The sequence below is a fragment of the Chanos chanos genome, chromosome 2 (genome assembly GCF_902362185.1).
Source record: "Chanos chanos chromosome 2, fChaCha1.1, whole genome shotgun sequence".
Lineage (NCBI taxonomy): Eukaryota > Metazoa > Chordata > Actinopteri > Gonorynchiformes > Chanidae > Chanos > Chanos chanos.
In genome coordinates, this window is record NC_044496.1 from 52,273,278 (window position 1) to 52,413,101 (window position 139,824).

Sequence of the window (139,824 nt, forward strand, 5' to 3'; positions counted from 1 at the left end):
TTATCAGATTACAAAAAAAAAAAAAATCCTCGGATAAAGAAATTTACAAGCTATTTGTGTAAACGCGTTTGCTAATGGGGCACGGTGTGGTTCGAGCACACTAAAACATCCACTATTGTGCAACAACCCCCCCCCCCCCATCCCCACCCACTCCCACTATTCACTGTTAAATAATTGTTTTTCAGTAAATACAACCTTCAAAATGATGTCAAGCTGTCCTCCTGCTTGGATCTAAAACAGCTACACCGTTAGAGGCTGAAACACTCGTTCAGTTTGGCTCAGTGGTTCACAGCTGGCAAACCTGACAATCTGTCTTTATGAAGTCCATTTAATACACAGTGACCATCTGAGCAAACCCTGCTAACACACACTGTCCGGCCCAGCGATTAGAGAGCAGAGCTGTGGCTCGTGAGGTGAGAAAGCGCTGGAGGACTTAAAGAAAAGGGAAAAAGATACGTAATAACAGGAGACCACCCAGGACTGATGGATGCTTTTTAAAAAACAGGCTTAGAGAAGATTGGAATTACCTTTGGGTATTACTTTGGGAGGGTGGGGATACTGGAGAATTCAGGAGAGCTGTATGGTTAAAAAAAAAAAAACCTGTTAGACTGAAATGCAGTCAGCGTTGCGTAATACTTAGTGATGCATTGTTAATCAAAGCGTTTACACCTGATTCTTGAGGAAAGTTGAAACTGCTAGAGAGATGACGGCAGCTGTCCAGATCCACGCAGAGGAAAACACAGAGCGAATGCAGACGATCAGGAGACAGCCCATTTGTCTTTTTTCCTTTCAACGTTTGGGTCTGGACGCAAACCAGATCCAAAAAAGCAGAACAACGGCGAGGGATTCCTGTAAGCTCCTTAAAATCTGACTGTCAAGTGTTGCCGCACCGATGTCTCAATGTTTGCCAGATGAAAAAAAGCCCGAACACCGATCTGTTTTCGAGTACTCTGGAGGAAGGATTCCAGCTCCAATGGCTCGCGTGCTTCTTGCTCGTATTGAGGTCTCCTGAGCTTGAGATTGGACATGGAGGCAATTTAAGCTATACTGGTGTGGAGCTGACTCTCTTGACCCGTGTCCCCACGGCTGCTGCCAATGTTACAACCAAGAACGGAGCAACCTCTCCAGATGAGATTCAAGGGCCGGTAATATACCTCAAAAAGGCACAGGTACAATGGTAATAGGTAAAGATAAACCATTTTCTCTGCAATTTGCTTGGGAAAAAAAAACAACAACACTTGCTTAGCGGAGTCCATTGTCTTGACTATGCCTCACTATACTCCACATCAACAGGTCAACTGGGATAGTGATCAAAACCAAAAACATACAAAGAAGCATCTTTTTTCGTTTTGTTTTGTTTTTTCATATAATCTGGAGAAAGAGCTTCAAAAAACTCCAGAGCACCAACACGTGGAAAAAAACATGAAACTTGACTGTGAATAGAGATTTTTTTTTTTATATATATATCATCATTTGACAATAATCTGCACCAAGTTGGGTTTTACAAACATGTAAAACATTAGCACCATTGTCAGCTCAAATAAAAAGAGTAATTTCACCATCCTTCACCATGGCAAAGCCCCCGAAATACACCACCCCCAGTTCTGCCCCAAAGATCACATCACAAGATCCTGAACAATACTCACAGAAAATCAAACAAGTAGTGAATATGTCTTACGTTAAAACAAAAAAAAAAAACACTACCACATGCATTTGATCCAATTACAGCTATTGAAAAATCCACAGAAGTTGTTGTGTTCTTACAGCATGTGTTTCAGATTTTTTTGTCCAGTAATAATGCTAAAAACCACTGCTAAACTGCAGCGGCTTGTCTGAGTCATCGGATAACAGAAAGAAAAAGAAAAAATCAGGGAAAAAAAAGCCAAATTTATGCAGAACGGTCGAAACTGAATCAAACAGCTTGATTTTCTCTTCTTTTTTTGCGCGTCATGTTAGCCATAAACTCAAATAAAACAAACAATGTTTTTGTTTGGAAGAAAAGTACGAAAAAAAAAATAGTAAATGGAGATTCGAAGCATGACATTTCTCAATGTTTGCTGAAAAGAATTCACATTGTAAGCCACTGAAAAAGGACACGAGGACGAGAATACCCAGACGATCATCAAAATATTTCACAGGTAAGTGTTTAAATGGAAGGCTGCAGTCATAAATACTCAATATTCATATAGTTATCATGAAGACTTTGTGAGCCAAAAAAAACAAAACAAACCCATAATATAATAAAATTGAGATTTGGTCAAGCTGGTTTGGCATTTACCCGTGTGAAAGTATATAGATACAAGACGTAGTTACAAGACCTTAATTTAACTACTTTGACATCAAGGAAGTTATTCTGTATAGCAGAAAAAAGATGTGGCCTGTTTTAGTAAAAATCACATTATTAAATTGATATCAAAATTGACATAAAGAGTTATTATAGAGTTATTTAGTTCAGTATTTACTAGATGATGGGGAGAGATTCATTGCAATTATAAATACGGAGCGAGCCCTTTATAATTTAATTCAGGTAAAGTTAGACCAAAGACATTTGCCACATGGGACTTCAGATAAGTCCTAAAATGATAAATACTTTTCTTAACAATGTTGCGGGCTCCAAATAGACAAAATTAATTTAATTCCAGAAGTTAATTTCAACGTGGGGGGGGGGGGGGGGGGGGGGGGGGGGGGGGTAATTGAATATTTCCTCTCTTTATCTCTCTCTCTCTCTCTGAATACTTTGCTAAGACGACTTGAAGTTCAACTGCTTTTTGGAAAATTGTTATTTCCTGTTTGGACTTTCACACAGCTTGCCACAGGGAATATAGTGGAGTAAGGAGGGTTGTTCAAGCCTTTGGCACAACAGGTGGCTATGACATAAGAGCTGTTTTCTACACAAGACAGTCCAGTGGAATACATTCGACAGAGGAGCGCGAAACAAGTGCCTGTAATACAGGCATCTCCTCTGTTTAACTGTACAGGTTTTCTTTTCAAATATACAAATGATATATAAGACTCTGAGACTTTTCCAAACAAGAGGACGGACGGAAAATTAAAACACACGCTGCTGTGCTGTGTTAACATCTAGAGAGTGGAGCACCTAATGGTCTAAGTTGTATCTCCATTGACAGTTTGTATTCAATTTTTTTTTTTTTTTTTGACTCAAGATTACATTTTACAAGACTAAAAGAGTCTTCGGTTAATAATTCGTTAATTAATACATTTCTTGAATTGTTCTGCAGTCAAAAATTCATAACAGACACAAGAGTTTAAAAGCACTTTGCCATTCAAATTGCTTTTTGCAGTAATATAACTGCCACATTTGAGATTAGTCACTGAAATATCCTCTTGTTCAACATAAGAGGTCTACAAATATTGTTGAGCTCTGTAACAAAAATCACGACCCATCGGTGATGGGTCTTAATGGTTTTTAATATACTGATTAAGAATCTGGCTTGTATTAAGACCAAAATCTCTTCTCCAAACTCTTAAATGGCCACGTACAAGCAGCCCTAAGTATAGAGCACTTTTGGGAACCATTCTAAACAGTCTCTTTGTCTCTGTTTCTCTCCTTCCATCCTTCACTCTCTCGCCCTCTCTCTCTCTCTCTCTCTCACTCATTCACTCACTCATTCAGTCTCTCTCATGCTCTCAGCAATTCACCTCTTCATCTTTTCCTTGACAACATTTCTGTACAATATTTGTAAATAGAACATAAATTACTACACAAACATTTGCCTATTCACAAATTCACTTTCATGAAACATAAAGAGAAAAAAAAAAAAAAAAACTCTGAGACAATACACAACTCAAACGTATTCGAAACAACGTTATATATAATTTTATATACTTTTCCGTGCTCCCAAGACCTGTTGACTGTGACCTGAAAGAAAATGACTTGTTTAAAAAAAAACTCCTCCTCCTCTTTCTCGATTTATCAGTGTCAAAGTGGACTCCCAGCGGAGGAGTACAAAAGCTTGAGTGCCTGTAGAGGTGGGAGCAAAGTCCATTGGTACAAAAACTGCTGAACAATTTTTTTTTTTTTTCATTTTCTTTTTTTTTTGTGTGTGTGTGTGTGTGTGTGTGTGTAAACAGAGCACCAGTAGTGTCTTGGTTCCAAGTCCCTCTTCTGTACAAAAGTATAAATATATGCTTTCTCTCAATTTTTCACATATCTAGGACGTAGTGGACACACAAAAAAAAAAAAAAAAAAAAGAGAGAGGTTGTTTCCCTAAGCCGTCAGTGTTGCAGTATCTGTGCTGGTTTCTGTTGTTTGCTGGCTTGTGTCTTTGTAGATTCCTGTGATGGTGTTTGTTTGGTGCTGGATTCATCTGCATAAATAGTACGTTGCACAGTACCTGGGCCACTGGGGCCAAAACAACCGTTCTGTCCGACTACAGCAAATCCATTTTGGGTCTATAATGCAGGAGGAGTGGGGATTTCTGGAATGCAGACAAGACACAAACATGCATACACACGCACGCGTGCACACACACACACACACACACACACACACACACACACAAAGTGAGATTCTGGGGAGATAACCTATACCTACTGCTCATGTTTTCATTAGCGCTGACATGTATGCTTCTTAAATCATGAAAACATAATTACATTTATAACCTTTAAAGAGCAAGCATTTACTCTCTGCACAAAAAATGTCACATTTTGACAGGTGCCAAAATCCAGCATATCTGCTATTTTTTATTGTCTACATCTAAATTAAACTGAATTAATTAAGATGGAATCTGAGCAGTGAAGTACATGCAGAATCCACAAAACACAACCAATTCTATTAACCTCATACTGTGAATAACTTCCAGGAAGCATTATACTAACTTTTTGTAGAACTACATGAAAGCTATGCTTTGCCTGTTTATATACACTAGATGTGAACAATATCCTACACCATGCTTTTAGAGAGCTTTTATATGCCAGATTTATTGAACCAGACACACTGTCTATCTGTGTGCATGTACGTAAATTCATATATATGGATTTGCACATAATCTTTCTTTCATAAGCCTTTCTGAAATAGTTTTCCATCTTTTCTTCTTTTGAGCATGATGGGGTACGTTTTCTCCTTGGAAATTACCTTAAATCTCCATCTCGTCACGACAACAAATTTCAAAGTATGGTCCTTGCCCAAGATTTCTTCGTTGCATAAAATGTCGAGCTGAGAACAAAACATATTTCGAAGATTACACTACATACTAGGCATTATTACAAGAGCTTAGAAGCATTATGGAAGACTGCCCGATGCATATGGATTGTTTGGGTTGAGTTCAAGCTTTAGCTGGCATTGGTATACTGGTTCTCAGAGACATCTCAGAGGTTTAGGTCCCAAATCAAAATACCACAGCCATCCACTCTTTCCAATCGATTTTGTTCAACAATAAATTCTCTAAAATTTTTAGAGACAAAGAGAATTCGTGGTCACAATATTTCAGGCTGTTTTTTTTGGATACAGATTAAGTCTAGATTGATAGATTAACTAAATCTAGATCAATCTAAATCTAGAACTAAATTTCACTCTTAATGGGTATTCCTCATTGAAAAATGGGTGCAACATGGATCTAGAAAATTGGCCCTGCGTTATCTTCAAACGCATAAAATCTTATTAATGCACGAGCTCAAAATAAAAGCTATCATCCAACTCTCCTCAGAGACAAAAGTCTGCACACTGGGTTTTGTCAATAGAGCACATCTTAGAGCAAGACATGAGAGTGAGGCTATATCGCCATAGCAACACCTGCTGGTAGCAACATGCTCTATGTTTTCCACAGAAAAGAGAGGAGAGATTATTTTGCCCGGCGCAAGCAGAGTTGAATCACCGTCTGCTTTTCCACAATGTTTACCTCTTTTCGTTGACTAAATACGTTATCAAGGAAACAATCTTTCACACGTAAACTGCAAAGTCAAGAAAGATTCAAAATAAGTTGAGGCTATGCCACTGCTTCCATGAAAACGCTTAGCTGCACTCTGGTTTCATACCGGAGTTACAGGACTAACTTTACAGCGGATTTTATGTCTCTGGTGAGGAGCTATATTTTTTTTTTGTGAGCAATAACTCTTTATATTGAATAGAGTATAAAAGACAACACATAATTATATTACATGGTGGGTGTTTATGGCAGGGCTCTTTGCTATGAAGCCCACCCACACTTTTTTTTTTTCTCTCTTTCTTTCCTTAACAAAAAGGATGAAAAGAAATGACGCAGAGCTGACAATGATTAGTTATATTCCAAAGTTCTGTGTCAACGTACACCATGGTGTTTTGACAAGCTGTACCGTGCATGATAAAAAAAAAAACCCACACAAAGGACTTTACAAGGGCTTATTATTATTTTTTTTTTTTTAACATATGGCGCATGGCATAAGCTCGAGGGAGAGGAGGGAGGCGGGGACTTTGTCAAGCAGGGCTTGCTTTTGACATCCGCTGTGGCAAATCACAAAAGAAAGATTAACAGGAAATGAAAAGACAGATACCAAAATGACATGAGGCGTAAGCAAGGAGACAGCAAAAGCCTTATGAATCGAAATTTTAGTCAGCATCCCACGAGAGCCGTCGGCCGGCTGTTGTTCGGTTGGGCCGTACCTCATTGAATGACGTCAAGTTGAGCTTCTTTGCGATGAACTTTTTGAGATGCAGGACGGTGGCTTGAGCAGAGCAGCGGATCCATTTGCGTTTTAGTCCGCGTAGCTTGCTGCTGTTGCATTCCAGACAGATGCTTACCTGCGGGAGGACACGCAAGCAAAACATCAGCGTACCTTAAAAATGACATTTTCGTGATATTTTTCACTCTGTGGTGGTCACTTGAGTGGTTCTCGAAATAAGAAAGCCTTGAAACAAGAAAACTCTTCTGATTAACAGTTAACAATGTAATTAAAGAAAATAATTAATCTGAGCTTTCAAGCATGTCGTGCAGCTGTTTGTGCGTTCACTTAAATAAATGGTTTTCAACAAAGTACCAAAACAAAACAGAACCTTGGGACTGAGAAAAAGATGCATTTAGTAAAATCTATTTTCAAGGCGGCAGATGACAATGCATCTGCTGTTTAAAAGGGGGAAATGTCGGAAAACATCTTTTTGTTACGATACTCTATGATTCTCCCTGGTAAGCCATCAAACGTATTGTTCTGCAGTGAAAAATGTAAATAAATAAAACAATAAAAAGCTAGCGCTCTGGGTTCCCTGTTTGGATTTACGTTATTGCGCCACGGTTACGGGAGTTGAAGGACTGGGCACTTGCTTTCGGTTGGCACAGCAGGCAGTCTGGCAGCCCGCAGTTCAAAGAGTCAGAACGGATTAGGAACACCATGGGTCTCCCGCAGCACCTGGACGGCTAAGTAAGTGCACACGCACACTGGCTTATCATCCCATTTTAGGATGTTTTTCTGCACTGACAGAAAGTAATGGAGATAGATGGGCAATACCTTTAAGGAGAGAAACACAGCAACAGCTGAGAGAGGGAGATACAGAGAGACAGAAAGAGAGACAGAGAAAGAGAGAGAGAGAGAGAGAGCGAGAGAGAGAGCGAGAGAGAGAGAGAGAGCGAGAGAGAGAGAGAGAGAGAGAGCGAGAGAGAAAGAGAGAAAGAGAGAAAGAGAGAGCGAGAGCTCTCTGTTTAGTCCTTAACTGTAAGTCCATTTCAAGGACGACGGTCTGCAAACAGCACCATGCGGTAATCCAAAGCCTTCTTATGAAAAACAGTAGGCTGCAAATTGCTGATGTCCAGTGGCAGAGCCAACGAGAGTGATGAGATAATACAAACAGGGGCCCAGCGTGTGATGGTGGAGTTAATAGCAGTCTCGCACCATTCTGCAGGCTCGGCCTCCATTAGCGTAGTCATTACTACACAGTCATGACCGCTATACTGTGCCCAACGTTTAGAAAAAAAAAAAAAAAGAAGAAGAACTGAAGAACCGCACTGATTTGAACCAATAAGACTTTCAATTTAAAGCTTTGTTTTAGATTCCGCTTGCCTTTATAAAAGCAGCCAGCCTGTCTTGTTTTACAACACTGCAAGAGTGTGGATTCATTGAGTATCGTGGCTGTGTAATTATGAATGATGAAGAGTAAGACTTTGTCCCCGTTCCCTAGATAATTTTATTATCAATGTCTCACCGGTTAGACACTGTGAAATCAGAAAATGCAACATTCATAATCCGATACGACAATTTATCAGTGTATTTTTTCCCCAGAGATAAAACTTTTAGAGGAGGATTCATCTTTCTATGGGTGGTAGACACCGTTATCGTTTTAAATGGGAACCTCATTTGAAACATTTCCCCAATGTCAGTGAACTGAACTGAGAGACTGTAAGGCGACAGAGCATTGCCTCATTAAATGGCTGTTTTTGCCTTCTTTTGGCTGCCTTCAGAAAAGTGTCTCTGACATTTGGTTTTCAGTTTCTCTTTCAAGGTCATGCTACAAAACCTTAACCACCAGACCAGGCCAAAACCACCTCACAACTCATCATGCATCATCAAACGGCCCCTGCTGCTGATTGGGTTTACTTCCACATTTTAAACGAGGCAATAGCAGCCTTCTCAAATATCACGCAGAGAAGAGATTCCTCCCACCCACCCACACACACACAAACAAACAAATAAAAGTTAATGTTGTACCACTCTGTCTCTCCATCCAATACATCTTATACTTTCTCTCTCTCTTCTTTGTCCCGACATTCAGATGACGCGTCAGCGGCGGATCTCTCTCGTGTTCTGGAACGCGCGCGCACGGCTCCGCGGAGGCATTAGCCTTTCCAGACACGCTCCCCTTTTCTGTGGAGCATGAAAGACTGGGTCCTTCACCCCACGCAATCTCTCACAGGCAGCACAGAGACCGGCCGCCTCAAAGCCGTTCAAATCTCTGTTTGTACTGTTACTGCTGCTTTTCTAACGCTGTCTTTCACCCCCTCTAGCAACAACACCCCCCCCCCATAAAAAAAAAAAAAAAAAAAAGATATCATTTCATGACACTTAAAAACTACAGCACAGATAGGTTTTGCACATTTACAAAACAACGCAGCGCTCTGAGGCAGCCGCAGTGAAACAGGAGCCGTTACGGCCCCCTGCTGCATTATTAAGATCACTCCTTGTGTCGAGCTTTGGAGCGCATACAAATGACATCATAAAGAATCCTATTACAGGACCTCGCCACGTTTAAAATGTATTAGATGGTCATACATTCACACCACCCGCATTATCACGCTTTACAAATACTACATACGCATGCATGTATTTCTGGATCTAATACGCAGGGTTGGACTTCTGCTGTTAGATGTGGGGGACGTGTGAAGTAAATCAGCCTTAACCTGGGTGGGGGGGGGGGGGGGGGGGGGGGGTGGGGGGGTGGGGGTATTCCAGAAAGCGGGTTTAGTGAAAACTCAGAGTTAGTTAACTCAGAGCAAGTAGTAAACCACCTAACAGAAGAGCCCGATGGCTTTGCTTTGCTAGGAGAATGAAGCCATAGGGCTCTTCTATTAGGAGGTTTACTGCTAACTCTGAATTAACAAACTCTGAGTTTTTACTAAACGCGCTTTCTGGAATACCCCCCTGGTGATCAGGTGAGGGTCACTAAGGTCACGGAGGTGATTATGTACCTGTTCATCACTGCGATGGTAATCGTTATCTTCCTCTGGTTTCTCGCACGCTGTGTCCTTATTGGCCGTGTCTTCAGATTTCAGATCACCTTTACGGAAAAATGAGGGGGGGGGTTAGTTTTGTTTAGTTTTGTCTCCAAAAACAAGAAAACACATTGATGTTAAGAACGCATTTTTTGACACAGTGACAAAGTAATCTTAGCTAGAGGTGCCCATCAGCTGCGTCCAATTAAAAACTAACGAGTGCTCTGCGGTGAGGATTATAAAGCAATCATACTCTCCTCACCTGAAACTTATTTGAATGTTTGTTCATTACGGAGAATGTGTTTGGGAATATTAATAAGGTAAAAGAAAAAAAAATGCAATTATCTGACCGGACCAGTCCCTGTAAACAGTTTAACAACTCGCCACTAAAGAGCGGAAACGGATTAATTTATGTTTCTCATTACCACTGAGGAAAACAGAGCTAAAAAGACATCACCTCACTAAAGGACAGAGATGGACGAAGCTAATTACTGAGTCGGACTGCCCAACAGCAAAACGAGGTACGGACTTGTTTACCCACAAATCGGATGAGTAATCTGTGGCAAACAGGCTCAGAGGAATGGAAAATTGGGATCTCCAGCTAAACAAACCTGATTCCTGCCAAACTGAGGACTAAGCATTTTCTGGGCTGTGCTACAGGCTCTCCCAGACCAAGGAAACAGTCAGAGACACACAGCCAGGCGTTCAAGCGGTCTTTATCTTTGCGAGAACAGTTTTTCCTCGGTCAGCACGGTTTCTCTTAAAACCCTTACTGGTACGACTGTGGATACCTGCCCTTCTAACTACACAAAGTTGGTTGCACATCCTGTGCTACATGACAGGTACAACCATTTTAGAGAGAATAAAAGTACGATGTCGTCACCCCCCCCCCCCCCCCCCCCCCCCCCAACCAAGAGTTGCCAGGTTTCTAAAACAAAATAATCCGGCGAAATGTGATAAGCACACAACCTCCATCGCCATCAACAATGTTTATCGCAGTTATTTTTGGGAAGAAATAGGAGCTACTTATTTTCTCTCTCTCTCTCTCTGTCATTCTCTCTCTCTGGCTATATATAAAAATTGTTCAGTACATATAGCAACAGCCTTTAAAAATCAATCTTTCCTAAGAGGCTTAAAAGCAATGAGAAGCCACTTGTCAGTGAAGGTGCCAGTATAGATGCTTTCCATTAGTGCATTCATGTCCCTGCTTGGAGCTTTCAGGAAATCTGGGAGTGGAGCTGTCAAACGCTGTTAAGCCTCGTTGCTCGCTCCTCTCCCTCTCTGAGGCCAAGGAGAAGCAGAGAAGCCATTTCAGCCTGGCCCCATTTAGACGAGCTCTTATTGTGAAGCAAGAGCTCAGACAAACCCGCTGTGACAGTGGGGAAAGGGAGACTACTTCCACTCCCGTTTGAACCTTAATTACCAATAACGGCAGGGATAGTTCGGCCTCGCGATTAAGACTGCTGGCTAGCATGTCTCCCAGGTCAAATTTATCCAACCCTTCGCGCGGAGCAATACTCAAACCTACGGCAGATTAAAAGCGTGACTTTTTTTTTTTTTTTTTTTTTTCTAATTGGGTATGAAGAAATGGAAGGACTAGGGTTGAAGTTTCGTGCTGAAGTTCCACGCCAGCAATAATAACATCTAAGGAGAGAGAGAGAGAGAGAGAGAGAGAGAGAGAAAGAGAGAGAGAGAGAGAACGGAACGTACCATTGCGCTGGGCGTCTAGGTGTGTTTTCATGTTGCACAGTTCTCCTTTGATGTCTCCAGGCACTTCCATACCCAGCTTCTGATAGAAGTCCCTCTGCTTTTTAATCTCCGCTGGTGGAGGAGGGAAAAAAAAAAAAAAAAAGGTGAAAATGAGGGCAAATTAGAGTTTTGCCAAGGAAGGTCATGAAACTAATGCTGTCCATGAGTTAAAAAAAAAAAAAAAAGAATCAATACATAAATGACTCAGATACTTAAAATGAATTAGCCATAACTTAGTACATATTTGATACTGAGCTATGGGGCCTGTCTGTTTGCTGGGGAGTATGATGTCATTTGATCACAGTAGCAATTCTGGGTATTCGTTCAAGTGTAGACAGGTTTCACTGGAGGTCTAAGGGATTCCATTAAATATGTAGCCTTCTTAGACATCGGTAAACAGCGTAGTGGACGGGAATTTGATACCAACCTTCTTGCAATCCGGGCACCAGCTTATAGACAATGTCTTGCATCGTTCGGTCATGGCTGGAAAAAGGAAAAAAAAGGAAGAGTTTCTGTGAGTAAGCCTTCGATCGTTAAATGCGGACGGATAATAGGTTGGACTTAAAACATGTATCTGAGTGGGGGCGGGGGGGGGGGCAAAAAGAAACCCCCCCCAAAGCTGAACAGTCTCGTTTGGATTAGACAATACAGCGCATTTTGCACTTCAAGTTATAAAGAAATAAATGTAATCCTATCTAGTGCTGGTCCTAAAATGAAAACTTTGCTTTGAGGCATTAAGCATGAAACAGTCTGCAGAGCGGCTGATGGACGCTGGGTAGCCCGACACGTACAAATTACTCGGCCTTAGAGCTGAAGCTGTTTTCCTAAAGCTATTAGATATCTGGTGGAAAAAAAAAAAAGAAAAAAAAAAAAAAAAAAACACAGGGCATGCGTTGACATGTTCATTTCTGCTATGTGTGGATTTGAGTTTGCGTTGCAGTGGATCGGTTGCCATGTCACTAAAGCCCTGGAAGGGATGGATGGATCCCTGTGGTCTGGAGTCACAACAAGCCCTGGGGTCCCACTCATTGGTGGCTCATTTACCATCCCCGGGGAACCAAAGAAAGAGAGCGAGAAAAAAAGCAAGGGAGCTGCACTCTGGTGCAAGTCAGTTTCCTCCCCCCCGCCCCCTCCCCCCTCTCCCTGTTGCCCAGCCAGAGGGGCCACCTGAGTGATGGAGCCAACAGCACACTAGGAGGGGAAAATGGGGAGGCTCAATTAGCTTCTATGGAGAGACTGCGGGTCAGGGTGTTAGGAGAGTCGTTAGTGGGGGTGACTCTGACATTTGCATGACAGTCAGCCAATGCTCTGCTGTCTGGGTGTGTGGCAGGGTTCATTTTCAGTAAGCTGGAACTGATATAATAACTAAAAAAGTCAATAGATTGCACGTTATTAAACATTACTCAGGGCTTTTAAAAAAAAAAGAAAGAAAGAAAGAAAAAGAAAACACAACACCGCAGTGCTCAGCTGAGGTCAAATGAATCATTCAGAATTTGCGAGTGGGATTATTTGGATGATGTTGGCACTGTTATGGGTCTAAAAAAACCTTTGCTGTCATTCCTTTTACTCCTGGTCTCAGTCTGCATGACTTTCATCTTTTTTTTTTTTTGCTAAAGGGCTCCTTTTTTTCCCCCCTATGCAATGATCTCAGAGGAAAAGAGAGGACAGGCAGTGAATTTCTAATGTGTCTAAGATGTGTTTTGTTTTTTGTTTTTTTTTTTCCCTGCGATCATAACGCTGCATCACTATACTGCTAAATGAATATTATGAAAGAGCTGAGAAACAGCATCGCAACAGCCTGTTGTTTTAATCAGAACGTAACGCACCATCGCTCAAAGGGCAGATGGACGACGGAGCCTGAGAGCACAAATTTCAAAGTGTGTGGTGTGTGTGTGTGTGTGTGTGTGTGTGTGTGTGCGCGCGTGTGTGTGTTCTCCTGTGACTGGCATTCTCTTTAGCATAAATATTAATGCCAACTCTAGGCCAAGTTATATTCTATGAATATCAAATTAGGAAACCAAATTTGAGCATATTCATACAAACAAAACTGGAATATGTGGCGTATTATGGAGCATGACCAAAAGAAGCCAGCAGGCGACGGCAAAGAACTCTGGGAAAAATTTAGTCACGCAAGAGTGCAAAATACTACTCTGGACTGTTGAATGGGTGTTGAGGACCTCTGCCAGAGCTCAGTATGGAAGCGTATCGGCTGAGGTGATTCATGAAGCTCATTTACAAATAAAGCAGGGAACATTAGCAACAAGTCCCCACTCTGCCACTAAAAAAAAAAAAAAAATTGTTAATAGTAGCCTTTTTCTGCCTTACAGGGAGCAGAAGAGAAAAGGCCACTAGGCACGGCTGCATTTTCACATAGCCATTCAAGCTTTAGTCCCACTGGACTTTCTTTAGGGGAGCAGGTGGCACATTCCTTTCGACCAACGCATCTCTCCGTGAAAAATCTATAATTTAAACAGCAGAGTGATGCAGGGCTTGCTAACTCTGCAGACGTCATAATGTGCATGCGAGGCACGTAAGAGGCATCCACTCGGGATGGCGTGAAGTTAAAGGCACCGGCGTGCGTTCAGAAAAAAGGCCGTCTGAAGACCCCTGCTGGGCAGAGCTGTGCTGTGCACTGAATGAGAGTGGAAGGGATGGGTCAAAGCCAGCCAGCCAGCCAGCCAGCCAGCCTGCAGCAGCTTCAACTTACCCAATGTACTGCAGTGGATGGCTCTGATGAATGACAATCCTACACGTTGGGCAGGTGTTGTTTTCCTCCAGATACTTCACTAGACAGCTCCTGCAGACTGAGAGAAGAAAAAAAACGCGTATTCATACAAATACGAACATGTGTCTACACCACGCTCATTTGGTAAGGTTTTGACCTCACAGTCAAGGAAACATGCAGTTTATTGTGAGCGACACTGCAGAGTTTGTCATCCAAAGAAACGTTCAGTGTGAGGATTACAGCTGAATAAGTCGGATTTAAGTGGCTGCTTTGTTTCATGTTTGAAACTGTCACGACTTGCAGCTTTTTTTCCAACAGGGATGTGGTCAACGTCCTGTAATGCTTCCGAAAAAATCCATACTTGCCTTAAGGGCTCCCTCTAGTGGTATTTGCTGGTACCTCCATTCTAACAAGACTTCTTGAGTTGTTTTAAGACAACAGTATTTTAACTCCTCATTAAATGAACACAACAGTACAATGTCAAAGAAAAACTTCTTGAACGAATTCAATTATCTAAAAAATATTTTGACTGTCATATCATATCATATTTATACGCTCTTCTCATATAAAAAGGATAAATTAGTGTTTACCATTTGAGAGTATATTCTTTATAAATGCTGTCTAAATAGATTATTTGTGTTATTCGCAGAGTTTCTGGAATCACACTAATACCCATAAATAGCTATGTAGGCACACTCTATTACACTGTTTTAAGACTGTTAAGCAGAGCTCTACAAATTCATGAACAAAGAGCAGAGAATGACTAAGTCAGCTGAGGTTATGCCAAAACCATAAATGTGGCAGCTCCAACCTGAATACTGCGAGATCAAAGTTAAAATTGGATTGTATTTATCCATGGCCTCAGAATTTTCTTCTCAGAGACTCAGGGCATAAAATGCTATCAAATAAATCAGCGTTTAAAAGAAATAAGGTACAACTGAGCAAGACAGAGAGGTCCTCATTTATCATGAAAGCCATAGCTCTTAGCATGGGCCCCCATGTCATCAGACCCACCCTTTGGCTTATATAAAACTGGGGAGTGCTGTGTATTACTCTAAATGATCAGTTCTCCAGGAAACTAATCCATCATCCAATGGGAGGTCTGGCTTTTCTCAGATGTCGAGACTAACTGTATTTGTTCAGATGTCTTGCTCGAAGTCCAAAGACGAACAAAGTTAATTCCGAAATTCGTTTCTTTCCAAATAGACCCGCGTCACTCCAAGATTAACCAGATAACGAACCAGCATATACAGCACCACTGAGCTACGTTTTATTGCCACTGTAACAACTTCAGCCCTACAAAACATTACATCACTTCAGAGGCACTCAAGAGGAGAGACCAGGCCTGGAATGAATATGTATTTTGCTGCAGGTGAAACACTGGACTCAGTATTCCACCTCACTGCCTCCTTTCTTTCTTATATTGTCGTCTTTGCAACTAATCTTATCTTAACTGCATAAGAGAGACCTTGATAAAGGTGTTTATGTGATTATTGTTTTATATTGCTGCAGCGCATTCAGTGTTTATCAGAATTTTATTAACTGAAGTTTTAAAGGACACAAAGTGTGCAACGCAAAACGCTCGGACAGGGCTGAGCCATTCAAATATTTAAATTACTTTTTCACCCAGGTTAGGTAAAGGGTGGGTGAATGGGTGAATTGGGTGGTTTTTGGTCTCTGTACTCATAGATATGGAAGCATTTTGTGAGAGCAGCGATAGGAAAGTCACAGGTGTATGAGCACTCAGTGACAGTAGCAATACGAAACTCACAGATGTGTTCAGGACAGAGGTGATATGGAAATCACAGGTCTATGAGTGGTCAGCGAGAGAAGTGCCATTAAACTCACAGATGCCTAAGGACTCCGTGACAGTGGCGATATGAAAGTCACAGGTGTGCAAACACTATAGAGACAGAAGTGATGAAACTCACAGGTGTGTGAGCACTCAGTGACAGTAGCAATATGAAACTCACAGATGTGTTAAGGACTCAGTGACGGAGGCGAGATGAAAATCACAGGTCTATGAGCGCTCAGCGAGAGAAGTGCTATTAAACTCACAGATGCGTAAGGACTCAGTGACAGTGGCGATATGAAAGTCACAGGTGTGCAAACACTCAAGAGACAGAAGTGATATGAAACTCACAGGTGTGTAAGCACTCAGTGACGGTGGTGGCATCGATCAGGTAACCCTCACAAAGGCGACAGGTGATGTGGGCGTTAATGTCCCACAGCTTGATCTTTCTGGTTAGCATCTCTGGGTTCTGCAGGGCAAAGAGCAACAACAACAACAACAACAACAAAAATAAATAAACAAACAAACAAACAAACAACACATTTCTCTACAGTATGAAGAAACAAAAATCATCCAAATAGCACTAATCAAAAACATCTGATGTAGAAACAGCTGACAGTTCTACCTTTGGCTGCATACCACAACACAAGTGAATACACTGGTCGGTCATGAGCTCTCTGTTTAACAATGAAAGTAAATAGCTGAAGGTCTGAGTAAAACAGTCATTAAGCCTCTTCAGTCTTTCTGTTAAGGTTTGACAAAAACATTCTGATGTGGATTCGGCCTCATCCTGAAATCTAGACAACAGGCATTTTTCTTTTTTAAAGAAATACAATCAATCAATAACAAGGATAGGGTTTTCTCTCCTGTGAAAGTGGAAAATCTGCAAACTTAGCAAAAAAAAACCCCAAAAAACCCTAAACTTGAGTTTTTCTGACAGTATGCCTGAGTAAGAGTTATGCGTTTTGCTTACCCCTAGTGCCGCCATGTATGTACTGAAGAGACTTCGGCAGCCACAGTTGCTCTCACAGGCGTGCAGCGCTATTAACTTTGCATCATGGATTCCCTCACATTCAGCTAAATACAAACAAACAGCAAAGAGGACAGGGTGAACGTTAATTCTTTCAATAAGACAGAAAGAGTACAGCACATTTACAGATTAGGCTAATAAAGAAAGCAGATGTGTCAAAAAACCCGATTTCAGGAACATTTCCACCACTTCGCCTACGGTGTTGATAAGATCCAAAAGCGGGTGATGGCACCAGATGTCCAGAGACAAAAGGTAGTAGTAGCTGTTTTTGTTCTTAATCGTTCGCCAACTCAAGCTCAGACTGAAAGTAAGCCACGGTGCTCACGTTATTGTCTATTCACTGAGCTGTGAAATGAGTTCACTCAGTCAGCTGAGATGAACGGAGGGGTTTGCTGAGGACACGCTGCTGACCTGCAGTACAGCATCGTACACACAGCTAAGGTCAGCAGACAAAGACAGCATGTGATGAATGGAGAGTGCTGGGCCATCGCAGACAGAAATTCAGCCCGACTTCAAACAAATCACGCAGACAGGGTAAATCTGATTGTTCTTCATTAGCTTCCTTTTCATTCAAATATGATTTCATCATTTAATTGGCTTTTGGAGCAGAGCGAGCAGATGCGTTTACTCAGAGAAGTACTTTTGTAGCCGTTTATTCATTGTTGCCATTATTATTTATTATTATTATTATTATTATTATTATTATTATTATTATTATTATATTATTATTATTATTATTTTCTCACTTATATGTGTATAACACATTTGAATCCAGGCCAGAACTTGTTTAAAACTACTAGAGTGACATTCTGTTCATACGCCCTTCCCAGAAAAGCACTCTTCAACATTATTAAACTTCCAAACAAGTCCAAATAGAACACACGGGAGTGTAAAGTGTGAGAGCCCAAAACGCTGGCCCTGTCTCACTTCCTGCCTCTGCGACTTACTTATCTGTAGTTCAAACAATCACCCAGCTCATGAGGAAATTGCCAAATATCCGCAAATATATGTAACTGTTGGACTAGTGTTTGTTTGATACTTTCTCCGAGATCATATCAAAATGATGTTTCAATTTGCTCAAAAAAAAAAAAAAAAAAAAAAAGTAACATGTTCTGTGAATTGTGGCATTCGATTGAAGCAATTCAATAGAGCAACGCTGTATTCGACAGAGAATAAAAGGTTTGCCAAGGCAGGCAAAGAGCTTTGTCCCGATTCTCAAACGAGACCACTGGGCATGTCAATGACTTTGACAAGGGAAATGCTGTCTTTTGTAGACGTTCAGTGGTATGAAAGATACCATATGTCTCATCAAAATACAGGAACTTCTATTTCAGACATTAGTTTGATGTTTGCTGCCAAAAGGCTTCAAAGAGCTGCGTTTCAGATATGAGAACAACCAGAGAGCACAGAGAGAGCAGAGACCAGAGAGCAAAGCCACAGGGAGGAAGAGTGCCTTAAGATTTTTTTTTTTTTTTAAACTTATCTTAGAGCTCACAACATTTAAAGTTGTTCACAATTAGCCTAGCTACGAGTGGTGGTTTTCTCTTTCGCTAATGATTAAGACCGTTAATGGTTGCTTTGCAAAAAGTTTTTCTTGTGCTTAAGTAGCACGGGAAACAAGCGGTCCACACAATGGAGGAAAAAAATTTTAGATATGACCTTATCTTTATAATGACCCTTAAACTGCCAAGCCACATGCACACGGCTCAATTTAAAAGGACAGCTACAAATTTTCTCTTCTGTTCTTCTACAAACTCCCTTCTAAGCCAAGGCTTTTTGCATTAACTATGGGACCTTTTTGGCTTACTGTTTTGCAGTTGGGCTATGACTGAACCTAGCAGGAGGCCATCAATAATTAAGCTGGAAAACTTAAAAAAGGCAAATAATTACAATTGCTATTTAAATGAGATTTGTAAACTAGCATGGGAACAGTTTTCGCTAAGTTGTCCGAAGTGGCATCTTTGTAACATCCAGATTCTTTAGTCTGTATCTTTTGTACATGAATCCTGAACAGAAGCTCTGAGCATTAAGCCATCTCTTCCTCACAGGTTACGGTTTCAAAGGATGTGATCCATCCTCCAAGCACAACCAAACGGACAAAAATTAGGCTTTACACGACAGAGTATGGTTCATTTTAGCTTACAAGCTATGTGAAATGTACAGCTTCGGACTCCAAAGCAAGAAGGTGTTCTTTCTCTTATTCTTTTAGCAGTTTCTCAGTTGCTAACAATTTGTCTTGTAAGCTTCTGACATTTCTTCAGAAAAGTTCGCTTACACCCCTGAACTGTTCAAATTGCATCAGAACAAAATCACTGAAATGATTGCTTTCAAGCACAAATGTTCAAAAAGCCAAAAGAATTGATTTTTCAAACGATAAACTATCTCTGTCTTTCATTTCACAAGGGTCAGACGAACAATAACGACTACATATTACAAACAAATACTTAAAACTGCACTGGCTTATCATATTATTACTACTAAATGCTTGATAAAATGTTAGCATTAGCAGCATAACCAAAACACTTTGGAAGCCATACGTCACCGCATGCTTCACAAACAACCAAAAATCCCGCACAGCAGACCACATTATGATGTATATGGCATAAATGGTTTCCTCTGTTTTATAACTGCTTTCCTTATCTCCCTGTGAATTATCATCTGTGAGTCAACAGTAGATCTTATCTGGCACTGTAGCATATCTCTGCTTTACACACAGTGTATTTCATTGTCAACTAATTTAGAATTGGGATAGAGTTCACGCAAGTTTTTCAGACTAGTCTTACTTTTTTTACACTGCTTCACACTAATCTACTTACTTTGTTATAGGTAAGGTTGTGTTACTTGGACCGTGAATGCTGATTTATGCAGAATCAGTCAAAAATGTTGCATATTCTGCAAAAACATTCAAACAAAAGTTTCCTGTTCAACCATCTGATCAGATAACCACCATCAAAACTAGGCTACAGCCTTTTAAAAAAAAAAAAAAAAAAAAAAAAGTTTGACAAGTTGCTCATGGAAACGAGATGAACAACAGTGAAGAGAAACTGAACAGCAATACAGTGCTAGAACTTTGAAAATCAACAGTTTCCATTATTAATAAAACATTACTTTCTACAATCTATCACAAAATATGGAAATAATTTAGGGACTGCTCAGCCAAAATGAGTCCCTGCTCATCATCAAGTTTCCTCGGACAGAAACTGAAAACCATGTTGAGTTTGAAGGAGTGATGACACACAGAAATTGCATTAACATAAATAGCAGTCATGCATGTTCAGTGTTCATTTCGTCCAAGGGCATGAAAGAGAGATCATCCAGGGTGCCCTGACATGACCCCAGGGATGCTTTTCGGCCATATCATATTTCAGAAGTGAATATAATCTGCCTATGGCCCCCGGACTATGCTCATTTAACTACTGATAACTGTTAGCACCTCACGCTCAGCGGTTTTCACACATTTGCAGCTACAGCAAACTCGCCGTTGTCCATCAGTAGGAACTGAAGTATTTTCCGGGCTAAACCGGGTACTGAGAGACTGTAACAGTGTAGCTCTTGCTCATGAAGCTGCCTGATCAGACGCAGCAGTCTCATGCCAGCCCTGTTTGTTACAAAAAGCAATTGCAGATGCATGAAGTTCCTCTAAGCATCTGGCATCAACTTCCATTCCATGCTTGACAGGCCTCATTCATATAAAGGCATGCAGATATATTCAAGAACTAATCAGGTAGGCCCTATCATATTTGCTAGAATGAGCATTGTTTGCTGCAAGAAACATTAACGTGATTGAGATGTTTTAATCAAATAATGCTCTATCGATCAAAAGTCAACAGCTTTGTCAAAAAAAAAAAACTGAGGTAAAAGTTAAATGTTCAGTCCACAGAGCACGCGGTTTCTTCTGTGAAACACAGACACAAGTTTAACAGTTAAAAAAAAGAAAGAAAGAAAAAGAGGAAAAGAAAAAATGGGACAAAGAAATCTTGTGTCACTTAACCCGGTGTGGGAACAGTCTGAAATACTCAGGTGGAGAACTCTGATTTAATCAGGTTTAACAGATGAAAAAGGCTTCAAGTCAAATGGTACTTTCTTGACAAGTACGGCTTTAATCATGGAAATAATTAACAAGGAAATTCATTGTTGAGATACTAGTCCCTCCTTTCCTGTGAATGAAGGTTTAAAACTTCAGTGCAAATGTGGCCTCTCCCACGTGCCAGTCAGAAAATTTCTCAACACAATACACAAAGAGCATGTGAGGCTGAGTACTTTCCAAACATGCAACAAAAAAAAACTGTGCTTTTTTTTTTTTTTTTTTACCAGCTGTGGTTAACATATAGTAACCCACTGACATATCAAAGCCAGTGAAATCTCTGACATGCTGATAACCTGCTCTATTCTGAAAAACAAACTTTGACCTCAGCAAATGTAAGCCACTGCACTTTGGTAAACACAGATATTTTAAACTGAATGTCTTTTTGGTCAATATCTTTCAAAAGTGATTTGTTTTCAAAGGTCCCTTTATAGTACTGTGAGTAGATACAATGTTATCTATTAGCAAATAAAAAACTACTTGATCTTTGGGGAATCAAGGCCTGGTATTCTCTAATGCTGCATTCTCATGATGTACTGTATATCATCAAAAAAAAACAAACAAAAACAAACAAACAAAGGGGAAAAAAACAGCTAAACAAACAGGACTGAATGGATGTCCTAACTTGGCCCGAAACCAAGCGCATTCATATCGGCCTGAAATCTAATCAATATGCAGATTGCTGCACTGCACAGTGATGTGTGTTTTAGTGCATGGCACATTCAGACATAGCACCAGAAACAACTGGCTCTAATTGTGTGAATCCTAAACATAGAATACTCAAAGAGAAGTTCATCCTGTTTGGGAATAACTTCTAAACTCCATATGAGGTAACGACACCACAGTCGAGCCTGGAAGCCGAATTAACACGAAGCTCAGCCCTAAAATGGTTAAGTAAGGCAGGGAGCAGAAACAGCAACACACTGAGCCTCACAGTCAGGGAACTTAGGAAAGAGAACTGAGAAAAAACAGCAGGGTTTCATCTCTCATCTGTCAACAACAAAATGGACTCTGATAATCCAGCTGAACCATCCTCGTTAACAAAAGGACCGTAATGATACAGGACTGTTAGGAGTAACACAAAAGTTAGCAGTCCAAAAGAAGATGATTTCGCAACTAGCGTGATCTTACTTGCTGCAATAGTCCCTCATAACAGGCCTGTGAAGAAATGTGTTATCAGTGAAATGATTTATATGATCGAGTGCATGTTTCAACAGTTGAAAATCATAATGCACTACTCATTCACGTGAGGTCTCGAGGAGTCAGAATGGGTGCAACTGCTCTTATAGCCTAAAAAAAAAAAAATCTTTCGATTCTGCAGTGTAGTCAAAATTGTACAATAGCACTGTTTTAAACTTCTCCATTGTTGGATCAGAAATGTTACGCTGAGTGTTCAGAAAGTCTACACAAATTCTCAGAAATCCTTTTTTAGCGGTATCAGTAGTGGAACACTCCAAACGACTGCCCCACAAGACAGGACTAGGAGGCAGCACAAAATTTGTAGAATGGTAATAATTACATATAAAAGGCCTAAATACAAACATACATGCATATCAGTTCAAGCACGGAGTAGCCTGTACACAGTCCAAAGCATGAGGCACCCTGGACACTTATGTGGTATGTGGTATACAGAGACCTGACTGGCTCTGATTCACACCATAACATACTGCTGCAGAGACCACTTACCTAATCAATGCTTCAGATCACACTAGCCTTCAAAACAGGATATAACCCAGAGGGAAGCCTCAGGCTGAGTCCACATTTAAAGGCATGCAGTGGTCACAACGCGGCTTGACATTTTTTAAGTTAATCAACTCTGACATCTTTAAAAAAAAAACACCATTTTGTCATACACGATGACAAACACACTTTGGTTTAAGGCACTGGAGGAAACTTTAGCAATCACTTAAACTGAAAACAGAAATTACACAATAATAACTAAATGTTTCAGCCTAAAAACTTTCTTTCGTTTCAGCCCTATAAAATAGCCTACCCCACATAAAGATTACTGACTTTGAGATACCTGGAAAGATTAGTGCTAGGTCCCTGGAATAGGCTTTCAGGTTAAGGAACTTCTTTTGGAGGATTCCAGCCAAAGAGCCTACAGGCTATCATGACAACATGCCAAATCTGAACTAAAGTTACAACCAGTAAATGCAGGTGAGAAAGTAAAGAATTCTTAACAATTAACACAAGACAGAGAGTCAAATGAATATGCTGCAGTATTAAACACTTAGAGTGAAATAATCAGTTGATACCAGCAGCATTAAATTGGGTGCTATATTGTTACACTAAGGCCCCATAACAAGCTATGTGAAGAATAACTGAAACCGTTTAAAAGGCCTTGGCAATGACTGACTTTAACCACGACGGACGTATTTAAATTAAAGTGTGTGGTCATTCACATAAGTAAAACTGATTAAGACTACAGAATTGCAGGTGCCGATGATAAGAGACAATATTCTAGTATGTTTGTCGCCTGTTGAAACGTGTGTTTTCTGATCGACATATCGCAATTAAAGATTTACAGCAAGGATCACGACCACAACTGAAACTTCCATAAGTTAGCTGCAATGTAGATCAATTAAAAGTTGCTTTTCCTAAACAGCAGATTCCGGAATGAATTTTAGAACTGAGACATCTGACCGAACTGTTGTACAGCACAGCAGCTATGATCCATTGATCAGACACCAATCTAGACAGCAACCCTGATCATTTCATTCGGTTTACATTATCATTTCGCCAGCTAACAAAAACGATAGCCCTAACGCACATCACGAAGCATTTGTTAAATGTCGCCGAATCAAATGCAACAGAACATCATTCGATCGAATGGTACTGACTTGTTGGATCACATTTCCCATGAAATCTTCAAAGGCAGGGCATATCATTTGTCGACGAGTTTGAAATACCTTTGTATTCCTTTAACTTTTTTACCTCGATTTCTTGACGTGTCGATTGCATTAGACTCTATGCATCAAAACCCAACTTTCAAAGCCCGAAGGGGTTAATGGTGGTGGACTGAGGTTTTCAAGAACGTTCCAAGCTTAAGGAAAAAAAGAACTGGTTTCTCGTGTAAAACAAGACAAGTATTCTAAAGAATCGTTTAAACGTGCATGGCACATCAAAACAACTGCACAAGAAATGGTCCTCTCCTAAACTCTCGATCCATCAAAATGCACTTTTTTCTCGTAAAAAAGATGACCCCGGCGTGGAACTGCAGGGCCCGGCGTCGCCATACACACAGCACGACCACATAGGCACACATATAAAAACACGTATAGCATGCATAGCTACCTTCAAGCGGAAAAGACACCCAGAGAATAAATGAAAACTCTACGATTCCTGATTAGAATATATCAGAAATGGTATTCGTTTGATGACATATGCGGATCGGTTAAAGTTAAACGAACTAACCTGTTTAAGAACAGAGCAGTCCACTGGATATTGGGTTGAATCCGAGTTAAATCCACTATCAGTAAAACAAAGAGGCGAAAATGTACGGGCAATACCGAAATAGGCCGAAACGCCACACTCTGTGTTCTACAGAGCATGCGCTGAAAGATGTGCGGGGAGGGTTGAATGAACATTGAGATAGTTTGTGAAAATGGATTACCCTAATTGTGGATCATTCATGATGATTTCAAAAGTTATACGACAGTTTTATAGTATTTTGTGTACCTCTTCATTTTCAATTCGGAACGGGGTAAATGGTTCTGTGCGGGTTTTTATGTTTAACTTTCCTGCAGTTAGACTTCTCTTAAGATTAGGGTACTAACCTTAATTAATTTACTCTCCTCCTGTCTCTCTGGTACGACTTCAGTGTCATTATCATTCATTTTTCCCTCTGTTATATTTCTTAAAACATGTCACTTTCATTTCATTAATATGCAGTAAAATAGTAACAATAAAATCACTGAATAAATCTTCCGTATCGATACATACAAGAGTAGAAAAACAGGTTTGACAAGTGCCTTAGACTAGTCTGCTGACTAAACAGGCCACATCAGACAATCTGTATCTCCAAGCAGTTTATGTGGTAGCTAATTGCATTGAGTTTTTGTGAATAATACTTAAGTATCATCAAAGGTGTGTGACTTACACCATAAATACAAACTCTTGTCCAATTTAGAGGAAAAACTGTTTTATGTCTTCTTTAAGGGTGCAGTAGATGTCTGAAGGTTTTGGTTATAGCGTGCGGATTCGTCAAAGGCACATTTTTATAACTGTATTCCAATACAGACAACAGATTCGGAGTGAAAACTCGAAAGTCTTGCATGCCTATAAACCTTTACCAAAAAGTTCGTCAACATGATTTTTACAAATTCATCAGTAAGCAAACCTTCAAATTCATCTCCATAATGTTGGAGTTGCTGGATGTTAAGCAAAAAGAAAAAGATAAAATGGTACAAAACACACACACACACAAAAAAAAAGAAAACCGACTGGCGCTATGACTTATCTACCCCTGTGGCTCTTGCAATGGGAGTGGTGGCTGACAGGAGCATTCCACTCCCCCATTGACTTTACAAGCCGATTCAAGAGCCTACATCAGTGTTGCTATTGTATAAAGCTTACTTGATTACTGAAACTAACCGAGCTGATTACCGGAACCGAAACATACATAGCGAAGTACCCCTAATGGATCTGTAAATTCAGACAGAATTAAGAGTAGTTTACAAGTTTCCACTCCTGTCATCTCAACTTCTGTGCGGGAGATCAGGTATTTTTCTAAATGAATGCAGGTAGTTACACATGGATAATAATGGAATACGCACCAGCTCTGTGGAAATACTTACGGAAACCAATACAAACCGGGACCTCAGGAAAACAGCTGAGTTCAAAGTGTACAAAAGGAGATGGTTTATCTTGTTTGTTCTTTGCCTCCTGAACTGTTCTAACGCACTGGTACGTAAAGACATTACAGTTTATTTGCGTCAAATCTGTGTGTATGTCTCTTCCGTAACGCTGGTTTACGTTACATTAACAATATAAATTTCTTTCAAGATATTCCTAAATTTTAAATTGTGTCAGAGACAAAGATGTTCGTAGTTAATCATTCACGGAGGCGAGTGCAATACTGTCGAAACTCAAATGTCCATAATCCCCGGCTCTCGCTCTCTGTATGCCGGTGATGACAACTGCCGGTTCAATATTCTGAGATTCTTGGATGCTTAATATGCAAAGTCGCTACGGCGTCGATGTTCAGTGTCTTTCCGGGCGTCTTTTCAAGATAAATTGTATACTTAGAGGAAACTCGTGCTTACAAGAGGAATAACAATACTTGAGAACAGGACACATCTACTTAAAAAGCATTCCCAAATGTTCCACTGATTTGCAGTTCTTTGCTGGTTCGTTTATGGTTTCATTTTTACACGTATTTTAACTTAAATGTACGCACCAATGAAGTATTTTAAAAGTATTTTTAAGAGTTAAATATTTAGCTATGAGAAAAGGTGTTAAAAGACTGACCAGGTGTATATCGCCCGCACAAAGTAGTGCTCATATTTGTTCCAGGTATTCTTACACTCTTGAATGCATAGCTTGCGTACTTGACGTGTGGCTTGTCGTGGTTTTATTTGCAGGCCCGCTGCATTATCCAGACTATTGTTCTGGGAACTGCTTGTGGCTCATTATTAAATCCCGTTGGGAAACGTCATCTCATAGGAAACAATTGTTCTTATAGTAACTGAGCTCATCTGTTATTCCAGATGTAGCCTACACAACGCCAGTAAGATGTGGCAAATGTTACTTCGTCTATATGCCTCAGCACATTCCATGTATGATCACTTATTTATACATTCCATATTTACTATTTCAGTTCAAGACAGGTCCTGGGCTTGCTCAAACTGTAATTCTTACATACACACAAAGATAGCAGAACTCATTAAAACACTGTCTGCAGCTGTTCCTTATCAGCTTATTGACTGCACCCTTAAAAGTATTATTCATTTCTATTTGACAAAAGAAATAATAAACACTTCCATTTGGCCCTAAAGTCTTTTGAATTATTTGTGAATTATTTCTCTTATTACAAGAAAAGGAGTGTTGCTGTTAAAGCGTTGGATTAGCGTTGATTTAGATGGGTCTTGGGTCATTTGTTGTACATCTGACCAACTAGCAGCAATCTCCCATACAGAGTAGATAAGTGGTCTGATTGCTGCAATGACTGATTATATAATTATACTCTAGAGGACCCCTGCCATGTGTTAACTCCATGACACTGCAGCTTCATGTAATGTCATGTGAGCAAAAGTGCTTTGTGAGTCATATTTTCCATACTCTTATACTGAGGAAACTGAAAAAGTCTCATGCCCCAGATTCATATCTGATAAAAGGACTGACCAAGTATGTGGTTGTGTGAATGTTGAATATGTGATGCAAAAAAACAAATACCACAAGCTGTGCATGTGTCACTGTGCATTGTGGTCAATCTCCTTTCGTTTGTTTGTTTGTTTGTTTCATAGATATGGCTAACCTTTGCCCCAGTGGCAGACCAAACAGCCAGATTTCTAGAAATTTCCTTGGATAATGTCAACTGGCTATCTTTGATTTACATGGTGATCGCCATTCCTCTCAGTTTCGGTACCACATGGATGCTGGACACGTTCGGACTCCGTCTCACGGTAGGTAGGCAGGCAGGGATACCCAGCTAGATATTATTGGATAGTAATGTCAGATATTATTGTTAGATATTATTACTTTGGAAGGAGTGTGAGATGCTGACAAGGTAAAGGAGACTGAAAACAGTCAAGTTCTGTGAATACAATAAAAAACTATCTCTTTGGGTTTAATGGATAAGATTTTGATTATTAAGCTGAAAAATTTATTCAAAGGCTTCTTTTGCACTGTGAAGCATTACAATGAACATGTATGCTACGTAAAACATACAACACCACTCACAATGTCAAAGAGCCTCACCTCAGGTGGTTCTGAGTGCACCAGTTTAGAAAAGAAGTCATGGTCCACTACTTTTATACACACCAATATCAGAATAGTTCAGCAAACTGAAAAGTTATAAGACAATTATATGAGAGTGATGGTACTGATACAGCAAGCTTGTCTCACGCTTCTCTCCTCTGCTATCCACCCCTGGGCTCTGGGGCAATATAGCTGATCCTGGGCTCCTGGCTCAACATGTTGGGGAGCTTGCTGCGCTTGGTGGGTCTCATAAAGGTCCTTGCGGATTCTGTGAGGTTCCCCGTAGTAATGGGAGGTCAGGTGCTGGGTGCCCTTGCCCAGCCGCTTGTCATCTTCTCTCCCACGAAACTGGCAGCGCTTTGGTTCCCAGAGCATCAGAGAGCCACAGCTAACATGATAGCTTCAATGTGTGAGTCACTGACATGGGATCAACATGAATCATTGTGAATCTGCATGGTGATTGACAACTGCTGCTGATAGTTGGGTTCATTTTGTTTTCCAGCAAATCCTCTTGGACTTCTGTTTGCCAACATCTTCTCACCCCTGATAATCGGTTATACAAATAGTCTTCTTTGGCTGGTAAGACGATCTTATGAAAAAGTCCAGAAAGCAGCAGAACTTCAGAATGCATTTCAGCTAAAAAAAAAAAGAAAGAAAAAAATGTTCTCTCATTTCTGCCTTTTATAGATGATCATTTATGCTGTGCCTGCCACCATTGCCTGTTTCTTAGCAACAGTGGGGATCCGGGCAAGTGTTCCCCCGACACCACCCTCGGCTAGCGCCGAAGCCTCTGGTTCAGAGTCCTTCCTACAGGGAATCAAACTGGTGTGAAACTCTCAAAACTTCTGCAATCGCACTTTCGCTGTGCCAGAAATGAATACAAGCTCAAATGTTCTGTAATGCTTCTAATTAGCACACAGTCGCATTTGCCCAGTCATATCAAGAGCCTCTTTGTTTCAGAGATTCATTTTGAATAGGCAGACCTTAGTGTTTTGTTAAATCATAAAAGAAATGATTTAACAAAACACTAAGAAAATGTTCAAATTTTTTGATACAAACTGGCTCTTTTTTTTCTCTTTCTTTATTTGTAGCTTGTGAAGAATAAGGCGTATATGATCCTGCTGTTTAGCTTTGGAGCGGGGATCGCCGTTTTCACCTGCTTCTCCACGCTGCTGGAACAGATCCTTTGTATCAAGGGCTATACGAATGTGAGCACAGAGGGGCCGGGGTCAAAAATGAAGAAAACTGAAATGAGCACACGTGAAATGGAGCCTATAAGTTTCTTATGCTTCCCACCGAACATTTAGTTGTCATCTTTCAGTTTACCAAGAGAGAGTTGTAGGTTTGTTAGCTGTGAGTTTTTTTCCGTTAGTTGTACGTTGTACGTTGAGAGGTAAATCAACATTCTGGTCATTCAGCCTTATAAAAATGTTCTGACTCTCTCACAACAGGACTTTGCCGGGCTGTGCGGAGCTCTCTTCATTGTGTTTGGAGTGGTCGGCGCTGCCTTGCTGGGGTTTTATGTCGACAAGACGAAGAAGTTCACCGAAGCAATGAAAATAAATATATGCCTGACGTCTCTCTGCAGTGCCGCATTTGCAGTGGTGGGTAGAAATCCACCCTGTCAGAATCCCGTTCAGTCTTTTGCTTGGCCTTTTCCCAACCGTTAAAATACCATCGCTGCCTCTTCTCGCTTTCATCTGCTCTCTTCTAAATATGCAGAGTACGGGTGACAAATATGACTGCATTTCTGCCAAGAGTCATAGCCAACTAGTCTTCACATAGATGCATGCAAATGAAAGGGAGGATGCATGAAAATAACTTACTTTACAATGCTGCGCATGGGACCCTGGTTCTTACGTATCCTGGCAACCCTGTCTTTGTTCCTGATGTACCACAGGTTTCACAGATGAGGGATCAGAAGGTCATTTTGGGTGTTGTCTGTTCACTTTTTGGCTTCTTTGGGTTCTCTATATACCCGGTTGCCATGGAGTTATCAGTAGAATGTACTTATCCTGTTGGAGAAGCTACTTCCGCTGGACTGATTTTTATATCGGGGTATGTGATTTCAAGATTGTTGTTTTTTTTCTTCTTCTTTAAAACTGCTTACTCTATTAGTTTAATAGAAAATGAGTTGGTCTCACCAAATGTTTTTGTTTGTTTGTTTGTTTGTTTGGTTGGTTGGTTTTTGGTTCATAGGCAGGTCCAGTCCATCATTTACATTGTGCTTCTACAAGCATTGACCACATTTATAGCAGACTCCCCTTTATCCTCATGTGCTTCAGGAGGAGATGCAAACCTGAGCTGGAAGGGTGAGTATTCTCAGTGGTATAAAGAAATACTCGCTGTCTACGTAGACAAATAAGTTAGTGAAACTGATATCAAAGTCATTTTCTGTACGTTTCTTGCATTTGATGTTAGAGATATCCTTGTGCATAACTTGACCCTAACTCTTACACGATAAGATCTGAGATATTTAAAACTGTTTTTTTTTTTGTTTGACGTAATCTCAAACATCTGAAAATAAAACAAGCAAGTCAGCGAAAGTTCCGAAGACATGATGATGAATGAAGAATTAGATGCCACTCACACCCCACATGTGAACAATTGTGAACAATATAATTGCCAGTTATTATATAGTATTCTTGATTATTCTGATGTACTTTATACAGTCTGTAGTGTTGTATAGTTTCAGTATGGCCACAGCAGACTTCAGATGAGTTGAATTAGTGGTGTCTGGGGTGCTGACTCATTTGTGTTCAACCACACAGTGACAAAAAGCTCAAATCAGTGTAGGCGGAAGCAAAGACGTTATTCATCACCTTAAACCACAGTGTCTGTCACCAGACTGACTATACTACGAAAGCATTCCAACAAAATAGCACAAAAAAGGGTCTCACATATATATATATAGTTCTCACATGCCTTATAACATAGGACTCTATGTCTGTAAACAGTTGAAAACACTAGTTTTGCTTCCTCTTTCTTGTGTACCAAGGTCTTAAAGCAGAACTTCCGTAAATAGACGAAAGGAACACGCGCTGACCGAGGCCTCCTCTTTTCCGTTTTCATGGCTTGCCTTCCGTGCGACTGTCTCAGTGTGTTAATGAGGGCGGTCGGGTTGAGCTTTAGTCACTGATTGTGAACATCTCAGTGTGTTAATGATAGCCGTCGGGTTGAGCTTTAGTCACCGATTGTGAACGTCTCAGTGTGTTAATGATAGCCGTCGGGTTGAGCTCCAGTCATTGATTGCTATGATCTCTCCGTCTCACAGTGCCAGTGCTTGTGATGGCAGGATTGTGCAGCCTGGCTACCTGCTGCTTCGTGCTCTTCTTCCGCACGCAGTACAGGCGGCTTCACGCCGAGGCAAACACCTCGCTAGGGAAGAACACAGGCTCCACGCCAGCACAAACAGGAGACGGTCCCAAGGCATAGTGAGACACGCTGACACAGTCACAGGAGTGGGACCCCCGTGTGCTGTTTGTGCTCTATCAGAAATAACTACCTCAGCATTAACTCATTTGTTATTAATACACAAGGGGGACCAATTTTTAATGTATTTTTTTTGAGGGTCACATGTCGTTAACATGTTTTATCTGTATTTATCACAGATCAATGATGACTAAGGTAAAAAGCAGTTTGACATATCTTCCTACCATATGTGTAAAAACAACCTCTGACATGCAGAAAGCTTGCATAGGGTAACCTTGCTTTTATTTCATTTTATTATTATTATTTGTAAAAAAAAAAAAAAAAATTCTGGCATTACCGTATTTTAAAGATACTTGAATAATGTCAAGGAACTGTCTGTTTAAGGGATAAAACTTGGTCATGAACAAATATTTTACTCAGAGGAATGTTCCATGCAGTTTAGGGCATCTTGGGCCGGCGTGCTGAGGTTTCAATCTGATTATTAATAAGACTAAGTTTTACAGTATAATATATTGTCTTATTTTTTGTGTTTCATATATTGTACTGTATGGGGACGGGTGATCTGTCATATATTTTGTACGAAAGAAAACCTGGTCATAACTAACATTTCATTATAGAGGTACTTGGTTATAGGTCATGAATGGAGTTAAATTTATTTTCCAGCTAATATTTGTTACAGAAAATTGAGAAATGAGAGTGATTGCTCAGTAAAAATCATCCATGATCCTATGACACAAGATGGATGTGAATGTTATTTGAGTTCAAATTCAGCAGTCAACTATGATATTTCATGTGAACTCCTATGTTAATGCCTGCTTTATGACATTGAATAAGTGGCCCAAGACAGTTTTTAACCATGGCGCCATGGCATACTGTATACATGCCAATACAGTAATACCATTGACTCTCTCCACTGGTGAAATATATGTATTACAACAAACTCTATCAACAGTCTGATAGTCTGAAATGAGTGTGACCAATATTCACCTCAGTTTTTCTGCAGTGAGACAAATTGTTACGATGTGTGCTTTGTCTATAGGTGTGTCTCCTCTCTCTCGCTGAAAATAACTACTGTTTATGTCCTAAAGTGCATATGGTTAAATGCTGATCCAGTTGAGCTGTTAAAAATGTAATAAGCTGAATTCTAATGTTACTAGCAGCTTGGTCCAAAGTTGAACAGTTAGATACTACTGAATGAAATGTAACAACTGGTGGCACTACTTCAGACAGGATAGAAACGTAGATCCAAAGAAGTGACTGGACAAAAATAAAAGTATGGCAGTCAGTTCAGGAAGGACAGTCTTGAAAGCAAAACTCTCTAGAGCAAAGTTTTACATATTTCATATAACCTACCGAAGATGTATGGTGTAAAATTTCAGTTAATCCAAAAATACTGACCCTCACCTACACAAAAAAAATATACCAGTATGTGCAATGAACTGAACTTGAAAAAGCATGACCTTAAATTTTTAAGTGACATGCAAAACTTTGATATTATTTGTAAAATATTAGCATTTTGGTGTATCTATGTGATTGTCAAGAGAGGATATGTGGATATCAAGGCAAAATAGAAAATGAAAGCATTTAGGCTATTGGCTGTTATTGCTGTACACAGCAAAATATTTTCAATCATTTTTCTATTTTACTGTTGTATTTTTTGTACAGCAGAATGGAGCCATTTTTAGAACTCAAGTGCCAAACAAACAAACAAACAAACAAAAATAACTTTGTCTCCAGCGGTGCAGAGGTGAGCCTCTCCAGTGTCAATACACCCTCATTGTTGGAAGATCATCAGAAAAAATGTCTCTCAACTACTTTTTTGCCACTATATTAGATATATTCTTTTAAGTATTTCTCTCAGAACACAACAGCCACATCAAAAAACGGACATGTGCTTTCACAAATAGAAAGTGAGTTGGCATGTCTTCTCATACTGTGAGGTTTATGATATAATAAAATGGTGTGTTCTGTCCTTTGACCAGCAGGTCTATACCTTAACAAGCGGTATGGCATCACCTCTTTTTCGAGGTTTATTTTTAAACTATGTACATGTTTGGATGGCTTCATTGTTCAAATGTAGTCATTTAGACTGTCTTTCCTCTTCTCTGACTCCTCAGAAACAATAATCACTCAGATTACATATTATCTCTTCTTTATAAAATGTTTTGCTAATGATGAAGGGGGAGCAATTTTTGATCCATTTCAAACCAAGATGAGAGCAGAAAGGACACTTCACTACAATCTCAGTAAAGCCAGAGTTTATGATGAGCGTACACAGGAGATCAGACGTCAAGCAGCCTTAACAAAGTCAGTCCCGTCTCTAGCCTTAACAAAATCAGTCCACACCTCCAGCCTTAACAAAATCAGTCCACATCTCCAGCCTTAACAAAATCAGTCCACATCTCCAGCCTTAACAAAATCAGTCCACATCTCCGGCCTGGACAAAGTCAGTCCACATCTCCAGCCTTAACAAAGTCAGTCCACATCTCCAGCCTGGACAAAGTCAGTCCACATCTCCAGCCTGAACAAAGTCGGTCCACATCTCCAGCCTGAACAAAGTCAGTCCACATCTCCAGCCTTAACAAAGTCAGTCCACATCTCCAGCCTGGACAAAGTCAGTCCACATCTCCAGCCTGGACAAAGTCAGTCCACATCCCCAGCCTGAACAAAATCAGTCCACATCTCCAGCCTGGACAAAGTCAGTCCACATCTCCAGCCTTAACAAAATCAGTCCACATCTCCAGCCTGAACAAAATCAGTCCACATCTCAAGCCTGCACAAAGTCAGTCCACATCTCCAGCCTGCACAAAGTCAGTCCACATCTCCAGCCTGGACAAAGTCAGTCCACATCTCCAGCCTTAACAAAATCAGTCCACATCTCCAGCCTGAACAAAGTCGGTCCACATCTCCAGCCTGCACAAAGTCAGTCCACATCTCCAGCCTTAACAAAATCAGTCCACATCTCCAGCCTGGACAAAGTCAGTCCACATCTCCAGCCTTAACAAAGTCAGTCCACATCTCCAGCCTGCACAAAGTCAGTCCACATCTCCTGCCTTAACAAAGTCAGTCCACATCTCCAGCGTGAACAAAGTCAGTCCACACCTCCAGCCTTAATAAAGTCAGTCCACATCTCCAGCCTGAACAAACAGGAACAAGGATGATCTGTTCTCATGCACAAAATGACAGAGATGCAGATGTGGTTTTACAGATATGCGAGTGTGGTTTTGTTTTCAGAGTAGTGCATCCTTTGCATTCCAAACAGTAAATCCTTTGCGATTGACACGAACATAAAACGTACAAGATGCACATCATGAAAAGGTCATAGGTGAATAGGACTGGGCCTATTATCCATAAGACCTAACACATGTGCTAGGTCAGGTCAACCGTAATGGACATTTCACCACATCTGATCAGCTTTTAATCTATGAGGGATTTCCACTTATCACATCCAACAGAAATGAGTTATTCTACAACAATTTTACAAGGTGCAGAAACTGAGATTATAAAATGAAACTCTGATATTCACTAAAGAAGTAGTTTAAAAGCTTTTATATTAGTACAATCTAAATTGAGAAAACAAAGTAAAAAGAAACTGCAGTTAAACTTAGAAATACATTATTACTGTTACATCAGAATGATTTGCCAAGTAGTATGAAATATGTATAACCTTGAAATAGATGAAATAGATAGGTTAAAACTGAACCTTTGCTTGGAGAGAAATATTGTTTCTCTTGCATCAGATGTCCAGAATAGACAACAAATAAATGCGTATACACCTAATATTCAGCTACTAAAGACACTTTGTTAAATATTAAAAGCTCACAGTGTGGACAATGTCCTGGTAGTGAACCATTCCAGGAGTGAGACATTTTTGAAGACAATTTTTGTTTCAGTAACAAAGTTGTAAGCTGTTTAAAGACAATGTATCAGCACCCTAACAGTAGTATGAGTGAAAATTGTTTAGTTTTTTAGAGCATATTAGACAAGGAGTTCCATTATCTCCACTTGTATTTGTTTTTTGTGTGTGTGTGTGTGTGTGTTTGTTCATTACATGTATGTATGCAAATATGTTTTCGTCTACACTTGAGTAATCTGTAAGTGCACAAGTAGGTGTTAATATATACATGTGTGTGCATACATAAATGTACAAATTTATATATTTTTCTTTTTTTGTCAATGTTTTTCCTGTTTGTTTGTTTGTTTGTTTGTTTGTCTGTTTGGGGGTTTTTTTGCAATTCTCTTCCTCACACACACAAAAAAAGAGAACATGCGCATAAAGCGGAGGCAGCTGCAGATGAAGGTTGAGCATCTGTCTGTTTTGCTTTCTCTCTCTCTCTCTCTCTCTCTCTCTCTCTCTGTCTCTTCATCGCATATACAGATTGAGAGTCTGAGGACAGTGCTTCCCTCTGGACTGCTGACCTTCCTGGTGTATCACACCCAGGCCCCTGAGGAAAAAAACAAAACACTCTCAGCACCTCTTCCCTGACTAGCACCTCAGCAAAGTCACTGAACCTCCTCCCTCACGCCTGACTTCATTCTCTCTCACTTCCCGCCGCCCTCAAGGCCTGCTGGGGCATTCACTTCACTTGTGTGTCTGAGACATTCTCTGTGCTGTTCCAAGTACTTTCCTCTGTCGCTTGTCCAGACCAGTGAGTCAAAACTAATTTCTTTATTTATATATACCGTCTCACCGCCTCTAGAACTTTATACTTACGACATGTATCGAATCGAAAGTCTGATTTTTACGTGAGGTGGCATCTATATCAGAGACATGATGATATTTTCAACTGAAAACATGCAAGCGAGATACTCTCTCAGGTTTTGTTTTACAGATCATATACAGGTCATTTTATGATGAAATAGAAAATAAGCTTTTGAAAATACCTCATGAATTTTCTTCATACTGTATAAGATAAAGTTTTGTAACACATTTCCTAATGTGATATTTATCAATAGTTGGTGATGTAGATTATGTCCAGGGAAGTCTAGAAATATTTAGGTGCTCATAATCTCTCTGTTATCGTGAGTTTAGGATAATATAGAATGGACAAGACAGTCAGAGACAACATTTGGAACAGATATAAACCAGAAGATTCTATAGACGTTAAGCATCATTAAAAAAATGCTAGAAATCCGGTTTCACTGCTCCGTACAGTTTGGGTAGAGCTGCTTCAGGACTTTCCTCACAACCCGCTACTTCTTACTGTCCCACTGTTCAATCATATCAGTTCTTGTGTACCACATGAAAACATGATTCTGTTTAAATAACTTAAAAACTCGTGACCATATTGCTCCTTAATGTGTTTGTAATGTGATGAAAGCAGACTGGGGGTGGGGGGTGGGGGGTGGGGAGGGGCCTTTGATTGCATGTGTCTGTGCGGGAGAGTGTTTTTTAATATGAGATCTGTCATAGCAGCGTCGTGTACATGTACCGGTGCACTAATTCATGTATGTTGTGCGACTTCATGTTAGCTTTTCTCTCTGATCCTAGTTCAGTCTGAGGGTCTATTCCAGTTGGAACAAAGTCACTGAGGTTTAAGCCCTAAGCCCTGAATGGAAGAGAACAGTGAACGTGATGTGGTGTGTGCACAGTATGGCGAGGATGTTTTTCAAGACGTTGTAGAACAACAGACACTAAATACACCCCTGCTCCAGCCGGGGAGTACGGGAAAAGGGTTCATCTTGCTATTGTGCCAGAAAGAAGACTTTGGGGAAGACATTTTGTGTTTTATTCACCCTCAGAATTTCTCCGCCCTAATCAACGTCAACCATTGTAAGTGTCAACCACATGTATGTAAAATCCAATGCAGCTGTTTCCCCATCTCAGGAGCAACACTCAGACACAGCCTTTTGACACAGAATTTGGGGTTACACCTTAAAGCTCTCAGGGCGTTAAGAAAAGGGCAGCTCTGCTGTTACTTTCCTGTTCCACTCATACGGAGAGAAGAGTCTGTCTGTATGCCCCCTGCTGGTCCAGCATGAGATGACACGTGTGTATAGATGAGAAGGAAGTGGAAGGTCAAACAGCATTAAACACATGTGAGCAATCTATCAATTCATTTCACTTTTCAAGTCATTTTTATTCTTATGCATCTCTGCTATTCCTTTTGTTATCTGTTTATTAACCTTAATGGTAATTCGTCTAAATAAATCGTGTTCCATAATCACGATCACTTTCCCTCTGCTTAGTTTTCATACTATACTCATATCTTTATATATACTCTTATATCTTTATATTTTTATATTTCTACATTTCTTTCCTCTATCTATTTATTGCACGTGTACATATATATTCCTTTATATATATATATATATATATATCCTTATATTACCTTTATATTTACCTTTTATTGTTCTTTTATTATTATTATCTACCTACTACATTTGCAAGTTGAGCTGGCCCCAAGCCCAAGAATTTCATTACTGATAATGATGTCCACATTGAAACTTGAAAACTACTTCAAACCCCACCATGCTCCAGTCTGCATTAGAAGAAGAACAAACAGACTCAGTAGGAGGACCAGAGTCTGTAAATGAGAGAGCTTAACATACTTATTCTAGGTTACAGTGTGGATCTTTTATTTGAGCAGGGACCAGATTTAACCTCCTGGGGTTTCTGACTGTTAAAATCCAGCTCTCCCAGCCTTGAGAAGTTTGAACCCTGGAGAAATGCAGAGAAGCAGATCCTTCCTCTGGGACTGGACAGACTGACAGCCTGCAGGGACAATCAGGGAATGGTTCGGCGTTTGGGTCGGGCCTTCTGGGATGCATGATTGCGGTAGTGTCAATAGAGCAGAGATGACACAAGAATGAGTAAATGGGTTAAAAAGACAGACCCATCGGAATAAAATTATTTCATTTTTCCCTTTAGTGAATACATTCAACTTGTACCTTAAAGTTTCACTCAACGTTGTACCGCTAGAGGTCGCTAGTCTCTCACTGACCTATCAGTGCCAGCGCAGGCTATGTAGCTGATGATTTTAGTACATTTTGAAGCAAGAGCTGTTATGTTTTTATTACAGATTTTAAATGTTGATTTAATTTTAGCAGAAATTACACGAATTAGTTTAGGGAAGCTTCTACAACTGACAATCTACAACTGAAAATTTCCACCCGTTTTCATTTTTACCCTGGGATAAACTGGACGTCAGACATTAGATGGCGCTGTAAGAGTACGCTAGTTCTTCATAAAAAGGAAGTGGGGGCTTGTTTCGGAAGTTGTCAGATGACCGTCAAGACGGCAGACATATTGGGCTAGAAGCTTAGGTCGAGGTTGGTGGGAAGCGAACCAGCCAGGGAACAAACAGCATATATGAAATAATACCCCAAGTGTAACAGGCTCCAATTTCACCGCAGCCATGTGGTATGAAATCCTGCCCGGTTTCGCTATAATGACTGTTTGTCTAATCATTCCTGGCGTTGCAACGGCACAGATTCACAAGTTCACGAACGGTGGAAAGGTGAGTAAATTGTAACGTAACATCTAACGATTCGCTGTCAGCAGATAATACAGGTTAAATTATTCTTCCAGTGCAACAGTTTGGTAGGGCGAAGGACTAATGTTGATTGGAGTAGACTAATTTTCTTGGAGCATCTTTTTTGTAAGTAGTCTGGCGTAGTTGTTTCATCGAGTCTCCCTATATTGGTGACAGCGTTGGCCACAAAAAATGACTAGATAAACATCCGACTCTGCCACCGATTTACTTAAACCAAAAGGCAATTAGCGCAATAATTATTGTATCATTTCTCGTTAAAAGGAAAAGAGGACCGCCCGAGTACCTTACCACTGGTATTTGATGGAGAGAGACAAGCGAGTGGCAGGAAACGGAGTCTATCACAACTCCAAGGTTATTAGTTTTTTTTTTGTTTGTTTGTTTGTTTAACATTACTTGCGCTTTAAATGTTTGCTGTCATGTTGTGCATTAGTGTTTTAACATGTTCATCTGGTTTCTTTTGCAGGGCCTGGAAAACATTAATTGAAGATCTCTGTTTCACTTCATAAGGAGTTTGTTTGTAGAATGTTTATTTGTTCTGCTGTAATATTGTTGTCTAATAAATGAATATAAAATGAAGATTACTTGCTTCCTGTCTTCTCTCTTATTTAATAATAATAATAAGAATAATAATGAAGAGAAAGCCATAGCTTTCTTGTGACCTTTATTGTCAGGAAAACAACAGAATATACTTTGTAAATAATAGATGCCTTGACAGTGCAGTATCTGAGGACCATTAAAAGGAAATTACTAGTAAGATTTGGAAGCACTGTTGTCATGTATCATGATGTATCATTTATCTAATGATGATGAATAAAGGCAGTCATCGTCATAAGATTGTTTTGTCATTTACAAGTAAATTACTTTTTTCTTTTCCCCCAGTTTGATTCACAGGACAGCAAATGTAATATTTCCTTATTGCCTCATAGAAAATTTACAACCCAAATAAAAACAGCACTGTAGAAAATAACCATATAACAAAGTTGAAGAATTCCTGATTTTGTTTTTGATTTCCTGTCATGATGTCACTAATATATGAGCCTGTCAGTGTTTGGTCCAAATGGAGCAGGCACATCGTTAAGGGATTCACTTTAATAACATCTGACTATGGTCATTATAAAAAATATTGAAATATATATATATGTGTGTGTGTGTGTGTGTGTTAATGCTATTAAGCAAGTAAACACTGTTATATACATGTTTTATTGGTTAAAAGTATTTCCAGATATGAACACACGGCTCTGACATTGATGCAGCTATTATTCTGACATGATGTTTTCTTCATACAGGTAGATCAAAAGCAATAGTGAATCAACTGTTCTTGCATGAATGTCCCTTTAGTCCTTTTAATCACACTGCCTGAAAGCAAACTTAATTAGTTTAAACAGGAAAAAGTTTCAGATTTTCCATGTGATTTACGATTGCTAGCCATGTAATATTATTAAATGGCAAAGCAGTCTTGAAAATTAGATTGTTATATTTCTTAATTCTCAGCTGATCTGTTTTCCTAGAGTTGTCTAGAACAGTCTGCTGTAATCTGAAATCTTGGGAAAATGCTCAGGTTGTTTAAACATAACTGAACCAACCAAATCAGACCTGGGCCGTGTCGTGGGAGGGGCTCATTCCAGAGAAGGCTCATCCTGGTCTGATGATAAGCTCGCCGTGAAAAGAAATCCATGGAGCTCTGATTCACAAACCGACAGAACTAAAGACACAATGGGCTGTGCCCCTTCCAGATCCCATAATGCAGCGGTGCCTCCACATGTTGAGTATTCTGACTTAGACACCTGTTCTACCTTTGTGTCTGGGCTGGACAACTCCTTACCCGTCCCTGAAAAGTCTTTGCGAAACTCTACAGGTCAGTAAACCAATCTCTCTTTTCAGAGGATCTGTTGTGCCACCTGTGCTGCGTGGTCATTTGAGAATGGTTGTTTACCAAAGATTAAAACAACTTATAATAGATGTAAACTTCATTATATGCGGATACAATATATATATATATATATATATTTTTTTTTTACTTCTTTTTTTCCCCCCATGACTAGGCTATATGTAGTTCTCTAACGGTGTGAAAACACTGAATATTTTTGTTGATGCTCTGCTGACTGAAAGTGGTAGATTGATGGGTGATCATGAGTTGTTTGTCTGAACAAGGCAAACTGACATTCAGACTGTATGCTGTATACATTACTTCCACTTCAGTGCTGTTGCAGGTGATGATCAGAATCTTTATTATGTAATCTTTTCAGTGGTTGTGAATATACAGATAGTGCCTAATATGTGTCTAGCAAACCTATGTTCTCCTTGTGTCATGAAAATAGTCTTTTATATATTTTTTTGTCAACCAGTTCCTTGCAGTGAACAGCTAAGACATCACAAACTCCCACCTTTCAGTGAAGAACCAGGGAAGTTTCCTGTTAAAGACCATGAGCCCAGAGAAAATACTCCAAGGCCTGGATACATACGGAAGCTCCACTGAGATGCTTTTTTTAACAAATTTTGCAAGAATCGAAACATCAATTGTGAATACTAGGGAGAATTACAATATTGTCATGATAAGATTACAGAGTTCGCATCGCCTGGAACATTGCCACGAAAGCATTTATGGTGCAGTACCATTCATGTTCAAATGATGCTCAGTATAGTTTGTCATTAATCAAAATGAAGGAAAAAAAAAACAACATCTGTAACTAGATATCGTCTAAATACGACTCACAACATTAAAGTGTAAGAGTGTTCATGTTGTCTCCCACTGGTTCGTTTTAAGATGTTCATGAACTTCACACTGACCTAGATTCCCGTTGTCACATCATAAGGGACAGGTGGCCTTAGAAACCGAGGCTTGTTTCAGAGATGGATCAGTTATGGTTAGGCTAATGTAAATAACGGTAATAGTCAAAGTAAACACTCCAGTGTGAATGATCCACTGCGCCCCATGATAACGTAAAACACGTCTGTAGTTTGTGTATTCCTACTCAATATCATGGATTGCTTTTTCATGAAAATATCTCTAATTAAAGACAAAGTCCTTTGATGGAACAATTGTTGTTTATCAGCACATCAGTGTTGGGAAGACATGTGACTGCTCCATTGCGTTTTGTTTTGGTTTTTTTTCCAGGAAGCAGCGTTATTGAATTCAGCTCAAGCAAATATTGAATCATAAACATTTTATTTTTCATTGTAGCTGGATGATCATCACTAAATCATCATCATTAAAATTTGCTTCATAGAATGTTTACTTAAAAAAAAGCAAGACTGAAGACATAAAAGGCTTCCTTATTGACTTAACACAGCAATCCCATTTGATTCGTTTTCTGGAAAACCAACACACAAAAAGTGTTTTGCTGCTAATTTCAGCTGCTGTTCAAAAGTTTCAGCACATCTGCAAAACTCTTAACTCTCACATTTTTTATTTTGTAACATTTCAGCTTTGAGATTCTGAACTTTCCAGTCCCTTGATCACTCATTTCAATTGAAACAGAACACTTAGAAATTAAACAGTTTTAGACAGTTTTTCTAATTTGTCTCTGGTTAACTTTCAATAGCCAGTAGTCAAAAGGTTACAATATTTGTTGACAACAATGGGAAAAAAGGAACTGTTTCAAAATATTTGTACGACAGCGCACCGCTAGAAAAATCACAGATCGCAATTTTAATGGAAAAACAACATGTACAGAGAAGACTTGCTGAAAAAGCTCTTAGCCTTGATCGTGACTGACGTCAAGTTGAGAGCGCAAAAGCAAAGAGATGTCTAACATAAGCTTGAAACCAGAATCTTCAAAAAAAAATAAAAAAATAAAAGGTTCATCAGCCGAAAGGTGACCATTTTGAAGACGGCCTTTTACTTCTCCTCTTTGCCCTTTGTTTTCCTGTACACCATTTCTCTGAAGCTGGACAGGATCTTGCTTTCCCGCTTGCGTCTTTCTTCCTGGTTGAAGGAGGCCAGAGCTCTCTTTTCATCCGCGCTGTAGATCTGGTTTTCCTTTCTCAGACGCACGGCTTCCATGCGACGGTGTCTGCGGGGGACAACGAGACGTGGAACGGCACATGTTGGCGCGCGTTTGGCGTAAGAAATGTGAAATCTGGACTTTTCGAAAATTCAAACGGTAGTTTTCATACCTGCTGCCGCTCATCACGTAGCCGGACTTCTCGAAGTCTGCGATCTGATCGCTGGTCAAACCGATTTCACCTCTCCTCGGGATACGCTTACCTGCTTTCACGTACTCTGCCATGGCTGCACCCTCACCTGGCAACAGGGCGTGGCCGAAACTAGGAGGGCAAGGAGAGACGGCAATATCGGTACAGACTGATCGGTCAACCTTTACCTATGTATTGACGACATGGAAAACATCCCCGTTTATCAATACGGTTTGAGAGCTGAAATGAAGATACTCACTCTAGAGGTCTATCATCCTGAGACATGTGTGTGAGCGGCGCTTCGGGACCGACGATGTGCCCATTAGTACAGGTTTTCTCCACCCACAGGTCTTCATTATCATCCTCCTCTTCCTCCTCAGACTGGTCACTGCTGGAGTCGCTCGAATCTTTACGGTTCTTCTTAGCCTTCTTTTTCTTTGATTTCTTCCTGAGAGGGAGAGGACAAAGTTTAAAAGAGATGAGTGGTGAATCCTCCCGGGGTGACCTAATATAGTCTGACTGGCTCATTTTCACCGTGTGTGTGTGTGTGTGTGTGTGTGTGTGTGCGCGCAAGTGTGTCAGTACAAATCGTCATATAGCTGGGCACAAATCTACAAGCTCTTCGCGTTTTCCAACAGTCACATCCATCTTTCACAGCTACCATATAAAACCTAACTTGGAGCACTTTTTTTTGTGCCTTAGCAAAATGTCTGTTTTTATCAACACAAGTATGAAAAAAGTGCCTGTACAGTTAAGGTATTGCGCCGATGTTAAACTGATACCGAGTCAAATTTGAACCAAATGCGTATGGAAAGGGATTTGGCCTTACTTTTTGTTCTTCTTCTTCTTTTTCTTCTTCTTTGCCACCTCCTCTTCTGCAACACAACAAAACAACTGTTAGCTGGGCATCATTTTTAACTCACTTGCATTCACCGTACAACTCAGGGGGGTCAGACCTACCATCGGTGTCACTCGCTGATTCGCTGTCCTCAGAATGTTTCCTGTTTTTCTTCTTTTTTGATTTCTTTTTCTTCTTCTTCTTCTTTCTTTCCTCTGTGTGTGGGAACACATAAGACATCTAAGATTAAACACTTCACTTATGCTTCATGATCAAACAGAAGGCGTTCTGTCCCAGATACAGAATGTATATCCCGTAGGTCAGGAATTAAATGAGTGTTTAAGATCATAACGTTGCAAAAACTCTGCATACATCAAAAATTAGGGGTGATTTACATTAAACAACAGGCAAGTCTAGCATTCACACACATATATTCATAACACGGGGGGATATTGATATAAACGCCAAGACAAAGGGGTGTGCAAATGAGAGTGAATATTTTTTTATTTTGTTTTTTGATGATGAAACACTCTGGTAACGGTTATACACTGTACCTTCTGAGCTTGAACTAGAGCTGTCGTTCTTCACGTCCTCTTCAACAGGAGTGTGTTCATCAGAGCTTTGAAGGAAACAAGAGAAGGAAATGCACATAAGATAATGCTGTAGGGACACAATTTCATTAGTAACACGGTCTGAATCTGTACTTACTCGGGTTCTCGAACTCTTGGCGAGTAGCCCCAGACCTCTGGTGATCCCAGCTCACCAATTCTCTCTCTTTCTTGTAGGCGCCTAATTGAGCCAAAAAGAGAACTAGATACATTCCCGCTCCAACATTGTATTACACACTCTCTTTGACGAACCAGTGATCATTTCGCTGTGTAGATAAGCTGTTAATATTTCCCATGTCGTGTGACTTCACATTATTTGTCTGCAAAATAGTACGTTAATTTAATTGCAAAAGAATAAAATAATATAATGACAAATCAGTTAAACTGGACATTTCTCACTTGTCAAATCTCACCTGGCAATAAAAGCCTCTTGTCTCTGACGCTGGGCATCATCCCTTTTATCGTAGTAATCAGACCGAGATCCTGGGCCATAACCCCTATCCCGATAATCAGACCAATTGGATCTCTCCCTCGATCTAGAGCGACTGCGAGGGCTCCCCGTACGAAACCGGGTCCGGCTTCTTTCTCTAGACTCAGACCATCGTGGTTTGCGATCTTCCTTGTCGTCGTATTTGGTGGTCTTGAGTGCGGGGCTCAATTCACGGTCAGGAGAGCGACTTCTGCTACGAGACCGACTGTGCCGTCGTCTTTTTGGGCTAACTGAATCTGAATCTTTTCCATTAAGCTCTGGCCGACTATTCTCAGGCATAGTTACTTATCTCTATCGCCTGGCAGCGTTTGCTGGTTTACTGACCTGTAATCCACATTTACATTGACACTTAAATCGTCGGATACTTAGCTAGTAATGCTTCAGCGAATAGCTAGCCAGTTAGCTGATTATACATTGAACCCTACAAAAACGCTGGTTTGACAAATCCCTGTTTTCTATACTACTTAAAAATTATATCTAACGTCAAGATAACGGTATATTAAACTGGACACGACAAAATACAACAAGCTCGATGTAACTTCGCAGCTCTGTTTACGATGTATTCAAGTAGACCATCATGTAGACTCTAATGTCTTTGCGCAGTAACGGAAAGCTAATGTTAATACTTTACTGCCCCCTGTCGACGAGGAGTTGCTTAACTAGAATATACGGGGAAAGACCTGTAAGAACTGTGATCGGAGCTCATCGAGCAGAGAGAAAAGCAGTACTAACGATTCTTTAAAAGGCATTTGGTCGTGACTTTAATGCACTATTATTACTTCATGAAAGCACTGCAGAAACAAAAATTTTGTCGGGACTGCTGACTTGCTTTACTTACCTTTACTGACCATAACACTTCCAGGGATTCGGTCTGGCTCAAATTGTCACCCAACAAATTAAATAATAATACATTTCAGTGTATACGTTATCACAAAATAATGTAAACGCCAGGACTGTTACGAAACAACGAGATTCAGATCCGCGAACTTTCTTTATTTATTTACTTATTTTTATTTGAGGGGAGAATATGCACGTTCAGAGGGGGTCCACAAGACAGTAAAACTTCATGCAAGATGTGAACAAAATACAATAACAAGCGAAAACCGTATTTAGTTCACAGAGAAAGAAAGAAAGAAAGAAAGAAAGAAAGAAAGAAAGAAAGAAAATATTTTAAAGATAAGAAATACTTAAGAGTTCCCTCTGAGCCATAAACCAACACTGCGATCTGACATATTTGCTCATACAAGCACAAATTAATAGTCTAATACAGTATAATACATTAAGGCCTCCTTTATTAAGTTCTTTACGATAAGTAACAATATATGGCAAAATGAAAAAATACCGGAAAAAATTGGTTCCTTGCCGTCCCACGTCCCAAAATCTATTCGATCTACTTTTTCTCCGCCCCCTGTTGGTGATGTTCCGAGTTGCAGTCTGGCTCTAATTTGAAGAGGGAACTGCATTTTGTTGTCTACTGTCATCTTCGCATTTTATTTTTTCCGCTAATTTAAGGTGCACCAATTAAACTTTGCATTGCAGGTAAACATTTTGATGTACTTGTTTACTGATCTGGGTACCCTGTTAACATTTTCCTCTCTGCTTCGTTTAATAACGTGCTGCTTCACATCAAGGTTAGGCCGCAAGCTACCGCGAACCAGGAAGGGGATGTATTAGGAACAGCCATTTGTTTCTCTTTTCATATTGGTCTTTGTGACACGTTTACCTAAATAGTTTGTTGCATGCATCGCGTTAACACAAAACATGTATTTTCAAACACCGACGAATATATTTTGATGCCTTCTGAAGGAGTTTCCTCCTTTGGTTTTCACCCGTTGCACAAATACTTAGTTGTTGCTTGCAGGACAGCTATCGTTGATGTCCTGAAACAATGCCTTTTCCCCGTCTAAACATTCTAATCAGACACGCTCGAAGTTTTATGTATATGTTAGTAATTCTGAGGAAGCCTTGGTTTTATGTTATTAAACTCTTATTGCATTCAACAACGTGCGCGTCTTGTATATGTTTTATTATACTGTGTATTAGCAGATCGCTAAGTAGCTCGACTAGCCACACGTATTGAATGGCACCGCTTGTGTTTTTAATGGTGAAAATGCAAAGAATTTGTCAATTTTGAGTCAATACCGAATGCCTCGTTTCACTGTGGACTCACTTATGTAACCTAATGGCCTAATAGCATACATAAGTACATAATAATAGCGACTTAATGGTAAACTGCGCCAGGAAGCGTGCACATTACCGTTAATCTGTATTGTTCGTTTGTGAATAACGCGATGCTGTTCAGATCCATGAGGGTTTTGTTTTCGAGAAACACTAACCCCCTTTAGGGTAGCTATAAGTATATGCTTGTGTGTAACTCTTTTAAATAATTGCTGCTAAAAGTTGAAACATGTAGTGCCCACCAGTGCTGCACACATGCGTTTAACTTTTCTTCCTCTCTCTCCTTGCAGGGATGTCGAAGTTGAAACTAATTTCTGCAACTGACACACAGTTTCCTGCATCCCTGCTGAAGTCCATCAATGAGCAACGAAACAATGGATTATTTTGTGATGTCACTATAATTGTGCAGGACCGGAAATTTAAAGCACACAAGACCATGCTATCGGCATCCAGTACCTACTTTCGCCAACTGTTCTCGGTTGCTGGACAAGTGATAGAGTTAAACTTCATCAAAGCAGATATATTCGAAGAAATTCTGAATTACATATATAGCTCCAAGATCAGTAGAGTTCGCTCTGACAAACTTGAAGACCTTATCAATGCAGGCCAGATATTGGGTGTCAAGTTCATTGCCAACTTGGGTGCACCCCTGTCGCAAGTCAAAGGATTACCTGGTCTTTCCAAAGAAGGAGAAAACAGTGGCACTAATACCTCTGAGAAAAATGAGATGGGATCAGAAAACATGCCTATAATTACTGAGTCATTCTCACTCTCTGCTGAGGAATTCCATTTGGGCACCGGTGGTGCTGATAAGGATGTAGAATCTGACAGTGATGAAGTGCTTTTTGTGTCAAAGGTGGAGCCTCAAAAGGGAGCTTCCAGTAGCAGCACAAAGCCTTCAGAAGTTATTGACGTGGACGCTGAGGAAGGTTCAGTGGATAAAAATCCGAGGGATGCAGCGAAGGAAGTCACTCCTGATGTGATAAAGGACCAAGAGAAAATAGACAAGCCATCTATAGGTAACACAGAAGAAAAATCGTCTCTCCAAAGCAGCCCTCAATCCCAGCGTGAAACCATTTCTCTCTCTAGTCCCGTGGTGTCCCCAGAGGCTAGCAGGAGTTTTCCTTCTTCCCCTGCAAGACCATCTTCTCACAGTGCACCCACCACTCCAGCCAGCCTAAATAGCTTCCCTCCTGAACCACACAGTAGCTCTGCCACCATGGAGAGCATTTCAGTGTTAGGGGTCCAGAAGAAGAGGGTGACCACACTCCTAGAGCAGTCCTCGGACCAACAGGGCAAAATCAAGCTGTCAGATGTGAGATCGAGTAGCAGTACCAAAAATGGGACCGGGCTCAATATGCACCAAAGCATGGCGGCCAAAAAAACGATAACGTTAGACAAAGCCTCGGAGATTGACTCGCTGTTGCCAGGATGTAAAGTTTATGCCAACATTGGGGAAAACACTTATGACATAGTCCCAGTGAAAGATGACCCGGGAGAAGGCGACTCCAGGGCGGGCCCAGGACGGAAATCCCAAGCACCCGCACAGGGTTCCGGAAACGTGTCCAACCATTCACCGCAAGGGACCCCAAGCAGAAAGAAAGCGAGGGTGGACCAGGACGATCATTATGAACTGATCATGGATGGAAAGACGTTTTACGTGTGTATTGTGTGTAAGCGGCCCTACGTGTGCCTGACGAGTCTGAGACGTCACTTTAACACTCATTCTTGGGAGAGGAAGTACCCGTGCCATTACTGCAACAAAGTTTTTGCCTTGGCAGAATACAGAACCAAACACGAGATCACTCACACGGGCGAACGGCGATATCAATGTTTGCTCTGCAACGAAATGTTTATTAACTACCAGCTGCTATCGTCTCACTGCAAACAGATTCACAATCAAGATCCTTCGGGAAGGAAGGAGAAAGATGACACGGATAACAACTTATACCGTCTGCTCCCCTGCAAAACACTGCAGTTTAAGCCGTACTCTTTTGTCTCTGAAGGCACAGGGGGAATTCCAGTCATCAATGAAGAAGGAATTGTACAGCACGTGAACCCCGGAAGGTCGCACTTTGCAAATCAATCAGTCTCTTCAAATCAAGGGAAAATGTTGAACTGGGATGATATCTTTGTGGAGCCAGAAGCGCACACCCGGCCAGGAGCTCACGCCCGACCCGGGCCGCTCGCCCGACCTGTCACTCAAATGAATTCAGAAGGCTCCTCGGAGTTTGAGTTTGTGATACCAGAGACATACTGAGCAGGCAGGCCCCCTGCTCTTAGTAAGGTGCCTTTTTAGTAGGGTCTCCCTATTGATTCTGCTTAGGTTCAGGTCAAGCGTTCATTGAATAATGCTGAACAGTTCATTAAATGTGTTCACATGTTGAAGAACTTTTGAGGAAGTTTCTTGTTCACACCTACACAGGCTTGATCATTCATGGTGCTTCTGTTTCCATTATGTACTTGTTTTTTTCCCATTAAATTCTTCTCCCAGTTTCATCGCTTAGAACAGGATGAAAATCTTTTTTTTTGTCCAAACAAAACACACAATGGACAGTTATGTACAAAACCACACAGATAGCATTTATCATAGGTCTCCACAACTGAATGCACTAGATGACCGCATATGAATTATTTAAAATTCTAGAGAGAAGCTTAGAATATTTTCAGTTTCAAATCACAAATATAAATGGTAAAATGGATCCTGTTGCAAACAGAGATTTTAAACATATGAGTCTTATCTGGGTGATGAAGTTTTGATGGAACAAAATGCCCTTGCTGAGCTTAGGAACTAATTTACACTATTTAGATGATCAGAGATCACCAATTTTTTGTATTTAGATGTATCTGTAGGATAGGCTGAACATGGCAGAAATACCAGTAAAGTTGTTGTGTGAATCTACAGTTATTTTATATGATACAGCCTTGCAGCAAGAAGGAAAAGTTGTTTTCTTGTCCATATACGGTACCTCCTAATGATTCATTAGGGACATGAACAGAGACAATGAAAGTCAGGTTTTATTTTAGAACGGTCAAATATGGTGGTTCAGTCTCGTGTAGCTGTGCAATGCAATTGGGCTGTTTTTCCAGGTAAAGAGAAAATTCTTTGCACAGTGTCCATGTTTAGAGAGAATTATTACATCTCAGGACTCTTCTCGATGGAAGAAACTTGTTCTATCCATCAAGCGGCTGCAGTAAGTCCGTGAAACCGGTATCTCAAGTGCACATCCAGAGAAAGAAATAGTCGTAAAATCACTGTCCTTCAAGTATGACCCGACCAAAATGAAGTACAAGATTTGTGGAACATTTCTGTGGAGGCTGAGCTACTAATAAACAATGATCGAACATTCTCGTAAACGTAAGAAGTACTTAGCTACTCGCGTTATTTATTCTGTCGACAGTGTTCTCATCCTGCAAGGCTGTGAAAATAGAAGGAGGACACAGACACTACTCACGTAAATGATATTAAATGCATAGAATGTCGTTGGCAGTGACAGACACTGCAGAACGTTAGCAATTGTGATCCGGCTTGGTGAAGATAGAGTCAAATTTCAGTATCTAAAAAACAGCTTTGTTTTTTCTTTTCTTTTTCTTTTTTTCTTTTTTTTTTTTTGCTGAGATGCTGAAACTATTGAATTCACCCAACATAATGAATGTTTTGTTTTTTTTTGGTTTTCCTGTAAATGATGGATGTGCTAATGGAAAGTGATTGTATTTGTGGTATCACTAATTCTGCAGTTAATGCAGGTCAGAGAAAATGTCTGTCTGTTTAAACGTCACGTGCACAAGTGATTGCTTCTGGCAGGGATGGATGGAGACTTGTTCAATTCTAATCTGAGTATGATTAACTGGCCAAGGGCTGTTTTTTTTTTTTTTAATTGTAAGATTATTTTAATTTATGTGTTGACCCTATGTCTTGGGGCCTTGTCTCCAGAAAGTCTAATCATCAAAGGGATGTGTAGTGCTTCCTGTTAAACAGAAGAGAGTCCAAGTCCAAGGGTTGTGTGTATTACATTTTCAGAGTAAGCATGTTGACCTACGTTCAGTTGTTGACTTTCATTATTGTAATAAATACAGTTATATGAACCAAGACGAGCTGAACCTAGATCAGTATTCATACTCGGTGATGATTGACACATATTGGCCCAGCCTTATTAGAACACCACAGGAGTCCTGTAACATAATTAACTTTCCTGTTAATTCCATATTCAGTGTCATTTTATACATTAAGGTAAACTGTAGTGGCAGGTTCATGATTCTGTGTTTTTCGCCCTACACCCATTTTTGTTTTTCAAACTGTCAGTATGTAGTTAAATTTTCTTGTATGCTTATTGACTCACAATTTTGTCTCATCTTGTCAGAAAAAAATTAACAATTGTTAATCATGTACATAACTGTACTAAGACCTTTTTTTTTTTAACATTGTTTTTTTCCTTTGTTTTGACTATTTATTAGGTCATAGTGCTATACAGAATTAAATAAAACTCCTTCATTCATTTTCAGATTTTGATTGAAGTTATGTGATTTTTATGACCCCTAACCTCACCCCATCCCCATCCACTTATTGCACTTCGTGACATTTTCAGCAAGCTACACGTTTGGTGTGGCCCTCGTCAAAGTTGACAAAACGGATTACCATGCAGTTATCATTTTGCTTAATGGCTTTATCTTCATACGAAAGCTCAATTGTTCCTGACATGTTTTATATAAAAGCACAAATATCTGGTTATCTCATCATTTATCTGTTCCAACAACAATAGTCTGATCTCTCAACAGCTCTACTTACTTGTGATATATCATTTTAGGTTGTTGGACACTGGTCTTTCAACAAACGTGTTAACAGGAGATCACCCTATGACACAACACAAAGATCTGGTTCACGTCCACTTTATTGGCTGTTTTGCATTGTACATGGTACATTCCTTTCACCACCAATTTAGTCCAAACACAGACAGTGTGAGCTACAGTGAAGCAGTTTTCTTTCTCATTTTTTCTCTTTCTCTCTCTTTTTTTTTTTTTTTTTACATTTTAGACTTAAAAAAAAGTGAGAAATTAGTGAATATATGTACTGTAAAATAATTGTTGAAGCATTAATAGTGAAAAATAAGTTAAAAACTGATCTTATTCTTAAGACTTTGCAAAAAAAAAAAAAAATTATGGATTTACCATATACATTCACATGATTAAGAGAAGGCAGTATGACAGTTTGGTATAGTACATACACACATAATACTGTATGGCTGTGAGAATCAACTGCATGGAAAAGTGTCCCTAAATGAGAAGGCAACTGGGTAAGTTAACAACAGTGTGAAGATAAAGTACAGAACTTCACAAAGGGAGATTGATTCATCTCATTATCAGTCTTATTTTTTTTCCTTCTTTTTTCTAGTTTTTTTTTTTCTCATTCCTGTAACAGGTTCTGAAAGGTGCTTTATAACTAAAAGCATTACATATTATTGATTCATTTAGAAGTAAAAACAACCAGCCATAAAGAGGATTCCAATCACAACTGTAACCAAATTCAACGTTTTTACGAGGAAATATATCCGATACCTCTGAGGAAACAACACGTGACAAAATGCATAAGATACAGAGGACAGAACAAGAAGGTGGTGGAAGATTATGAGAAATTTTACTGCTAGCGTTTTGATACTGTCCTTATTAACCACACTAAAATTCGAGCACTTGTGTAATAAGTTGTAAATGAAGCTTAGACTATTTACATCACAGCCAATCATTTAAATGCATTGAATTTGACTTTGTGTGTACTTGGCATATACACATTGCGGTTAAGTAAAATGCTAAGTAAACATACTATGAGGAACAACCTGTTCTGTACGTCCAACTTGCTCAGCAGCTCTCTCTGGGGAAACAAACATTTTAATGTGGGCTTTATGGTCTGTACAATTCTTTGTGATCTAGCTGCCCAAAGGTAGGAAAACAAAAAAAAAAAATCTCAAGTAATTCCGCTAGCATAGTGTCAAGACAGTTCTATTTAGGGGTTAATAATAAAGTGCAAATAAATTGCAAGACAAGACAAAATGAGACTCATCCTCATGCCACTTCAGTTAAGAGAAAAGGCAATTGCTAAAAAAAAACCAAAAAAGGGCAAATAGTTCCACTTCAGAAAGGGTTAGCATTCACATTATCAGGTGAAGAAGAGAGAGGGTGGCAGATTCACTGAGTCTCAAGGGAACCCAAGAGATATTCTCTCACAAGCACCCCGGCCCCCCCTCCCCCCTCCCCCCTCCCCCAACCAGGGCAGGAAAATGGGTGTTTTTAGTATGCGGAGCGGCACTGGGAGCTGACACACATTAAGGCAGATCTGTGAACAGTCTTGGTATCACTGAGAAGTCATTTTTGTGGTATTTGTGTATAGGCCTACAGGACAGAGGTTTAAGTTTTTATCTCTTCCTGCTATTGGTTTAACTGGATCTGAGGATAAACTGGTGGAAACGTGTACGATCTGACACACTTGAGTTCTGTTCCGTAGTGTGGAATGGCGTCAGCTACGTGCCGCGGCAGCGACCGCCGCCCGTGTTCTCCGTCATCTCCCTCAGCGTACCGCGGTTCGCGCCAGGCTGCTCACTTCCTGCCGTAGGAGCTTATAGATGCTATCTTTTACTCAAGGTCCACTCATGTCCACTCATGTCCACATGCCAGTGACAACCTGGCAATCGCAAAAAAAAAAAAAAAAAGAGTTTCTGTCGTTGTCTAGGTGGTCCCTTAAGGGCTGTACGGCGGGGGCTTCTCATCGGGGGGGTAGTAAGGAGGAGAGTAGCGAGGGGGGATCATAGTGGGCCACATATGACTGGCCCCAGACTGAGAATCGTCGGACAGGCCCGAAGAGTCAGGGAACACGTTGGAGCCCTGCAGAGAAACAAAGGTAATAACAGGAAGAGTCAGAGATCAAACCACACGAAACGTCACGTTCTTCACCCGGCTTTCCTACGGGGCCGCTAAAAGCTGACAACCAAACCCACTGCAGTATTCTATTTATAATCAATGATTTGTAGGGGCTGATCTAGGGCCAGTCACATGTGCCCCATTCTCCACAACCAGTGATGTGAGGGACTGCCCTGACTCACCTTTTAGAAGAGCCTCAAAAGGCTTTACAAATGAAAATGCAATCTGAGAGATTCTAGAGCAAACACATGGTGATGCATATTTATCGACATGTATTTAAAACACTCTGTAAGTCCTTTGGGTCATCTAGTGCTATTCTATACCGCTTGTCTGGTCTTTGATTTTCTGAGGAGAATTTTCATATCGCTATGCAAAACAGATACCACAGTAAATATCCCAGTTACGTAAACGGTAGAAGAGAAAGGGAGAGATAAAGTAAGTACCTGCATGTCATAGGCAGTGTAAGGTGGCAGGCAGGGGGCAGCGTTGTAATAGGACGTGGAGGGAGCTGGTGTCTCTGGGGGAAGAGGGAGTGGCACAGCCTCTGGTTCACAGGTGTCAGGAGAAGCCGTGGGCATCTGACCAGAAATACGCTCCCAGTGAATAACAACGGTCAGTCAAAGGTACACGACTACACTAGTCAAAGCAGTAAAGCAACGCTAAAAAAAAAAATACGATGCAGTGACTGGGCTCAACCCTGATTTTTCCAACTATCAGTAAAAACAGTTTCCAAATGTCTCTCTCCCCCACCAAAAAAACAAAACAAAACCAACAATGATAATAAAATCAAAAGTGCCTAAACAAACATTAATATGATCTGCATATTTTGATCATACCATGTCCTTGAAGCCTCCCAGCACTGCTGCAGTGATAATTCCTAAGAAGAGGGCGATGATGTTGAGGATGGTGGCAGACCAGAGCAGGTGGTAGAGATGCACAACATCCTGGCAGCTGCGTACCTCCGTGTACTCGTGGTAACCTCCCCTCAGCTCAACACGGCTGCTTAAAATCAGAAGGAGAAGACACAGGTAGCGAGAGAGATTTCGTGACACCCAAGTTTATCACTACACACGATGGTTTCAATCTACGTTTGATGGATGGAGCAACTAAAAACAAACACATAACAACATAGCACAACCGATTCATGCGAATCAAAGTAAAACAAACACGTAAATAAACGATTTATCAATCAACAAACCAAACACTGTTTGATTATCCTCCAAACGCATATCACTCTTTGGAGCAGATGACAAAAGTAGAATCAAATTTGTTGATGGAGACGATTAGATGGGAACTTCCAACTCATTCAATCTGATGACATGTTAAAGTGAAAGTATACCAGATGGCACTTGGAAAAGTGCGTTATAAATGCCTTTAACATCAATCTGTGGAACACAGGAATGAGTCCTGGTCTTCGGCTCACGCAGAAGAGCCAGGATACGCAGAATTATGCTTCCGCTCATTCCTATAGTGTTTCCCCATACAGTTTACTACTACACAGCCACACTCAGTTCCCCCAACCACAAAAATGTCATGGGTCTTGTTTTTTTTGTTTTTGGTTTTGTTTTTTTGAGGGGCTAAAAACAGAAAGACCTACTTCCAAATCATGGACGATTTCCTAAATTTTTTCAAAACATCTTTATTCTGAAGTCCCAAAAGAGGATGTTCTCTGAAACATAGGTAAAAAGAAATGTTCTTTCCAACAGTGCAAAAACTTGAATAAAATAAAGACAATCAAAAGCAAATATAAATTAGAAGTAAACAACGGTAAATTAAAGGTAGCAGAGCTATTCTCAGATCTGCATTTGAAGCAGAAGATAACTCTGAGAAGGCTAAGAGTGTGGAGAAAACACAGCACACGTACTTGCCACAATTGTACAGTTCACAGCAGTAGCAGGTGTTGCTCTTCACACGCAGGTTACAAGAAACACGTGACGCAGTTTGACAGTTGACCTAGAGTATAGACATAGACACAGTGTCCTTTTAATCTCACTTTATGCCTCATATACACATGAGGTGTTTTTAAAAAAAAAGAGAGAGAGAATACAGTAATCTGAGGAAAAAACGGCAGATTAAACTCACGTCGAGGTCAAATGATGCACCGTTTGAATAGTATTCACACCGACCAGCATATAGAGGTCTAAGGTCCTGTGAAATTATAGTCGGTTAAACTCAAACATAAATCGTATAAAATAATACCACATCTATCAAAACAACAACAAAAAAAAGATTCTTTGAACTGCAGTACTCACTATGTGTCTCGCTGCAAAAACCCCGTCCACAATGGCACAGCAGAAGGCTGCCACAACACCAAAACTGATGAAGACAATAGAGGCTACCAGCTAAAACACAGACAAAGACAACAGCTGAGCTGAAAACAGCAGCTTTATTCAACCGTTCCAACAGAACACTCATCGTTTACTCTCAACGGGTTTTCCACAGTCAGTACACTCAATTACAGCTTCAGAGATTAGGAACCAATTAATGACTCCGCCAAAGGATATTATCTATGCTTTCAATGTATTAATATCGTTATTGAACCATACGGCGTGTTCCCCATACATTTTCTAATGCAAGGCATTGCATTAGATAATAACCTTTAGTATGTATGCACTTACCTAGGTATCAACAGGGCTTGTGGATGTTAGTGAAGTTGTGTATGAGTGTAATGTCTCTGTTAGAGTGTGGAGAGGACATGGTAACTGAGTGGTCTAGTTCTCGGTTCCATCTACTTCTACCCCTGTGATTGGCACAGTGCCCGGCTCTTTTCAGGGACTATGCTCCTCCCTCACCCCTCTATGGTTCAGTGCTACCCGTCCACTGACTGAGAGACAGAGAAGATTCGGTTACACATCACCCCATTTTGTTTGCAGTCAAAGGAGCAAGGACCCGAACACTCCCAGTGACACGCCACATTCTACAACCGAGGGCGTCTCAAATTCAGCCCGACTGAAAACACTCTCATTATGTGCTGAGCTTCAGCTCAGGATTGACTATTACATAAAGCTAAAGCAACGTGGAGCTATTATTATATTCTGAATATGCATAATTAATGTTCTTAACATTGATTAAGAAAAAGATTATCTTAAAATGAAATAAGAAGAAGAAAAAGGAAAACGAAAAAAAAAAAAGTCAGTCTCAATTCGCTTAAAAACATGAAAAACAAGTCAACATTCCATATACACAAAACAGCTTTTCATGTAACGGGGAATACCTATATGCCTCTATTTTCTCATCTTTTTAGCTGCTATAGTAACTCGTATGCAGCATGTGAGTGGCAGTTCAGTCCCTGCAGCTCTGTGTTCTTGCAGTCACGCATGGTCCAACACATTCTTCATTGGTAGGCACTGCCCCCCCCCTCACCCCCCCCCCCCCCCCCCCCCCCCCCAACTCCCTGTCCTCTGCGATTCCTTCCGCACATTCCTGCCCAGACATTCATCCTGCTCCCCTTACACTGGGCTATTTATGGGTGCATCTCACTACAAAACAGCAAACATGCTCTAATATTCAACCTCGACCCAGCCAGCCTATGACGAAACTCTTTAACATAACCAAAGATCTGACTAGAAAATTTTCATCAAGCCCAAATCTGGCGAGATTGATGACATTTTATTGTCAAGAGCGTAACTGTATTCTTTGCATAATTGGGCACGATACAGTACAGCCAGAATAGAGAAAGTGATATGAAAAGCCTGTGTAATTTAAAACCTCTTACCATCTGCCTCTTATTCTCTATCAAATGGGCACCGATGATTCCGAGAAAAGAGCCAAAACCAAGCTGAAAATAACACAAGATAAAATCCCATTACAGTAGCTCATTTCCATGGGTGTTTATTTATTTGCTAAAAATCAAAAAGAATCATTCATTGGTTAGCTGTAACATTTAGTTACACTTTCAATAGTTTGTGTGTTGAACCCTAAGATAGCATATCTTCCAAAAATAAAGAATGCTAATTACAACATGAATAAAAGGCAATGTTCAGTGTTGTACTTGTAATATGAGTTATCATGGTGACCAAAGTGGTGTTCGCACAGATTTTTGCTTGTTTAATTGATTTACCACTTATGTTAATATGGAACACAGGAGCACAACAAAAGAGAACTGATTTATGAACAAGGGCATGGTCTTGATGTCAACACAACTAAAAAATGGGTACACACGGTCAACATTACAGGACCCCGAAACCTCACCACATTTTAGCTGGGGGAAAAAAGGGAAACTATCACAGTGGACTTCACTTAGTCACAATGTAAGATGGCGCAATGTCTCCTGGGTTCACTCCTGCATAGCTTTAAATAAATGAATGAAATGTATCACTGATTTACTGGTTTCCAGTTTAAAGGCTAAAGATACATGCAGTCTGTTGTATAATATTTCTGAAAACCGACCCGAAAAAAAGGCAGATTACTCATCCTTTAATGTTGGAATGAAAATTCACAGCATTGTTACTTACAATAACTCCTGGGTAGTAACCACCAACTGTAATATTCTGTGTTCTAGTGGTAGCTGCCAACCCAAATACCAAGATGAGTACAGAAACAATGAGCAGCATCACCGTCACGATGATAGACTTCCTTTTCCTCCGCTTGAATGACCCTATAATGAACAACGAATTAGACGGGCACGATCTATGTTCACACCTTCATCTTCAGTCTTAGCCGTTGGTTTTGTTCAACAAGAGCAGTCCACGGATGAGAGTAGGCCGACAAGTTCTACATTACTGGATGGACAGTATTACTCATTCATAACGTAATCTACATCAACCACGTTATGATATATTTGGACATCTTTGAGGGTACTTATTTTTATTCTCAGATGACACTATCAATGGTGCGATGGAATAACATTTTAGCAAAGAGTACCCTATGTCGTGTAATTGTAAGCTGATTAAATGCTGTAGAGACATAGTGCCGTAACTTCCGCGACCACCATAACCCAGAAACCAACTGAAATATAGGTGATGTAATTTTTTTTGTCATTCCCGTGCTGGAACGCCCTTCTCGAACAAGATCTGGTTAGGGTATTTGTCGCTAACACTAAGAGGAGCCCACTTTAAACATAACTCTGAAGCTTCCGTTATGTATTTTAAGGGCCGTTAATTCCATGCACTTCTAGTCTTTGAAAATAAAAGAAGACAGACAGAAGAGAACGCAGTTCATAACCAGCACATATAGTAAACCAGTGATGTCTCACTCTGTCATATCTCAATGAACGGTGTTCTCCCACCTTTTCGTCATTCTATTGTAATATCAGTGCATGTGCCCAGTCAACGACATTGACCTTGTACGTACCCATTGCATCTGAGGTAGTTGTTATTCTGTTGGCTTGCGGATCCAGTCCTGTTGGCATTTTTTGATTGAGGAACGCCTAAAATTACGCGTCACGCTTAAAGCCAAATTACCTTACAGGCAAAATAAATTTTGTTTGCTGAATTAATGCACGGGCAATCTTTGTTAACGGTAGCATTCTTTGAAAGCAAGTGTGCCTTCAGCTACCGTGCTTGCCTCATTATCATCCGCGACTGTTGACATATCCGCTGTCCTCATCGTTTCGCAGCCGTGGCGCCGCACAGTACCTACCAACGCGCATGCGTTACATATATGCCGCTTCTTCAAAACCAGCGTTCGTGATGACTCAACCGAAAATATGTGGGAACAGAACAACTGGATGTTTGTGATTCGCCTAAGCAGTTGAAAACGAGTGTCCTACACCAGTAATATATAATCTATCAACAAAACAATTGTGCACAACTGACAGACTTTAGAGATACTAGGCAGCCTGCCAGTGGGAAAAGCAAAAAGCCAAACATGGACAATCCTGTTTTTGAAGTTCAAATGCAGTTCAGTTACAGAACAGATTGTGTAGTTTTCACACATCTGTCACTTTCCTGATACATAGCTGGTGGATAAAATTGTATATGCAGACGGGACTGGTTTAGCGCTACGAACCAGATAAACACACACACACACACACACACACACACATATGGATGCACACGATATGGTTGCATTGGTGACAAATATTGTTAGCTCTCAAATGGCACAATTATTTTCAATCTATCATTTTATTTAAGGTCCTGTGGGAAATAGAAAGTCAGAGAACTCCGCTTAATTAATTCATTTAATGAAATAGCAGGTCAATACATGAGGATAATTCTTTCCATGAATGTACAAGTTGACTGTAATATCGGCATCTGAAAACCGTGTTTAAATGAAAGCGGACAGACAAATGGAAATTCAAATGAGGTTCTTGTTCAGCTCTGAAGTTGACCCTTTGCACAGTCAAAAATTCCCATGGCACCATAATGTTATACTAGGCTATACATCAAACATCAAGCAATGCTAGACTACTCGCCTCTTGGGACAAGGCACTGTGGATTCAAATAGTCTTTCATGAGCGATGCACTTAGAAGACTCATGGTAGGCTACTACATTTTCATCGTGTATCAATGTTGTATCCACATCACTTTCACTACCAGAGTAGAAAGATACACCATAATTGTATCTTTGGCTGACACTGCTTCATCTTAATGTCAACACCGAACTTTGAATTTAGGCTTTAATCTTAACGCAACAAACCATGGAACGTTACATAATTCTTAGTTACTGAGTGAAATTCAGAAGTACTGAATCGATACACGACTGAATACATTAGATCACAAAGTTTGCAAAGGAGAAATAACAGAAGAAAAGGAGAGAAGTGCGCGAATTTTCCATGACGACATTTCTTTTCAGGTATAAAAAGTAGTGGATCCATGAGCCAACAGCGCGTGACGTGACTAGTGTACAAATATTTAAGTTGATGACAGTTTGAATTTAAACTGACCAATGGTCACAACAGTGCTCCCATTTTTCGTGCAGTTTGGAGGTTTTTGGTTGGTTTGGCAACACAGTAATTCCAAGATCTAGTTGAAAAAAGTTAGATGTGACAAAATGACTAGAGCAGCAGCACTTAGGCTATCTGCACACTAAACAAAGGTATAAAAGTTCATTTGGGCTAAAAATATGTAAGAGAATTAGCCAGTTGGTCGAACACCTGCAGTGACAAACAAAAGCTAAATTAGATTTTGCGCAAAGGGAATAAAACAACGTCAACTTATTTTATAGCATAACTTTGCATTGGTCCCATTCTAGCGGACAATGAGGCTACGCTGTGCGTGTGCAGAATTCCGTACGACACCAGTCCTTGTCGTTGCCAAAAGTTCCCCGAGGATTAAAAAAAAAGCCCCTCCACTTTTTATCCCACCCTCCTTTCTCATTTCGGCAAAAGCTCATTCACTATGATGCTCGCCTAGTAGCAAGAAGACTCTCTGTACTCAGCTTCCCGTTGTTTGGGTAAAACTCATGAAATCAAAGAAAATTTTTTGACCCAGTTATTATTCGTTTTGGCAGGGTCAACCCTTAAGACATCCTGAGCTTTTTCTGCAAACAGATACTGTCGGGTACCTCTAATTTGGATTTTTAAAGTTTTTTCTTATCATTTAAGAGAGAGAAAAAAACTTTTCGTGTGTACTGTAAAGTTTTCTTTATGTTTCTTAAGACATTCAATCAATTTATTGTGTAAACATAAATTACTCAGACTTGAAACATCGCTTTAATTCGCAGAGGCCGGTCGTATATGTGCTTGGTTTAACAAGTACCTTTTTTTCTTCAGTGAAGAATCATGGAGCCCGATTCTACCGCGGGCGGGGCTGAAGAATTGCTCCTTGCAGACACAGAAGTATCAAAAGTAAGTGTGCTCTTAAATTTTCGGCGCCGGAATTCTGAGCTATCTTATCATATTTCCGTTTCAACGTGTTAAAACGCAGATACTTGGACAGAAACAGACACTGGAGGTTATAGAAGTGGAGCAAGCACTCCACATAGATCAGTAATTTGTATTAGAATAGCAATAGAATAAAATAGTAATTGTACAATATATCTTATTGATTTCAAAAAAGGTTTCTTAACAAAGGCAATAAGTAAAAATTAAATATGAGATGAACACAAAACTTCAGTGTAGGTGACACAGATGTAAAAAATTATGTAGGAATGTGTGTCAATATGTGTATCAGTTCTTGTGTAAAAGAACGTTTAGTTATTTTAGCATGTTTTTCCAATCATATTTTGGGGGAAAAGAAAAGAAAAGATCAATTAAGCAGCTTCAAAAGATTTGTTGAGGGTCTTAGTAACCTGATGGGTTCTCAATAGGCTCACAGTGCATCTCAGAGCAGAAGTGCTGAGAATCAGTGTGCAACATCTGGCTTGTGATTGACCTTGTAGTCCTCATGCAGCTGCTGCTTCAAGCTTGGAGGTTAGCTCTCCCAATGAGGTTCAACAAGGTCAATAGGCCCACTCTCTCTTCCCAACCATCCCCAATTCACCAGATTCATATGAGCATAGCAAAAAGGACCATGAGTAAATTATTTTTTTTTGTTTTCATCTTCTGAATTGTACAAATAATAGCAAAAGAGTTTCAAGAAGTGCTCTGTAACAACTTGTGAACCAAAATAACGTTTAAAACATGTCATTTTTACTTTACTATGTTTTGTTCCGTTTCCTTTGTCAACAGCTGTGAAACTTTTTTTTTAAACAGACTGTGTACGTGATGATGTTTAAGAAAGACTTACATGTGTGGTTTCCATCAGCCTGCAGAGAATGCTCAGAGGCACGGTCATGTTCTGGCTGAGGCCATGGAAGTGGAGCAGGAAGAACTTGTGGAACACCAGCCTCTGGAGCAGGATGACCTGAATTTTGAGAAGTGGAAACCCAAGCCAAAGCCTAAGAGAACACTGCATGAGAAAATTGATGACCTGAAGAAATACCTGTGGAATCCTGAGACCAAGGAATTCATGGGTCGCTCAGGAAAGAGCTGGAGTGAGTAAAAAAAAAAAAGAAAAAAAAGAAATAGAATCTTGGCATGAATATAAACCAATGAACGGTGAACGATTTTAATGGCATAACAATGGGGACTTGTTTTAGTGTGTGGCCCATAGAAGACATGCAAATTGCTTTTGGAACGTAAATGATGGCTTCAATTAGTGATGTTCTGCCTCAGTTTGAAAGGAAATGGATGTGATTGCACAGCTTATTATTTTTGCTCGTTATGGTCCGTTTTTAGTTTAGTTGTTTGCAGAGAGGTGGGGGCAAGGACCCGTGGCGATGTAGGGTGAAGAATAGTCCAGAGGGGGTAGAACTGTAGTTTCCCAATCTTTTGCCACTGCTGTAGAGAATAGCTGTGTGTATTTGTGCTTTGCTGTGGCTTAATGTGAAGTTTATGAGTATATTACCGAGTTTTTGAAAGTGTGTGTGTGGTGTGTGTGTGTGTGTGTGTGTGTGCGTGCGTGTCTGTGTGTGTGTGTGTGTGTGAGATAACTCAGTGTTTACATAGGTGCACAGATAGTTTAGAGTAATTTTGACAAAAACAGACTGCCTGGGGAATTGTTCCCAGTGGGAGATTGCTATCAGAGGCCATGTGCTGGCCAGGAATCACATTCCTCGTACCCCTACCGTGTTCTCCAATGCTTCTTTCCCAAAGCCCCTGTGACCTCCAGACTGTCTTGAACACCCTCATGGCCTCACAGTGCAAGCCAACATGAGGAGACGCACAAGTGTTTTTCCGTAGAAGTTCTTCATTAGACACAAGACTCAACTCTAACAAAGTCTCTTGGCAAGAGTCATTTCCTGGAGAGGTCTGCGGAGTCAGTGGTGATGGAGAGGCAACGTCACAAAGCAGAATTATTCACACACTAGATTAGCCGTCTAAACAGCAACATGAAAACCTCCTGTGTAAAGTCAAAGGTAGTTCCTGTACTGTGTGGCGCTGAGATCTTTTTTGAAGTTGAAGCACCAGTGCTGTTAAAAGGGCTGAGTTTCAGAACTAGAGTTCCCAGTTGTCTTCCTTAGTAAAACATGTACCCACATATGCCTTAGAATGGGGGGGGGGGGGGGGGGGGGGGGGGGGGAGTTGCTACAGTCTGTGATGTGTGTCCTGTGAAAGGAGTGTGTGAGGCCTCACAATACCAGAGTGGCGTGATCAGGCTCCTTGGAGCTGGCCGTGGTTCTGTATGGCTGCAAAAGACCGTCACTCTGATGGCAACCGGAGGTTCACTGTGTCCCTAAGAGAAAGGACAGCTGGGAGAATTCTCACTGGGCTTGAACAGAAAAGCCTTTGTGGCTCAGGGACACAAGGGCTGGCTGCAACTAGTCCCTGTGAAATTGCCTGTCCAGGAAAAGCCATTTAATTTGAGGACATGCTGCGTTTGATCAGTAACTAGTGGATGGTTAATTGGAAATTAAAGGACAATGGTCATTCTCCTGTTTTTTTGTTTAGTCATGAATTCTGTTATCATATATATATAGAATCAGTTTCAGGGGTCCTGTAACATTAGGATTCTATACTTCGGTCAGCTGACAGAGTATCACAAAGTTAGAAATGACCATGGTGGGGGTCAAGCACAGTTAATGAATGACTGAATGGATGTGAGGAGATCATTTTAGAAGCCACTTAATACAGCAAACGACCCTTTATATCAAAAACAGCAGTATTTATATCTCTGTAATAGCATTAGACTTAAGAAAATTGTATCACACTAGGTTAAATATTTACCAGTAAGCAAGTAAATTGGTCTCGAACTCAATCCAATTATTGAATTCCTTTTCTTCTCAGGCCTCATTTTACTCTTCTATTCTGCTCTGTATGCCTTCCTGGCTGCTTTGTTTGCCGGCTGTATGTGCTGTTTAATGTGGTCCATCAGCCCTTACACTCCCACCTACAACGACAGGGTGATGCCTCCAGGTGAGAATGGGATAGCTTTTTCTCCTTTCTTTGTCACTCACTCCTCTTGTCGATTCTTTTAATTCTGGCGTGCCAGATGGGACAGTAACTTATTCATTTTAGGAGATTAAAACTGAGGTGTCACTTATTTGACAATTTAAGCAAAATATCTCGACAAAAGAAGTTATAAAGTATTTCTATTTACATGAAATTGTGAAATCATTAACCCTAGATTATGATTCTGAGTTTCCATAACTGTGCTTGAATCGGCAGGCATGACAATGTCTCCACATGTTATGACTGCACATGGGTTTGACATAGCTTTTAATGCCTCCGATCGCAACTCCTGGAAGAAGTATGCAAAAGCTCTGGATGCCCACCTTAAACGTGAGTTCTTCAAATATCTGAAAATTTCTAAACATCTTTTATTTTTTACTGCGTTTAGATGGTGGTGCTTAATACAGCCCGATATGAACTCATTGCAGATAAATCAGTATCCGGGTTTATAACGGCCGATAAATGACAATTAAAAAAGAAACGGAGAGACGGAAGATCCTTCAACCATAATGTAACACATAAAGTGTGCAGGGACTTTTATTTTGAAACGGAGATTGGGACGAAGGCGAACAGAGGGAGAAGAAGAGAAAAACTGATTTTTTTGGAGGGAGATATAGGTCGTAGGGAGGACCACGTTACTCTGGAGAGAGGTCAGCCGGTCGGTAGTTAGAACACGAGATGCAGCCAGCTGGGTTAGTTGTAAGCTGACGTGTTCAATAAACTTTCTAGCTTATGAATTCAACTGAACTCTGTGTCAGGTGTACCTTGGATGCCCCTCAGTTATTTTAACCATTATAATATTATGACATTCATGTAAGCGATGTCTGGTTTTGCCACAGAAAGCTGGTACAGTCACTCAAGCATCAAACGTCAAAAGTTACGCGTAACGTTACGGTAAGGTTTAACGACAGGTGCTCGCGCCGACCCTGGTGGCGGAAAACCCTTGGTGAATTCTCTTGACAAACTTTATTGTAGGATTATTTATGAAACTGTGTGGCAGTCATAGCGAGTAAACAAACAACCGTCCTATCATCTCTCCCCCGTCACTTCTAAAAATTCTCTGGCAACATCGCTTACAACAGCTTATAACGCTGTCCATTGCTAAATTAGGTTACCCACAAAGGAAGCTAATGCCATGTTTATCAGTGGAAGACCGCTAACGTTAACGAGCTGTTTAACTATAGCTTTTAACTTGTTCTGCCTAAATGAAGCAACTATTCGCATGTCTGTAGTAACAGTCGGTGCACTGGAAAATATTACAGCAGATGGGACACGTAAATAAACCTGAGCTGAGAAAGTATCTAACATAGCTTCACTTTCAAATGTGTAGTGTGAAATCCCAAAGTCCCAAGTCCTCGTTGCAGACTGTCGTAAGACGCATTCAACAGCAGCGTTTACTCTAGGACACTGCATCATTTTATTGTATTTTTTTAAATATATTTTGTTGTACTTTTGTTCAAAGTACTATTTATGACAATAAAACAAGTATGTTTTTTAAACTACATTATGTGTTATCTTGGTGAGGACTCTTAAATAACTACACATAACAAATGTTTGGGAAAATCTTTAGTGTTTCTTTAAAAAAAAAGAAAGAATATCAGCCAATATACCATTATCGGATTTTTAAATCCTCAAATATTGCAATCAGTATTGGTCTTAAAAATCCTAAATCGGTTGGGCTCTAGCGTTTAATTTAACATGAAACTAAACTGGTTTATTGAATGGGCATATGTTCAAGCCTGTCTCCTAATCTACTCCTCCACAAGCCCCCTCTTCCCCCCCCCCCTCCCTCCTTTCAACCCCACACTGGCCATTCAGAAGTGAGTAGGGAGGGAAACCCTTTTGTGAGCTGAGGGTTGTATCTGCAGAGTGCTGCTAGGCCCTGGCTTTTGTGTAAGACTGTTAGACTGAGGGGCCAGGCAGGGTGATGTACTGTTTCTAGGCTTATTTATGGGATTTCTCTCCCTTCACTCTCTCTCCCTTCTCTTTTTTCCTCTGATTCCCGTGCTTGGCTCTCTGTAGCCTATGATGATGCAGTACAAGAGAGGCGTAATGTTGCTTGTATGCAGGACACATATTTCCTGCAGGATGACTTGGAGGAGAGCGTGGAGAGGAAGGCGTGTCAGTTTAAGAGGTCCTGGCTCGGCGAATGTTCCGGGCTGCAGGACCGTGACTTTGGTTACTCTCAGGGAAAGCCGTGCATCCTCCTCAAAATGAACAGGGTGAGAATCTGGATCAGACCCATCAACGTTCAGATGAGAGATTGGTCTTGAATAAAATCATTGTCTCTCTGCATGTGTGAGGATATCATAGTGTTAATATTATACGGATATTTAAAGAACAACCTTAAGAATGGAATAAACGCCTCAACCAATAGTGAAAAAAGAAAGTGAACACTTAGTGACATCTTGTGGTTAACATGCATAGATGTTTAAACCACCTTTCCTTTTGATTTTTGAGGCCTAATTGGTTCCATGCTTTGATTGCATGTTCCTTTGATTCTTTTATTAGATTCTGGGTTATCTACCTGGTCAAGGGACTCCAGTCAATGTGACCTGTACACTTAAGGTAATCATGAAGAGCCATTGGCTCAAATAGAAGAAGTCATATTGGAACTTGGAACATGCACCACAAACTTCGAACTTCAGTCTGATTTTGTTTCACCTTCTGTTTTCTTGTTTGTTATAATTTTACATTCATACAAGTTTCATGTGATATATCAACTCATGAAGGACAGAGTATAATGAATAAAATTCTACATGTAATAAAGAGTGTCTCTATTTATGTATTTTTTTTTTTTTTTGTAGAAAGGGTCAACAGAAAGTCTTGGCAATGTGGAATTCTACCCCAAAAGTACTTTCAGCCTCATGTACTATCCTTACTATGGAAAACTTCGACATGTGAGTTTGAACTTTACATTTGTAATGCTTGTTGATCGTTGATTTTTGACAATTGTGACAGCTGTTTTATTGTTTCCTGGAATATAAATATTTACATGTTTTAATCTCGTGGTTAGGTAAATTACACTTCCCCGCTGGTGGCTGTCCGCTTTGCGGGAATCCAGTACGACACACATCTCCATGTGCAATGTAAGCTACATGGCAAAGGCATCATTAATGATTCACCCACTGACCGCTTCCTGGGTAGTGTGTCTTTCTCTCTCGAGGTTGGTGCATAGAGTTTGCCTTGGAAACTAGTAGAGCTGTAAACAATGGAAATTATAATTATCAGAAAGTCTTATTACTTTATTATGAATAAAATAGCCCAGTGCTCTTCTCATTTTCAATCAACCCACGGCCTGCCAATCTGTTTTTGCAGTTCACTGACATATAGTTTTTTAATAAGATAGACCACATCCATTCAAATATGCACGTTACAGAAATGTCACACAGAGCTAGCTAAAGGTATGGCTCAGTAGGATAAGAAGATATTATCATTGCATACCTAACAGTATGTTAAATGTATAGCTACTACAGTAAAGTGCTGTATTAGTTCAGACTAATACAGCACTATATGTGTGTATATATATATATATATATATATATATATATATATTTATACACACATATACACACTGCCTTTAAGTTAGCCTCAGTAGTTAGCACGTGGGACTTTAAACAGTGCTTGGACACATAGACACGCTGACTATACTTTGAGGTATGAGAAGGTCAAGCATCATATTAAAAGTTTTTCATTAACTTGTTTTACATCTCTGCTGTCAGCTGTTTAAGTACATTAGATGAGTTTACAGTACAGGTTGCGCTTAGTGGCAGACAGTAGCAGACACATTTCCAGAACAGAGATGATGAAACAGCAACTTTTTTCAAGTTCTGATTCCCATGTCACCTTGTTCATTTCTTGACCCTCATTTTGTTGTACAAATCTACAGAAATGGAAATATATTACTGTACCCTATCACTGATCTCTGTTAGTTGATATGCAAATTATTTAATATAAAGATCAGCCTTCTTATGTTTTAACATTAGGTTTTCTTTTGCTTTCTCCTTTAATGAGTTAACAAACAGCTTTGGTTTAGAGTTAATCAGTTTGATGCTTTTTTTTTTCTTGTTTTGTTTTTTGGTTACATCATGAATTAAATGAATTGTAAGTACCACTAAATGTTTTTTTTTCTAGAAATATGTATTTTACTGAACTGTGTAACTGTCCAAACTCATTTTCATATGTTATCAGATATATTATACCTGTATTTTTCTTTTTGTGGTTAAAAGGGTTCACAATGAACATACTCATTACTGCAGACTCCCATTGCATTAAGTTAATGTTTCACAACCAAACCTGATTAAACAGTAAGGATCCTTTTAGACAGTGTAGTGTGTATCTGATTAAATACCTGTTCAGTTATTTGTGAGAGGGAATTTGGCAGTTTTATTTATTAATCGTGTTTGATCATGTTGAACATGGAACTATCAGTTATCAGCTCTGATGGAAAGGTGGAGATTGGAAGCTGCACAATACTTTGGCGATTCAGTAAAATGCAATGAAACATCAAATGGCAGAATAAAAATGCCAGTTAATATTTTTAAAATGAAGACTTATAATGCTGTAGTGATGAAAACAATAAAGGAAACAGAATTAACTAATTTAAACTTTGTGTTTGATTTTTGCACTTTCCTTCCGAGAGACGCACAATTCACGTTCGTGGGTTTTGTTTTTTTTTTAGTAACTGTTAATAAGGCTAGAGATGTCGCGCCCTCATGATAACCACCAAAACTGTCACATGACAGTGATTTTCTTTTATGGCAGTAAGATGAAATCAGATTACTCCCCTTACCTGTAAAGCACACAAACGCTTCCTGGATTTCATTGTCAGCTATCTTGTATCCCGTTTTGTTTATGCGCTCAGAAAACTCTGCAGCCCCGCCTCTGGTCTAAGTCCATGTCTGTTACCTTGGCCGACATTTAACAATTATGACCCTAAATAAAAAAAAAACCCAGGAAAGTACAAAAAGTCTTTCCTGCTTGAAATTGAATCGACAGGCTAAGCCATCCTTGATAAGAAACTTGCTTTATAAACCAAAACCTTCAAAGGAGGGAGCGTGAGAAAGACTAACATACAAACCAGGAAAGACACTTTATTGAGATTTTCCCTGCTTTTTTTTTTTTTTTCTTTCTTTTTTTTTTTGGAACAGATTTACGTTTTTGCATTTGTTGACCGCATAAAACATGTTTCGGAGTGGGGGGGGGAGTGGGGTGAGGTCAACAAAAAAAGGCACAAGATACGAGGGGACCTTAAATCTTCATTTTGGAATCGTGTATATCCAGCTGATATTGTAGACAGAAGGAGAAAAAAAAAATAAGTCTAAATGGAAACATTCACCACATTCAGATTCTGAAAACACAGTTATATCTGGTTTCTTCTTCTCGGATTCAGTGAGTGCTTTACCAATCAAAGCTTTGGTCTGGCATGTACTTACTGGAATTGGTAATCACATATTGTGTGTTCTGGCCAAATAGAAACTTAAGCTTTACAACACAGTCTAATTTTCCCTGAGGGGAACTTCACAGAGGAAACAACATCGCAATCAAATTATTCCCACATCACAACCCACAGTCAAATGCTGGTTAAGTGTCAGTATAAAAATTAGTGTCCCTTTATTGTACTAGACCGCAGTATATTTTAAGTGCAAGAGGTACAATTACACTTTATAGAACTTCATTAAAATTTAAGAGAAATGTACATGGACATTTTTTTTCTTATCAAACCACAAAGTGAGTACATTTTCAAATGACGGAAATGTGCATTTACATTCAAGGATATAGAAACTTTAACATGAAGTGCCAAATCATAAATGATAAAGATTCATTCAGTCTTTCAAGAGAGCCACTGGCACACAAAAAGAACATAGCATGAACCAAAAAAAAAAAAAAAAATTAATCACTGAGAAAAAGCTTTTGTGACTGCTTCTCGAACAGGATTAAAACGCAAAATGTCCTGTTGAAACGTCCCATGCATTTACAATTGAGTGCAATGCCAATAGTTAGTTTGATAATCTCTGTTCACGCGAAGTCATTGTAACCACTGTTGGAAAACGTTATTTTTAATGGTTTTGTTTTTAGAACGGGTAAGCAAAGCCAGAACCAGAACAGAGATACAATTGCTTATAGGACGGCAAACAAAACAAACCAGTATTAAGATTTTTCAGAAGCGGTTGTGACTGGTCAGGCAAGCAGAGCAAGGAAGAAGAGGAGGAGGAGGGAGAAGGTATAGGAGTGAGGAAAAAAGAGGAGAGGAGGAAGCTGGAGTTTAGTGTTGGGAGGCAGGAGCTCAGGTGAATTATACAGACTGGTAACCGGTGCGACTCTTCCTCCGGCCAATCAGGTAAGAGATAAGCACAAGGATGATTAAGAAGCTCAGGGCCACGCCCACAGCGATGGGCACAAGAAAGCTCAAATCAGCATCCAGGAAGCACTCCTCGGCTGGCGTGAGAATAAAAAAAAGAGAGAGAGAGAGAGAGAGAGAAACGGAGGAGAGTGATTACTGGAGGGATACAGATTATCTGTGAGGACACATGCAGGAATAAGAGCAGTAGAGGTGGTATGACATCACTGCTGTTGTGTGGCTTAATCTTCACAGATGCCTGAAGAGGGTGAGAGAGGGGGAAAAGGTTGCATCCCTAACAGTTGTTAAATCAAATTCAAGTATCCAGAAGCAATTCTGTTTTGCTGCTGTCTTTCCTCTGGGGAAAATTTCATTTGATCATACTGTATAAAATACACTGACTATATATGTGATGGCTCCTAAATTGCACTTTGACACATTCATTTGGCCAATCAAATACTTGATCAAGATCATTAATACTTTTTTTTTTATGGCACATCATTTATCAAAAAATGTTAAAAAAGTATTAGAATTACAATTCTAATTTCTCAAACATTTGCTTTTCAACGTAGTGTAATCCTACAGTATTTTCTAAATTACAAAAAAGAAAGTGCATATTGAGAACAATTAGAATGGTGGAATTCCAGTATATATAACTCCTGCTTTAAATCAAAATATATCAACAAATATCTACCGAAACATTCATTTTTGAGAATGGACAATGTGAGAATTAGCTGAATGACTCATAGCCGGCGAATTGGTTTCTCTTCCTTCCAATGACATAGGCCAATATTACAATGAGTATGAGAACACCAAGGGCAACTCCAACCGCTATAGGGACAATGTAGTTATCCACATCAGCCTGGCAGTCCACAGCTGAGAATAAAGAAAGCATATGTAAAACAGAGGAAGAGTGAGACACACAGAGATGGTAGAATGTGCAAAAAGAATAAAAAGTTCTTCATTTGGAGAACTGTCCTGTAGGTAAAGTGATTTGATTGGAGGAAAGATCTAGAAAATTGAGAAATTAATAACTCTGCACTGGGGGGGCGGAACCAAAATCATACTTTTATTTCCACACCTGCAAATTATTGTAAGATGATCCAAATCAGTTTTGAGATAAAACACACAAAATACACATATACCATTTAATGCTGCTAAAGGCTTACCGAAATAGGATCCAACAAAACAAAACTAAACAAAAATTCATTTTAAACCACAACAACAACAAAAAAAAGGTAATTTGCGACCAAAGCAAACATTTGGGATTCCCTTTTCAATTCTTATCTCAGTCTAAAAGCAAGATGGACAAGAACAACAAAAACAACTGCCATTTCAGAGGAGCAAATGTCAAAGAATCTTTATTGACCTGACTCGTTCAGGTGATTCAACCTTAAACAAAAAGTATAATCACTGATCAAGGCACAAATTTATCACTGACCAAAGATTAAAGATTTCAATCTCACATGAGGTGTTCAATTTTTGGGGGAAAACACATACTGAGTGAATTAAGTCAATGAATGGTGAATGAGGTTCAATTTTATATAGATGTGGCAGACTCAAGATTAGAATAATTTGAACACAGCGGGACAATGCACACTGAAGAATGATTAACAATGTGGAAGGGGTGAAAATAAATAAAAATTAGAAACAATTTCTGAATTGAATCAGCTATTGACAGGGCAAAAATGTACAGCATCTAATGAGCCAAAACTGATAAAAACGATTCTGTGAGAGCAACTCAACAAAGTCAAATCTCTCTGTAAATCTGTCCAAAAAAAAAAAAAAGAAAAAAAAGAAAAAGAAACACGTTAAATGGAAACTGCGAAAAAACAAAGCAAGTCATGTCATAGTACGAAAAAAAAAAAAAAAAAAAGGAATATACACATGCATTCAAATGATCCACACCAAATACATTTCTAATCGTGCAAACTACAGAGGTTCTGAGAAGTGCAAAGCTTTGAGAACCAAACCTGCAGCAGAGAGACTCTATTCACAGGAGTAAGAAGCAGCATGTTCTTTTCTGTCATACAAATGAAAATGTAGAGTGCGCTTACAAAGGCATTTTAAATGTTTCTAGTTGTACGGAATTATCTAAATGAAGCTAGGAATTTACTACTACGTGTACAGCCATCCCTTTTCAAATACTTAATGCCAAAAAAAAAAAAAAATCATCTCTCTTCCAGGGGTCAGCTACTTCCCCTTCATGGCAACTCTCCTATTTACAGTGGGGTGACAGATTTTTTGGGGTTTTTTTTGTCCTTTTCAACTTCACTTTTCACTAGAGCTAAGGTTCCCATCCCAGACAGGACATCGGGGTAATTTTGGAAGCTATCGCCTTGTTTAAAATGATGTTCTTAATCTCTAAATCCACCAACTGTCATGAAATAACACAAGGACTTGAAGCACGTAGAATACAGACCATGATGATAGTATGATTTAAGTTCCTAAGCCAAATTAATTCACGTCTTCCGCCCCCTCTGAGATGTGTGGTGGTGACTAGTCAAACAATGTCAGGAGTCAACGAATTAAACCACAACAGGAGAGATTGAATTAAACGATTTTGTACAATTAACAAAACACACAAAACATAAAAGGAATGTCAAAAAATAAGCAAGTGCAGGGTTATTGTAGAGGATATACAGCCTTTAAAGGGCATTAAGCCCTGTCAGTCTTGCTGGTCCAGAGCCACAGAAAACTGTACACAGGACTTTTACATTCTGCCTGAAAGTGTTTACTTGAAAACTGAGATGGTAGAGGACTTCAACTCCCATAATACAACAAGTACTTAGGGGTGACAACTGCAAATTCTAAACTGGAAAAAAACAAACAAAAAAAAAACCCCAACCACCTTCAGATGAAGTGAAAACGGACTTTGAGATACCCTGCACTTGCTCATGAACATTAAAAGGATAGGGAGAAATAAAATGGAGAGAGGGGGAAAAACTCACAAACAAATAATAACAATAAAAAAAAAAATAAAAATAAAATAAAATTAAAAAAAAAAAAAAAAAACAGAAAGTGAAGTGTACATTAGGGGACCCTGGTCCTGGAGAGCCACACAGTCTTCAGCTATTGGGCTGATGTATTAATCCATCTGAATATTCTGGCTGGGAGTCAGTTGTCAATTAAGAGATTGCACAATAAACCTGCGTGGCTGCAACACTCCAGGATCAGGTATGGATAACTTCCCCCGATATTACCAGAATCTGAATTTGTGATGTGGTGTGATTTTTTTTTCTTTTCTTTTCTTTTCTTTACAGAGTCTGATATCCAACATAGGTCTTTCTTCGACCAATCACGTAAGCAATCACTACAATGAGAATCAAGCCAGCCAGTGCGGCACCAACAATGATTGGGATTAAGACGCTGGAGTCATCCATTGAACATTCATAGGCTGCAGACAGAGAGAAGATGAACAATCATAAAATATAGCTGCCGTTCTTCACCCCTCATCCTCCCCAAAACACCCCCCCCCACCCCCCATCCCTGCTCTCTTTTTCACCCTTATTTGAAATGTCTATCTCCTACGGTCTTGTAAATCTCTCTCTCTCTCTCACTCTCCAGTCACTTCAGTCTAGGTGCGTGAGGCTTCCGCACTCTTCCTCCGGCGGGTGGGGAGCTAGCCACTCTATTCCCCTCTGTTACGCTTTGCGTAGCATCATCGAGGAAGGATAAAACATACTTCCAGACACACCTCTTCTTTCAACTCCCTAAACTCAACAGATAATACTGACTGACAATAACCTCTGCGTCGCAGTGGAGAGAGTAAACTTCCGCTGACACACTCAAGGCCAACTGTGTGGCACATGTGGCACAGCTGGAACCCAAAAGAGTGAGGCTAAAAGAGTGACACTCCGACTCAGATGTAGGACACACCTCTGTGATCCAGAACAGTGCCTTCACCAGATATCTCTTTTAGGAGTCTCAGCAACTCCTCATATTACGACTTGTGATCCCGATTTCCACCAACTAAGCATAATGGAATGCATCTTATCTATTCCCCAGATCTAACCATGGTGCAATAAACCCTTTCAAATGATATTTAATGAGCATTTACTATGAAATGAGGTCAATGTGCTCTCTCTCTCTCTCTCTCTCACACACACACACACACACACACAACATACCTTTGTTAAATTTGTTGCTTGTCACTTCATAGGGCTGGACTTGAAGATCAAAAGTGTTGAGAGTAAACGCGTCAGTCAGGTTGTAGCTTTGCTCCTTTCTGCACATATAGGAACTGCCCAAAGTTGCTTCCCATAGAGTCAGGTTTGTCTTGTCTACTTTGAACTTGCTCCCTAAATATTTACATAAAGCGAGAACAGGGGAACAGTGTTACAGACACTCTGCACTTTGAAAGGATACAACAAATGCTACAAATGGTATCTCTTAGGCAATTAGGCAGTACTTACCACTTCCAATAAGAGCTGAGAAACTCAATGACTGCAGGTGGAATTTACCCGATTCCTGTATGATGTCATACACCGTAAGTAAACAGGCAGACAGACAGACAGGCAGACAGATAGACAGGCAGACAGATACAAAAGTACAACAGAAAATCTCGGTCTCAGTCACACCTTGTCTAGACAATGTAAAATTTCAAATGCATGGATGAAGCTGACTCTTGAGGAGCAGGTTGTTGCAGTGCACTTACAGTGGTGAAAACGAACAGAACTGTCACTGTGTCAGACGTCAGTTGGAGAGTAGCATCGCTGCCGTTGCTTCCACATGTTCCATTGGAGCTTGTGGTGTTGGGGTTTAGATTGATGGTCTGGAGGGAGGCATTCTAAAGACAGCGAAAACATGCTTCCTTAGGCTTCTTCCACATTTTTCAGGAGCGAGTCACCCCCCCCCCTTTTGTCACTGTTGTCTAAGGATTCAGGCCCAGTAATCTGAACAGTTTCACTGTGACCGTGTCTATTGTGAAAAACGCCGTGCAAATAAAGCGGACTTAAACTGTATCTGAACTGAACCGCTTCGCCCCAAACTAAATACCACAGATACCTGAGGACTTGCTGTAGCTTTAAATGAAATTGCCATCATAAAAAAATTGCCAAAATCTGTAAACAGTACAGAATGGGAAAATATCTGCTTTAACGCTTTAATCAAGCTCTAATCCGAGAGTATTATACATACCACAGACGGTTTAAACCTAAACTGCAGGCCCATTTTTGCCTTCAGACACTCAGTGGAGTTTCCATCAGACTTGACGTTGTATTCTCCAACGTCGGGGTTCGGTGTTGGAGCTGGAGTAGTAGGGGCAGGTGTAGGGGACGCCGTCGAATTGGTTACATGAGTGGTTGGAGGAGCGGTCGTAGCATTGGTGTGGGCAGTCGTTGTATTGGTAGTTGCAGGGGTGGTATGGGCAGTGGTTGTAGGGGTAGTTGTAGGGGTGGTGTGGGGAGTCGTAGTAGGGGTAGTTGTAGGGGTTGTGTGGGCAGTTGTTGTATGGGTAGTTGTAGGGGTTGTGTGGGCAGTTGTTGTAGGGGTAGTTGTAGGGGTAGTGTGGGCAGTGGTTGTAGGAGTAGTTGTAGGGGTGGTGTGGACAGTCGTCGTAGGGGTAGTTGAAGCTGTTGTCGAGAGCTGAGTAGCTTCAGTGCTCTCTTGAGCAGTACCTATGCAGGAAAGGCAGAGAATGACTTTCAGGGTTTGAGCATTTCAATTAGCTTAAGAACAGTTCAAGAACCTCATGACGACACCTTTGTAAGCACTATGTACAAAAAGCCTTAGCACCTTAGATAAATTCAGCTTTTCAGCAGATGATGAAGCAATGAGAGTTGACCGACTTGTACTCTATAATGGCTTGTGCCGGAATATAGTAGACAAAGTCTTTTACATATGTGAAAACTCCATAACTGATGTACATTAAAGGTATCGTTGTATAAAGTAACCAACAGTGGATCACAGGGGACTGTTAGGTCATAAAAAAATGTTCTTAGTCATAGTTTGGTACTGAAGAAGTAATTTAAACACACAAAAAGAATGCATACTACAGTGGTTACTTATGCCCCTTTTATTTGGGAAATTGTTAAACCTTTAACCTATGATTATTACTTGTTACTCAATTACTGAGAAAAGCCATTGTTACGGAGGTGATTCTCTATCAGCACTTTGTGAGTCACATGTAGTAACCGAGATGCATAAGGTCTAATTGTCGTGTATGAGCCTGACAACACACTGCGACACGCTTGTCACTCTTATAGGACTGCACCATACAGTGGAGAGGTCCAAGCTGAGGCATCACTATCTTTCAGGCATGGCCCGCTTTAACCTACAGACTCATCACTATTATACAATTTTCTGTTTTGGGCTTACGGGTAAATCAAACACTCTAAAAATTAAAACATTAAAATCAAACAAACATATTTAACAGCCATCATCAGAGATAAGACCTCACATCAATGGCTACTCCAACAAATTTGATCATAAAGAAGACATCTTTTGTGGTAACCTATAACCTACGCCTGTGCAATTAATGTTGCACAAAATTAAAGTGATGCTGTAGGTGAATAGAAGAGCACTATTTAGCAATGAAGATTTAATCTTTTATTAGGCTGAAACAGAGTGAGATATAATTTTACGAATATTTCGACTGCCAGACAGCAAAGTACAGCAACATAAAATCAGAAGTGTGCAAGATAAAATCAGACACAAGGCGAACGCGCACGCACTGCGAAGAGAAAGTATAGAATTTTAATAACACTATTCTCTTTTTGCGTTAATATTTTCAAAGATTAATTGGTGAAATAATATCATATAAATATAATATAAAGTCCGACCGTTTCAGATAATGACTTGCGAACTAGCAGGTATTACCGAAACGTTTATACTAAGATACTCATAATATAAAAAGCATATATATTTTTAAAAACTTTGGCTAAACTTCCGTCCTTTAAATGCAGGCCTTCCTCCTCTGTATCTTGATGGAGCTCATCTTCTGACTCTTGCACGAGGGCAATCATTCGAAACAATAAAAATGTTGCAGTTTCTCTCCTCCATAATGATCCGAAATAAACATTAACTAGAAGTGAGGTAAAGGTGTTTTGTTTTACAATGTCACATGATCACGAATAACTTACAACATCATCACATGATCCTTTTGTACCAAGGCCTGAAAAATTAACACTTCGCTTGATGCATATCGGTGAATTCAAGCTTACCCCTTCATTCCTGCCTAATGTCATCTACATTTTAAATTGAGTCTCAGTTTGATACACGTTTTGAAAGACGATACAGCATTTCAGCATAAACTCAGACAACTGGTGATGAATTGTCGTTAAGTCGACCTTAAGCATTAAACGAATAATATCATTATGTTTTGTGAAAGATCACCAAGTGCTAACCTTGCATGAATCGGAGGTGGCAACGTAACGTTAACTATTTTGAGAAATCTATTTTGATTAGCGTTACCTACCAGTAACAAGAACGTTAACTTAGCTTCTGGTACGATATTATGCGGACTGATCGCATCTGAAACGGTTCGTCCTTTAGCTACGTCTTCGATTGACTAGCTTTCGCATAAATATTAGCTAACCTGTTTAAATCTTAGAGTTGCTCTCGTTTTTACTTAAATGATTTATGTCGGTGGTTAACCTATATAATATGACTAAGTGTCACGCTTGTTAAATTACTTCATACGTAACCGAAGTTGGGTTACAGATCTGTAGACTACTTTGCAAATGCAACTGACGAGATACACCATCAGAATAATCTGGAATTTAATGTCATGATTTCATATTGTTACACAACATATTAGGCTATTTAAGACCATAATCTTCGTCTGGGCGATCGTGCGTTATGATTACCTAACCTAATACTGCCTACCTAGAGCCATCTTTCGGCACCAAGCATTAGCTACCCAAATGTGAGCTAGTCAGGCAGGCCCAAACAAGTCTGTGGCGGACCAAGAAAGCTGTTTGATATTAAAACTGCAACTTAAACGAAAACTCATAAAAACATACGTACCGCCTCCAACAATCAGGAGCAACGCTAGACAAACGCAGCGAAACATGCTAACTTGGTAGATATTGATGACTTGAAGGATGGTAGACTCTGCCGATGATACGACGGCTGTGGAAACAGGCAGTATCCTACTTTGACCAGTGTCGTTAGCCCGCTAGCTCAAAATAGCAGGATATGCAAGTCATATGACAGGACAGGAAACTAAACTGCGTAGGCAGGCTCTAACGTCATCCAATCAGATCATTTTCGAGTAGACCCTTCACCAAATCTCTCAACCATAATTTTGCGCGTATATGCAGAATTGGGAATCCCGTGACCATTCCTTAATTTACACATTTTACGCGATTAATTCACAGTTAATTCACAATTCGCTGTAAACCACAATCAGTTTTGTGAGACCTCCATTTTCAGTAATTAACTAAAGATGCCAGTCAATTCTGAAAGCCGCAAAGTCAATACTATATTTGGTATGTCAAATATAACATTTTTTCCTGTAAAGCAACCGAGAATAACAGCAACAAATAATAATAATAATAACAACAACAACAACAATAATAATAATAATAATAATAATAATAATATTAATAGTAATAATAAACAATTTATTGAAATATACGTCTGGCACGCCATCTAGAGAAGGAGGGAATCAACCTTTGTAAGGTTGTTTACAAGCAAAGCATCTCCAGTAGCTTTTTTATCTGTCCGTCTCTGTCTCCAACCCCTCCTCCCTCATGTTTTCACTCCAGGCATTCTTCTATACTGAAAAACCCTCTTCTCTGTCTGTGCACCGCACCGAACTGATATTGCTGTGGCTTGACTTTTATTTTTTAAAAGTCAGTATTTCAGAGGCCATCTTGAAAATGCGTTATCGTTGCTTAATTCACATGAACATGCAAACGTGCGGCAAATAAGTACTTCCGGTAGGTCAACATGTCGCCTCTAGAAGTTACGATTTGCTTTCGGAGTTTCACATAACAATTAGAGAGCAGCGTGTCTATTAACAGCCACAATAGTCTGAGTATGTCTAAAACATACCAACCGCTACTTAGTGAAAAGCATTCAATTTGTACTGGACTTGAAAGACCGCACGAGCGAGTGGCCAAGAGGAAGCAGTAATCAACCATCTTTCTTCTGCCAGCAATAACAAGAAAAGAGAGGGTCTAAGTGGAGCTACAGTTCCCAATTTATTGTCTCTATCTTGTAAAACAGATAAGAGACTTAACGTCTGGAGTTTTATAAAATAGGCCAGGAATATTAGGCGTCAACCTACGACACAACTGAAAGCTTAGAATTAGTAGACTAGCTATTAGATTTTGTATTTCTTTTTTCATGTTTCCAACAGGTTTACCTTCCCCTAATCCCCCACCGCCAACCCAGGAGGCTAGACCGGCAGCTTCTGATGTTAATAACGACAGTAGCCTAACGTCTTCTAAGAAGAGGAAAATAAACAGCTCAGAGAAGGAAGAAATTGATTCAATATCTTCGTCTCCTAAAGCCATTTGTAATTCCTCTACATCTTGCTCTTCCAATTCTCCTCACATTCAAAAGAAGTTGAGGTTTGAGGACCCAGTAGATTTCATTGGACTGGATGTGAAAATGGCTGAGGAATCGTCTCCCTCTGCATCGTGTTCTAAGACTAAAAATGTGTTCCTGGCCGGAGGTGTTGGACATCATGCAAACGGACTGACAAAATCGACCGGGTCCACAACATTCTCCAACAGTAAACCCGGTGCTGCAAAGAAATTAGTCATCAAGAACTTTAAGGGTAAGTAAGTGAAACAGCTCACACTTGACCTGCTACGAGGGACCAGTAGTCAACGCTGATCTAACAGCGATAAGTGTCTAAGTTTACAAATAGCGCGATAAACTTCGTGTTAAGTAGAATCTTAAATTGTTGCAACAGCCCATTAAAGTGTTTTCTGCTCTTGTTTCGTTCAAATCTTCGCCAGGCCTTGGAAAATGACACTTTTGCTCTCTCCATGTAACAGTGTTTACATTGTCTGTGCTTGTCGGTGCACGTAAAGTCATAAGGTCGTTCCCGTTTTAATGTAGTCGGTTAGAAGGTGTTTAATTAAAATAACAATGAGGCGAATGCTTCATTCGGGGGTCATAAAGAAAATATGTTGTCTGTATATATGCAGTACTAACGAGTGTAATTTCGTTTGATTTAGTCTGTTTCAATTTAGTTTTTTTAATTTCTCGAATTTTTAATTTCATTTTGTAATTTCTAGCTCAGAGAGAGAGAACACAGCATAATATTAAATTAATAAGAAGATGGAGGACAGAATTTTGTCTGTACATTTTCCCATGAATTTGTTGGTCTAAATCCTTTATCGCTAGTTGTCTTGACATATCTGCGCTCTCTCATGGATACATCTTCCAACTGTTTGTATAACAGTAACTGTTTCACTGTTACAGAAAAACCCAAATTACCAGAGAACTATACGCATGAGACCTGGCAGAAGCTGAAGGAGGCAGTAGAGGCGATTCAGAACAGCACTTCGATAAGGTACAATCTGGAGGAACTCTATCAGGTAGGAAAAAACCCAGCAACCGTGAAAGAGTACCATGCCTGTCAGCCTTGGCTTACAAGGTGTGTCAGTCATTCTTTTGTTGAAAACACTGGTCTTGGTCTTTGATATCGACAGAGCAGTATAGCCAGTTTTAGTGTGTACTTTTGTTTGTAAAGATTCTTTTTTTTTTTTTTTGTCTGCCCTGTAGTTTGATTTAATGTGTTTTTGAAGATATGGACCATTTGAAACTGTGCATTATGTTTCATATGAGCCATCAGTTAACATGATCGGTCTTGTCACGTATTCCCTTACAGGCTGTAGAGAATCTCTGCTCCCATAAGATATCTGCCAAGCTGTACAAACAACTGAGGGTAGTTTGTGAAGACCACATCAAGGCACAAATTGATCAGTTCAGGGAATATCCTTTTTCTCTGTGAATTAAGATGCTCCTTCTGAACTAATGAAACATAGCCCTTATACCGCTTTTATGCCAACTGCCCAAATCAACCTAAATGCAAAAAATATCAAATTATACAATACATGATGCAGAATAACATAGAATGATATAACTGCTCACTGTCAGGTTAATGTTTATTTTATTAATTGTATGAATTGATAATGTTTGTTAAACTATAAGGTGTTTTGCTAGGAGAGAACTTTTTTTCTTTAACGTTGCCCGCACGGATGCTCTGGACAGCGTGCTCTTCCTGAAGAAGATAGACAAATGTTGGCAGGATCACTGCAGGCAAATGGTATGTTGAATGATTCTGTTTAATAAAGCGTGTCCGTTATCACTGCAGCTTTGGTTTTGGCAGATTGTTTGTGTCAGTCATGTCGTTGGCATTCGTTGTGTAAGTCGCTTCGGACAAAAGCATCTGCCATATAAGTAAATGTATATGTAGATGTCCTGGTTTCTGTCCTCTTTTTTACATTATGTAACTGGGCTGACCAATTTCTCTTCTTTATGCCCCCTACAGATCATGATTAGGAGTATATTTTTGTTTTTGGACCGCACATATGTTTTACAGAACTCTATGCTGCCATCAATCTGGTATGGTTTTCTCACTCATAAAACAAACAAAAAAAAAAACCTGTGTACCAAAATCATTTCAGTGATTTTTTTTCAGTTGGGGAGGACTGTTTTAAATAGCGTGGTGTGGTGTTACTTTCTTCTGATGGTTACATTCATCTCTTCCAGGGACATGGGCCTGGAGTTATTTCGATTCTACATCATCAGCGATCTGAAGGTTCAGAGTAAGACAATCGACGGAATACTACTGCTCATCGAGAGGGAGCGCAGCGGCGAAGCCATAGACCGCAGTCTGTTGAGGAGCCTACTGAGCATGCTCTCCGACCTACAGGTCAAATATCCAAACCTCTCCCCAGCCCTGTCCGTTTCCTCCATCGTAATATCCCACGCGATATTTGAATCGTCTTTCGAACTCGGTCTGTAATGCAACAGAAAGAGCTCGTCCCGTTTTTTTTGTCTTTAAAGTTTCGAGTTATATGTCATGTGACGCCAAGCTATCGGCGGCGTCGTCTCTTGCGTTCAATGCGGGCGCAGCCTGGATCCTAATGCTGATTGGCTGTCAGCGCCTGGGCAAGAGACGGTTTTTAATGAGACCCGCTGTTCTGCTCTCTCCGACAGATTTATCAGGACTCGTTTGAGCAACGCTTTTTGGACGAGACAAATCGCCTGTACGCCGCCGAAGGCCAGAGGCTGATGCAGGAGAGAGAGGTGATTAACGACTTACTGTACCTCCCACAGAAACTGTCTCGCTATATTTGAAATGCCGTAACTTCGTACGGTATATGGCAAAAAAGGATTAACGGGGAAGTAAACTCTTTTTGACAGTTTCAACGGAACAGTTCAGTTTTAACTTTCTTTTAGTGCTTTTTGTCAAAAAAAAAGCCCTTTTACTGTAGCAGCCTAGGAAACAAGCATCCAAAACTGCACTGATTTACTACGTTGTTAATGGTGGTAATTGAGATGACAGTGAATTATCCATTGTCTTCGTTCCCTAATGTCATAAAGGTTTAAAGAGCAGAGCATCATTCTGTTTTATTGATGAGCATGACCATACACTTCTCATTCAGGGAAGGGACAAAATGGTATGTTGTACATTTGGTAGTTAAGAGAGCGTGTAAAGCTATTGCAGGTATTCGTACTGGCTCACCAATGCGTCGACATACTTTCTGACAATCTAAATCAAAATAATAAAATAATAGGTAGATATCAGTGTACTGAAATTGCATATATGGAAAAATGCAGTTGTGAAAATCAGCTCATACGTCAAAGAGGGTGAACCCTCTCCTGAAAATATTCTTACAGATATATTATGCACGCTTACAGTGCATGGGACTGAACACATCGATTGTCAGACTAGACAGCTTAAGTGTGCTGGATTGTCAGTGCTGCAAAGCTGTTCCGTGCTGATACATTTTACTCGCTTTCTTTAAGATGACACGTGGAGCACAAAACCTTTTTACACGAGTCAGTACTTGTTTCTGCTCACAGTCCACTTTTTTTTTTTTTTTTTTAAATGTCCACCTGCAGGTGCCAGAATACCTTCATCATGTTAACAAACGCTTGGAGGAGGAAGCAGACAGGGTCATCACATACTTGGACCAGAGCACACAGTAAGTATATTGTATTTTGAGCTTTAAAACTCAGTGACTTTTATTATGTAAGTGTGGACTACATGTGTGACTTTTTCCCGTTGTACCTCGTAGAAAACCCCTCATTGCCACCGTGGAAAAACAACTTCTTGGAGAGCATCTCACAGCCACACTTCAGAAAGGTATTTCGCCGTCTCGGACGTGAAAACGTTCAGTCGTGCTCGTGAAAAGAATGTTTTGTTGTACGACTATGCCGTTCCTCAGTTACGCCGAACGCTGTAATTTGAAATTTAACCGTCAAACGTGTCTTGTTGTAGGTTTGAATCACCTGCTGGACGAGAATCGTATCCAGGACTTGTCTCTGCTTTACCAGCTCTTCAGCCGTGTGAGAGGTGGGGTTCAGGCTCTTCTTCAGCACTGGATCGAGTACATTAAGGTAAGAAAGGAACTAAGACTTACTGCTCCTCTGCCTCTACATACTCAAACCCAAACTGGACACATTTATTACGTATGTGAAATGCAGCACCGGCGACCGACTCTTTAAAAGTTTAAGGGATAAGGTATAAATAAAACTTTACTGCTTGGTTAGCCACATACTGTCCTCTGCTCACACTTCCTTCATTCACCTCTTTCCCTGTTTTACAATGCTGAGTCAGTAGGTTAAGACTATAATGGAGGGCAGGATACTTTCTGCTCTACTCTATGACTTGCAAATTAGCTGAGGCATTTAGTTCGGCTGTCGGGTGGGTTGCGCATCAATTTTTTCTCGATGGAGCTCTGCTCCGCCGGGCCTCAGAGAAACTGCCGCCGGCGGTGAGGGTAGGCAGTTTGAATCGCTGCAGCTGAGAACTAAGAACTAAGGTGTCGTGCAAGCTGTTTTGTCTTCGTTTGTTTTCATGTTTGTAAACAAGTTAACATTTTCTGTCTCATTGAAAACGTCAGCGGTGGCCCGACAGCTTCGGGTTCCTGTTTGAGTCACTTGTCCGCACGTTCCAGTCAGAGCTCTTCTCAGTAAAGTTGCTTTAACTGAATGTATTAATGTCCTTATTTCACAGGCCTTTGGAAGCACAATTGTCATTAACCCTGAGAAAGACAAGACGATGGTGCAGGAGCTGCTGGACTTCAAGGACAAAGTGGATTCCATCATCGACGTGTGCTTCATGAAGAACGAGAAGTTTGTGAACGCCATGAAGGAAGCCTTTGAAACGTTCATAAACAAAAGGCCAAACAAACCAGCTGAGCTCATTGGTCAGTTTTTTTTTTTTTTGGCTCTTACAGGAGGTCAGATAAGCTTTTGTATGTAATTAAGAGAAATCATCGATACATTAATTTATAAACCCAATCTGATAATAGAGGCACCCTTGTTGTTTCATGGCTAGCCACCATTTTATTATTTTAGCTTTGAGCGCATTTTTGTTGTACATGCTGTATTTGCTGAATAGACTAATTTTATCATGTTTTGTAGCCAAGTATGTGGATTCAAAGCTAAGGGCAGGAAACAAGGAGGCTACCGATGAGGAACTTGAGAAGATGTTGGACAAAATTATGATCATCTTTAGGTTCATTTATGGTAAGGCTCTTCCTACCCTTCTCTCACCATTACTTAAATCAGTGGAGGTTTGTCTGTACGTCAAGTCTCTGTGAAGAGATATTTTTTCCTATATATGTGTAATTTGTTTCACAGGCAAAGATGTTTTTGAAGCCTTTTACAAGAAGGATCTGGCCAAGAGGTTACTGGTAGGAAAGAGTGCATCAGTAGATGCAGAGAAGTCCATGCTGTCTAAATTGAAACACGGTTAGTGCCACGAAAGGACTTTGACAATTGCTTCGCTTCAATTAAGCGATTAAAAAAAAAGAATAGAAAAAACAAATTGTCGCCGTCTTACCGTAAGCATGCGTGTTTTGATATGCCACAGAATGAGCGAGAGCATGACGTCTGTCGTCTTTTCTCTTTAGAATGTGGAGCAGCGTTCACTAGTAAACTGGAAGGAATGTTCAAGGACATGGAGCTTTCAAAAGACATTATGGTGCAGTTCAAACAGGTAGGATGCCATTTTATTCGAGACCCGTAAGCAAAACTGAATATTCAGTCTCCAGAGTATTAACCTGTCGTCTTGTTGACATGGCTTTGGCTTGTTTCGTTTCGGTACTCTGTGACCCGGGTTTTTTATATTTGCCTTCTGTTTTTATAGTACATGCAATGCCAGAACATCCCTGGAAACATTGAGCTAACAGTCAACATTCTCACTATGGGCTACTGGCCTACGTATGTGCCTATGGAAGTTCATCTGCCTCCCGAGGTTGGTTTGGCACATAGTACAAATTCTCCAGTCAGGCGGATTTTATTATTGGTGCAATAAAGACGTGATCTCATTTGTGTCGGTTATGTTGTTTTACCCATCAAGATGGTGAGATTGCAAGAGATTTTCAAGACCTTTTATCTGGGCAAACACAGTGGAAGGAAACTACAGTGGCAGTCAACACTAGGACATTGTGTGCTAAAGGCTGAATTCAAAGAGGTATGATTATTGTAAATTCTGTAGTAACACTTAGATCTTTACGTGTCATGCCTCGTAATGCAGTCATACTTTGGGACGTTTCATTCAGTTGAAACGATCTGATAGGATTTGTAGAGACATGTTTCATCGATACAGAGGAGCAAAAAATGAAAGTAAGTGGAAATTTACAGATTGAATTTCTTAATGATTTTTTTTTTTTTTTAAATATTCCTCTGTTTTCTAAAGGGCAAGAAAGAGCTTCAGGTGTCACTGTTTCAGACATTAGTTCTGCTCATGTTCAACGAAGGAGAGGAATTTTCTTTGGAAGAGATCAAACTGGCCACGGGAATCGGTTTGTATTTCACTTAGATAATATTTCAACCATGTGTTACCACTGATCCAGTTCTCAGACAAACATATGACGGTGCGTGACACCGCTGCCTGATGTGTAGAGTTATGACCCGACGGCTCTTGAATTTGAAGTAGGCTGTAGGTCCGCGTCGGTAACCGGCCGGAACGAGCGCCTGGTTTTTTTTGGTGAACGTGATGCCGTTACCGATAGAGAGCTGAAGCGTAAGTGGGGTTTTTTTTTTAATTGAACCGTTCGCAGAGGACAGTGAGCTGAGGCGAACCCTGCAGTCGCTGGCCTGTGGGAAGGCTCGCGTCCTCACCAAAACCCCAAAGAGCAAAGATGTGGAAGATGGCGATAAGTTTTCCTGCAACGACGACTTCAAACACAAGCTCTTCAGGATTAAGATCAACCAGATACAGATGAAAGAAACGGTACACACACACACACACACACACACACACACGCTCTCTCTCTCTTACGCGCGTTGTCGCGACTAAGCCGTCTCATTACAAGCTGGAAACTTAGTTTCTCCAAGTTTTCGGTTCGACTTTCACGGTTTGAACGTCCTTCCTCAGGTGGAAGAGCAAGCCAGCACCACAGAGCGAGTCTTCCAGGACAGGCAGTACCAGATTGACGCCGCCATTGTCCGCATTATGAAGATGAGGAAGACTCTTAGCCACAACCTTTTGGTGTCTGAGGTCTACAATCAGCTCAAATTCCCAGTCAAGGCGAGTACAGATCATGTGGTTTTTTTTAAGAAAAAAATGTTACAGCTTGCTGGTCGTCAGCAGTAGCGATATTTTAAAAGAAGAATTTGCTTTCATTTGGTAGTTCAATTTTGTTTTTTGTTTTTTGTTTTTTTTTTAAACCTCTTTTTTTCTTCCTGCAGCCTGCTGATTTGAAGAAGAGAATAGAGTCATTGATTGACAGGGACTACATGGAGAGAGACAAGGAGAATCCCAATCAGTACAACTACGTGGCTTAAAGAGCGAGAGAGAGAGAGAAAGAGAAAGAAAAACAGAAGAGGAGGATGGAATGAGCGTGGGGGGGAGGGAGGGAGGGAGGGGGAAGGAGGAAATGGGCTATTCAGTGATGCTGTCCGATTTTCTGAATTGTTGGTATCACATCCTTTGCTCCAGTTGATGTTAACTTTATCCCATTCAACCCAGCGACCGACAACTGAATGGATAATGCTCCACGGGATTTAGTCGTGAGGAGCGTTTTCCTGTGGACTGCATGGTCATTAAAAAGAAAAGAATAGAATTCATTTTCACAGTGTTTTACAGGGAAAAAATTGGACTTGTCCATGCGTAAGGAAAAAAAAAAAAGAAAAAAAGAAAAAGAATTAATCGGGGTGGCTTTTTAAAAAAAAAAAAAAAGAAAAGAAAAAAAAAAAGCAAACCATAAAACAATATTTATTTACAAAGTGGGTTCTTTGTCCATTATATGTTTATGGCATTCTACACCTTGTGTTTTTTTTTTTTTTTTTTTTTTTTTTTTTTTTTTGAAAGTCACCTTTTTCTTTTTAATTTACCTTGTATCCCATGCAAGTGTCCATGCATTACATGTCCTTATCACATGCAAATAAGGAAAAAAAAAAAAGGTTACTAATAAAATGAAATCCATTTGTTCAATCAGTGTTGTATTAGGGACGGGTGTGTAAACATTGACAGTAGGATTTTACCTGACTTTGGGTTGTTATGTGGCCACCAATATTTACACACTTTAGAAAGTTTGAATAATCTTCAGGCTGCACAGCTGTCAGTCATAAAAAAAAAGAAAAGAATTTACACTTGGTGAAGGGAACCTATTGAAAGATAGTTCCTTCCTAGCTGATTGCAAATTTGACAGTATGTGCCAAAAAAAAAAAAAAAAGAAAAAAAAAAAGTGAGCACTTGTTTTGTTATAGGATTTGTTAATGCTGCTAAACACTAACGTGTACGTTTGTATGGATCTAGCTTTCCACACCCCAACCCCCTCACCCTCTGCACAGCCCTGTCATTTTTCTGTTTTTGCTTTTGATTTTTGTACATATATATTTTACAGTCTGTTGCTATTGAACGTTTGGAGTTTGATGGACAGATAACTGCATCTCAGCTTAGTCGTCCCACCCCCCTTACCCCAAGAACCCTACAAATACAGGTGTCAAGTCCAACCTCACAGTTCTGTTCTAGTGCAACTTTGTATAATCCCCAAGTTCCAAGACCTAGCCTGTCTCCTCAGAAGCTCCTCAGCTAGGCACAATGCCTTGAGCGACAGCACTGGATTAATGGAGTTGTTTGACAGTGGTGTTTTGAGTTATTATGCTTAAGTGGACTGGTGTCCAGTGTCTGAGTATGCTTGTTTTATTGCTTCAGATTAAACAATTGTAAGTGTTTCCTTCATTATTTTTCTTTTACCAATGATTTTTTTTTTTTTTTTTTTGTCTTGTTTAGCTTAGTTATAACTTGTTTTGCCCATACCATCACAATGCATTTAGGATTGTTCTTTACATTGCAGAAGATCCACCAATACACTGATAACACTTCATAATGAATAAACATATTCTTTTATTTAATTGACTGGGATATGACAAACATACATACACAATCTTCTGTTTGCTAATGAAAAGGAATTTTGTGTGATGCCCATTCTATTATCTTCTCACAGTTGGAAACCTTACGATAATAATTTTGACCTTCCTCAGTAATAGTACTGAATTTGTTTGCACACACTGGAGAAATGACTTAATGATAATGGAGGCAGATTAGAGCCACGTGCCAATATATACTCCATATGAATTGATCATGACTCTTCCATTGTGTGGAAAAATTTGCTACGCAGACAGAATGAACCTTGTGAAGGGCCATGTTACCCTGTTTAGATCAATCCACTGAGTTACGGATTTTTCAAGTCTAATCCTCTGAGACCTAAATAAGAATAATTTGTGTGGGATACCAAGAGCTTTCAGGCTTAAGTGGTGGCCATTTGAATCGTTCAGGAGAAAGTGGCATGCAAAGTGAAATATGAAAACTCCTGACTACACAAATCTTATTGGCCAAACAGTTCATGGTATAGTCAGTGTAAATAAATGACTCCTTCTGAGTGAGTAGGGAAGAGATGTATGTTGTAAGTTGGCTGACCTGTAGCGTGTATCATTCAATAAAGAAATTTTATGAGCCTAATTATTTCTATTGTACAAAGGTTTGTTTTATTTCGTTCTGTTTTATTTTACTTTACTGCTCAGTGTCGTGGATGGATCTATTGCATTGTACGCAGGTGGCTTTTAGAATGTTGAATTCAGCCACCCAAAACCTTCTTTCTGTGGCCTTTCTGTGGACATGATATTGAACTGTAATATTGCTAAAAATGCATTTTGTGGTGCTTTACATTTAATTAGGAAATGGCAAGTTTCATGAGGGAAAAACTGATGATTTCTTAGAGATGTAGTTCAGAGACACAACTTTCTTCCTCTTCTTGCGCAGAGCGCTCCAGCTTTTTCTTCTTTTTTTTTTTTTTTTTTTTTTTAAGATCTGCCGTATGTTGTCCAACGGTGTCGCACGAGTGTGGAAAATCGCCGTCATCTGCTGCAAACCAGTTGCGAGACTGAGGCGTGGGGATTGAATTATACACTGTTTTTAATTCAACACTGTGGAACTCAATCAATTTGCTGTTTTGTCATTCAACAGATAAGGTTTGAATAATTGAACTGATAGTGAGAGAAATTACGAAGACGACTGAAATCGAACAACGAGGATGTTTAAAAAGTAAGGATAAGCCTACACTAGCTGTGGTTTGCTGGGGTTAAGGCTAACGTTAGTTGAGCAAGCCAGCTAACGACATATACGTTTCCTATTGCACATAGTCAGAAATACAGTAATTGTTCTCGAGGAGATTTTGTCTTGATCTTCTGAAATGTTTCCTTCCCATTATTTCTTTCTTGCTAAAACGATAAGTTGGTTTATCATCCTATTAAGATATTTCGTAGCTATACTTCATGGTTAAGTTCCTCTGCCAGACTGTTGAGTCGGTTACTTGTGTCAGATGACAACCAAATCAGCTGGCATGATGTTTTGTTGGCATGTTGAATGTTTCTATTCGTTCAGTATCCAGTGCTGCTATTCTCGTAGTATTGGTAGTCTGTTAAGTAGAGGGGTAGTTTAGCTTATTTTAATGATTTTAATTATTATCAAGTGTACATGATGCAAAATTTGTCCTGACCCGTCCTCACCACTGGCTCAATTTTAGGCCAGAAGATTTAAGCTAAACACGGAGCCGAACCTCTGTCATTTTATCTTTCCAGATTTGATGAAAAGGAAAATGTTTCCAACTGTATCCAGCTGAAAACCTCAGTAATCAAAGGCATCAAGAATCAGCTGCTGGACCAGTTTCCAGAAATCGACCCATGGCTCAATCAGATCATGCCAAAAAAGGATCCTGTTAAGATCGTCAGATGGTAAAAAAAAAAAAAAAGAAATACACCAAGATCATTACACATTCATCAGAAAAATCAGTCATTTAAGAAAAGCTGCTGTTTCATTTGTTCATTCGGTCAGTTGGAGGCATTGGCTTGTTTTTTTGTTTGTTTGGGGTGGTTTTTTTGATGGTTTTGTTTTGTCATTTCAGTCATGAACATATTGAAATCCTCACAGTGAATGGAGAGCTCCTCTTCTTCAGACAGAGGGAGGGTCCGTTCTTTCCCACTCTCAGACTTCTACACAAATGTAAGAAAGCCTTATTGATTAGTATTGTTTTATAAAAGGAGATCTGAATCAAAAGTGTATTGTTTAAACATCAGTTTTTAAAATAAGTTAAAGTATTCATTTACCCTCTAAAAGATTGAATTTAGGGCTTGGGTATTTTGGGCAGAATTCCATCTCACAATAATTTGACGAAATATTAGCCTATAGTCTGGGTATAAGAAACAATATTAAATATGCTTATATACAGCTGCATGGTGAATTTGTGTCAGGGTTTTTTTTTTTAAAGACATTTTATGTAGTTGCTTAAAAAAAGACAGTGACGTTTACATTTGATTTGCAAATCGCTACGTTTTTTATCGGCAGCACTCTAAAGTGCTTGGAACGCATACAAGGTCCTTTATCTAGTTTTACATTCAGTCATTTGGCAGGTGCTTTTGTCCACAGTGACCTAAAGAAGTACATAGCGAGTACGCTTGAGTCTGTCTCAGTACACAAAACTAGTACCGAGATCCTCTCCGAGGACTCTGTGGATTTAGTGATTGAATCATTTTTTTTCCCCCTCCTTCGCACCTGAAATAATAAAGTTAGTGGTTACTAGATGAGTTAGATTTGAAAAAGGTGAGTTTTTAGGCGTTTTTTTAGAGCGTTCTCAGTGTGTTTGACCATCTGACCACCTGGTGAGGGCGAGCTGTTTGACCATGTTGGAGTTAAGCGTGAAAATGACCGATGATTGAGACCTTAACCCCCACGCCTGTTTGGTACTGTTAGGCGTATTCTTGAAGCAGACCTTAGCAGGCTCTCTGGGCCATGTGGTTTTATGGCAGTTTGGATGTAGACAGATTCTGTTGGCCAGTGTCGAGGTCTTGAACCAGTTGCAGGTGGGAACAGGCAGTGGATAGGGCCAAAAAGATAAGTCATGTTATGAAGTTCACATCATGTTAACGGTACACTCTTTCCAGTACATTACCACTGATTTAAAATACACCGTGCCAAAGTGGTACTGATCAAAATAACTGTAAGTAGCTAATAGTGTTTTTGCTCCTTATTTCTTAAAGAAAGGCTCAAACAGAATGCCTTGGTATTTGCAGGTGTCTGCTCATGGACGTTTTTAAAAATTCTTATCTTCTGTTGTGTTTTTTTTTTTTTCCCCAGATCCCTTCATACTTCCACATCAACAAGTAGATAAAGGAGCTATCAAATTTGTTCTGAGTGGAGCCAATATCATGTGTCCAGGACTGACTTCACCAGGAGCCAAACTCTATCCCGCTGAAGTCGACAAAGTTGTCGTATCCTTTTTTTTTAGCCATTTTATCGTGTGTCTCTGCCTCCTCACAGAGAGAATTCTGAACAAATAGATTTCACTCTCCCATTTTTCTTTGTCGGTTAGTCTTTGCGCCATCCTTGTACTCATGGTTGTTACATTTTTTTTTAAAGGGAATTAGTGTGTCCTTAACCCAGTGTGTCAGGCTATAATGGCTGAGGGCAAACAGCACGCGCTCTGTGTCGGAGTCATGAAAATGTCGGCAGAGAACATGTAAGTGCAACAGAACGCTTCACGCTCCTCCTCACAATTATCTTTCAAGTCGTGACAATGTTCTGAAAACATCCCGTTCCACAACTGTTCCAAGACATAGCCTCTTAAGATGACATCACCTTTATCTTGATCTCGCATGGGAATGTTTTTCATGTTGCTGTTTTTTTTTTTCCGCTGTAAAAAAAATTGGTTAAGGGAATGGTTTTGAATCGGAATAATTTTCTCTTGTGTCATAACTAATTTCATAAGTAGTCTCAGATGTCATAAATAATGATAATGTAACGACCTTCTGTTTGCGTTGGGATGTTCCAGCTGATTTCTTGATGTCATGTTTCTCATTGTTCAACAGAGAGAAAGTTAACAAGGGAATTGGAATTGAAAACGTCCACTATCTGAATGACGGACTTTGGCACATGAAGACTTACAAGTGATGACTGATGTTACATCGTGAAAAGCAAGCACCAGGCCGCCTTGTCTACTGTTTACACCAATGGACTGTACTGTGTACCTAACTGGATGTTTGACTTCATTTCCACTGTCATGCACAAATAAAATATGCTTCAAGTCATTTTCCATTCTTAAATGGTATTTCACGAATTGGCCTAAAATTTCCGTCACAGTCCTAAGTTACCCAACTATGAAGGGTCGCTCTTAACATTCCACTGAATTCCAGTTGTTTAGGATTACAACTTTCAATAGTACTAAAAGAGTTGGGATGGCAGGAAAAGATGACATTTTCCACTTTTTAGTTAAAATTTAATTTTAAAATTATCCTATTGACATTGAACAAATCCAGTCAGTTTGTGTGAATTGCATTTTATTAAATTCTTTTCAAACTCAATAAATAATCACATCATTTTACTTTGTCTGGTTCAGATATGTGTAATTTTTAACTAGAAGTTCGTTTTTTATTTGTAGAGAAAAGTTTGTATAAATTCAGTTACCACAGCACGGTAATCAGAGTATAGATAACAATTTTAAATTATTTTTAACAAGACAATCATGAAATTCTCAACGTCCCATATCATAAAAAAAAAAACTTTAATTATCTTCATTGATTCCCAGAGATTCTATATATGTGCTTCAGAAAGTAAAACACCACAATATCCCATTTGACTGTATCACCATTATCATTCTCAAATAACATTATTCCCACTTTCAATATGAAAAAATAAAACCAAGCTTTTACAGATGGAAGATGTGATCCTGTTGAGATAAAACCATATCCTTCCCATAGTACAGACCTTTAATACCAAACCCAACCACCAGAGGGGCCAATAGGGAAAACCTGTATCACGTTTCTGTATTTTCAGAACTATAACTTTGAAAAAGGATTGCTAGTTAGTATACTCAATGAGGACTGTAAAACACCATCTCTGCAACACTGCTGTGACCTTTTATCACAATCACATCTGATACTAACTGGATGGACCACACAAATCAAGGGCTTAGCTTACTCTGGATTACTTGTGTTGTCACTTCATAAAATATATGGTGTGATATTCAGTTAACAACATATAGCTCAAGTGCAAAGTCAAATGCCTCATTCACTGATTATCACTTAGATATCATTTCGTATCCCTTCATTCAATGTCAAAAGCATGTTTTTTTTTATATACATTTAAGATGATACACCCACCATCTTGGTGCAAGTTTTACCCATTTAGAATAAATGACCCTCTCAACAATGTCACCTGCACAACAGTGCAGTCAGCACAAACTCAGTAAAATATAACACACACACACACAGTGAAAAACTCAGGTATAATTTTTTTTCATTCACCTCCCTCGATGTACCAAATAGCCCATGACGATGCTAAACTGAGCTAACACTGGTCCCTATGCACAGTGAAATTCAATACTGTACAAAAAAATGTAATTAAACAGCACTGATATTGTTCAGGTCAGATTTACAAAGCTTGGCTAACTCGTGAAAATGTTTTTTTTTTTTTCCATAAAACTCAAAATGACAAAGTTTATAAAACATATTTGGATTTAATCCAGTAAAACAGTTTTGTAGATCACACAAAGTACATTTACTGAAAATAAATTCTTTTGGAACTATGCATATAGACTTCAACAGGGTAGCATATGCTCAGTTTAGTCTAAGCTGACATCACAGAAACAGTAATCATTGACAGAGTCATTTTTGATGCAAAGATGTGACATCAATCATTGTTTGAGTTATTGGGTGGCAGAAATTCCAAGGAATCGTGGAAGTTGTGTCCGTACGGCCTAAGCCTGTATACACCATACATCATGACCTGCATTTGGGTGGCCGACATTCCGTTGAACGTGATGGCCAAGTCTGAGCAACAGGCTTCCACTATATCAGCGGGGTTTTGAGCCATACTGTCAGATATGAGACTGTTTATAGTCTGTTTATTGAAGAGCCCTTTGCCCTGTGCATCCTCTCCATTTTCAGCAAACACTCCGCTGTACTTCAGACAGGTGCCCAACTGCTTCTCTTCGCTAAGTTTCCACAGGGTGCGGCCTTGTTCGGGGCAGCTCCCTTCATCCTTAAATACTTCAATCAAACGTCTCAGCGCTTCAAAGCTAAGCACAATTCCACTATCATATTCCACATACTCCAGCTCCCCAGACTTCACTGTGTGGCCGATGTAGAAAGGTTGCTGTGGATCCTTGTCCAGCAACAAATATTTGAGGTTCTCGATGATGGCAAAAGTAGTGGGCTTTGCTATAAAGAACCAACGCAGGTCTCCAGCGTTTTCATACGTAAGCTTTAAGGCTTTGCGTAATCTTATCCACTCGTCTTGCTCCTTAAGGTCCACCGCTTCTAGCGCTTTAGCATGTTCTGAGGTGTAGAACACTGCCTTATCACAATGTTTGCTCCATGTGTCGTTTGCAGTGGCCCAGTAAACTAGCATCTTGGGCGTGACCATAATGACGCAATACACGCGCACCTGTTTGGTCAGCTCCAACATTTGAGTTTGGGAAAAGTGCTGAAGTTCTTCCTTACTGGGAGCTTTGACGTGATGGTGAAGATGTTCGTCCACAGTGGGCTGAATCCCTGGGCTAAAACTTCCCAAGAGCGACAACACCAAACTGAAGATGCCTCCCAGGACCATGCCCTTCATGAACGAACTACCCTCTGACAGCATGGTGGCAGATGACACTGCGAAAGAAAACTAATTTCATTAATAAGAACCTTAGTGAAAAGCAAAGATGAACAAACCTGACAATTCACTCACGTAATCCTACCAACTAATACTACTAGCCACATCAGATGGGAGGTAACAATGTCATAAACTAGTCCAAATATTCAATAAGACTTTAATCAATAATAAAATCACTGCCGAGGGCGACTGACGACTTTAACAAAACCGGGAAGATATTATTTAGAACAGCAACGCTCCATAAGATTTAGGTGACATAAAAAAGTGACTGACATTCCTTGACAAGTCGCTAACATGCTAGCAAGCTAACTCGCTAAATTACCTGACCGCACAAGTTAGACAGTCAACGGACTTAATAGAAAAGAAAACAGATAGACAACAAGCCGAGATGACATTATGCCACAACACTTAATAATTAAAACAGTATTGATGTAGGCAGAATTTACGGATCAGAATTTGATGAAAGGATATCAGACAACTTACCTTTTCCCACTGTGTCACCATACGTCGTCTTGCGGATGTAGCGTTGTTCTTACTTCCGTACTCGTAGCGGAAAAAATACAAGGCTGTCAGATGGCTTTATAATTTGCATAATAAATCCAGACTGTAGGATCTGTAAATATCCGTCGATGTTTCAAATTTTAGTTATTACTTCCTCCAAAACACAGCTAAAGGCGAGTCAATTATTGGGCCAAAGTATTTTCGAATAGTTCTGTAAATTACGTTAGAATTTAGCCGGACAGATATAAGATTAGATATAATCCAGCGTGTTGAGTTTTATTACCTTCTCCAACTCCATATCTTCTGTTGATAATATGTGCGATTTATTGGCCCTTTCAAATATGTTGTTCTACACATCAGTCATTATGTAAACCAAAATCGACTCTAGATATTACTGTGCGTTATCAGTGTTCGCTGGAGATTAAAAAAAGTAACCTGGAAATCGTTCTACTCACGTGTGCTACATTCATATACAGTTTTGTTTTAGTGCAGTTTTGTTAAATATTAAACTCTAAAATATGTACTATGTATACATCTTATGTCCAAGAGACACATATTGATAAAGTCTCAGTTAGATCACTTTTTATTTCATGGAAATACAACATAATTTCAATTCCTTTTCAGGACCATTTGTTGTACATTTTATTACTTTTCTCCTTTTCCTGTATTTCAAAACATGATTACTCGTACAACAATATGATGGACAAAACCTCTGAGTCACAAACAGAGCCATGATGACAATAAATTACACCAGTCATGCTTAGTTTTAAAATGTTTCTTTTTTTTTCACACTTCATTTTTTTTCATTACTATTAACAGATTCACCCATTCAAGGGACAGGAAAATGTATTTTGTAGGCATAAATATAGCACTGTAAAAGGACCAATTTACTTAAACAATTACTTAAAAAGTAGAAGAAAGTCTGAAAACTGAAGAACACAATAAACAACAGAGTGTGATGTGAAGTCATGAAGATTTGTTTACAACCGCAGCTGTTACGCCAGACAGCTTTTCTAAGTTGCCTCCATATGAATAGAAATTGGGGAACAAAACATCGTGAATGTTTTTCTAACACTGCTAGAGCTAAGGGCACATAATCTCCAATACTGAATATTTCAGAGGGCTTTTTTTTTTTTGTTCGTTCATAGTTGAGTCACAACAGGTACACGTTTTCATTTGTGAACAGGATATATTCCCTTATGCCTCTTCTGCGGAAAGAACCCACCTAAGGGACCAGAAAAAAAATGCAGTTCTCTCACTGCAAGAGAGGTATTTGAAAAAGACTTCCCGCCAATCCAGAAGTCATCACAGCATCCGATTAAATTTTCATGGTTTGAGAATGGCAAAGGCCATTGCTGAATATATGAATATATTAATGAAGCACAAATATTGAATATCAAAACAGTTCAGAAAAAAACAGCTAAGAAACTGGGTTGGAACTGACAAGCATAAAATATAGGGGAAGGGTGGGGCTCCTTGTCAGCGGTTCAGGCAAAATACTGAAGATACATATTAAATAATAATTAAAACAATAACTACACTCAATACTTCACTTTGTCAAACTGTGAAATTTACAGTGGTTATTAATTAAATCTGAAAAGAAGCTAGAAAACCAGTTAAAGGAAAATAAATAAAAGAATCAAATGTGATGATCTATTTTTTTTTAACCCTTTAAAGGTTCGGTGAGACATGACCTGAAAAGGGGCACAGAAGATGGAAATGAGGTTATGTCCTTAGTGTCCAAAGTCAACATGTTTTTGCTCCTGTGTATTTAAGGTTACATATGGAACACTATTCTTGCTTTGGGACAAGTGGAGCGATAAGCGTGGAGGGGGCATGCAAAGAATGACTTTGTTGCATTCACAGTTTTTAATGGGTATGAAACACAAAGGGGAACAAAATAGTTCTTCACTATTTTGGTTGAGTAAGATTATCTTAACATTAAATTCATGTCTAATTAGGACTTCAATGTAAATGCAGTGTCTTCACATAATTTAAGGAGGCTTTTGTGAAGACAGGTCAAGTGGATAAGTTCACTTTTGAACTTATCATTATCATTTTAAAGGGATATGAAGTGTTGAGGTTCACAATGCCGACGTGATCAAAGCTATGACAAAGCTTTCGCATTTGTTAGGGATGGAACAGCAGGACATGTCAAGTCCATTAAATCAGCAAAATAACAGAGTTTTAAATCTCTGTTCGTTCTAACTAATAAGGGTCTTCTCTGGTTCAAGGCCTTAGACTGTTGGGGAGAAGTATGAGGAAGGTGGAAGAATGGGACAGGTTGTTGAATGAGGCTCTTTTTTTCTTTTTTTTTTTTTTTCAACACGTGGTGGCCAGCGACTGGTGTATAGGGGGTTGGAAACAGCGAACGTGCTCTACAGTGGAACTGTCCGTCTCTACCGCCTTCATGTATTTGTTGAGAATGGCGAAGATCTCGTTGTTGAGTATCTGGTACTTCCTAATGCGATCTGCCATCTTCTTCAGGGGCTGCAAATAGATGAAATGGTGAAAATGGTCACCGGACTGTACTCTTATGATAGTGCAAAGCATTTATACAGCATACCCAGTGACGTTCTCAAAGTTAGTCTCTTCGGAATAACTTTGAGCAGAGATACCACTTCCAATGATCTGCTTTTACTGATCTATTCGATCCACGACGTCGAAAGACCGCGAGCAAACCTGACATGGTATTTACACCTACGTGGGTTATGTTTGCGTTTTTTTAAAGAGTGCACTCACCACATTCTTGATGATCTCATCTTTGCCATCCTGCCTTTGGACCTTGAGAAGATGGTAACAGAAATCAAAGAGGTCAAAGCGACGCTGCTGACCGAGCAGGACGATGATGGCACATCCGGCCCAGTTGAGCCCGTCTCCGAAGCACTGCCTGAAAACACAAAGACAGTTTTACTCCCAACACAAACTCCCTCATACAGCAATCCAACCGTATCCTCGAGTTATCGGCTAAGAAAACAGGGTACTGAGGCGACGGCGATGAACATACGATACACCACAGAAGAAAACTACAGAGCACGCGTGATCTCGAATACGTTTTCCATCCAATAAAAAAAAAAAAACGACTAGCTATGGGGTTTTGCGGCAGTTAATGACGTACTCTGCTGTGAACTCGTGTGTGCCCACGGGGATACAGTAGACAAACTGCATGGCGCTCCACAGCCGGTGAAACTCCATACACTCGTCCACGTGCATGACGCCGTTGGTGGGCGGAGGCCCGCGCCACACGCCGTCTTGCAGGAAGCTGCGGATGCGTGTGAGGATCACCTCAAACATGGACAGGCCGCAGCAAAGCCGCTCCTTAGTCAGAAGGTCCCCTTCTCGCGCAATGGCGATTTGCTGACAGGGAGAGAGACAAAAATAAATAGATAATAATGAAGAGCAAACAATAAAGAGACAATTCAAATAAAATCCTGGGGGAAAAAAAGAGAGTACTCAAACAACTAACTGTGGTTTAGGTAAAACTAATAAAAAATAACAAGTCTACTATAGCTTTGAAAAAATGCTCTTGTGTTTGCCATCTCCCTCTTATCTTCCTCAGCTAACACTATCCTATTACCCTCTGTTTAATTAGAACTGAAGTTAATTTAACAGCTAAAAACCCAATGAAGACCCAGATAGTACTAGGAAGCGGAGATCCACATAGACGCGAACATCTGATTTTAAATATCTCACCTGTGGGGTCCCAAGTCTTTCAATTAATGGCACCAAGTGTAGAGGAGCATACTTTGCTTCCAATCTCTTCATCCGCACTTCCAGTCTCTCCCCCTCTGCAGACAAATCCCCAAGAATACGTTTAGGCACGTCGACAAGAGAAGTCAGACAGCTAACGCATCTCTCTCCACAGGCGGCAAAGTGACAACGAATACTGCAGGAACTAAATAAGTAAAACAGCGCCGAGTTTTGTTACCTTTGATGTAAACTCTTGGGAGGATGTTTTGGAATGGAGCAGCGTGTAGTAGGTCACAAACTTCTTCCTGTGACTAAAACAAGATATAGAGAAAAGGAATCAACAAACAACTTCCAGCAACATTCCAGAACAACAAACACACACACACACACACACATACAAACACATCAAATTCTGAATGAGATTTTTGCACAAATACACACTATGCATACTGAAATTCATGCGAAAAATGAATTAGGCTGAAAGGTACGGTATATTTTAAAATTGAAATGGTGGATCAGACAAAAGAGGAGAAATCAGAAGTGGATGAATTATTGTTACTGGTCTGACATCAGACCCCATACTTACTGGATAGCATTACAAAAAACAGAAACAGGCACTGCTAATTATACCAATTTCTTACTTATATTTAAAACAGCAGTCAATCTCAACCACAGAACCTTTATCAAATCTGACACTCAGTCATTAAAGGAAAATTAATCTGTATATGAACACTGATGAACTGAACCAATGAGCTACATGTACAAAACCAATAGTCCTTCCCATTGTCCCCTTCACAGTTATCAAATGATTTTGCAATGTTTTGATCAACGGGATGGTTGCTTTTTTTAACATAAACGCATGCTTTCGATTCTGCTTTCTTGGCAAAAGTTTCCAAGAAGCAAGATTATGCCCCTCCTCCCCCCTCCCCCGGCAAAATAAAAGCAAAACAGACAAGAACACATTCAGTTATAAACACTAAACACAAGTCTGTTAAAAATAGCTTCAGATTTACTGCTTAAGATTTACACCCTAAAAACCGATGTAATTGTTTTAAAAGAACGTTCCATTTTTCCTTGAAGGGATCAAATGAACACCAACTCTGCGCTAAACAAAGCGGGAAAAAAAAAAGTGTCAAATACCAGCGCATAAATCAAAGAAACAACCAGACTCCAGTTTCATCATGAAAACAATGGTTACTGAAAAGATCAGCATGCAATGATCAGCGGACACCCACGTTATCTCAGGGGGAAAAAAAAAAACACACACACACACATTTAGACAGAAATAGACGGAAAAAAAAGAACACTACACACATAAGAAATGCCAAAAGATAAAAGTGCTGTATGGAAGCAGATGTGCATCAGTACATGACATCACAAGCAGCCAGAAAAATGGTGGCTGTCACTGCCATGGAAGTACTGCTAGAACAGACAGTTGTTGAAATACAGGTAACTGCCAGAGTAAAGGAAACGCCACCACAAAGTGTCTTAGCATAGGAAGAGGCTTCTCGTGATGTGCTTGAATTGATTAGCGTTCACCTTGCCCTTTTAACAGGTTGAATGGACCTAAACCAAGCCAGGAAAGAGCAACCCACACCCTAACAGAGCTAACAGATGCCTTCACTGTGGAAGGGGTCTGTGGAGCCCCTTTTACATGTGCCATACATGCATTTGTCCGCTTTGTGGAAAAGAGATGAATGACGATTCATCTGATTCTGACTATTTAGCATTCCTTAGTAAAACCAATGCCTATGTTCTCCACTCCACTTTACTCAGGAATACTGCAGTTTGAGGTTCAATCACGTGTCTATGCAGTGTAGCTGGACGACAGAATCACTCTGTGAAATTTTGGACGTGTTCTTTTTGATGAAACTAACTGCTTATATCTTAGATAGATATTTGCCGTCAGTAGATTCAATTTCTTTGTCTGTTTTGCTTTGCACTTCAAACCAAAGAATAGACATAACAGCTGAGTAGTATGCATTTTCAACTAGATGCTGAGGTGTTTCCGGTAGACTTCAATGCTAACATTAGCCTAACTGCTCGCTCTTACGAGCTGTTAAGCTAAGCAGACCCTGGCTAAGAAATTCCTACCGAATGTATATCAACAATCATCCCTGTCTCAGAGTCACTTTGATCTGTTCCTCTGGCCGTGAAACCCAAAATAATGAGAGACTGGGCCTGTCCAGCGTGCTCACACACAACCCTAGGAATGATGGGAAGTTAATCAATTTGATCTCAGGGACCATATCTATGTGGAAGCATGTGCTTTAAAAATATATTGGATTCCTCTCAAACTCAAAGCGTTCCTTTTATTTTGGCAATTACCTGTCCTTTTGGTTTTCTCTCTTCAACCTGTTTTAGAACAATTAGGTCTTATTTAACTTAGTAAATTGATTAAAGATTACATACATTTGTTTTCTTGAATAACTTAGTCAGATACAAATTTTTTTTGCACTCATGGAAGGACAGGACACCAATGTATGAGTAATTCAAGAATAAAGAGAGAAAGAGGAAGAGGAAGAAGAAGAAGAAGAAGAAGAAGAAGAAGAAATAAAATCAGCAACCAGAACCAATGTGCGATCGAAACTGACGTGGTTTTGTTACATGTATAAAACCTAATTTCTTACCACCTGTTGTTGTTGCCAGCGTGTAATGAAAAATAAAGTAGCATTTCAGACACATAAGCTACATTATCCTCAACCAACACTCACTCACACACAAAATGCACTGTTAATAAATTCCTTTCATTGGTCACCCCAAGTCCCAGATATGATATGATATGTATGAACTTGACTAGAATTTCAAATGAAAATGAAGACCTGGACAAGGGTTGAGTGAGCTGATATATGTTAACAAGTGTAAAATAAACTGGGTTAGTGATGAAGTTATGTTTTGATAAGGGTGAATACGCGTGCGCCCGAAGTCTGCCATGCTAAACTGCTGCAAAGCTAAGCAGTCCGTCTTCCTAAAGAAAAAGAGATGGTTCCTCACTGCGGTTCACCTTCACGTGAATAAAACATTATGTCAGATGTTCAATGGACACAAATTGACTGGAAATGTACAGACTGTATAAAACATTAAAAAAAAAAAACCTGTTCTTTAAAAAGAGAGAGAAAGAGAGACAGAGAGAGCTGATGAATCAGACAGATGCGCGGACATAAAAGGCACTATGAGGTGACGTGCGGGTGACGAGTCACTTTTCCCGCCCCGTGACGGTTTCCGAATCCCGGGGAGAGGAAGGGAAGGCCGCGCTGACGACCGTGACGACTGCGGAGAAGAGAGCATCTCACCAGAGCCTGTTCGATAAGCAGACAGAAGAGGATGGCATTGCCCACTTCTCTCAGGCTCTGGAACACGTCCGTCTTCAGCTCAGCGTACTCGATGATGTCCTTTAGCTGGTGATGGAAGAACTCCAGGATGCCTGGAAAACATTTCGCATGACCACATATCAGAAAGAAATCCACAAGGCACCCCAAGTTCAAAAACACTTGAGAGCAAAAGAACATGATATCGAAAAAAAAAAAAAGACAATTAACGAAATGCTGATATACGAGCATGACTTGCTTTATACCACAACCACTCCAAACACAACTGATCAAAATCATGACTGGGTTTATTGTCATTTCACTATTATCAGCTGTAAGGAACATACAGTACGACAGATTAAGCAAGTAACTGGTGTGTGTCCAACCAGAATCCAGATTTTCTGAGGCTTAATGAACAAAGCGGTAATCTTACTGAGACTTAATCTGGGTTAAACGTGGTAATCTCACCTGGTGAGCCGTACTCGTGGCGTGGCAGGCGACAGATTTTAGGCATAACCTCAATAAGGGTCTTCACATACTGCAGGATGGTTCCCTGCAACTGTAACACACACACACAGACAGACAGACAAACACACACAGGTGAGCTGAAATGAATATACCATCTTAGTTCTATCCCTCAGAGTCTTAAAGAGCCTTTCATGAGTAAATGTAATGTAGTTTTGAGCTAATTTGACAAACCAAGCTCTTGACAATCTTGAGCAGTTCCTCCATCACCACGGCGATTCCTTGGTAACCTAGGAGACGGCAGATGGTCTTGAAATGTGGGGGACCAACAAAGTTCCGGTATGAACTATAGATGTGGGAGTAAGCAATGTTCAGCGGCTGCAAAAAAAAAAAAAAAAGAAAAAAGAAAAAAGAAAAAAAAAAGAGAGTGACGGGGGACAATTTACATTTATATTGCATGATTTATATTGCATACTGCTAAAGTATACAGACAGCTCTACTGCATTGCTTTTTTATTCTAGGCCTCTAGAAAATGATTCTGCCAATAGCCTTTCCAGCACTGGCAGGGAAAACTGTATACACACCTTGGAGCCGTACAGGTAGTAAGGCTGTACATTGGCTGGTTTGTCCCTCTGAGGCTCCTGGGTAAAGGGAATGGCAGTCCGCACAAATCTAATCCAAACGAAAAAATGGTTTGTCAGGGCTAGTGTGAAAACAGGAGATACAGAATCTGATTGACTTTAAAAAAAAAAAACACTAACTCTAGACTGACCGGTTGGTAGAGCCATTGTAGCAGTAGTTAGGGAGGAAGTCAAAATTGAGCTCCCAGAAGACATGCAGAGTGATTCGGCCATAAGGGGCAGACACGTTGTGGTTGGCCTCGCGGAACATGGCATCGAAACTGTCTAGGGTCATGTGCTTTGACAACAGGCGATGAGTCAATCTATTTACCTCTATCAACCATTCCAGCTCCTGACACATGCAAAGAGATAGAGAGAGAGATGGATAGAAAGATAGATAGATAGATAGAGAGAGAGAGAGAGAGAGAAAGAGAGAGAGAGAGAGAGAAATAGTTCAAGATAGTAGATAGTTCAAAATAGTTAAGAAATCGAAAGGGCAGGGCTTGATGGGAACAGAAGTAAAGGCAGGTCGTGGGTTGGGTTAACATTAAGCAATAAACAAGATAAGCTGTCTGTGATAAAGAAGCTAAGAAACAATAGGTGGTGTGCTCTTCATGTATGTCAGGAGAGTTCTCTCAGAATACGTCTCAGAGTATGGAAACAGTGCACAGCAGCAGAAAATGATGATGATGATGATGATGATGATGATGGGAAAACTAGAAGACTAACAGTTCAGCTGAATTCTTACCACAATGGAGGTGAGGTCCTCGCTCTCAAAGCGACTGATGGCCTGATCCAGGGACTTATACATGGCTGCAGAGATCCGCTGGGTGATAAGCCTGTTCAGGTCGATGGAGCGTCCCAAAAGCTGTCAATACACATGCACACAAACATACAGACAGAGAGAGAGAGAGTGAGAGAGAGAGAGAAAATAATAAAATAAGAAAAGATGTTAACAGGATGGACAAGAATTTTCTTTCAGGTCTGATCACATTTCATTTTCACATCTTTAGAGACCCTAAAACAGCAAAATTCCTTTTGAACGATGCCATTATACCTATTTATGCCTAAAAAATGACATTTCCCAGCAGCCCATCCTCTAGATGTTTGAACTGCGATAATGTGGGTGGGGCCACAAGGACAGTGCAGGTCATATACTGTCCTAAAGTCAACTGTCTGTCCTTGGCTGTCCTTATTTGAACTGCATGCTCATGCTTGCAAAATTGCAACAGCAGGTTATTGTGGATACCGAATTTCAACAGTTTCTGTCTGTTTATCTGTCTGTCTGTCTGTCTGTCTCTCTCTCTCTCTCTCTCCCTCCTTCTCTTTTCTATTTTGTTCATCAATCATTATTGCCTGATTATCTAAGGACCTTGAAAAAAAATCACACTGTTGAAATTTTGCATCCACAATAACCTGATGTTGCATTTTTGCAAAATTTGTTTAAAATCTTCAAAAAAGCAAAAAAAAAAAAGATTATTTTCTTGATCAGAGGAATGCTATAAGTCTGAAAAATATGCAAAACAAATCATCAAGGATGTCATTGCTTGGGTCTCCCTGTGTGCTCTTTAGCTCTATACAGTGAGAGAGAAGACTATAGCCTTTGTAAATACTGTTTTACAAAACCCTCGGTGAACTCACTTTGCTCATACACGCGTGCAAATTTCTAAGCTTATCTCAGCTGAGGGAAGGACAGAGAAGACACGTTCACTGTGTCATAACGTGGTACCTGAACGTGTCTCTGCTTCAGCAGAGTCTCATAGCGATTGGACGGTGGGTACGGGATAATCACACCGTAGTTCTTACACTCTGCCCGGAATCGCTTGTCAAGGAGCACACTGTCAAACAAACATACACACACACACACACAGATATACTTCCATTAACTCAAACAGCTCATTTCTACACATTTCATCTCCGCCCAACTGCGGTAAGCCAATATTGAATTTGTACCTGCTTGTCAGAACACCAACCAAAATCAGTAGGCCTAATATGACTTGAATTACCTTCCAGCCATTGCTTTGTAGTAGGCAAATATTTGATCTGCCAATTTGTAGACAAACTGGTCAAAGCAGAGGTTCACCTGGATCGAGAAACAAAAACGCAAGGATAGTCACTATCATGTGTGATGATGTGCAGAGTTGATTCAGAGGTAAATGTGTACAGTTTACCTCTGCCTCGATCTCATCGTAGAGGAACTGTTTCTTGAATTTGGTTAGGGCGTAGTAACCACTGTCATTGTACAAATCTAATGGGTAAAGAACATACCTGGGGGGAAAAAACATCATTCTGTCAAAACCAGATCTGACTGAGACAGGACTTAACTTGTTTTTATCTCATAACTAGAACAGTTCACTGTCTGTGTGGGCCTTACTCCATCATGGAGGGTTCCTTGGTCTCCAAGATGTGGTCGGTCAGGATCCAGGGCATTGACATCTCAATGGGGAACTGGATGCGGCGACCCATGGTCAATTCCAGGAAAAACTCTCGGAACCAGAGCTGGGAGAGGTCACAGCACTGCTGCAGAGCCTCTGAACGGAACACCAAGAGACAGAACATGAACCGGGTTACCCCGCATCTACAGACATGCAATCTCCACCACCTACAGCCAGCAAAGTAAAGTTTTCAAATCAGTTTTTACCAAATGGGAAAGAAAATCTACGGTAGTTTGATTATCTCCTGAATGTGTCTCCTGAACCATTCTTAATGAACGTTAGAATTTGTGAGGTTCTTCTCACCGCTGAAGTTGAGAAGGTGCGTGAAGAAGAAGGACTGCTTGTGGAAGTCTTCGATGGCCAGCACGATGGGGCCGTCCAGACTGCTACGCAGAGTCTTCTTAGAGCCGCTCTTATCAGCAATCAGAGACTCCAGCATGGTGCGTACCATATAGAGCTGCAAGACAGGGGAGGACAGAGATATACACGTTAGACAAAAAAAGATACAAGATACAAAAAAAATATTACTATTCAGATACAAACTACTCAGATAAAAAGGAAAAAAATCTTACTATTCTAATATTCCAACAGCAAGTGAAACAGGCCGTCCAAAAAACAGCTGTTTAATTATTATGCTTTGAGCGTTCTGAATTAGCATACATTGACCTTGAATTTTGGATTGTTCCACATCATCTGAAGCTCTCATTTGCTCAGCTTTTGTCCCACCTGTGACAATGTAAGCCACGCATAAAAAAAAAAACGTTACCTGCGTGCTCGATGGTCCGACAGCACGACGGGGGACTTTAATATCGAACCCTCCCTTGGGATCCTTCTCTCCCCGCAGACAAGGGTCGTTCGGTGGCTCCCTACCCCCTTCCCAGTCACAGATGGTTTTCCGAATGGCCTGGAGAACACTGAACATAAGAACACATATTAGTGCCTTCAGCCGTCTTCCACGGAACACGATAACAGAACCTCAAGAAATACACAAACAGCTGTAATTATTTCCTAAATTATTAGTATGCTTATTATCACAAGCAAAGTCCCGTGCTGTCCACTTGCTTCCCTTCTTGTTGTTTTTCCCCCTCATTCATTTATTCATTCACTCATTCCACAGCTGTTGTGGGTCTACAGAGAGGTATAGAGATGAGTGGGGTTGTAATAAGGGCGTGTGGTTTCTCAGTTCACCTGATCAGGACGTTCTTTTTCTTGCGTACGGCCTGCCTGAGCGGTTCTCTGAGGGTGACCTGGGCGAAGTCCTGCAGCGCTGCGTAGATGGTGTTCCGGATGGCCTGGTTAAACACGCTCTCCATCCGGCCCATCAGGACCTGGAGACCCTTTATCATGGCAATGACCTCCACCAGGGCAAACTTCTCCTCGCTGGTGTAGTTATAGCGGGTGGCACGCTCATATTCCTCCGCAGTGCCGGGACAGTCCTTGTTGCAGAACTTGTCGGTGGGGTGCACCAGCTTCCACGAATACTTGTGTCAAGAGAGTGAGAACAAAAAAAAAGCAGGCAAGACTATAAACATGACACAACTCAAAAGCCATCAGTCAAGGCCTTAAGACAAAGGAACACAAGCTCACACTCACACTCCACACACAAACACACAGAAACATACCACTTCCATGACGTGTGTGCTCCACTTGGACAGCAGCTGCAGGCCCCTGAGGGCCAGGTCAAAGAGTTCTCTGTACTCTTCATCAGACTTCTGACTGTCCAGACCGGAGCCGGTGACCACCTCGCTGTTACTGTAACGCGCCAGCTCGGAGATGAAGCGGATGTGGTCCTCTCTGATCTGCACCATCTGCTCACAGATGTTATACTGCGGACTAATGCTGCTCTGAGTACAGGTCCACCTGGAGCACAAAGAAGGACAGGACACCTCTGAGTATGGAGTGAACGTACACTTCAGGAATGAACAGATTTCAGTATTTTAAGACACACAAAATCAAAGGCATGGGAGACTACAGATAAACACCAGAGTTAATAGACATGCCTACAGCATGAAAAAAAACCCCAACAAAACTCAACTTTTTGGGAACAAAAACACAGAGATCACCCATTTATAACACATGCCCAGAAAGCAGTACTGAGAGAGTTAACCGCGTTTTATTGCGGTTTTTTTTATATATGGAGAGAGGTTACTCTTCCCCTTTGCGTTTCCATTCACATTAGCTCAGCATGAGTATATTGCTCACCACTATAACTCATCTGAACACTCACTTTGACTTGTTCTCTTCATAGTGGGCGCTGGTTTCAATGTAGCGTGATAGTTCAATCTGCATGTCCCCAAATAAGGGCACAACCTGGAGCTGTGGGAGGGATTCAGATCAGGATTATACAAACAGCCAAATATCAGTGTACAGATATACTTTTTATGATACACTGGTATTCTGCTGAAAGAAAAAAGACAGTGCCGAGGCAAGGGGGGTGGGGGGGGGGGGGGGGGGGGGGGGGGGGGGCTAACCTTGAAGAACTTGTCGATTTTGCTCAAGTTTATTCTCTTCTTGGCATCCAGCTTGTAAATATTGCTGACATTTCCATCCATCAAATACAGACCAAATCCCATCACCTGAAAAGTATAATCGCGCATTCGTTTTTTAATCAAATAATACCCTCAAGGTAGGACACTCACTTGACAATGAAAAATATTAGGTCGTAATTAAACGCTCAGATATACTGAGTAATAAAAAAAAAGTAACTGGTTCCAGTAAAAACAAGGAGAGGAAATTGGACCTTGAGAAGCATATGTTTCTCACTGGGAGTCAGGTACATTTTATTCTCATAATAGTCCACACAGATGTTAACAATGTCAGCTAGCAACTCCTCATAGCCAGGGATCACCTCCAGCTGCTGGTGCAGACACTATGGGACAAAACCAGACAACACAGGCTGTAAATGCTGACAGAGACATACTGAAATGAGCATCGATTAATATATTGATCTGTGCTCGCCTGATGAGCCTGTTAAACTAAATTGAAAGGATGCACAAGCATTGTGTAATGTGGATCAAACAATTCTTTAAGAGAATACACTGAATATTAAACAGAAAAAGGACAGAGGATAGAAAGGGATTGTATTAGAATCAGTTGCTTTCTATGCCGACACAGAACAGCTCATACCTGCGTGATCCGGTTGTGATTGGCTAAGAACATAGAGAGGTTTTGAGATTCCTGGATAGACTGCGGGTCAGCCATTTTTCTCAGGAACTGCGCGGCCCTGTAGAAAAGAGACGAGAAGACGGCGAAGCCAACGGGAGAGGTTAAGTGTTGGGTAAAGCCGTTCATCAAACAGGACGGAGCGGTTAATCGATTAATCCAAGTCCGCGGTACCTTTTATATGCAGAGTGGTCGTTTTTAACACTGCACTTCATGTTCTTCAGCTCGTCCAACACGGCGAACATGTTGATGAATTTGCCGAGAGTGAGCAGGTAAGCCTCGGACACGAAATCCTTCCTACGCTCAGCGTGGCACAGACGCTTCACCTCACTACAGAAACGCTCGATGGCTTTACGCTACAGGGAAAAAAAAAAAAAAGAAAGAAAAAAAAAAACAGGCTCAAATCATTACTCAAGATTAAAAAAAAAAAGATCCTACTTACTCACTCAAATCTTATTTCAGCCGACCAGGAAATGTATAACCCGTGGCAAAGACGCGCTAAGACGGACTGTGATTATCATCTGTATTGTTATTTGAACATTACATCAGATGAACAGTTCTGGAACAATTAATAGCACATGAACTCCCCCTCTCACCTGGAAGTACATGAACTTCATGAGTTTGGTGACCTCTGGCTCCAGCACCTCCACAGTCTTCTCGTAGATCTCCACTCGGTTAGGCTGCTCATTGCACTTCACCTGACATTCACAAGAGGGCGATGTTACAAAGAGTGTCCACCACAGGCCAAACAGCACAGCTAAACACGTCTGCTCTTTTACTGCAGGTCACCAGTGTTTCGTCGACTTTTATTCACTTTAAACTTATCAACACATTTTTTGCGCTGGGATGAGGAGCTAAAGCATGCCGCAGATCTTCCTTATCTCCAGTGAAAAAGCAAACAAACAGGCGCAGTCCTGGGGGGTGGGGGGGGTGGGGGTTCTTGTTTCACATTGCTACGTGAAAAGACGTTGCCATGGTGATTGCTAAAATATCACAGAAATGCACTGGAGTCTGTCTCTCCCTTTGCTGTACGACAAAGACCAGAGGGAAAGTTAACTCTTCACTCACAGATTTCATTCTTTTCTTCAGGTTTGTCCTATCAAAAATGGTAGGAGAGAGAGGGAGAGAGATAGAGAGAGAGAGTACCTGAGGGATAGCTCTAGAGCAGCTTCTCCAGGTGTATAGCATGACAGCATACTCATGCCCCTCCTCAAGCATTTCATTCTGTAAGGAGGAAAAGGGTTCTTACATTCATTTACACATACAATCAAGAACACAGATACAATCAAGCTTTAGTAGGACTGATCTGAATGTCTTCAGATATATTGGATATACTGGATCAATCATAAATTTTTCACCAATCACAAGCCAGTGGGGGCACCTCAGGCAGTAACCTCATTAATATGTAACATGGACGACCAGCAGCAAAAACGGAATGCGCTGACCAGGGAAGCAGGCTACTTAACCTTTCAATACGCGAGTGAGGCTCAGACTACATTTCACTACCTGAACGACCCCAAAAAAACGAATTCCACCTATTTGCCAGTCAGAGCACATCCGCCGGTCAAATACACAATGTCTAAGTCTAGTAACTGGCTTAATCGTCATTCTATGGACCTTCATCTTCTCTGCAGCCCAGCCAAGACCCCGAGAGGAACAAATGAAGAAAAACCCTAAACATAAACAAGGCTGTCTTTGTTAAAAGGTGTTTGTCTGTAGATTTTCTTTGTTCCTCTGTCCCTTTGCTAGCCAAGCTGAAACAGAGCTGGATATAATGGCTTCTGATGTAGAAGAGTGCCTAGCTATGCTGGTTGGAGGAGGGGGGGGGGGGGGGGGGTTGTTTAAAAGATGCATTGAGCCCACTATCTTAGTATGCTCTAATGTACTACTGCACAGCCTGGGTCTTTCTAAAGAGTTTGTGTGAATGGTAGCTGCTGGCTCGCGGTGCTTATTGCTGGAGGCTCCAGTGAAACCAGGACCTAAAGAAAAGCAGCTTTGTGCTTGTGTAACGCAACATCTTCTCTGCCTAAACTGCTCCACTCATTGGACCAACGTCCCGGGATCCAAACTGAACAGAACTCTCTCTGATTGGTTCTTTTGGCTCACCATGCTGGAGTGGACAGTGGCCTGTTCAATGTATCTGGCGATTCCGGTGACAAAGGCATTTCTGTCTTCAAAGTTGGTGTCAAAATTTGCCTGGTTAAAAAAGGAAAAAAATAAAAAGAGATCACATGGAGTATTTGGATTTTTTTTTTTTTTAGATGGTTTAATCATTGTATATTAAGAGTGTTGTTGTAGTTGGTGTGTTTGGTGGAGCCTCTGTACCTGATACATAATAGAAGAAGGAGGAGGCTCGATACATGGCTGCTGGTCAGGGAGTGGAAGCTCCTCCAGGAGGTCCACATTGGACAGCGCATCTTCCAGGGTCACGTGGGTTGTCATGGTGATGTGGGTTCACTCACAAAACAGCCCAGACTGAAAGGCAAAGAGTTTTAGAGGAATTTTTTTTGTTTTTGTCTTTAAAACAGGAAAAAGACATTATCTAACCTGCCCTGACACACATGACAAGAAAGGCAACAGATTTATGACAGATAAAAACAAGAAAATGCAACACAGACACAGACTCATGCCACACAGATTGTGTTGGACATGTCAAGGACAAAGAAATGCTATGAACCGTACTACTCTCTACTCCTCAGATTCAAACCACACCTCGCCCAATCTTCAGAGGGACCAACTGCCATGTTCATGAACCTAGTAATGATATCTTTGAGTTTGAGAATTCATTTCTTTCTCTCATCAAATTGAGTTTTTAATCAAATTTATAGTTGGCTTATAAGTTTTCTGTTTTTCATTGTGAGCTTTTATCACAGTCCACAGGTAGTATGGAACTAGACCGAACAGAAGTCTTAAAGTGACTGGAAAAGATCTAAGGATGGACAAAAAAAAAGGCAACCACCACCAAGTGTTAAAGTGTCCCCCCCCCCTCCCCCCACCCAAAAATAAAAAACAGCAACAGGTGTATCATAACCATTTTTCTAACTTCTCTTTCTGTCATTGTATTAAAATACGTTCAGGATACATATTTTAAAAAATGGATCAGTGCAGAGCACCTGCTGTGGTTTCTATGTCATTCAAATGAGGAAGACATCTACAGCCAAGACAAGGGTCCCCTTATTTAAAATAGACCAAACGGGAACTTTAAGAGGAACTTATGAGTTGTCAAAATGTGCCAGCAATGTACAAGACAAAAAAAAAAAAAACAAACCAAAAAAACATTTGGGATGTGCTGTGGCAAACTGACAATTATCCCTGATTATTACTTTTTTAAAGATGATGTTAAGGCAACTGAAGCTCTATGACTACAAGTTGTCACTAACACACAAACAAAAACAAAAGGGTGCCATGAACTATACTCCTCACTTTTCAACACAACTTCAATATCAATAAACCACAGATGCAATTCTAACAGTTTTAAAACACTTGCATCCATAACAACAACAGCGACAACAACATCTGTTTCAAGCTAGGGCTTGTAGAGAAAACAGTGGAGAAACACAGAAACCAGTTCAAATCTCAGCCCTTCCACTACGGGGCCTGGCCTGTTGGTATGCTCTTGGCAGTCCAGTCAGGTGTCTGCAAGTCACCACAGAAATCACGCGGCTGGAATGTCTAAGCTGTCTTTTCCCGCCTCTGATCTCAAAGAACGAGAGTGACAGGACTAAAACAAGGCCTAATTACTCCGCATAAGACCTGGGGTGAGGTGTTCCTTTGTCTTTTCCCCTTTGAGTGTTTTCATGGGAAAACTTCTCATAGTGCATCTATGATGTGTCCCATGTGATAAACCGTTCCGCTGGTTCTCTAGAAGACTGGATTAAAACACAAACAAATGAACTTTCAACTAAAATATGAAACAGCGAGAGTACTTATCTCGCTTGGCTAACTCTCTCAGACGATAACCTTCAGAATGATCCTCAGAGAGTACCCCACCAAAAAAAAAAAAAAAAAAAAACCTCACCGTGATCTACAGCTCCAAGTGTAAAATGTATTAGCACCGAAGAAAGCTATAATTTTCAAGTTCATACTGGTTGAAATGACAGCTTGAAAAGTCAACTAAAAAACTGTTACATGATGTACTTGCTTTAGAGAACAGGTTTTCAAAAAGACAACACTCAGATGAGCAAATGTCACATGTCAGCTAAATATGTAAGGAGTTTGTACTGTCATAAACAGCTGTGGTGAACTAGGGCTCTGATGAGAGCTATACTTTGCAGTTTGTGAATTAATATACAGTCAAAATGACAAAAAATTTAAATATAGACGCGAATGTTAAGAAGGAGAGATTAACAGGTGCAAAACCAACAGATTAGCAGCTCTTATTTTTCTCCACAGGCAGTGAGAAAAGCCACCATTTGAAAGCCATACATGCACACCACCGTTGGTGACATGCCACACAAACCATATTTATAAAGTATACACGTTTAAAATGATAATGTCTTTGGTGTGTCTACTAATAGCCGTGGGTGGAGTTTCCTGTTAGTGACATCTCACACAGTCACTGAACTCTGTCAAACAATCTACAACTGAACTGCGGATAATCTAAAACTGATTGCAAAAAGACTTACCCTCCAAAAGACCAGTCGCACAAGAAAGTCTGCACGTAAACAGACACGAGAGGTTTTGAGATAAAAACCCACTAATTTGCATGACTTCCTAAAGACCTCTACTCGCACACGAAAATAATGGACCAAACAAGATCCAATGCAATAACAATGCAAAGAGCCTACAATGTCATGATTCAAACCGTGTACTGTAAAAACGCCACACTTACAGCTTTTTTTCAAGCTACGACGGGATTTAAATATATTGTTCATAAGCGAAGGCACAAGTAACGGCGGATTTCAACTGCGCCGGACTTACGGTAAAGAATTCAGTTCGTACCATCCGAATCTACTTGTACTGGTCAAAAATAGCAAAGAGCAAAGCTTTAAACCTTTTGGCTACTTTTACCGATTCTGCTGAGTTTCAACATTTCAGTTGCCATGGAAATGATGGGTGAATTCCCTGATTTTATTTATTTCTTAGCATACAGACAAATGTCACGGTGGTGGACCTGGGACCACTATGGCTTCATTCTGTCTTGTAGACAGAGATTATGGGAACACTCAGGAGAGAGAGGGAGAGACAGAGAGAGGGAGAGAGAGAGAGAGAGAGAGAGAGTTAACACTCAGTAGGACCAGAGATGCTGATGAGGCCAGTGTAAACTTTCCCACAGTGGCTGTCCAACAACACAAAGAGCCAGGGGTCGCTCTGCCCACATTCCTATATGTTATGCGTGCATGACAAAGCCAGGGCACCACTGAACAAAAAAATAAACAGGCCCCCCCAGTTTGCCCCCCCCCCCCCAAAACATCCAAAACCCTGCACACGTCTGAGAGCAGAAAACAATATCACGTATGAATGTAACATGAATCGTTAGAGGAGACATGCAAAGACGCACCATCTGCCTTGTTCTACGAACCAAACGCTGCATTCACTGTACATCATAGATCATTATCATGAATTGTCATGAAGTAGCATAAATTTGGGAGTTGAGAGTCTGCTTTTGTTTTAAATTTCAACATGCACAGGCAGCCTGCACTTCTGCTCTGGTCAAGCAGACAGATGGGGAGAGAAGCGGAGAACGGACAGTCTTCCTACATCTCCGTACGCAAGTCTTTTCACCGGCCAGACATATAAAGAGCAGCTTGTGTCACAGAGGACTGGTGGAGTAAAAGAAAGGGGACTGAGTGGAACTGCACTTCCATCACTGAAAGTATGTCACGTTTAGGTCATATCATTCAACAGGATCCTCCCCCCCTTGGGACCTGTGTGTAATGGACTAATATGCCCAATGTTAAGGGAAGCCCTGAAACTGGTGATCCAGCAACTGAATCTCTTTCTCTCTCTCTCTCTCTCTCTCTCTCACACACACACACACACACACACACAAAATCAAGAGACTACAACACAGGACTTGCATTAATGGAGTTGGAGTGAGCTGTTAATAACTTAAACACTTGTAACAGTTCAACAGTAATTGGTCAGACGCGTAAAACATCCTTAACTAGTCAAAAACACAACAAAGTACTGACTTGGCTGAATAGTCCAGACCAGAAGGATAATTTAAACAGAACTACATAATTCAAATAAGTGGTGATACAATTAAAAATAGCTTTGTGCTAGATTTTTGTGGGTTTGAGTCCAACATCTATGAACTGATGAGCATTTTGTGGGGTGTAGAAATTTATTTCCTCAAAAGTGCAGAAATTTTAATTTAAAGAAGTGCAGTTTAGTTTCAGACGAAAATACAAGGAAGATGTATAATAAAAGGAACACATGAATTTCTCTTTCATATGGATCCTTCTTTCCTTTCAGAAAAACAGAAGTACAGTATACAACAAGCTTTTTGCAATAGAATTGATTAGGCTGTTATAAACCAAACAACAGACACAAAGCGCACTTTTTTCAGTACATATACAACGAACAGAGATACTGGAAGTGGGAAAAAATGTTGCTCTTGACAGGCTCCAAGAGCCTATCAGAGTGTACCATCTCAAGATGAGCTGATGGAGACGATCAAAGTAACGGGCCTAAAACGATATTTAAACGCGTCTGTCAAAGCCTAACTGTCCAATTCCTCCTTCCACAGTCAGTTTGTAACAATTTAATTACTCTCACGGTAACACTTTGACCGTTTAGACGACGAATGACACACTGAAATAAGAGGGTAGCAAATTCATTAAACCCTAACAGCCTGTGTAGCAAGCGAACTCCATCACCCGGTGCGATCTCGTTTTCAGCAGCAGTCCGTGAAAACAGACTGTTTCCTTCTTTAAAAGAAAATCAACATGTTGTTTTAGTTAAACGAGTAAAATGTTTCCTCGACTAAAAAACTGGGAAAATAAAGATACTATTTCAGATCACGGGTATACGAATCCTCCCCTCACCCCACCCATTTTGGGGTAGGATGCTATCAATGAGATGTCTAACGAGGACCGAGTCCATGTAACGGGCGTCTCGAAGCCCACATCATATACCTTCCGATTAAAATAAAATGTAATTCGCGAGGAATGCTGCACCGAATATATGACTGAGAATGTTTTCTTCAAATCATCCTACCTCTTTTTAGAGATAAAATGACGTTATGGAACAACATTACACTAGCAGGTTCGTGCCATCATCGCTTGCTCATCCCCTCCCGTCGAGCAATCTCTCACATCTCTGGAATTCACTTTGCAAATAATCGAACCTACCTGCAACTTGCATGTCCGCCCAGAAACGAACGGACCGTCAGTGATGCACGATGAGAAACAAGTATGAAAAGACGTCTCTCTCAGTGTTCTACAATTGATGCTCTCGTTTCAGTGCCTATCCGCTAATCCACCCCACACAAAGACCAGAAAATGGCTGCAAGTGCATTTCCTTAAAGCGACAACGACCTATAATAAAACAGCATCAGCAGTGTGCACAAGCTGTCCGTTGATCAGTGCTCACATCTTATTAGTCAATGAAACCCTTGTCAAGGTGTCTTGACACAGGTATTGTTGAAAATGAAAGTACTGAACTTAAACAGAAGAAAAAAGGCTCAGAGTAAGGAGCTTAATGCCTGTCTTGAGAAAAGGTTACATGGTGTAAACCCAGAGTTATGTTGCATAGGCAATTCTTCATGAAATATTATCAAAAGCGTGTTGTGCTCCAGGCCCAGTTAACTTGAAGAGAGTGATAGTCAAGTGTCCTTTGAATCAAAGCAGTTTGTGGAAGTAGCCTGCAATGGCATCGCAACAAGATTACCCTGCTGTCATTTCAGTGATCTGAACTGTCTCAAGCCTGTTGCAAGATGCAGCTTTGCTAGATATCTACGTTAGTCAAACGTAAGACTAAACTAACTCAAATTTTGTTAACTACTTTTAAATATCACTTTAAAATAATAATCTTCCCCCCAAAATGCATTAATGAATACATCATCCAAAGGGGAAAGAAAAAAAAAAAACAGGGATAGAGCTCAATGAAAAAGAAGGCTCTGTCTACTATCACACACCCTGTGAGTTGTACCAGTGGACATTTTCCAGTGGAAATACAGTAAATAAAATATGAAGTCAGTTCAGTCTAAGTTGAATTCCAGGTTGTCTAATATACGGTGTGCATTGCTAGGTTGGAGGTCACCTTTGACTGTCAAAGCAACCAAAAGAGGCATGCGTGATGTATCCCACGGCTTCAGTTAGCACTTGACTGTTTGTACACCTCTAGTGTTAACCCAAGTAGTTGCGTTTCTGTTGTTATACTTTGTACGCGGATAATGATTGTCACTGGGTGTTTAGACTGACACCTTTTCCAAAAAAAAAAAAAGTTCTATTTCTCATTAAACTGTTTTTGTGTAATCCACAAACCTTAAAGCCAACTCAAGCCCACCTCCTCATCAATAACCACCAATAATAAAAAAAGACCCATTTATTGTAAATTCTGTTTATTGTCACCTGTATATCATTTTCATAAATGCATTATATACCCACAGAAGATGAATTCATTGGGGCTGAAGAAGTACACTGCTAAATAATGATGGTTTATGAACGCCCTCTAAAGGACAGTAATGGACTCAGAAACTTTGTCAAATTGCATTTGACAAAGTTTCTTTTTCTTTCTTTCTCTCTCTCTTTCTTTCTTCCTTTTTTTCAAAGGGACAAAGCTACACAAACTGTAACATAAAACAGAGAATAGAAAATATTGCACAGGGTTTAAATAAAAACATAAACGGACTGTCAGTAGAAAAAAAATAAATTAGGTACACCAATAAATATGCTTATGTCGTGGAATATCTTTCCATTTTCTTATGTATTTCAGCGGCAGGAATGGAGGAAAGCACCCTCAGGTCTCAGAGAGACAGGCTAGTTCGTGGAGAAGCAGAGCGAAAGAGGGACGATCCTCAGGTTTCTGCAAAGGAAACATACATTTTTATCGAAACCGCACATAGGCTAACGCTTTAGACGTTTTCTTGACATTCAGTGGATCAATACGTAATGTCATAATCGCACATCAACCAATAAGTCAATTACAATGACACAAAATGCAATAAAAAAACGTGTAAACTGACCTCTTTCCAGCACCATTCCATTAGTTGGTACACAGTCTGCGGAGACAGTCTGGGCTTTAGTAGCCTCATTCCAGCCGTCAGAGCCTCAACCACCTCCCCATTGGTGCGGTTTTCGTAGGGCAGTCGGCCCTCGCTGTACACCTCCCACATAAACACGCCTGAGACAAAGGAATCGTAGGATCGGTCCAGTTCCAGTTCATATTCTCCTCTTTACAGGTCTACACGCATCATCTCAGCTCTCGCAGTCTCACAACCGCAGCACATATAAATACAAATGTAATCTACATGCACACTATCTCACTCTTCACAGTCACTGTCGCTAAATATAAATATAGATCGTGAAATTATGTGAACTTTTGTGAACCTATTGCTTCTGATTTTACACTCTGTGGTTTCTTGCAGGTCATGATACCATTCCAGCTTGACAGCATTTTCACACATACACGCTCGCATGCACACACACACACACACACACACACACACACACACACACACACACACACAGATGTACACACGGTATGAACTCACCAAATGACCAAACATCAGACTTGCTGCTGAACCTGCAGTACCTGATGACTTCAGGAGCTGACCATTTAACAGGGAATTTGGATCCATGTGAGCTGGTGTACTGATCATCTAGAACAAACCTAGGAGATGGACACAGTGTTATCAAATAGATCTTGATTCTTAAAGGCGTAATGGCTAAAGACCCTATGACACTTCAGATTATGTCATTATAGTCTAACCTTGTCATCCCGAAATCTGATACCTTCACCACATAGTCTTCTGACACCAAACAGTTTCTTGCAGCCTGCATTGAAGGAAAGTGTTTGAATCAAGTAATCGTATTCTTTGAAATCGTATTCTTTGCAGCATCATGTCTTAATATGGAACATAACTGAAATTACAAATGGCCTCAAAGTGGAGATCTTGAATCTGTAAATGAAAGAAAGATGATTACCAGGTCTCTGTGGATGAAGTTGGAGCTCTCAAGGTAGGCCATTGCCTCACTCACATCCAGACACATTCCCAACAACATCTCCTGGGACAGGGTGCCTTTTCGGCCACGCAGGAAGTCTGTCAGGCATCCGTTCTCCATGAATTCAAAGACCAGATATATGGGCGATCGCTGTGTGCAAATGCCATAGAGCTGCACCAGTTTTGAGTGGGACAGCTTCCTGTGTAAGTACAGATAAAATGCTTTGAAAACGAGCTTTGATCTTATAAAAGTAATACTGTAGCTGCTGACAAAAAGCATTACACAACACAGTGATAGGAACTGTCTAAATAAAAACTACTTTGAACCAACTTTAGTTGATCTCTCGATATCTGCAATGAAAATGACATTTAGCATTTAAGTCAAAAAGCAAACAAACCAATCAACGCTCTTTAATCTTCAGTAAACAGTCGTTTATTTTAAAACGAATACATAGCACTCAGTGAACGCCGCTTACATCATGATCTGAGCTTCTTCTTTAAAGTCTTCCTCTGACATGGCACAGTCACGAACTGTCTTCACTGCTACTTTCAGATCACGCCAATACCCCTGCCACACCAGGCCAAACTGCCCACTGCCCACCTCCTCTCCAAGAACCAGCTCCTCAAGGTCCAACTCCCACTTTTCTGTGAGGCGGACCGAAAAATAAAAAAGCGCACAGAAAATAGATGTAGTTTAGAGGCTTTGATGATGAACGGACTGACATTATACATATTAAAACAGGTGTTGTTACTCCTAGTTTCTTTATTCATTTGTTTTAAAGGCAGCAGCGTATTTGAGATATGACTCCAGAAAAAGTACTCTGTAAACAAACTGAAAATACAAGAATCAGATTGAGTTTTGGCTCCATTAAAGAAATTTAATGGAACCAAAGGCTGTTCATTCCTGGAGTCCTGGAATGTCCATCATTAATGTAAAGTCAGAGGTGCTCTTTGCAGGTGTTTAGAACCTACTGAGATATTCCAACATTAATAAAGCTGAAATTTCTCTTCGCTCACAACCTGTATCTGATAACAACCCTTTTTCTGTTTTTGCCCCTATGTCAGTGTTAGAGTGTTTCACAGGTGTTCATCAAATATTATCAAATGTCTGGATTGAGCCTCAACAGGCAATTGACAATGTCTGATGTCCATTTTAACAGATTTCTAGGTTGCCTTGTGTTTGTGTTCAGTTCTCGTGTACAGTCATTTTGGAGAAGCTGACAGCTTTAACTAACTCCTAACTCCTAACACAAGATGTGGTTGCAAAATGAGGTTTTTGACATACGCTGAGGTGAGTGGACGATGTCTTTAACTTCGTTTCAGTGAAGCACTCCTTTAAGAGGAACTGTAGCAACATGACAAGCCGACACAAGAAAAGACCAAACAGATGTGGTTTAGCCACCGACCTGATGAAAGCTCCATAATCATCGGAGTCCTCACATGGTCACGAGAAACACAGTGCCTCAGTCTGGTTATCAAGCCTGCAATGGTCACCCACACGTGGGTAAACAAACTCTTCAATTTTTTTTTTTTAAATCATGACAGCGACTCTTTGACGATTTATGGCTTCAGCGTTTTTTGACACCTCACCTGCTGCGTTGTGCTGGTGGTAATGGATGAGCTCTGGAATGGTGCTGAACAGGTACTTCTCAGCAAGGTAATACTTAGTCTGGCCATCTTCACTCTCTATTTCTCGGATCTGATAATGCTTCACCCTTGGATTCTTTTCCCCATTTGATCTACAGGGAGGGAAACAGAAAGGAAAGAAAATCCACTAAAATTTCAGGCAAAAGTATTCATTAAAGTGTCGCTGGGGAAAAAAGCAAAATCTTTTAGTTGGACCGTTAAAGGAGAAGAATGATTACATCACCAAACGGTGGTATAACAAGTACAATTTAGGTGTAAATGATGAAAGTGTGAACAAACCCTGGGGCTTTGGTGAACACAGACACGGTATACTGTCCAGCACGTCGAGAGTCACGAACCATGAAAGCCCCCTCTTTGTTCTGAAAACATACACACACTCTTTATGTCTTTGTCTTAAAAGCATACATTCTCTCCTTCAACTTCACACCACGTAAGCACCTTACACATATTCTATACCGGAGGCCTTTTGAAAACAATGGTCAGGTTTTTCTGGTTCGGTATTGAAAGTTATTTCAAAACCCTCTTTGAAATATGCAGTGGTCGGACATCAGTTTGCAGCAGGCTTGTGTGGGGTCAGATATGAGGAAAAGAAAAAAATAAATGACATTTCACTTAATCTTCTTTTCTAAAACGCGGCACACAGCAAGGTTATGACAGGAAGTCCTAGAGCCGCAGTCTGGTGTAGAAACTGCGGGGCTCTTTCTGTGCTGTGCACACATGAGGGTGCACACCTTGCAAATGCAGCTTTTGCAGGTTTGCAGAGAGAGAGAGAGAGAGAGAGAGAGAGAGAGAGAGAGAGAGAGAGGCAAACTCTGCTATGTCCCGTTTCACTTTCCTAATAGTACACCGCAATGTGAAAACGTAACTCAGAGACCCTCAAAGCAATGAAAAGTGTTCTCATGGGATCGTAAAAGCTTTCGGTTCTTTTTCTTTTACTGACCCACACCAGTATGCTCCCCTAATTTATTGAAATGTGTTGTATTATGTACCTCCTGAAGCAGTAACTCCTCAGCTTCAGCTCGGGTTATGTCTTTGTTGTACCACCTGTAAGAGATGTAGCAACAAGAATAATGAGATTGGATTTTGCGTACGTTGATATCCTGTGTCGGTATGCTGATGATATTCTAAACAGGAGGAGAAAATATAAGGGAAACTCTCTGAGTATTTGTTTCTATTGCGAATAAAAACAAACTACTAAAATGACATGAGGAATGAGACCTACTCAAATCTCTCAAAGCTGTTGGGAAATTTCTCTGTAATATACATGCGCGGCACGCACCCAATATTTCTGTGAAGGAAAAAAGAGAATTATGAGAAATTGGGTCTTATAATAACAGTCATGATGTTACAAGTTTAGAAATGCCTGCGGGTTATCTACCCCTCCATATATGTTCAACACCATTACATGTTGTATGATACATTAAAACTCAGGTCAAGACTGCAATTAGAAAATCATATAAAATCTTATGAATATATCTAAACAGTAACACTTGATTTACTGAAGAATGCACTGGGGTAGTTTAACATGCAGGGGTAACTGCTGACGTAGGGGTCCGTAAGTTGCCAGAAGTATTGAGCAAATATTAAATGATTAATTGATACCGGTCCTCTTCAGGCTCGTAAAGAACACATCAATGTAACATGGAGAAACAGTAAGTATGTTTAAATACACACAGCGATTACACTATATTTCTTTTGATGTGGTATTTAGAACACTGGATATGTTGTCTTATGAACTGAAAAGTATTTAAAACTGAATAATTGTATAAATATGGCGAATCTGAGAAAAACACACAAATAAATTGTTCTGTCTGAGAGGATTAAGATTACATGGTTAAGATCACAATTATGTAATTGAAATTCGCCAAAAGAGTGAATTTATTTCGGATTAGACCAATGAAACAGAACTTTCTTAATGTACAAAGAGAAAACATATTGAGCTGTAATCTCTCAAAAAATTCAAAATCATGGTTTCAATGGCAAAAAAAAGCATGCGTTCAGACCTCATCACAAAAATATCATGGGACATTTCTGGAAGAAAAAAACATTTTGGTCGGTGTTCTGAGCACAGACTGAACCTCTTTATGTACTGAGTGTTACTGGGTGTTCTCCAAAGAAACTGTCATATTAATAGTAACCTATTGCAGGTCTCAGTATGACTTGGAACTGGCTAATTATCAATTTAAACAGTAAATCAGTTCAGTACAGTCATTCTGATGTTTAATAGTTCAGTAAAATGTTTTTCCTGTAAAGCTGAAGTAATTTCAGCAACACTAAATACTTTACTTTCTTGCATCCATTTTGAGAGACTGCCATCTGAATACGTAGTCTAAGTATAAGCCAAAAGTTCCATTTAAGTCCAGGTATGTGTTTTGATTTCATTTGACATGACCTTGTTCATTTGTCACTTTGATGTGACCTTTTCCACCATAAAAACAATAAATTTACCCTTAGATGATTCAGCCAACCAAAAAAACAGAACAGTTTATATACTCACGTAGGCCTACACCTATGGTAAGAGGTCATGTAGTATCAGCAATAGCATTATGAATCCATTGAGACCAACACATGAAAACTGATGCAAACTCTGAGAAACAGCTTAGAAATTTCAAACCTTTTAGTCCAGTTATAGTTTTACTGTCCAAAGCACCAGGTGGTCCTAGTTCTGGTGTCTAAGCTATCACAGATATTTCAGCATCTCAGAGAAATATTGTATCTACAAGATTCACTAAGCTGTTCCGCTAAAGGTTGTTTGCAACCACTTGTTTTTATGGTCACGAGCGGGAATATCATTTACGCATGTCTTCTGCTACATCTAATCACTTTGTAGCTCTCTAGGTTATCCATCCACATCTACTGACGTTAGAATATTTACCCTTCCTTGTCTTGGACAGTCCACCAATTGGGCTCTGAGCTGTCTATGACAAGGTATTCCTCATCTTTGTGTAATGGGAGATCACTATCTTTTTCTGGATAAAAGTCCCTCAGAGCGACCACCATTCTCTCATCTGGATCTGAGAACCGCCGCTGTAGGAGAAAACATGCGACTCAGTGTTCATATGGAAATAATACTTTCACACATTAAACATTATACCATGATACAACTCTGGCACATTTCTCCAAAACATAGTTAAACATTTATCAAAAGCAAGATTTTGCACGCCAGTAACCTCAAAACAATCCACGTAAAGGCTAGGAGAAAATCTAGAACAGTCTAGATATCTCTACAAAATCTAGATACATTTCTTTTGAAATCTACTAGGCAGAGCTGCAAAAAAAATTCTAGACAGAAAAGTTTTGGCGGAAAAAAAAACTACTAAAGTTGAGAAAAGAGGGGGAAAAAAGTCTGAAAAGAGGGGATGTAAGTGGATAACCAAATTCAAATTTACCTGTAGATCTGGTGTTGGAGGAAGAGGTTTCTTGGATGCTGTGAGATTAACAACATTTTGTTGTTATTACTGACAGTCTTATTCAGTTCTTTGGTTCTTTTTTGGACACGATTTATATTATTATCATTTACCTGACGTCTTAGCACTACTGTTGGAGAAAATGAATGATGATTCTAATTTAGATTGTAATCTCTAAATGGACGATCAATAGATTATAATTATATTTATAACTCCTACCAGTTCCGGTGGGATAATATTCACTACATCCAGCGGCCATTTTTTCTGTCTGCTGACAACATCTCCACTTTCCATCTCCCCAGAAATCAGGATGGTACTTTAGGAACACATTGTTGTGTTTGGTCTCTTCAAAAGATAAACAAAAGTAATAAAGAGATTTTAAGCTACAATAAGTGATCGGGAATGACTTTCTCTTGGTTGCCGATGTCAAAATAAGTAAATAAATGAATAAAGTGAGGTAAAGGCAAAAACAACGTAAACAATTTTGAGATGTTAATGGAAATGAATAAACATAATATTTTTACACGGACACTCAAAACGCACAGACATTCTGTATGAATGATACTCTAATCAGTATTACTGTTTAAGCTAAACTTTTTGTTAAGTACAACTTGTCTGCTGACATTTGCTCACCCTCTTTCAGAGCTCTGACCCATTTTAACCTGCAGTCATTGTCTGGTGCAAACACGTAAAGGTAGTAGCTGTCATGGACAACCTGCATAAAAGACACACACACACACACACGCACACACACGCACACACACACACACACACACAAATTTATTCATAAACTATGTTCATGGAATACATCCATAATTAAAAAGCTCACTGACTTGCAAAGACAAAAAAATGTGTTAAATGAAAACGTATAGCGACCAATCAAAATGTCATTAATTCACTGTATAAAATGTAACAGTATCTAAAACAAGAGGATGAAATTAGATAAAGAGACATTCATTGCTGAATTACATTCTCACCTGGAAAGGATACTTGTAAGAGCAGGGTATAGGCAGATCACTGCGAACAATCTCAACACACTTGATACGGGAAAGTTCAATGCACCCTTTAAGAACTGGCTTTTTCTGTCAAATCCAAATGAACCTGGTTATTCTTTTCATTTTGCTTATCTAATAGATGAATCTTTGAAACCTTTACTATCTATTATTAACTCAGGCTACCAGTTCTGTGCACATAGAATATTTTGCATTTTCCACAAGGTTCAAATAAAAACATCACAAATATTTAAACTAAATTCAAAAATAAAATTTGCATTCAAAATCCTTACTCATTATTTGAATTAAGACTGAGAGGTATTATACTCTATCATCTTTCATAATGCAAAATAGTGATCATCGTCATAATAATAATAATGAGGAGGGGGCATGTACTTACCCCTGGGCGACGTTCAGAGTAAGTCAAATCCTCTGTGTTTAAAACAAAATATCTCTCTTTGTAATTGCAAGGTGATGTTCTTCGTTTTTGTTGAGATTTTTTATACAAAGTTCCTTTTAGTATAACTCGTGGATACATGGCAAGAGCTAGTTACGGGACTAATATTGAGAGACCTGATGCATAGTGAGCTCAGAAGATAAGGCAAACAGTATATGCTAACTTGTAAGTAGTGTGAGAAGCATGGTTTCCGGAGTTGGAGCTCGAGATAAACCACTTCCTCAAGTACAAGAACATGTGCACACAGAGAAACACACAGGCAATAGCATCATGTTGGTTGTGATTTTACTTTTTTTTTTTTTTTTTTCCAAACTGAAGTGCGGGGGGGATAAATAATTGTAACAGGATATACAGCAAGTTTTAGGCCATATTACAGCAAGACTTAGACCATATGCGTAAAGTGAATATGGGTGAGCCCTGATGAACTGTTTGCTGTTTGTGTTAATGTATTTATGTATTTATCTGTACTTAATGTTTTATGTATTTATCTCTGTTTATCTTTTTGTATCACACGCACACACAGACATACACAGACACACACACAAACACACACATGCATACACATGCACAGACAAACAAACAGAGAGACAGACAGACAGATAGACAGACAGACAGACATACACGTGCTCTACCTATCTTTCTATAAAAGGAGGGAGAGTTTGTCCTTCTTGTCCGTGCTGACATACAATGATCTATGATCATTATGAACATGTACATTATGAACATGATTTTTGCATCACATGATTTAACTAGCACAACATTTTCTGATGATTAATTGTTTACCCTTTTGAAATCCTTTGGGGGTATCTATAAAGGGCTGTCATGGGCCGATTAAGCAAAAACAGTTTTATGTCCAATCTTAATGGACTAAAAGATGCTGTTTTGTCATCCCACCTATGAGAAAAAAATTAGAACATTTCAGCAAGGTCACAGACACTAAGGAGGACTCTAAACGAGCCAGGGTTTCCACACTCTAAAAGACCGAAAAAAAAAAGATTTATCTGGGAGTTGAGCGTTGAAATATCCTTCACAAGGTAAACCTCATTTTGTGTGCATTTTGGGTCCTTCTGGTCAATGGGTGTTTTTGATTTAAAAAAAAAAAAAAAATCAACTGATTCGTCACAACGTGTTTGTGTGTAGGTCATGATGGCCATTTCAGAGTTATATTAAATTTTAATAAGGTATATGTCAAAAAGGTGTGACAGCAAGGTGGGGAATTAACTAAGGGTGGTGTTCTGCTTGACTTGAGGCGTAGAGAGTGTTTGTTCGTGTAGTGCTGAATAGTGACATAGCGCGGTATCAGGTTGGATGCGTAACATTGGAAAAGTCTTTAAATGCACACAAAACCTGTGCTACATGTGGGGAACTTGCATGGATCAACTTCTGGAATAGTCTCCCATCTCACATTAAGTCCTGTTCTACCACTGACAGTTTTAAATCAGATTTAAAGACCCACCTTTTTTTCTCTTGCCTTTAGTTCAGTCTGAGGTTGCCAAAAGGTTTTTGTCAAGTCCACTCTTCATTTATTTTTAATGTCCCATCACTGTGTTCTAATCTGTTCTTTTACTTCAGTTTCTCTTAATTTCTTATTTTTCTTATTTTACTTTGATTTTGATTATTGTCATTTTTTTTGTTTGTTTAATGTATTTTTTCATTTTTATCTTTCCTGATTCCGATTTTGTCTTTTTACCTGTTTTACGTAGTTATCATGTTTATCTTGGCTTTTATGTATCATTCCTTTCACTCATCTGTTTTTATCTCAATTTTACCTTGGTTATTTAGTTTTTGTTTTCTACCTGGCATTTCTTTCTGTTCTTGTGCTTTTATTTTATGTGCTGTCTCTTAGTCCTGCTTTTATACATACTCTTTATTCCTCTTATCCACGTATACTTGTATTGGTAATCCCTCTGCCTCGACTGGAAAGCACTTTGGTCCTGTTGTATTTAAATGTGATATATAAATAAATTTGACTTGACTTGACTTGACCTCTTAACCACACACAAATCCATTTCTCTACCACATTTGAACAGGGCTCTCACATCAAGAGAAAACCAAATCAGCTGAAATTAAATTTAGATATAACCCTGTTTTTTTTTTTCTTTAGCTTCTTATATTATCTGGTTCACTGGAGGTCTAATTGTAACAGCATTTTGAGTTTAACAAATAGCACTGAGTTAAACAAATAGCACTATCTCACTCTATCCTTTTCTCAAGTCAGTGGAATTTACTGATCCAAATCCTTTAGTTCCACCAATGTTATTATCACCACAAAAGAACTATAAATACATTTTTGTATATGATGTATATTACTTTTCCAAGTCAGCATTCAAGATTGGGAAGGTATGTGTGGTATGAGCACATGTGTGAGCGAGTCAGGTGGGATTATTCCAGTTTAAGAATTACTCACCATTGCACACATTTCATTACATAGAATTATATGCTCTCTAGCCGCAGCTGCTGTGGGCCTTCGTGTCTGTGAACGTGTGATGAATAAAATTTTTGTTAAAGATATCAGCTCATTTTTTTTAATTAACAGCTAAACAAACAACAGATAAACAAAACAGAAAAAGGGGGGGGGGGCGTAGATTAAACAAAGTGCATTACACTAATGGATCTGACTCAAAAGACAAAATAAATTAGAAAATTTGAAATATTGCATTCAACATTTAAATCTGCAAGCTTTGACAGTTTAAACATAAAGGTAATCACAAATGCGAGTGTCGCTTGCATAGCCAGAGGCATAGAGTAGTATGACACCAAATTTCATCAGTTAATAATAATAATAATAATAATAATAATAATAATAATGATAATAATAATAATAATAATAATAATAATAATACACGTTTATTTAGAGCTCAGTATCACTATTAGTCTCAAAGGGCTTTACACGTCCATAACAAAGTCAGATCAAAATGATATCATCTGTAAGTTAGAGAAAATAGATAAGTCTTAAGTTTGGATTTAAAGTTGTGAAGAGAGTTTGCCTCCCTAATTTCTGTAGGTAGACTATTCCAGAGGAAGGGCGAGCGGTAGGAAAAGGCTTGGTAGCCAGTGGACATCTTTGTAACTCTTGGAACGACTAACAGTCCAGAATATTCAGAGTGCAGGGTGCGAGGGGATTATATGGTTTAATTAAGTCAGACAGGCAGGCCGGCGCAAGCCCATGTAGAATTTTATATGTTAATAAGGGGACCTTACAATCTGCCCTTGCATGAATTGGGAGCCAATGATGGGAAGCCAGGACAGGACTAATATGATCAACCTTCCTCGTTCTGGTCAGGATTCTGGCAGCAGCACTCTGGACCAGCTGAAGACTTGGTGATAAAGGCAGGCAGACCAGAGCACAGAACATTGCAGTAATCGAGGCGAGATGCGACGAATGCGTGAACAAAGGTTTCTGCATCAGTCACCAGCCATAGCCTGCTTAGAAAGGGCCTAATTTTAGAGATATTACGGAGGTGATGAAAGGCAGTTTTGGTTGTGTTTTAGACACGAGTGACTAGAGAGACAAGAGTGAAAAATCACACCAAGGTTTTTAGCCGTAGAGCTTTGACAGTCAAAATGTAGGGTAAGATCACTAAAAACATACTTATGCGTAGGGGGATCAATGACCAGGGGGGTATTTCAGAAAGCAGGTTTAGTGAAAACTCAGAGTGAGTTAACTTAGAGAAAGTAGTAAACCTCCTAATAGAAGAGACCTATGGCTTTGTTTTGCTAGGAGAATGAAGCCACAGGACTCTTCTATTAGGAGGTTTACTACTTACTCTAAGTTAACTAACTCTGAGTTTTCACTAATCCTGCTTTCTGAAATACCCCCCAGCACTTCAGTCTTGCCTGAAATTGTTTACATCAAACATGAAATGGGGTTCATTTTCTTGTTGTACATATTTGAAGACTCGGCATAAATGGGTTACTGTAATTGCACCGTTGATTAAAAAAGACCAAACAAAGTTTCAGTCTTCTGAATTCACATACTTCTCATGTTTTTATTTCAGTCACAAAAATGACATCATACTTTGAGGAAAACGAGCGCACTTCGTACGTTATCCTCCTGCCAATCAAGGTTCGCATTGCTGAGTCCGGCTCCTCCAATCAACATGCTCAATGATGCTTTGTCTAAATTGAGAGGACGAGCGGTCTGCCGTTTAGCTGGAGGCTCGAAATGAGCTGTTTTCAGAAAAGGAGTTTAAATAGCTGATAAGTGCCGAATCGCTGGTAGGTCTTAATTCTTGGTACATTTTTACTGTCCAGTTTTAGTGTATTTTATCTTTTGCGAGCTTGGCTCTTAGTTGTCTTGGTTAGGACTTGGTTTTTGTTGTTGCAGTGCTAACAAGGTTGCTAATACATTTTGGCTTTGTATGTGTTACTAGGTCTGTTAGTGTAGCTAGCTAGGATAAATAGCTAATGATGCTAGTTTTCAAGGCAGTCAATATCAGTGCTTTAGTGCCTTATTTACAGACAACCCAAGAAATACTAGAATAACTATTGCTTATGTGTTAGGGAAGAAATGCCATACCCTAAAGTATCCGTTTTACCGTGTAAACTAAAGCGGCATTCCAAGTTAAGCTCTGTAATGTAAGTGAAAGCGTTTTTCATCCGGTTTTGTGTGGCAATCTCTTAGGTTTGGAAACATGGACTTGCATGAACTTGCATTTAAGTCGTTAATCAGTCAACTTCATGCAGTTTTTATAAGACGTGTAACCCAGCAGCCGCTGCCTAATGAATAAATGTAAAAGTACGTTCGACTCAGTTGGTTTAGCTCTGCAGTTGCGTATGAAACTTCGCAGAAAAGTGTTATAATAATGCACTACAAGAGAATGTTTGTAAATTTCCTGAACAAATGATTACTTAACAGTTTCCTTTTTGCCTTTATTTCGCATCTGCATTTTAGTGTGGACCAGGGGTCCAGAGTAGTTTCTCTCTATTTTAGATGGAACATTATTTTTATACTTATCTCTTCTCTGTTTTGTCAGACATTCAGAATGGGTGAACCACAGCAGGTCAGTTCCCTGCCTCCCCCACCTATGCAGTACATCAAGGAGTACACGGACGAGAATGTACGCAAAGGACTCGCTCCCAAACCGCCCCCTCCCATCCGGGACAGTTACATGATGTTCGGCAACCAGTTCCAATGTGATGACATCATCATTCGACCCCTGGAGAGCCAGGGCATTGAGCGCCTGCACCCAATGCAGTTTGACCACAAGAGAGAGCTGAAGAAGCTCAACATGTCCATCTTGGTCAATTTCTTGGACCTGCTGGACATCTTGATCAAAAGCCCCGGCAGCATCAAGCGGGAGGAGAAGCTGGAGGACCTCAAACTTCTGTTTGTCCATATGCATCACCTTATCAACGAATACCGACCCCACCAGGCCAGGGAGACCCTGCGTGTTATGATGGAGGTTCAGAAGAGACAGCGGCTGGAGACGGCCGAACGATTTCAGAAGCACCTGGAACGCGTGGTGGAGATGATCCAGAGTTGTCTGGCCTCCTTACCCGATGACTTACCGCAGCCAGAGGGGTCTGGTGCAGCCGGGGGTGATGCCGGAGCAGGGGTTGGTCTGGCTGCTGGTTCAAGCTCAGGAGGAGCTCCAAGACTGAGTGCAGAGCCTATGGATGTAGAGGAGGCAGGAGGTAGCTGCATGGGAGGACAGACAGAAAAGGGCATGCCCTCTGCTAAAAGGGACAAAGTTTGGGATAAAGACGCCGCAATGTGTAGTATCATTGATGAGATGACTTAACGTTTGTCTGGACATTTTGTAAAATGTTTGGATTCTCTTTTTCTATGTTTTGTATCTTTCACTGTGCATAGACATTATACATAAGTTTTGTTGATGTATGTCCGACCAAAGACATCCAGGTTGATGCTTAGCATAGTTACGTTGGTATGGGACAAATTATAAACATCTAAAAATCTTGTGTATTTTTGATATGAAACAGAATCGGTCTGATTGTATCAACTGCCTCATCACCTCAGAACGTAAGTATAATAAAGCTATGTAAAAAAAAAAAAAAAATTCAGTGCAAAGTGCCCTTTTAATTTTCAGATAAAAATAAATTCTCTGCATGTGTTTCATTGGGTCACCTGGTTGTTGTGCAGAGGTTTTGTAATGTGTTCAAATCTGTCATTCATTTTCCTGTTACAAAAAAGTATGAACGTATGAGCTTTTTGTTGACTGTTTTTCACGCAAGTTTATTTAAACCCATTCTACAGTAGGAAGGATTTTCAAAGAGAGATGCCAGTTTCGCTCATGATTACTGATAGGGTTAACGAGTTAACCAGTGAATTTTTGAGCTTGTTTTTGGCATTGACCTCAGTGGCTTCTCACTTGACTCTGATGATATTATCATTATTAGAATTTTCTTGGGGGGGTGGGGGGGGGATTTGATTGTGAGTGGCATATTGCTTATGATCAGTAGCAGTATTAAAAATAAAAGAAAAAAGGAAGAGTGTGTGTGTGTGTGTGTAGCATATGTAATGTGATAATGTGATTCAATAAGCATGGATGCCTTGCTGTTATAACCTGCCAGACTTTGCAGGGCTGTACAAGGAAATGGCAGAGATCAGTCAACATGCCCTGGGCTTGCGTAACCCTCGGTTTTTTTTCCACAGTAGCAACCTTCAGTCTCATGAACTGCTCACACACTCTGAAGTAGATACTTGTCTCCTCAGCAAATGCCAGCAAGAGTTGAATCAGCTGGCCCAGGCAAAAGTAACACAGAGGCATAGTTTATCTACCGAAGAATCTGCTGTAAATGGATATTGTTTACGGAAGTATTGGCATTTGCTGCTCTTTCCCCTTGTCTGTTTAATAATGTTATTGTTTGTACTGTGCACTGGGTACATCAGTTCTGTTTGAGGTATATATCTACTTGATATACAGTGGAGAATTCTGTCAACATCCATAACATTGTGAAAGGCATCAATAGTTCTTATCTTAGCTGAACAATGGTGCAAAAGGAAGCAAAGTGAAGGCATCATACTTGTTATAAGATCTCTTTTGAGTCCTTGAAGTTTTCAGTTTCAGGTTTTCTTTTTTTTTTTCACAAATGCAAACAATACTGAAAGGTAAGGATACTCAGCAGTACACCGTGGTTGGGTGATTACCAGAGAAAGGCGTTGAAAACATAGCTAAAATCCCTTAGATTGTCCAAGCTCATCATAAAGTTAAATCTGAGGATCATATGGCGAACAATGATTCTTTGCAGTAAGATTATGTAGGCTGCATTAACTTGTTAGGACATGACATTTTAAATAGCATGACGCTTAGAACTGAAGTACGCAATATCAGACAAGTCGTAAAGTTGAAAACATAACCTGGCTTAACCTTAGTCATTTTAGAATTTTGTTATTCTCTTTTAAATGGATTTAAATTAGTTGTTGGCACAGGTATGGGAGCCTACTTAATCTAATTCCATTTTAATTGTATAGAACTTTTTACAACTGACACACTGACACAAAGCAGCTTTATAGGATGCCAGACCTGATGCCTCCAGTGACTGTGTAAAGGAAAATCTTCCCTAGACTGAGATAGTTAGAAAGCTTGGGAGAAACTAAGACTCAAAAACAGGAGCCCATTCTCCTCAGTCTGGCTCAGAGTAGTTACATTAATTGATAGGCTATTGCAATGAAGTGTACAGGAAAAAAAAATTGATTATTTAAAATCGAAAAAAGACAGAGTAGACAGGAGGCACATATTTGAGGGACAACCCAATAACAGTGTGGGACAGTGGTTACGTGAGTGAGAATCAATAAAAACTCAGAGATGAAAAAGGTCCAAGAAGAAAGACAGTGGGGATCGTGTTGAATGACGTTATTTCTGTAGTTGTTCGACAGAGGAAGGATCAGACTGGCAAGCAGGCATGCATGTAGGAGGCCTTGTAAACAGGCTGGCACGCGGATTTGTACGGTCGGTCCAGGATTGTGATCTGCCAACCTTAGATAGCATCTGCTGGAGCGCTCATCCTTCTTACGTCCCTGGGGGTGTACGTGGGTGCCAGCTGTAACGTGGTCAAAGCTAGCAGACAAGCAGCAGGGGCGGTGTGCAAAAAAAAAAATCAGGTATCATGGCTGGCAGAGATCACAGTTGTTCTCACTTGGCGGGCAAAGCGGGACAGGTTGGATTGACTGTGGCTTGGTCTAGGATCTTAGGAAAGATCCACCCAGAACGGGTGGAAGGCGAAAAAAAAGGAGAGCAAAACAGTTCAAAACATCACATAAATACCCCATAAATCATTATTTAGGGAGGAAGGAAATAAGATATTCATTTGAACTTGCCCTTTTATCATATACTTTGGTACTGTGATTATGTGAAAGTGTTACGGAAAGACTTCCGTAATTTGTAATGTATGATACCGACGCTGGTTTTGTTTTGTTTTGTCTGGTTTTCATAATGTTTGTAAGAATAAAGTAAAGCAGTGTTTATCATTAACCTTATTATTATTTTAGCAAAATTTCATATTCGCAAGTGTGAATTCAGCAATGCCAAGCCTTTACTCATGGTTTTTAACAAGAAATTAAAATGTATTTTTAAAACTTCTCTTCATTCTACCAATGGAAAAGCTGTGAAGACAGTGAACATTTGCGGACTACTGAACGTCTCTGTGTAACTGTGGCCCTGGCTGTGTTTGTTTTATATGCTTATAGTGTGCTTTGCATGTCTTTGTGCTTCCTCTCGAACTGTTATTGTAATTTGCTCTGAAATAAACGAACAGGACAAAAATAAGACTGCCAGTTACAAGAGCTTTTTCAACAGGTCTCTCAATGTGTCAGTCACAGAGTGGGGAGAACCTGTTAGTAACACGAATTGGGGAACCCATATGTGATAGATTGAGGTTGACAACTATGCTGCCATATTGTCACTCATACACCTCACTGTGAATGCTCTACTGCTGACGATGAGGTGAAGGAATGACTAACGTTGTCTACGCCTGAAGCGTCTGGAGACGCTGACAATGATATCTGGAAAAAGCACCCCCTTCTCTCATCTCATATATACGGTCTGGACGTGCCCTTCTAGTTCAACAATCTTCTCCATTAGGCTGGCATTCAACTTGCATATATCATAAATAAAAGCACAACTAATGATGGATGAAGGGCAGCTAAATATATCGCACCTCTAGCAGGAGACAAGAGCAGGTGCCCTTCTGTCTTAAGGTTGAGTAAACAAACAACAAACTGTTGAGCTTGAGCTCTCCCTGGGGAGTATTCCAGAGAGCGGGTTTAGTGAAAACTCAGAGTTAGTTAACTCAGAGCAAGTAGTAAACCTCCTAACAGAGGAGCCCTATGGCTTTGTTTTGCTAAGAGAATGAAGCCATAGGGCTCTTCTATTAGGAGGTTTACTACTTGCTCTGAGTTCACTCACTCTTGAGTTTTCACCAAACCCGCTTTTTGGATTACCCCCCTGGTATTTGACTGTGTAAATACAACTTAGGCCCGAGATCCATTTGAATTTTGTCCAAAATAAAGCAGCAACGCATAAACAAAGGGTGTCTGGTAATCTTTGATCACTAAACTGATGGTAGAGGCTAAATATAACTTAAATATAACTGGTCTCAACAACTTTTTCGTAAATTAGGGGGGAAAAGCTTATAGAACTGTCACATTCCTAGCCTTGCACAGCAGAGAGGTAAAACTATTTTTCACTTATGTATTTTAAACTTAAATTCCTGTTCAAACTGCTCAGAAAAAGCCGTTAAGCTCACCCCCTCCTCTTTAAAACACCTATGAGTGATGAAAGTGCATTTGCAAAACACTACACTGATTTAAGGCCCAGTGGAGTCCACTACAGGAAACAGAAAACATGCAGCTGCGCGTGTTTTGTGAGTTTTGTAAACACTCTAAATAGCCCACTCTAGAGTTATGACACAAGCACAAAATGTGAACGTAAGCGCCCACCATTTAGACATTAAATGCATTTTAATTTGATTTTGATTTGATGCTGAACTTGAAATGATTTTGAATTATAAGGCTGGTGCACTGATCATTTTTCCCACGACGTTGGTGCATTCATTTGTGTACCCTGGTACTAGCCATGTACATTTACGAACTATATGTTCTTCATGTTACCAGTTCAAATAAGTGTAAGGCGCTGACCTCAGTGCGACTTCCCTCAGACATCACTGCGTTTCGGTGTTAGAATTCATCGAATTAATGCCGTATGTTCTATGTTATGAAACCCAACATTTACTGTTTCACAACAGGGTGGAACGGAGAGTCTAGAGCCAATAGGAACTCTCGATGCTGCATCACATGGTTTTATTTATGTAATGTAAAGGTGTCAGAAACGAACCGAGCTCTGTTCGTGGCGTGTAAAACATTACCGGCGGAGGATGTTACAGTAATCGTTAAACGCTATAGACAGAGAGAATTAAATCCCGGTCTCTATATCTCATCTTTTTGTTCAGTGTTGATGGAGTTCAGACAGTTAAACAAAGCAAAGACAGAGGCGTTTGGACAGCAGCGGAGTGCTCCAATTCATTATGCTCGAAAAGGGAAGACGTTACTTTCTAAACAAAGACTGAGATATGATTGACAATGGATAATTTCTACAACAGATTCTATTATTGTGAGACAAAAGTTATTTAATTGGGAACTTGAAGATTAAGCATCTCGTCTCAGCCGGGAAATTATAAGGAAGCTGTTGCCGGTTCTTGGGAGCTAATAAAAGGAGTGTCTGCTTGATGAGATAGGATAAAATTGTTGCACACGAGAGCTCTGTAAGCGTTACTTAAGTTCAAAGCTAATGAAATCATTTCGACTCAGGGAGACAGAAGTTCCTCTCCGTAACTTATTCTGAGGTAACACGCCAAGGCGATTCAACTTTAGCCTGGATTTTTTTTGTCTTCACCGGATTAAGAAGTTCATAATCATGGATCTGCTGGAGTGTCCAATATGCCTGTTTCTAATGTGCGAGCCAGTGACGATGTGTTGCGGTCACTCATTCTGTCGGAGATGTATGGGGGCTTTCTTGCCGTCAAGATGCCCGGCCTGCAAAGAAAGGTTAAAACTGAGAGATGCTAAAAACATAAAAAACAACGTGCTACTTTTTAGCATCATTGAGAAGTGCTGTCCAGAGGAAACCAAAATGAAGTGTCACATACAGGAGAAACTGAAAACGTGTGAATTCACGGAAGCATTGCGGATTGCTGATGAGGGCATAGAATTAGGTAAGGGACCGAGTGTAAAAAAAAAAAAAAAAAAGAAAGAAATTCCTTACGCAACCCTTGGAGTCTGCTCAAAAATATAGTAACATAGAACACTCAGTGCCACAATCCTAATTACGCAATGTAAATGTATACAGTCTGCAGATGCTAATGCTCCTTTCTCTCTTAACATTTATACGCCTAGAGATGCCAACACATTAATTCTTCTCTCTTCACAACCCTAATTTATGATCCCCCAAATCCGCAGCCCAGTTAGCACTCCTCCACCGTCCATATTTGACGCAAAGTTTGTGTAGACGCTTGCTTTGTCCCATTCGCTGCGGTGGCGATAGATGTGTCACTCATACGAAAGATGGGACGAAAATTTAACTGAATATTTTTTCGCTTCTGACAGTTATTAATACACTTCAAGTCACTGATTATGACCTGGAAACGCACTATGTGGGTCAGACGTTCCTCCTTTAATCTGACTATTATCAGCAGTAGTTCCTGGGGCAAAGTTTTACATAGCCTACTGATTTAAAAAAAAAAAAAAAGATCTATTGTTGTTCTCAGTTTACATTTACATTTCTTTAGCTCAGTAAAGCAGACCCACTGATCCTGATTAAATCTATCTTGACAAAGTTGATGAGCTATCATTTGCATTGTTCAGCTGTGAGCTGTGTTACCATGCGTGGTGGGCTGACTTGACTGTTGAGATATTTGGTGATTTCATAAGCAGGGAACTATTGAAAGGTTAAAGAATGGGGAAGGTGTGTTAAATTGGGGAAGCCTGTGGTACATATGATTAACAAACAAGCACTCTTTGGATAAAGTTGCAGATGTCACAGAGGCGTGTTGAGGTTACATCTGACCATACTGATATGACTCACAGAGAGACAGTTCAGCGTGTAATTATAGTTAACACATTTGAACTGAAATTCAATGACAAGGTGAACAGGCTAAGCACAGAATTACTGCTTATATGACAAACCTCAGCTTGCATTGGCTAGCTAACTTCTCTAGATCTCTTCCATGATCTCGTACTCAAGAGCAGACCAAATCTAAAGATTGCTTTGTTTTTTTGCCTGTAGAATATTGGTTTTCCAGTCATAAGGAGTAGTAAGTGTGTCTATAAGTCTATATGCTGTAACTAAAACCATCAGAGCGGGCATGTATGTAAATGTATGTCAGCACTTGGAATCCAATTAGAAGCTATTTCCTGTTTGCTGAGTTATCTGGTTTGTGTGTGCCTCCCTACTTGTGTAACATGGATTGCTCTGACACATAATCTTATTTTGCATGTGAAACGCAGATCCTGTTAGCACTTGTTTACCCGGCAGAATGCAACTTATACAGGTATGCATCGTGGACTGTTGTCTTTCTGCAGTGCACTCGAGGAATGTTGGAAGTCCA

At 40.0% G+C, this 139,824-nt stretch overlaps 15 protein-coding genes across 17 annotated transcripts in view; 8 read left to right on the plus strand and 7 right to left on the minus strand.

Moving 5' to 3' along the window:
• Positions 1–4,369: 4,369 nt before the first annotated feature.
• Positions 4,370–24,463, minus strand: pcgf3 (polycomb group ring finger 3). Its single transcript, XM_030766606.1, has 10 exons — positions 24,430–24,463; positions 16,872–16,975; positions 16,250–16,367; positions 14,089–14,185; positions 11,809–11,864; positions 11,343–11,453; positions 9,609–9,697; positions 6,599–6,736; positions 5,096–5,176; positions 4,370–4,439 (listed from the first exon to the last, which is right to left on the minus strand). The coding sequence occupies exons 2-10, from the start codon at positions 16,884–16,886 to the stop codon at positions 4,392–4,394; spliced, it is 753 nt and encodes a 250-aa protein (XP_030622466.1). The 5' UTR covers positions 16,887–16,975; positions 24,430–24,463; the 3' UTR covers positions 4,370–4,391.
• Positions 24,464–25,767: 1,304 nt separating this feature from the next.
• slc49a3 (solute carrier family 49 member 3) lies at positions 25,768–31,405 on the plus strand. The gene is made up of 10 exons (XM_030766703.1): positions 25,768–25,920; positions 27,480–27,638; positions 28,126–28,342; positions 28,436–28,512; positions 28,621–28,758; positions 29,025–29,141; positions 29,385–29,537; positions 29,834–29,991; positions 30,133–30,245; positions 31,208–31,405. Exons 1-10 carry the CDS (start codon positions 25,768–25,770, stop codon positions 31,366–31,368), a joined length of 1,446 nt encoding a protein of 481 aa, XP_030622563.1. The 3' UTR covers positions 31,369–31,405.
• A 7,207-nt stretch (positions 31,406–38,612) lies between these two features.
• Positions 38,613–39,439, plus strand: ndufa1 (NADH:ubiquinone oxidoreductase subunit A1). The gene is made up of 3 exons (XM_030766470.1): positions 38,613–38,825; positions 39,123–39,212; positions 39,325–39,439. The coding sequence occupies exons 1-3, from the start codon at positions 38,724–38,726 to the stop codon at positions 39,343–39,345; spliced, it is 213 nt and encodes a 70-aa protein (XP_030622330.1). The 5' UTR covers positions 38,613–38,723; the 3' UTR covers positions 39,346–39,439.
• A 2,596-nt stretch (positions 39,440–42,035) lies between these two features.
• nkap (NFKB activating protein) lies at positions 42,036–45,493 on the minus strand. The gene is made up of 8 exons (XM_030766548.1): positions 44,855–45,493; positions 44,542–44,622; positions 44,388–44,452; positions 43,956–44,048; positions 43,825–43,870; positions 43,255–43,443; positions 42,978–43,127; positions 42,036–42,874 (listed from the first exon to the last, which is right to left on the minus strand). Exons 1-8 carry the CDS (start codon positions 45,208–45,210, stop codon positions 42,700–42,702), a joined length of 1,155 nt encoding a protein of 384 aa, XP_030622408.1. The 5' UTR covers positions 45,211–45,493; the 3' UTR covers positions 42,036–42,699.
• A 1,908-nt stretch (positions 45,494–47,401) lies between these two features.
• Positions 47,402–49,502, plus strand: zbtb33 (zinc finger and BTB domain containing 33). The gene has a single exon (XM_030766781.1). The coding sequence runs from the start codon at positions 47,402–47,404 to the stop codon at positions 49,367–49,369; it is 1,968 nt and encodes a 655-aa protein (XP_030622641.1). The 3' UTR covers positions 49,370–49,502.
• Positions 49,503–53,835: 4,333 nt separating this feature from the next.
• tmem255a (transmembrane protein 255A) lies at positions 53,836–59,365 on the minus strand. The gene is made up of 10 exons (XM_030766719.1): positions 59,308–59,365; positions 58,470–58,612; positions 57,731–57,793; positions 56,268–56,357; positions 56,098–56,163; positions 55,880–55,968; positions 55,613–55,684; positions 54,852–55,014; positions 54,459–54,593; positions 53,836–53,979 (listed from the first exon to the last, which is right to left on the minus strand). Exons 1-10 carry the CDS (start codon positions 59,363–59,365, stop codon positions 53,836–53,838), a joined length of 1,023 nt encoding a protein of 340 aa, XP_030622579.1.
• Positions 59,366–61,678: 2,313 nt separating this feature from the next.
• atp1b4 (ATPase Na+/K+ transporting subunit beta 4) lies at positions 61,679–68,006 on the plus strand. The gene is made up of 8 exons (XM_030766727.1): positions 61,679–61,748; positions 62,650–62,871; positions 64,664–64,792; positions 65,045–65,158; positions 66,851–67,050; positions 67,340–67,396; positions 67,636–67,728; positions 67,845–68,006. Exons 1-8 carry the CDS (start codon positions 61,679–61,681, stop codon positions 68,004–68,006), a joined length of 1,047 nt encoding a protein of 348 aa, XP_030622587.1.
• Positions 68,007–69,901: 1,895 nt separating this feature from the next.
• On the minus strand, positions 69,902–79,005 carry lamp2 (lysosomal-associated membrane protein 2). Its single transcript, XM_030765545.1, has 6 exons — positions 78,996–79,005; positions 76,308–76,786; positions 75,826–75,957; positions 75,584–75,638; positions 75,299–75,469; positions 69,902–72,044 (listed from the first exon to the last, which is right to left on the minus strand). Exons 1-6 carry the CDS (start codon positions 79,003–79,005, stop codon positions 71,899–71,901), a joined length of 993 nt encoding a protein of 330 aa, XP_030621405.1. The 3' UTR covers positions 69,902–71,898.
• A 1,094-nt stretch (positions 79,006–80,099) lies between these two features.
• Positions 80,100–88,143, plus strand: cul4b (cullin 4B). The gene is made up of 20 exons (XM_030764631.1): positions 80,100–80,898; positions 81,552–81,667; positions 81,961–82,064; positions 82,329–82,398; positions 82,624–82,697; positions 82,845–83,007; positions 83,295–83,384; positions 84,204–84,286; positions 84,380–84,447; positions 84,583–84,701; positions 85,321–85,513; positions 85,731–85,835; positions 85,950–86,060; positions 86,222–86,307; positions 86,458–86,565; positions 86,671–86,784; positions 87,010–87,115; positions 87,374–87,546; positions 87,691–87,843; positions 88,005–88,143. The coding sequence occupies exons 1-20, from the start codon at positions 80,463–80,465 to the stop codon at positions 88,098–88,100; spliced, it is 2,568 nt and encodes an 855-aa protein (XP_030620491.1). The 5' UTR covers positions 80,100–80,462; the 3' UTR covers positions 88,101–88,143.
• A 2,541-nt stretch (positions 88,144–90,684) lies between these two features.
• On the plus strand, positions 90,685–94,097 carry mcts1 (MCTS1 re-initiation and release factor). Its single transcript, XM_030765703.1, has 6 exons — positions 90,685–90,861; positions 91,398–91,550; positions 91,721–91,818; positions 92,950–93,083; positions 93,264–93,331; positions 93,681–94,097. Exons 1-6 carry the CDS (start codon positions 90,851–90,853, stop codon positions 93,760–93,762), a joined length of 546 nt encoding a protein of 181 aa, XP_030621563.1. The 5' UTR covers positions 90,685–90,850; the 3' UTR covers positions 93,763–94,097.
• A 34-nt stretch (positions 94,098–94,131) lies between these two features.
• On the minus strand, positions 94,132–96,975 carry c1galt1c1 (C1GALT1-specific chaperone 1). Its single transcript, XM_030765702.1, has 2 exons — positions 96,952–96,975; positions 94,132–96,467 (listed from the first exon to the last, which is right to left on the minus strand). Exon 2 carries the CDS (start codon positions 96,451–96,453, stop codon positions 95,500–95,502), a length of 954 nt encoding a protein of 317 aa, XP_030621562.1. The 5' UTR covers positions 96,454–96,467; positions 96,952–96,975; the 3' UTR covers positions 94,132–95,499.
• A 2,316-nt stretch (positions 96,976–99,291) lies between these two features.
• cyfip2 (cytoplasmic FMR1 interacting protein 2) lies at positions 99,292–113,091 on the minus strand. Of its 3 annotated transcripts, none has more exons than XM_030794430.1 (28): positions 112,975–113,091; positions 112,756–112,845; positions 111,796–111,873; positions 111,246–111,347; positions 110,824–111,005; positions 110,614–110,710; positions 110,228–110,356; positions 109,959–110,063; positions 109,715–109,803; positions 109,110–109,347; positions 108,676–108,968; positions 108,254–108,401; positions 107,791–107,944; positions 107,427–107,583; positions 107,224–107,320; positions 107,059–107,135; positions 106,782–106,890; positions 105,801–105,920; positions 105,205–105,404; positions 105,017–105,104; positions 104,667–104,810; positions 104,436–104,526; positions 103,953–104,083; positions 100,898–100,970; positions 100,663–100,757; positions 100,088–100,326; positions 99,712–99,859; positions 99,292–99,459 (listed from the first exon to the last, which is right to left on the minus strand). In XM_030794430.1, the coding sequence occupies exons 1-28, from the start codon at positions 113,089–113,091 to the stop codon at positions 99,292–99,294; spliced, it is 3,759 nt and encodes a 1,252-aa protein (XP_030650290.1). The 3 variants fall into 3 exon arrangements, with proteins under 3 accessions (XP_030650290.1, XP_030650289.1, XP_030650291.1); XM_030794429.1 differs by having other exon boundaries at positions 108,176–108,401; XM_030794431.1 differs by lacking the exon at positions 111,796–111,873.
• Positions 113,092–119,553: 6,462 nt separating this feature from the next.
• itk (IL2 inducible T cell kinase) lies at positions 119,554–127,341 on the minus strand. The gene is made up of 17 exons (XM_030766182.1): positions 127,204–127,341; positions 126,789–126,893; positions 126,445–126,526; positions 126,031–126,156; positions 125,794–125,831; positions 125,280–125,431; positions 123,627–123,692; positions 123,394–123,448; positions 122,684–122,763; positions 122,348–122,496; positions 122,164–122,238; positions 121,234–121,402; positions 120,741–120,957; positions 120,526–120,590; positions 120,308–120,426; positions 119,780–119,937; positions 119,554–119,619 (listed from the first exon to the last, which is right to left on the minus strand). Exons 1-17 carry the CDS (start codon positions 127,339–127,341, stop codon positions 119,554–119,556), a joined length of 1,860 nt encoding a protein of 619 aa, XP_030622042.1.
• Positions 127,342–131,398: 4,057 nt separating this feature from the next.
• On the plus strand, positions 131,399–133,585 carry med7 (mediator complex subunit 7). The gene is made up of 2 exons (XM_030766029.1): positions 131,399–131,478; positions 132,237–133,585. Exon 2 carries the CDS (start codon positions 132,246–132,248, stop codon positions 133,002–133,004), a length of 759 nt encoding a protein of 252 aa, XP_030621889.1. The 5' UTR covers positions 131,399–131,478; positions 132,237–132,245; the 3' UTR covers positions 133,005–133,585.
• A 4,011-nt stretch (positions 133,586–137,596) lies between these two features.
• Positions 137,597–139,824, plus strand: part of lonrf4 (LON peptidase N-terminal domain and ring finger 4) — a 13,051-nt gene continuing 10,823 nt past the window's right edge. Inside the window, exon 1 of the mRNA XM_030766689.1 lies at positions 137,597–138,432. Within this exon, the coding sequence (XP_030622549.1) occupies positions 138,135–138,432 (298 nt within the window). The 5' untranslated portion in view covers positions 137,597–138,134. The remainder of the gene's footprint in view (positions 138,433–139,824) is intronic.

What these genes read in the sequence shown, in the direction of transcription:
- atp1b4 (XM_030766727.1), top strand. Translation starts at nt 61,679, where the DNA reads ATGGAGCCCGATTCTACCGCGGGCGGGGCTGAAGAATTGCTCCTTGCA. An exon ending in CGACAGGGTGATGCCTCCAG is followed by an intron (nt 64,793 to 65,044) that starts GTGAGAATGGGA and finishes TTGAATCGGCAG; the next exon opens with GCATGACAATGTCTCCACAT. An exon ending in TCCTCCTCAAAATGAACAGG is followed by an intron (nt 67,051 to 67,339) that starts GTGAGAATCTGG and finishes TTCTTTTATTAG; the next exon opens with ATTCTGGGTTATCTACCTGG.
- pcgf3 (XM_030766606.1), bottom strand. An exon ending in ACTTGACGTCATTCAATGAG is followed by an intron (nt 5,177 to 6,598) that starts GTACGGCCCAAC and finishes TTTTGTTCTCAG; the next exon opens with CTCGACATTTTATGCAACGA. An exon ending in TGACGAGATGGAGATTTAAG is followed by an intron (nt 4,440 to 5,095) that starts GTAATTTCCAAG and finishes TCTGCATTCCAG; the next exon opens with AAATCCCCACTCCTCCTGCA.
- slc49a3 (XM_030766703.1), top strand. Translation starts at nt 25,768, where the DNA reads ATGGATAATAATGGAATACGCACCAGCTCTGTGGAAATACTTACGGAA. An exon ending in CGTTCGGACTCCGTCTCACG is followed by an intron (nt 27,639 to 28,125) that starts GTAGGTAGGCAG and finishes GGGGCAATATAG; the next exon opens with CTGATCCTGGGCTCCTGGCT. An exon ending in TCCTACAGGGAATCAAACTG is followed by an intron (nt 28,759 to 29,024) that starts GTGTGAAACTCT and finishes CTTTATTTGTAG; the next exon opens with CTTGTGAAGAATAAGGCGTA.
- zbtb33 (XM_030766781.1), top strand. Translation starts at nt 47,402, where the DNA reads ATGTCGAAGTTGAAACTAATTTCTGCAACTGACACACAGTTTCCTGCA.
- cyfip2 (XM_030794429.1), bottom strand. Translation starts at nt 113,091, where the DNA reads ATGACAACCCACGTGACCCTGGAAGATGCGCTGTCCAATGTGGACCTC. An exon ending in AGAAACATATGCTTCTCAAG is followed by an intron (nt 110,064 to 110,227) that starts GTCCAATTTCCT and finishes TATACTTTTCAG; the next exon opens with GTGATGGGATTTGGTCTGTA. An exon ending in ATGAGATCATCAAGAATGTG is followed by an intron (nt 99,460 to 99,711) that starts GTGAGTGCACTC and finishes ATCTATTTGCAG; the next exon opens with CCCCTGAAGAAGATGGCAGA.
- lamp2 (XM_030765545.1), bottom strand. An exon ending in TTCTGTTCGTTTTCACCACT is followed by an intron (nt 75,639 to 75,825) that starts GTAAGTGCACTG and finishes GACATCATACAG; the next exon opens with GAATCGGGTAAATTCCACCT. An exon ending in CTCAGCTCTTATTGGAAGTG is followed by an intron (nt 75,470 to 75,583) that starts GTAAGTACTGCC and finishes GTAAATATTTAG; the next exon opens with GGAGCAAGTTCAAAGTAGAC.
- tmem255a (XM_030766719.1), bottom strand. Translation starts at nt 59,365, where the DNA reads ATGCCAACAGGACTGGATCCGCAAGCCAACAGAATAACAACTACCTCA. An exon ending in AACTACCTCAGATGCAATGG is followed by an intron (nt 58,613 to 59,307) that starts GTACGTACAAGG and finishes TGTTCATTATAG; the next exon opens with GGTCATTCAAGCGGAGGAAA. An exon ending in TGGGAGGCTTCAAGGACATG is followed by an intron (nt 54,594 to 54,851) that starts GTATGATCAAAA and finishes ATTTCTGGTCAG; the next exon opens with ATGCCCACGGCTTCTCCTGA.
- itk (XM_030766182.1), bottom strand. Translation starts at nt 127,341, where the DNA reads ATGTATCCACGAGTTATACTAAAAGGAACTTTGTATAAAAAATCTCAA. An exon ending in ATATTATCCCACCGGAACTG is followed by an intron (nt 125,832 to 126,030) that starts GTAGGAGTTATA and finishes TTAATCTCACAG; the next exon opens with CATCCAAGAAACCTCTTCCT. An exon ending in AGGAGTTACTGCTTCAGGAG is followed by an intron (nt 122,764 to 123,393) that starts GTACATAATACA and finishes GTATGTTTTCAG; the next exon opens with AACAAAGAGGGGGCTTTCAT.
- ndufa1 (XM_030766470.1), top strand. Translation starts at nt 38,724, where the DNA reads ATGTGGTATGAAATCCTGCCCGGTTTCGCTATAATGACTGTTTGTCTA. An exon ending in AGTTCACGAACGGTGGAAAG is followed by an intron (nt 38,826 to 39,122) that starts GTGAGTAAATTG and finishes TCTCGTTAAAAG; the next exon opens with GAAAAGAGGACCGCCCGAGT. An exon ending in GAGTCTATCACAACTCCAAG is followed by an intron (nt 39,213 to 39,324) that starts GTTATTAGTTTT and finishes TTTCTTTTGCAG; the next exon opens with GGCCTGGAAAACATTAATTG.
- cul4b (XM_030764631.1), top strand. Translation starts at nt 80,463, where the DNA reads ATGTTTCCAACAGGTTTACCTTCCCCTAATCCCCCACCGCCAACCCAG. An exon ending in CAAACCAGCTGAGCTCATTG is followed by an intron (nt 85,514 to 85,730) that starts GTCAGTTTTTTT and finishes CATGTTTTGTAG; the next exon opens with CCAAGTATGTGGATTCAAAG. An exon ending in CAAACTGGCCACGGGAATCG is followed by an intron (nt 87,116 to 87,373) that starts GTTTGTATTTCA and finishes AACCGTTCGCAG; the next exon opens with AGGACAGTGAGCTGAGGCGA.
- c1galt1c1 (XM_030765702.1), bottom strand. Translation starts at nt 96,453, where the DNA reads ATGCTGTCAGAGGGTAGTTCGTTCATGAAGGGCATGGTCCTGGGAGGC.
- nkap (XM_030766548.1), bottom strand. Translation starts at nt 45,210, where the DNA reads ATGCCTGAGAATAGTCGGCCAGAGCTTAATGGAAAAGATTCAGATTCA. An exon ending in CAAGAGGCTTTTATTGCCAG is followed by an intron (nt 44,623 to 44,854) that starts GTGAGATTTGAC and finishes TGGCTCAATTAG; the next exon opens with GCGCCTACAAGAAAGAGAGA. An exon ending in AAGAAGAAGAAGAACAAAAA is followed by an intron (nt 43,444 to 43,824) that starts GTAAGGCCAAAT and finishes TCTCCCTCTCAG; the next exon opens with GAAGAAATCAAAGAAAAAGA.
- mcts1 (XM_030765703.1), top strand. An exon ending in TCTCAGACTTCTACACAAAT is followed by an intron (nt 91,819 to 92,949) that starts GTAAGAAAGCCT and finishes TTTTTTCCCCAG; the next exon opens with ATCCCTTCATACTTCCACAT. An exon ending in CTGAAGTCGACAAAGTTGTC is followed by an intron (nt 93,084 to 93,263) that starts GTATCCTTTTTT and finishes CCAGTGTGTCAG; the next exon opens with GCTATAATGGCTGAGGGCAA.
- med7 (XM_030766029.1), top strand. Translation starts at nt 132,246, where the DNA reads ATGGGTGAACCACAGCAGGTCAGTTCCCTGCCTCCCCCACCTATGCAG.